Here is a 144,179-nt window from a genome sequence, read left to right on the forward strand (position 1 = left end):
TGATCAAGTCAACCATGCAATAATACTCTGGGGCCTTCCTGGCAGCTTCACTCTTCCAATTCAAGTCAAAACAGATCCTCCGTTTTGCTACATGTTCTGTAAAACTATTTATTTTAATAAATTAGTCTGGGTCTTTATCATTTGAAGCATTCAAGAAAAGTCAAGAAATTTAATGATGTCAAGGAGAGGCGGTGGCATAGTGATATTATCACCAGACTAGTAACCCAGAGACCCAGGGTATTGATCTGGGGAGATGGGTTCGAATCCCACCACAGCAGAAGGTGGAATTTGAATTTAATTAATAAATCTGGAATTAAAAGCTAGTCTAATGATGGCCAGGAAACCATTGTCGATTGTTGTAAAATCCCATCTGGTTCACTAATGTCTTTTAGTGAAGGAAATCTGCTGTCCTTACCTGGTCTGGCCTACATGTGACTCCAGACCCACAGCAATGTGGTTAACTATTACATGTCCTCTGAAATGGCCTAGCAAGCCACTCAGTTGTACCTAACCACTACAAAGTTAATAAAAAGGAATGAAACCACCCGCCATTGACCTAGGCACCGGAAACGACAACGGCAAACCCAGCCCTGTCGACCTGCAAAGTCCTCCTTACTAACATCTGGGGGCTTGTGCCGAAGTTGGGAGAGCTGCCCCACAGACTAATCAAGCAACAGCCTGACATAGTCATACTCACGGAATCATACCTTAACGCCAATGTCCCAGACACTGCAATCACTATCCCTGGGTATGTCCTGTCCCACCGGCAGGACAGACCCAGCAGAGGTGGCGGGACAGTGGTCTACAGTAGGGAGGCAGTTGCCCTGGGAGTTCTCAACATCGACTCCGGACTTGGATAGAGAAGCTTTTTCCCAGGGTGGAAGAGTCAGTTACTAGGGGACATAGGTTTAAGGTGTGAGGAGCAAAGTTTAGAGGGGATGTGCGAGGCAAGTTCTTTACACAGAGGGTGGTGAGTGCCTGGAACTTGCTGCCGGCGGAGGTGGTGGAAGCAGATACGATAGCAACGTTTAAGAGGCATCTTGACAAATACATGAATAGGATGGGAATAGAGGGATACAGTCCCCGACGTGCCGAAGGTTTGAGTATAGAAAGGCATCTAGATCGGCGCAGGCTTGGAGGGCTGAATGGCCTGTTCCTGTGCTGTACTGTTCTTTGTTCTTTGTCCGGACCCCATGAAATCTCATGGCATCAGGTCAAACATGGACAAGGTAACCTCCTATTGATTACCACCTACCGCCCTCCCTCAGCTGATGAATCAGTACTCCTCCATGTTGAACACCACTTGGAGGAAGCACTGAGGGTGGCAAGGGACAAAATGTACTCTGGGTGGGGGACTTCAATGTCCATCACCAAGAGTGGCTCGGTAGCACCACTACTGACCAAGCTGGCCGAGTACTAAAGGACATAGCTTCTAGACTGGGTCTGCAGCAGGTGGTGGGGGAACAACACGAGGGAAAAACATACTTGACCGTGTCCTCACCAATCTGCCTGCTGCAGATGCTTCTGTCCATGACTCTATTGGTAGGAGTGACCACTGCACAGTCCTTGTGGAGACAAAGTCCCGCTTTCACATTGAGGATACCGTCCATCATGTTGTGTGGCACTATCACCGTGCTAAATGGATAGATTTCGAACAGATCTAGCAATGCAAAACTGGGCATCCATGAGGCGCTGTGGGCCATCAGCAACAGCAGAATTGTACTCAACCACAATCTGTAACCTCATGGCCCGGCATATCCCCCACTGTACCATTACCAACAAGCCAGGAGACCAACCCTGGTTCAATGAAGAGTGCAGGAGGGCATGCCAGGAGCAGCACCAGGCATACCTCAAAATGAGGTGTCAACCTGGTGAAGCTACAACCCAGGACTACTTGCATCGCAAACTTTATAAGCAGCATGCAATAGACAGAGCAAAGCGATCCCATAACTAACGGATCAGATCTAAGCTCTGCAGTCCTGCCACATCCAGTCATGAATGGTGATGAAAAATTGAACAACTAACTGGAGGAGGTGGCTCCACAAATATCCCCATCCTCAATGATGGGGGAGCCCAGCACATCAGTGTGAAAGATAAGGCTGAAGCATTTGCAACAATCTTCAGCCAGAAGTGCAGAGTTGACGATCCATCTTGGCCTCCTCCTGAAGTCCCCAGCATTACAGATGCCAGACTTCAGCCAATTCGATTCACTCCGCGTGATATAAAGAAACAACTCAAGGCACTGGATACTGCAAAGGCTATGGGTCCTGACAATATTCTGGCAATAGTACTGAAGACCTGTGCTCCAGAACTTGCCGCACCCCTAGCCAAGCTGTTCCAGTATAGCTACAACACTGGCATCTACCCGGCAATGTGGAAAATTGCCCAGGTATGTCCTGTACACAAAAAGCAGGACAAGTCCAACCCGGCCAACTACCGCCCCATCAGTCTACTCTCAATCATCAGTGAAGTGATGGAAGGTGTGATCAACAGTTCCATCAAGCAGCACTTGCTTAGCAATAACCTGCTCAGTGATGTTCAGTTTGGGTTCCGCCAGGGCCACTCAGCTCCTGACCTCATTACAGCCTTGGTTCAAACATGGACAAAAGAGCTGAACTCAAGAGGTGAGGTGAGAGTGACTGCCCTTGACATCAAGGCAGCATTCGACCGAGTATGGCATTAAGGCGCCCTAGAAAAACTGAAGTCAATGGGAATCAGGGGGGAAACTCTCTGCTGGTTGGAGTCATACCTAGCGCAAAGGAAGATGGCTGTGGTTGTTGGACATCAAACATCTGAGCTCCAGGACATCACTGCATGTGTTCCTCAGGGTAGTGTCCTAGGCCCAACCATCTTCAGCTGCTTCATCAATGACCTTCCTTCTATCATAAGGTCAGAAGTGGGGATGTTCGCTGATGATTGCACAATGTTCAGCACCATTCGTGACTCCTCAAATACTGAAGCAGTCCGTGTAGAAATGCAGCAAGACCTGGACAATATCCAGCCTTGGGCTGATAAGTGGCAAGTAACATTTGCACCACACAAGTGTCCAGCAATGACCAGGAGAGAATCTAACCATCTCCCCTTGACATTCAATGGCATTACCATCACTGAATCCCCCACTATCAACATCTTAGGGGTTACCATTGACGAGAAACTGTACTGGAATAGCCATATAAATACCATGACTGCAAGAGCAGGTCAGAGGCTTGGAATCCTGCGGCAAGTAACTCACCTCCTGACTCCCCAAATCGTGTCCACCATCTACAAGGCACAAGTCAGGAGTGTGATAGAATACTCTCCCCTTGCCTGGATGGGTGCAGCTCCAACAACATTCAAGAAGGTCGACCCCGTCCAGAACAAAGCAGCCCACTTGATTGGCACACCATCTACAAACATTCACTCCCTCCACCACCGATGCACAGTGGCAGCAGTGCGTACCATCTACAAGATGCACTGCAGCAATGCACCAAGGCTCCTTAGACAGCACCTTCCAAACCCGCGACCTCTACCACCTCGAAGGACAAGGGCAGTAGATGCATGGGAACATCACCACCTGCAAGTTCCCCTCCAAGTCACACACCATCCTGACGTGGAACTATATCGCCGTTCCTTCACTGTCGCTGGGTCAAAATCCTGGAACTCCCTTCCTAACAGCACTGTGGGTGTACTACCTCACATGGACTGCAGCGGTTCAAGAAGGCAGCTCACCACCACCTTCTCAAGGGCAATTAGGGATGGGCAATAAATGCTGGCCTGGGCAGCGATGCCCACATCCCATGAATGAATAAAAAAAATACAACTCCAGTAATTTTGATTAACAATACATCTATTAATGCATGCCTGATATAAACACAGCATTCCAGTACATTGCATCACTTCCGTGGAAATTGACATCTGCCTGTTGGTTGAGATGTTAAACCAAGGTCCCGACTGCCTTCGTAGTTGGACAGAAAAGATCCCTTGTTACTACTTTGAGGAAGACGAAGGGAGTTTTCCTTGGGTGTCCCGGCCTATATATATATATATATATATATTTGTTGACCAAAATCACTCAAAAACAGACGGTAATTACCAAATTGCTGTTTGTGGGATCTTGCTGTGTGCAAATCGGCTGCTGCATTTCCTGCATTACAACAGCGTCTACACTTCAAAATACTTCATTGGCTGTAAAGCACTTTGGGACTTGTGGTCGTGAAAGACCCAATGGAAATACAAGTCGTTTCATTCCTTAAGTACTTAAATACAGGTGGCAACCCAAGTGTAAAATATCTGTTCACCCTTAATGTTTCTTGCATTAAGTCAAATCCCAGTTAGAAAGAAGGAAATGATTTCCTGTTAGAAATGCAATGCCGAAACTTTCTCGTGATAGCCCTGGAGACAAGCTGGAAACCTTCCTCCATAAATTTGCCCCTTTGTGTTTTGTGATGGAGAGGGTTCAGACTGAATATTCCCACCAAGGTTCTGAAACTGTTGTAATCCTCAACTCAAACATAAAGATTCTTTGCAAAAACAATTCTTCTTTCAGTATGAATCAACAGTGCTAAAAATGTATCTTCTATGTATGTTTTTTTGTAAACACCGTCACAGGCAACATTACTCTTGATCAGTTACTGCAAAAAATAATTGGAAGTACATGACTTTGTTGAATGAATTGTATTACAAGACACGTGATCCAGTAAAATTCTGCTTTCGAAATGTTCAATTGTGCAGAATACAAGTCAGAAGCAATTTCATGCCATGCAAAAGCATTTATCTACTTTCAAAGGGTACTATTCCTCAAAGAGAGCTGTGCACTCTGCAAATGATTGATGTCACATTTTCCTCATTCATCTTTTATAATACAAGCACTTGTTTTGTCTTTAACTAAACATCACTAATCTTTGGAGCCAAATTACTTCACCAATCTCACTGTTAATAATTGATCCCATATTACACACTGATCTCAGTGTGAATAATTGATCCCATATTACTCATTGATCTCTTGCTTGTAAGTGATTCCTAATTTGGGTCTTTAAACATACTTTGTTGTTCAATCTATTTGTTGTAAGTGGGGGAATTTCTGCAGTTGACAGCAATTTATTAAGAAGTGGAAGGTCAGACACCTCACTATGTATGACAGTGGGTTTTAAAGAGCCAAAGCAAACTGTATTCAGTGTGTTGACAGTTAGACACCTCATTGAGAAATGGCATTGCAGTCTGTCCAATTGAATGTGACACATCAATGTCTACTCACCTTTGAAGAATAGGCTGTTAACACATTCCTGCCCTTTGTATGTGACTGTGGCTTATTAATGACTGACATAATTGACAGCAGTGGCCAAACTTTGCCAAATCTGACAAATGGTTTTGATCATTCCCAGCCCAAGGTATGAGTTGAGTGGGGGGTGGGGTTAATGTCCAATCACCAGGATTACAGCGACTGCGTTAGCTGGGTCATGTGAGCCGACTGGATTACGGCCGCATACTCAAAGACATGCTCTGTGGCAAGCTTGCTATCAGCACGAGAATAACAGATTGCCCACGTCTGCGAGACCAGGGTGCCTGCAAGTGAAACCTTAAGTGGACTGGGATCAGAATCAATGCATGGGAAGTCCTTGCTACTGACCGCAAATCCTGGAGATAAGCAGTCAGGAAGGATGTGGAAAAAGCAGAGGACAAAAGAAATGACCAGATGGCAGAAAAGCAACCCCGAGCCAACGTTATTCATCTGTGCCAGCTGTGGATGGGATTGCCACTCACGAGTCGGCCTCTACAGCTACAACAGATGATATTCAATCCAGAAGTGATTTACAGCCCAGGCATAGTCCATCGTGTCCTGAGACGCACAGATGCCATCCTCTCCACCAGGATTACTGTGCTTGATTATGTGTGGGAGTCAACAAGGAAATGCAGCAATTAAAGGAATTAAGAAGTCTCCAGTGATCTCTTACTTACAGGTAGGTCCCTGAGGCATCTAATTTGGAGAAACAGTTTCTCTAGTACACAAGCTGTCAATTAGGAGTGGCACAGTGGTTAGCACTGCAGCCTCACAGCTCCAGCAACCTGGGCCCAATTCTGGGTACTGCCTGTTTAGAGTTTGCAAGTTCTCCCTGTGACCGTGTGGGTTTTCGCCGGGTGCTCTGGTTTCCTCCCACAGCCAAAGACTTGCAGGTTGATAGGTAAATTGGTCATTATAAATTGCCCCTAGTATAGGTAGGTGGTAGGGGAATTGAGGGAAGGTGTGGATGTGGTAGGAATATGGGATTAATGTAGGTTTAGTATAAATGGGTGGTTGATGGTGAGTACAGACTCAGTAGGCCGAAGGGCCTGTTTCAGTGCTGTATCTCTAAATAAAATAAAATTGCAGTGAAACTTGACTGACTAATGGATGCAAATTTATATTTTCCTCAATAAGTTGCCATTAGATTAAAGTCTCATCCGTGGCTCCATTGGTATCACACTCACCTTTGAATCAGAGGATTCTGGGTCCAGCATCTGAGCACAACAATTGAGGCTGACACCCCATCGCAGTACTGAGGGAGTGCTACACTGACAGAGGTGCTGTCTTTCGGATGAGACATTTGTTACAACCAGGTGAGGAAGGGGTCTCAGGTTCCCTTTTGCCCCTTCTCTGGTTTGACTGCAACAGGGTTTATCTTTTTAACACAGTTACTTAACTTACCACCTCAGTGAGCACTTGCGCCTGTTACTCCAATATATTTGCAAATGAACTAATCAGATAGGCTTTCTTGAGTTTAAATAAGAAAGATGTAAGTTTATTAACCTTATCACTCTAAACTGGTTAAAATTACTAAAATATGTGATGCATCCATGCTCACATTCACACAAAAGGCACAAACAGATTACAGAGGGTAAAAAACAGAGTTGGGAGGTTGGAGTAGTGTCTTTAATAAAAATGGAATTTAAATACTGAAGTTTAGCCCCAGAGTCCTTAGTTGAAATTGTCGTCCTGAAGTCCTCGCTGGGCCATGTGCACGGTTCAGGGCTTGTTTCTCGGGTTCCAGAAGGCAGAAGAGGGGCTTTATGTCCCCTGGTTGCTGGCTGTGCTGGGCTGTAGGTTTGTAGCTAAGACTTCGCTGGAACTTTACTGGAGAAAGGGAGAGAGAGATTGCAGGTCTCTTGCTGGCTAACTTCTGAGGCACAATTCACAAACTCTCAGAGTTACACAATCAGTCATGCGATGTGACCACCTCATTGTTTGAAACAGCATCTTCTGGAAAGATCTTTGAAATTCAAGGCTGTTCAGACATACTTGGTGGCAGGGTGGAGGTTTGGCTCTTTCACTGTCAATGGGTGTCGATGGCTTTTGACAACCATGTTGACAAAACCATTTTAGGTAATTTAATCAGAGAGCACTCCTTATTCTGGCTAGACTGGGTAATCATCTCTGTCTCCAGCCAGCCTTTGGCTTCTCATATGCAAATTGTGTGTGGCCATCTTAGCTGCTCACTGTTCTGTTTTTTAAAAAGTTATTTGCAACAATCTCAGTAAATGTATCAAGCAAAGTTCCACATGACAAAATTAATATTTCCATTTGGCATGTGGTGTTTCCATCACACATTAAACTGAAGCCCCATCTGCTCCCTCAGGTGGATATAAAAGATCCCATGGCATTATTTCAAAGAAGAGCAGGGGAGTTATCCCTGGTTTCCCAGCCAATATTTATCCCTCAGTCAATGTCTGGTCATTATCACATTATTGTTTGTGGGACCTTGCTGTGCACATACTGACAGCTGCGTTTTCTACATCGCAACAGTGCCTACACTTCAAAAGTACTTCATTGAATGTAAATGGCTTTGAGGTGGTCGTGAAAGGCACTATATAAATGCAAGTCAACTGATTGATGTCAACAGGTCTACCACACCAATATCAATAGGCAGCATGAGCTAAAGCACATTCCACAAGAATCTAGCTCATCCCTTCAACATTCTACCTTTTTCTTCAATATCATTTTTCTTGCCTGACACTTTCTTGGTGTCTCCTGGTCATGCACAATCCTATTCAGTTCTCATCTACATCTTTCTGTCCAGCTGTTACTCGCCAGCTTTACCAGCCTCTGGATGGTGGTGAATCATCAATTTTACTGGGTGCTTTCCGCCTGTCTGTGGTCTCTGCCTTTCTCGCCAGCAAGTTCCCGTGAGCTGTTCCAATCCCTGACCACTTTCCCTCACCTGAAATGAACTCACCACTCGCAAAAGAGGATACCAAAATGAAAAGAAAAGCAGCAATATAGAGAACGTGAAAGGTCTGTGGAAACCAGGATACGAAAGGCAGTATGTGGCCAGCTGGTTGCCTTGGTACACTGCAGAACTGTCTCATTCCTCAGCAACAATTGCTCCAGTTCACATAGCTTTAAGGTCATTAAGATCCCTTTATGTCAATGTTCTCCCCTCATCTCAACCAGAATGTGTTAGCTGGAACTCAAAATTGTGCAAAATAATGGAATCAGTTATTAGGAGCAAACTTGTGGGTTATCTGTATAATAATAACCCAGCTTAAGGGTGTCCACATCGATTCAAAGAGGATGATCCTGTCTGACCAATTTCTTGACCAAATGCTAATGGATTATTGAACTTAATCTCAAGGGGACTGGATTATAAAGGGTAAGAAGTGAGTTTCAGCTGTACAGAGCCTTGGTCAGACCCCATCTGGAATGTTACATTCAGTTTTAAGCACCACGGCCGGGATTTCACGTTGAGCGGACGGGAGCCGACCACCGATTGTGTCAGTGGCGAACCCGCTTCCACCTCGCCTGGGGATCCGACCCTCATTTTACGAGACCCCAGGCTTTAATTGTTCCGAGGTAGGATTTCCACCCGCTTGAGGGAGGAAGTCCCACCTCATTGAGTTGCCAGCCAATCAGCGGGCCAGCAGCTCTTAGTCCCAGCAGTGCCACCGGGAGCCCAGCCAAAGACATGGAGCCGGGAAGGTTTGCCTTGCCGAGGGTAATCGGTGGGGCCCCAGTGAGGCAAGGGTGGTCGGTTGGGGGGAAGGAGGGCATGTTGGGTGCTGGGGGTGGTTGGGGTAGTGGGGGCAGCCCTCCATCGGGCACCCTGTGCCCGATGAGCAGGGCCCACCCCGAGATGATCGGAAGCTGCCTAGTTTTCACAGGCGGCTTTTCCCAGCTCCAGGACACCTGCTTGCCATGCGTAAAATCTGTGTGGAGGTGGGCGAAGGCCCTTAATTGGTCGTTAAGTGGCCACCTAAGGGTCTTGATAAGCTGGGACGGGCAGGCCGTCTTTTGCACCCCCGCCCGATGTAAAGTGGGTTGGAGGCGGGAGAGGGTCGGGAAAGCCTCCCGGAGCCTCTTGCTCCATTTTACGCCACCCCCCTGCCACCATCCGGCTCATTGGGGTGGCGTAAAATTCCAGCCCACACCTCTGGAAGGATATATTGTCCTTGGGGATGTAGCATAGATTTACCAGAACAATATATGGGGTGCTAGTTAGGTGATGAGGACAGGTTGCATAAACTTGGCTTGTATTTCCTTGAGTATTGAAAACTGTGGCGGATGATCTGATTGAGGCACAAAATGTTAAAAGGATTTGATAGGGTAGATGCTGACTATTTCCCCTGGTAGCAGAACCCAGAACACCTTAAAATTAGAGCTCAGCCATTTAGCAGGGAAATCAGAAAGCATTTTTTAAAAAAAGAAAAGGCAGTAGAAGTCTGGAATTCTCTCCCCTAAAAGACTGGGGGACAATTGGGGCTTTCAAGACTGAGATTGATAGTGTTTTTCTGGATTAGGGTATCCAGGGTTATGGAGGTAAATGGAGTTGAGATACAGATCAACCATTTACATAGAGAATGGTGAGAATGTGGAACATGTTGCCACATGGAATGGTTGAAGCAGATAGCATTGATTCATTTAAGAAGAGGCATGATGTATACATAAGGGAGAATGTCATAGAGAGATACAGGGGCAAAGTGGGAAGAGTGGGAGGGGGCGTGTATGGACTATAAATGGAAGAGTTGGACCTGTTTCTGTGTTAAAGATTCTATGTGCATATGGAAGGGTTTTAAAGGCATAATTGTATTTAAATATTTAGGGAAAACTCTGGGATTCTGGATAAGTGGACATAGTGGGCTGAATTTTACAGCCACCTCGACATTGGGGGTCGTGGCGGGGGGGGGAGGGCAGAGGCCCGCCATGGGCATTGATGCCAGGAAGGCTCGACCCGATATTGCCAGCAGTGGCCAGGTGTCGGGGCGGCCCCCCCTCCCCCCCCCCCACCCCCACTCAGCGACGGGAGCAAAATTTGCATATGTTAATTTATTTAAATAAATGCATTGATTACCTACCCGCTTCTGCCGCAACTCCTGCGCTTCGGTTCCCCGCCCGGGGATCCGAGGCGGAACACTGATGGGGAGGAGGGAGCAGGTACGTTTTCAGTGTGGTGGGGGGGGGAGCACAGTCAAACTAATGTGATTGGTGTAGGGGACGGTGGGAAGGGGTGAAGTTAAAAGTTTATGACCTTTGGGGGGGAATGGTCAGGTGGGCAGGGGAAGTATTTTGGGGGAGAGAGGGCAAGTAATGTAGTGCATGGTTATTGGGGTGGGAGAGGGGCAAATTAAAGATTTGCAACATGTTTCCTCACCTCTTTCTTTAAATATTGAAATTAAATGGAAAGACTTGAAACCCTTTAAAAATGGTGTCTGCCCCTGTGTAAAGGCTGCTGACGCCATTGCCAGGGACGGACCACCTGCCCCCTCCACACCATGGGGGGGGGAGTTTGCGGTCCACCCCGGCCATTTAAACGAGATGCCGCGTTTAATATCAGGGTGGCTTTGCGACGTGTACTCTGTGTGGGCGGATCGCCATAGTTTACATCCGTCGCTGAGACCAAAGAGATCGGCTTTTAAGGAGTGTCTTCAAGGAAGAAAATGAGGTGGGGAGGCGAAGAGGTTTAGAGAGAGAATTCCAGAGATTAGGGCATAGGCAGGTGAAGCCATGGCCACCAATGGTGAGGCAATTAAAATCAGGAATGCTCAAGAGGCTGGAATTAGAGGAGCGCCGATATCTTGGAGGATTGTTGGATTGGAGGAGATTACAGAGATAGGAAGGGGCGAGACCATGGAGGGATTTGAAAACATGGGCGAGAATTTTAAAGAAAATAAAGAAAATCATGTCATAGTGACTGGGCAACCCTAACTGCAGTAGTGCCCAAGTTAGACAAAACCAGAAGACCTGGGGGTGGAGGGGGCGGTGGGGGGGAAGTCTACAAAGTCACAATCAAGCAGGCAGTGGATGATAAGCAGTATCCACTACCGACGTCTCAAGATTTGTATGTGGAGCTAGCAGGATCCAAGCAATTCACAAAGTTGGATTTGTCCCATACTTATGCATGTGGATCGAGAGACTCAACAGTATCTCATGCCTGTCATAATCTTGTACACCTCTATTAAATCTCCCCTCCATCTCATTTGCTGTAAGGAGAACAACTCCAGCTTTTCCAACCTAACCTTGAAACTAAAATTCCTCCATCCCTGGAACCATTCTGGTCGGTCTCCTCTGCATCCTCTCGAGCACTCTCACATCCTACCTAAAGTGTAGTGACCAGAACTGGACACAATACTCCAGTTGAGGCCTAACTAGAACTTTATAAAGGCTCATCATAACTTCCCTGCTTTTGTACTCAATGCCTCTATTTATGAAGCCCAATTTCCTATATGCTTTACTAACCGCTCTCACAATATGTCCTACTACCTTCAGAAATGAATCACCTCACACATGTCAGTATTAAATGTCATCTGTCACCTGTCTGCCCATTCTGCACACCTATCTATCTCCTGTTGCAGGTGGTTCATATCATACTCACTGTTTGCCACTCCTCCAAGTTTGGTGTCACTGGCAAATTTTGAAATTCTACTCTGCATTCCAAGATTCAAGCCAATTATATATAGCAAACAACGCAATGGTCCCAGCAGTGACACTTGGAGAAGATCACTGTCTACTATCCTCCAATCTGAAAAACAACCATTTACTACGACTCGCTGTTTTCTGTCCTTTAGCCATTTTTTTTTATCCAATTGGACACTGACCCTCCTATTCCATAAGCCTCAGTTTTGTTACCTTATCAAATCCTTTCTTAAAATCTATATGAACAACATTCACCGCATTCCCTTCATCAACCTTCTCTGTTACTTGATCAAAAATATTGTTAGATTAGCCAAGCATGATTTGCCTTTTACAAATCTGTGCTGGCTATCCTTAATTAACTCAAACCTCACCAAGTGCCTGTTGATTTTTTTCCCTGATTATTGTTTCTAAAACCTTACCCACCACTGGTGTTAAACTAACTGGCCTGTAGTTGCTAGGACTGTCCTTACACCCTTTCTTGAATAAGGGTGTCACATCTGCCACTCTCCAATCCTCTGGCACTCCCCAGTATCCAAGGAAGATTGAAGATTATGGCAAGCCCTCTGCTATTTCCACCCCCACTTCCTTTAGCAACCTGGGATGCAAGCCATCCGGACCAGGTGACCTATCTACCCAAAGAGTCCATGTAGATCACATGATACCAGTGAGGGATGATCCAAGACCTGAGCATGATCTGCTTGATATTCAGCTTTTGCCAGAGTATGAACCAGCTCAGACTTTGGTGTTTAGTTTAGTTTAGTGATACAGCACTGAAACAAGCCCTTCAGCCCACCGAGTCTGTGCCGACCATCAACCACACATTTATACTAATCCTACCCTAATTCCATATTCCTACCACATCCCCACCTGTCCCTATATTTCCCTACCACCTACCTATACTAGGGGTAATTTATAATGGCCAATTAACCTATCACCCTGCAAGTCTTTGGCATGTGGGAGGAAACCGGAGCACCCGGAGGAAACTGACGCAGACACAGGGAGAACTTGCAAACTCCACACAGGCAGTACCCAGAATTGAACCCGGGTCGCTGGAGCTGTGAGGCTGCGGTGCCAACCACTGCGCCACTGTGCCGCCCTATCTGGTGTCTGAAATAACAGTTTCAGAAAAAAAAACAAGATCTTCTGCAAGTCCTGAATTGAAACCAGACAGTGCAAAACCTGACTCTACATCAAAACCTGTGAGAATATCAGGAAGATTTCATAAATCACTTATTAGACTTGATCAATAGATATCTTTTAAAGGAAAAGAATCGGCTGTTATTTTGCCAAGTGTGCATATTCTCAAAGATTGAAGTGTTCCTGTAAATAGTTTATTCATTTTTTTTTAAAGTGGGAGGCAGTGTAATATATTCTATATTATGAGCATGCCCAGTGCGTGATAATGTTATTAAACATGTGATCCGGCCTTCTTGGCGTTTGCCTTGCTTTACTAGTCCCTCCCAATATATAACAAATACCAATGATGTGATTTGGAAATAAATCTGGAGTGAGTGCTTCCTAAAATGTAATGTCCTACAGTATTATTGCTGGTTGAATGAGTTTATTTCTGTGATATTTGTTTTTTTTGGGACTCATAACCGAGCAGAAAACTCTGAACTATGAGCAAAGCTACTAAAATAGTTGGTGGGAAGAGTTTGGGAACAGTTGCTGCTGCAGCAAGGTGATTTTCCCACTCTCATTCAGTTCTGCCACACTATAGTTTGTATTTGAAAAGACAAGTGACATTTTCGGGGATTTATAAAATAATGAGTGGATCTCACGGCGAGTCAGCGGGTTTGACTCTGGGGGTGTCAGTGATGTAGTCGTGCAGGAATGGGGGAGCTGTGACTTTCAGAGCTAATGATAGTGGGAGAACTGTTCACAGCAGGCGTGACAGTGTGACAGATAACTTTATAATGAGAAAACCTAGTACAGAGAGTCGTGACAAAGTGGTGATGCCCAAATAAGGTGCAAATTTAATATATTGGGGTAGAGTTTCCACTTCGGGTGCAAACTGCAATCCAGGTGCAAATTGTGCCCAAAATTGCTCTATTTTTGAGATGTGTAGTTTGTTCTTGCGTTTCTCCTCAAATGCATTTGCAAGTCATCAAATGTAAAATCTGCCCTGAACCAGCAAAAACAGGCAGTTTTTAAAAATGCAATGTTTTTTTTTTAAAAACTTTGCTTTTAGAAATAATCTGTGATATATTTCAAAGTGGTAAATTGGTGCAGTTTTATTAATTCAACTGAAAATTGGTTTATCTCAAAAAAATAAACATTTTTAATCAGAATATTTGGGCTACCATCTGTGAGCAATCCAATTTTAAATAATTGAAAATTGACTTTTAAAAAACAACACTGAACCGTTTGCTGGTAATATTGGTGTACACTTGTCAGTACCTTAGTAAATTAAGAAAAAAATATTCAAAAGCTCTTAAAATGTGCATGTTTGTGTCATGGCCCCAAGAAATGCAGCTTCATTTTAAGAGCTTCTTCGAAGGGCCGCAAATGAGGACAATTGCTGGAAACTAGCCATGGTAATTCATGTGATCAGGGGGCTTGGCCAGTTTTCTGCGTGGGGCCAACTTTTAGTGAATTGTTTTTCAAACCAGTACAGAAGATTTCTGAAACTTGAGTTGCGCAGAATGCAATTTGTGGTTAAAAATCAGCGATCTTCTGCGTCAAATCCACCAATTTCTAGTCAAATGCACCGAAAACACCAACGCAAAAGAACGGAAACTCCAGGCCATTGTACGTAAATTTTAACAACTCATAATCCACATTTAATGTCAAAACAAATTCTATTTCAGCTAATATGTGTTTGAATCAGCTTATTCAGACCACACAATAGTTGGTTAAGTAGATCAGGTTGAGTAGCATCCTCGATATTTTCACTCTCCCTGCAGAGTTAGTAACGGGGTACATGCAATGGCAATGGAATGCCAATTGATGGCCAGGCAGAGAGTGGGACTGATTGACGGAGAGTGGGACTGATTGACGGAGAGTGGGACTGATTGACGGAGAGTGGGGCTGATTGACGGAGAGTGGGACTGATTGACGGAGAGTGGGGCTGATTGACAGAGAGTGGGACTGACAGACAGACAGTGGAACTGATTGACGGAGAGTGGGACTGATTGACAGAGAGTGGGGCTGATTGATGGAGACTGAGACTGATTGACCGAGAGTGTGACTGATTGACAGACAGTGGGACTGACAGACAGGCAGTGGAACTGACTGACAGAGAGTGGGACTGATAGACAGAGAGTGGGACTGACAGACAGAGAGTGGGACTGACAGACAGACAGCGGAACTGATTGACGGAGAGTGGGACTGATTGACGGAGAGTGGGGCTGATTGACGGAGAGTGGGACTGATTGACAGAGAGTGGGACTGACAGACAGAGAGTGGGACTGACAGACAGACAGTGGAACTGATTGACAGAGAGTGGGACTGATTGACAGAGAGTGGGACTGATTGACAGAGAGTGGGACTGACAGACAGAGAGTGGGACTGACAGACAGACAGTGGAACTGATTGACGGAGAGTGGGGCTGATTGACGGAGAGTGGGACTGATTGATGGAGACTGAGACTGATTGACCGAGAGTGTGCCTGATTGACAGACAGTGGGACTGACAGACAGGCAGTGGACCTGACTGACAGACAGTGGGACTGATTGACAGAGAGTGGGACTGACAGACAGAGAGTGGGACTGACAGACAGACAGTGGAACTGATTGACAGAGAGTGGGACTGATTGACAGAGAGTGGGACTGATTGACAGAGAGTGGGGACTGATTGACAGAGAGTGGGACAGACAGACAGAGAGTGGGACTGACAGACAGACAGTGGAACTGATTGACAGAGAGTGGGACTGATTGACAGAGAGTGGGAGTGACAGACAGACAGTGGGACTGACAGACAGACAGTGGAACTGATTGACAGACAGTGGGACTGATTGACAGAGAGTGGGACTGACAGACAGACAATGGGACAGACAGACAGACAGTGGGACTGACAGACAGACAATGGGACAGACAGACAGACAGTGGGACTGACAGACAGACAGTGGAACTGATTGACAGAGAGTGGGACTGATGGATGGAGAGTGGGACTGATTGACAGTATTGCTAGTTAACACAATGGGACTGATTGACAGAGTCTGGGGCTGATGGAAAGTGAAGCTGATGGACAGACAGTGGGATGATTGACAGAAAGAGAGAGAGTTCGAAAATCACTGTGACAGGACCTTGAACAGAATGACATTGACTGAGCAGTTCATTAACATTATGCCAAATATAATGAATTAGAATCACGTGGGATTATAATTAATATTACAGTGGCAATATTTAATTAGAGATGGAATTATTAATATCATATATTAATAGCGCACAATTAATCTAGAATTCTATATCCTGGAGATGTACTTGGAAATGGCAAAATGGTTCTTACACATAACCTGAGAGTTATAGTCGGAATAATGAATTAGAATTTAGATATTTTTCTTGGGTTTTTGTGTATGAGACCTTCAGTTACCTGATAGACACTGTCTCAGTAATAGCTCAATCATCAGCAGGAATAAAGTACAACCCTGGCTAAGCTCCATTTAACTCTCTGTCCACTTGGATGACGTAACTTCAGGGAATCACACAACTCCATGTACTTGCCTTTGCTCCACATTCTTTGTCCCTCACACCGAACAAAAATCTATCGATCTCGGTCTTGAAATGTTTAACTGATCCCAGCATCCATATCAGTTTCTGGGAGAAAGTTCCCAATTGCCACTACTCTTTATGTGAAGAAGTGCTTCCTGACTTCACTCTTAAATGGCTCCAATTTTAAGATTATGCTGACTTGTTCTAAAATAGAATCCAGTACAGTGCATTGGACTCTCCTATTGTAACTGCAGCTGGAATCCAATGTGACCTATCAAATTGCCACTGAAACTCCAGTATGAGCCAAGCAGAAAGGTGCAGGCACCTGATTACCCCAGGTTCCCACTGATTTTGGGTTTCCCAGTCAGCCTTGTAAGGTGGTGAAGAATGTATCCATTCCTTCCAAAGTCCCTGACACCAATGGGCTGGAGCTAGGATGTGCTAAGCTCAGAGTTCCCACATCCAACGTTCAGCTGGGACCTTGTGTATTACTGCAAGCAGGTAGGCTGAGAAGGAAGAGGCACATCACCCTCTAGGTGGGCCAGGTAAGTGGTCTGAACCCCGTGAGGACAAGGGGATTGAGGAAGGGGCACAGTGAGCCCTGGTGGTGAGCTTAAGCCAAATTCCCCCAATGTTAAGTGGAGAAGAAGGTTTCAAGATGTTCTCATAGTGGTGCAAGTGCCTGCTTGCTCCATGTTAGTGAGATACCCTCTTACTGGCCCGGAAAATGCAGCAGGATTGGTGCTTGAGGGTATGTGGGAAGGCCACAGTCCCAGTAGAAAGACTGGAATTGTAGCCCGAGGATGTTTGAGGCCGTAATCTATGAGAAAAGAATTTTAGTGTATAAAAGTAGTATTGATACATCATCCTCAGAACATCCCAAAGCACTATACAGCTAATCATTACTTTGTTAGTCCTTAAGACAGGTCATGAACGTAAGACATTAACCCTGTTTCCCTTACCAAAGATGCTGCCTGAACTGCTGAGTATTTCCAGCATTTTCTGTTTTTATTTCAGATTTCCAGCATCTGCAGTATTTTATTCTTGTTTTCAATTACTTTTTGAAGTGTTGGTTTTGTGGGCAAGTCACTTGTTAGTGAGTTGAGGGTGATAATTCCATCTCGAGATATTACAGTTATCCTCAAAAATTGCTGTTATTAGTAGACATGGAGGAAGTATTTCCTCTAGTGGGGGAATCAAGAATCAGAGGACATTAGCTTAAAGTTAGAGCTAGGTGATTTAGGAACTTTTTCACTTTTTCACAAAAAGGATAGTGGAAATTTGGAATTCTCTTTCCTAAAAGGCTGTGGATGCTGGGACAATTGGAGTTTGCAAGATTAAGATTGATAGACTATTTTCAGGTAAGATTGTCAAAGGTTATGGCACAAAAATGGGCAAATGGAGTTGAGCTGCAGATCAACTATGACCAACCGAATCTGGTGGAAATGACTCGAGAGGCTATGTGGCCTACTCCGGTTCCTATGTTTCTGTGCTATCTGTATGTGAGACATGCCAAATGTGCCAGTACAAGATACAAGGGAACCATTGAGACTGCCTACCTTTTGCTCAGATGTAGTCTTCTATCTTTTTACTGGGTGCACGATTCAGTCAGTTGACACCCCTCCCTGAGGTAATGCTGAGGCACGCAGAAGCCAGCATGTCTGCACCAATATCTAAAATTCAACAAGATTCAATTTTCCTGATTTTTACCAGCAAAAGTAAAAAATTAGAAAGAATTATGATTAGTATCCTTATGCGTCTGACCTGATTCTGATTATTGCAAGGAGGAGAGTAGCTTGGGCTAATTGTTGCAGCCCAGATAGAGTGAGAGAGTCAAAATTGACACAGAAATGATACAATGGGCTGGATTTTAAAGTCGGGAACATTGGCGGGGGGGGGGGAGGGGGGGGCAATGAAGATTGGCGCGGTGGAGGCCCGCCACCGACCCTGACGGTGACAGGCCCCATGCCGATCTCGGCAGCGGCGAGGCCTTGTGGCGGCCGCTGCGCCACTCAGTGATGGGACCCCAATTTAAATATGTAAAGTAATTTGCATAAATGATTTAATGAGGGTCCCGTTGCCTCCTTAATCGCCGCACCGATCTTCATTCAGGCTGCCGACAATGCTGTGCCTTCGAATTCCCCGTTCAGGGAAAGGTGGCACGACACCCGTGGGGAGGAGGGAGGAGGATTCTTTTCTCTGTGCGGGGGTGGGGAGCGGGGTGAAAACACTGCAGATTGGTCGGGAGGGGTGATGGGAAGGGGTAAAGGGCAAAGGTGCCGAACTTTGGCGGGGCAGGGGGCGGTCAAATTTTAAATATCTGTATTACAGGAGGGAAGAGGGCAGGAATTTTGTGATTTGCCATCGGGGAGTGGGAGAGTGCATGATACATTTATTTAGTTTTAGGAAACTTAGACTTACTTGTCCCTTTAAATTTTAAATGTGCAGTGAGGGTCGTAAGCCTTTTAAAAATGGTGCCGGCAGACTGGCGCCAGGCCCTGTTGCCCACGGCAGCTCACCCACCCCCTCCATGTCATCACGGCGGGCGGCCACCGTGGCCATGCTAATAAGCTGCCATGTTTGTTATTGCGGCAGCTCCGTGACCCAGCACCCATGCAGTTGGGCCACATTTTTTTACATCTGCCGCCTACTTCAGTGGCGGACCCTTATAATGCAGTCCTATATATTTCAGTGCATCATTCCCCTCCACAAACACTAGCCTGGCAGTTAGCTCTTCAAGGTTAGTTTTAAACAAATTTTCAAAGAAAATATAAATGGGCAGAAAAGCAGGGTGATGCTTGAGCTAATCCACATTCTGAGATGGGAACTCCTGTGTTCTTTAAAAAATGTTTGGAACATTATAATTTTATTATATAATAATATTCTTCAGACGGTATCTAAAGGAATATGTGTTTTGACAAGGCATCTCAAATTCCAAAGGGTTAGTTTTAGTAAACAATATTCAATTGATATAGCATCAACTCCTGTCAGGATGTGTGCTGTGTAAGTGGGGTCTCTATATATAACCAGATTGATGAACATGACGATATTGTACAGTCTGATTACAGTCTATTGCCTCCCATGTACTAGTTTTTAGATTACAGGCAATTTTACTAAGATAAGTAATTACCTGTAAGTATGCACTATATGAACTGAAGTAGCCAGGAGCCTAATTCTGATTGATGCCCAGCTACCTTTGGTTGGTATTCCTCATTCAGTTTCACTGGAACATGTCAATTTAAGACAACTAAGCAACTGCAGCACAGAGATGTAAAAAATTTAATCCAGTAAAAAAAATCATCCTTATGCGTAATCTGCTGTTGTAAATGTTGGTGATGAATGAACAAACTTGGACACTACCTCGGCTAGCTGATACAGTCCCAACCAACCATATTGAACTTAAGCCGAGTCTGACCTGATCTCATAAAAATGCTTTTCCGTCCTCCGGCTCAGTGCCAATTTCTACTTGTTATGAGTATTTTTTCTTTTAGTGAGGAATCATAGTCCCAATGTCCTCAAGTATGAGGAACACAGTGACCATCTTATAAATGCATTCAGGGAGATCTCCAGGTTTTGTCCTAGCAGCATGCTTATCTCCCATAATAGGAAGCAATAAAGAAAGACCTGTATTTATATAGTGCTTTTCATAACTTCAGGACGTCTTAGTGTTTCACAGCCAATGAAACACATTTTGAAGTCTAGTCACTCGTAATAGAGTCATAGAGCTGTACAGCACAGAAACAGGCCCTTCAGCCCATCGTGTCTGTGCTGGCCATCAAGCACCTAACTATTCGAATCCCATTTTCCAGTACTTGGCCCGTAGCCTTGTCTGCTATGGCGTTTCAAGTGGTCATCTAAATACTTCTTAAATTTTGTGAGGGTTCCTACCTCTACCACCTCTTCAGGCAGTGCATTCCAGATTCCAACCACCCTCTGGGTGAAAACATTTTTCTTCAAATCCCCTCTAAACCTCCTGCACCTTACCTTAAATCTATGCCCCTTGGTTATTGACCCCTCCGCTAAGGGAAAAAATTTCTTCCTAAATAATCTATCAATGCCCCTCATAACTTTGTATACCTCAATCATATCTCCCCTCAGCCTTTTCTGCTCTAAGGAAAACAACCCTAGTCTTTTCAGTCTCTTTTCACAGCTGAAATGCTCCAGCCCAGGCAACATCCTGGTGAATCTCCTCTGCACCCTCTCCAGTGGAATCACATCAAAGAACAAAGAACAGTACAGCACAGGAAATGGCCATTCGGCCCTCCAAGCCTGAGCCGATCTTGATATCTGTCTAAACTAAAACCTTCTGCACTTCCGGGGACCGTATCCCTCTATTCCCATCCTATTCCTGTATTTGTCAAGATGCCTCTTAAACGTCGCGATCATACCTGCCTCCACCACCTCCTCCAGCAGCAAGTTCCAGGCACTCACCACCCTCTGTGTAAAGAGCTTGCCTCACACATCCCCTCTAAACTTTTCCCCTCACACCTTAAACCTCTGTCCCCTAGTAATTGACTCTTCCACCCTGGGAAAAAGCTTCTGACTATCCACTCTGTCCAAGCCACTCTTAACTTTTTGTACATCTCTATTATGTCGCCCCTCCACCTCCGTTGTTCCAGTGAAAACAATCCGAATTTATCCAACCTCTCCTCATAGCTAATACCCTCCAGACCAGGCAACATCCTCGTCAACCTCTTCTGTACCCTCTCCAAAGCCTCCACCTCCTTCCTATTGTGTGGTGCCCAGAACTGTACACAGTACTCCAGCTGTGGCCTAACTAGCGTTTTATACAGCTCCATCATAACCTCCCTGCTCTTATATTCTATGCCTCGGCTAATAAAGGCAAGTATCCCATATGCCTTCCTAACCACCTTATCTACCTGTGCTGCTGCCTTCAGTGATCTATGGACAAGTACACCAAGGTCCCTCTGACCTTCTGTACTTCCGAGAGTCCTCCCAAAATACATCACCTCACGCTTCTCAGGATTAAATTCCATTTGCCACTGCTCTGCCCATCTTACCAGCCCATCTATATCGTCCTGTAATCGAAGGCTTTCCTCCTCAGTATTTACGACACCACCAATTTTCATGTCATCTGCGACCTTACCAATCATACCTCCTACATGCATGTCTAAATCATTAATGTACACTACAAGCAGCAAGGGTCCCAGCATCGATCCCTGTGGTACACCACTGGTCACAGCTTCCAATCGCAAAAACAACCCTTGACCATTACCGTCTGCCTCCTGCCACTAAGCCAATTTTGGATCCAATTTGCCAAATTGCCCTGGATCCCATGGGCTCTTACCTTCTTAACCAATCTCCCATGTGGGACCTTATCAAAAGTAATGTGGGAAAGGCAACAACCAGTTTGTGCACAGCAAGTTCCCACCAACAACAATGAGATCAACGATGAGATAATCTGTTTTAGTGATGTTGATTGAGAGAGGAATACTGGCTGCTCTCATGCTCTTCTTTGAACAGTGCTATGTGATCTTTTTTAGCTATAAAAGAGTGCAGGCTTAACATCTCATTTGAATTAGCATTATTATTAACTGAGCTTGCAGAAGACAAAACTTCTAATCTATAAGGGCAACATCTCTACTTTGTTCAATAATGAGGTTCATTTCCCCAACCTATTCACGTATGTCATGGCGACATCTTTTTATCCTAATTGGTTCTGTTCTGACAATCCTCTATCACATTTATCTGCCTTTACCCAATTGAAAAGTCTTTTTTAAACAGTAGTCTCCAACATTCTCTCATTCCTTTAGGCAAAATGTATTATTCTTTTATACCTACCATTGAAAATATTTTGATCATCTGCGTGCTCCAAGAAATATGTATGTACAATATCTCTTTGGGGACTCAGATTAACATAATGTTCTTTCATCATTGGGACTTGGTCATAAAACCAATGCAGATGACTAGCCTAGAAATCTCTTTCCTAGGCATGATGAATGGACTGTTTGTTAAATTGGTGTGGGCCATTATCTTGTGGGTACAGATACGGTATACAAAACTACCCAGGTTTCCATACTTTGGATATTGCTATATTATCAACCATCTGCCAGGTGTGATAATAGAGACAAAGACTTAGATGTTGTTTAAGATACAGTTGGAAGCTATAGTGAGGGAGTTAGGCTACTCATGGGCTCACCCTGCATGGCTTTGTTATTCCTATTTTTCTGATAACCTGGTGTCACATTCCATCACATTCCTACTTTGAGGCTTGCCTCAATTTCAAACAATATTTTTGGTGAATGAAATGTTTAACAATTGTTGCTTTGCACTCAATTAATACATGATAAATGCTGTGCAGCACGGGGGGCACACTGCAAGTGTCTGGAAGCAGCACACCTGAAACACACCTGTGGAGACACTTTCTTTTTGGGCACTCCCATTGGATGGTTTCCCAAGCAGCTATGCACCAGAAATGGGTCCTATCACTCAATAGCACAGTGTACATTGTCCATTGCCTTCTCTGCAGATTTTCTTTCTTATTGTTAACATTGAAATTTAGCAGAAAATCTGACTTTGGCATTTTATTTCTTCTTGAGATGTGGGTGACATTGGTAAGGTTGCATTTAGATACAAGCGAGGCTGACACTCCAGTGCACTACTCAGGGAGGGCTGCACTGTTGTAAGGGCCGTCTTTTGGATGAGATGTTAAACCTGTCTGCCCTCTCAGGTAGGTGTGAAAGATCCCAAGGCACTATTTGAAAAAAGAGCAGGGGAATTATCCCTGTGTTCTGGTCAATATTTATCCCTGAATCACATCACCAAAACAGATTATCTGATCATTATCAAATTCCTGTTTCTGGGAGTTTACTGTGAGCAAATTGGCTGCAGCGTTTCCTACATCACAAGTGACTACACGTCAAAAGTACTGGCTATAAAGCACTTTGAGAATTCTGGTGTTCATGAACAATGCTATATGAACGCAAGTTTTTCTTTCTTTAGTGTCCATTTCTCATTGCCCTGAGGAAGTGTTCATTCTTGCAATATGGGCATCATGGGCATTTATTGCCCAGCCCTAGTAACTCTAAAGAAAGTGGTGGAGCCTTTTTCAACTTCTGCAGTTCATGTGGTGAAGCTACTCCCAAAGTGCTGTTAGGGAGTTCCAGGATTTTGACTCAGTCAAAATGAATGATCATCGATATATGTCGAAGTTGTGATGGTGTGTGACGTGGAGGGGAACTTGGAAAATGGTGGTGTTTTCAAGTCTCTGCTGCCTCTGTCCTTTTAGCTTGTGGAGTTCCTGGGTTTGGGCCATGCTGTCACAGAATCCTGGAGAAGTTCCTGCAGTGCATCCTGCAGATGGTACACACTGCTACCACTGTGCGCCGGTGGTGGAGGGAGTAGATGTTTAAGATGGTGGATAGGGTACCGATCAAGTAGGCTGCTTTATCCTGGTTGGTGTTGATGGCTGTCTTCTCAAAGCAACCAAAGTGTTAAGGAGGCAAGTTCCCTTCCCTGAAGGTTATGGCTGAACTCGATGGGTTTTTACAACAATCCTGCAGCTTTCATGGCTATTTTACTCGTGCCCACCGACAAAATACTGCATTTTTTAAATTTACCTTTATAGCTTGCCTTGGTGAGATTTGAACTCATAACTTTCTAGTTTAGGACAATATCATAATACCATACCCAATTGAATAGGAATTTCTCAGCTATTTATTCTAGAAATTAGTACACAAGGAGTATTTATTTTTAGCTTCGACACTATTGCTCTTTGATGCGACTTAATCCTTTGAGTGGAGTAACTGCAATAGAAGGCATTAACTATTATATCAAAGAATCACAGAATCACAGAATAATACAGTGCAGAAGAGGCCCTTTGGCCCATCAAATCTGCACCAATGCATTAACACACCTGACCTGTCTACCTAATCCCATTTGCCAGCACTTGGCCCATAGCCTCGAATGTTATGACGTGCCAAGTGCTCATCCAGGTACTTTTTAAAGGATGTGAGGCAACCTGCCTCTACCACCCTCCCAGGCAGGGCATTCCAGACTGTCACCACCCTCTGGGTAAAAAAGTTCTTCCTCAAATCCCCCTTAAACCTCCCACCCCTCACCTTAAACTTGTGACCCCTCGGAACTGACCCTTCAACTAAGGGGAACAGCAGCTCCCTATCCACCCTGTCCATGCCCCTCATAATCTTGTACACCTCGATCAGGTCACCCCTCAGTCTTCTCTGCTCTAGCGAAAACAACCCAAGCCTATCCAACCTCTCTTCATAGCTTAAATATTCCATCCCAGGCAACATCCTGGTGAATCGCCTCTGCAACCCCTCCAATGCAATCACATCCTTCCTATAATGTGGCGACCAGAATTGCACACAGTATTCCAGCTGTGGCCTTACCAAAGTTCTGTACAACTCCGACATGACCTCCCTGCTTTTGTAATCTATGCCTCAATTGATAAAGGCAAGTGTCCCATATGCCTTTTTCACCACCCTATTAACCTGCCCGTCTGCCTTCAGAGATCTATGGACAAACACGCCAAGGTCCCTTTGTTCCTCGGAACTTCCCAGTGTCAGGCCATTCATTGAATACTTCCGTGTCACATTACTCCTTCCAAAGTGTATCACCTCACTTTTCAGCGTTAAATTCTATCTGCCACTTTTCTGCCCATTTGACCATCCGTCTATATCTTCCTGTAACCTAAGACACTCCACCTCACTGTTAACCACTCAGCCAATCTTTGTGTCATCCGCAAACTGACTGATCCTACCACCCACATAGTCATCTATGTTGTTTTATATAAATGACAAACAATAGGGGACCCAGCACAGATCCCTGTGGTACACTACTGGATACTGGCTTCCAGTCACTAAAACAGCCATCTGTCATCACTCTCTGTCTCCTACAGCTAAGCCAATTTTGAATCCACCTTATCAAGTTACCTTGTATCCCATGTGCATTTGCTTTCTTGATAAGTCTCCCATGTGGGACCTTGTCAAACGCTTTGCTGAAATCCATGTAAACTACATCAACTGCACTACCCTCATCTACACACCTGGTCACATGCTCAAAAAATTCAATCAAATTTGTTAGGCATGACCTCCCTCTGACAAAGCCATGCTGACTATTCCTAATCAAATTTTGCCTCTCCAAATGGTGATAGATTATCTCCTTCAGAATTTTCTCCAATAGTTTCCCTACCACTGACGTGAGACTCACTGATCTGTAGTTCCCTGGCTTATCTCTACAACCTTTCTTAAATAGTGGGACCACATTAGCTGTTCTCCAGTCCTCTGGCACCTCCCCCGTGGCCAGAGAGGAATTAAAAATTAGGTTCAGAGCCCCTACAATCTCCACCCTCGCCTCCCACAGCATCCTGGAACACAAATCATCCGGACCTGGAGATTTGTCCACTTTTAAGCCTTCCAAAACCTCCCAATACCTTGTCACTCCCTATGACAATTTGCTCAAGAACCTCACAGTCTCTCTCTCTAATTTCCATTTCTACATCCTCATTCTCTTGTGTGAAGACAGATGTGAAGTATTCATTCAACATCCTACCAATGTCCTCTGGCTCCACCCACAGATTTCCCCCTTGGTCCCTAATGGGTCCTACTCTTTCCCTGGTTATCCTCTTCCCATTGATATACTTATAGAATATCTTGGGATTTTCCCTACTTTTACCAGCCAGAGCTTTCTCATATCCCCTCTTTGCTCTCCTAATTGCTTTCTTAAGCTCCATCCTACACTTTCTGTACTCCACTAATGCTTCCATTGATTTGCTCTCCTTGTATTTGCTAAAAGCCTCTTTTCCTTCTCATCATACCCTGAATGTTTCTGGTCATCCATGGTTCTCTGGGCTTGTTGCTCCTACCTATTACCCTAGAGGGAACATGTTGGGCCTGTACCCTTCCCATTTCCTTTTTGAATGCCCCCCACTGCTCTTCTGTAGATTTCCCGACAAGTAACTCTTTCCAGTCTACCTTGGCCAGATCCTGCCTTATTTTACTAAAATTCACTCTCCCCCAATCCAAAACCTTTTTTTGCAACTTGTCTATTTCTTTCTCCATAACAAGCTTAAATTGTACCATGTTATGGTCACTATTCCCAAAATGCACCCCCACCAACATATCAACCACCTGTCCGGCTTCATTCCCCAGAATTAGGTCCAGCACTGCACTCTCCCTTGTTGGATCCTCTACATATTGAGCTAAAAAGTTCTCCTGTATACATTTTAAGAACTCCACTCCATCTAAGCCCTTAACACGATGACTATCCCAATTAATAAAGAAGCATGTCTTTACCTGACATATATTGGCTCTAGGCTGATGAAGGGCATCTGTCTATGAGGATGCCACATTGAGTGAAAGGCTCTATCTTATTTTTACTGGTCAGGATTGAGCTTTGATTCCAATTTTAATTTCTATTTTTCTGAGATATCCCTTGAACAGCTCATTCTGCTTCTTGAGAAGCCTAAAACTTGGGAAAGACAGCTAATTTTATCCAAGTATGTGCACATTACTTATCAGATTTCAAAGGCATTTCAAATCTAATTTTTTGTTCCTTTCATTTTTCATATTTTAATTGTATTTTGAGAATAAAGTTTCATGGTGTCAGTTCCTATGTGACGCTCAGCCAATGTCTTGTCAGAACATTCAAAGAGAAGATAATTTTATTGCCATATTCAAGAAAAATCTGTCAAATGACAAATTAAAAGATATTAAATTTGTGGGAATGGTGCTGGACTCACACAAAAGCAGAAGATTTGTGCCTATACAGGAGCACTTATTTCTCACACAGCCTTTCAGGGAGAGAATTCCAGATTTCCACCACTCTTTGTGTAAAAAAAGTGATTTTGCTTCTAAACAGCCTACCTTTAAATTTAAGATGTATCTCCTTGTTCTTGATTTCCCCACCAGAGGATATAGTTTCTGTGTATTACCCCTATCAAATCCTCTTAATATTTTAAACATCTCAGTCAGTTCCTGCTTCAATCTTCTACACTCAAGGTAATACTAAATAAACTTATGCAACCTGTCCTCATAACTTAAACCTCTAAACCTGGTATCATAGTTTCATTACGGCCTCAAAATGACCACCTGATGCAGTTTCCCAACTTTTGTGTCCAATTTCAGTTTTTGCCTTCAATAGCTCCTGACATTAAAATGAATCAATAGAAATTTGTGGGAATAGCACGGCTTCTCCTTGGGAACATGCATTGAGAAATTCACCTTGTGTGGTTTGTTTCAGTGCTCACCGAACATTTTAGTACTTTGCTTTCATTGGATGTTTTTTCAATATTTTTGGAAGTTTAATTAATTTGTATTTTTGGAATTATTTTTGGGGGAACCTGAAAATAATAGTCCATATTATTGCCTGCTAGGTCTGTGGATTGCAGACTGTGAGTAAAGCTCTTACAGGAATGTCAGCCAAACACTAATAGAAAAGACCATTTTATCAAACAATATTCAGGGAAGCAATATGCATCTAGATGTCAGAAGCTTAGTGGGCCGAAGTGAATGATGGGAGCTGGTTTGGATAAGCCCAAACACAGAACATAAGAAATCGGAGCAGGAGTAGGCCATTCGGCCCCTCAAGCCTGCCCGCCATTCAATAAGATCACGGCTGATCTGCCCCAGACCTCAACTCCTCTTTCATGCCAGCTCCTCATAGCCCTCAACTCCCCGATATTTCAAAAATCTATCTACCTCCTCTTTAAATACTTTTAGTGATTTAGCCTCCACAACTCTCTGGGGTAGAGAATTCCAGACATTCACTACCCTCTGAGAGAAGAAATTCCTTCGCATCTCAGTTTTAAATGAGTGTCCCCTTAATCTGTAACTATGTCCCCTAGTTCGAGATTCCCCCACTCGTGGAAACATCTTCTCAACATCTACCCTGTCAAGTCCCCTCAGAATCTTGTATGTTTCAATAAGATCACCCTTATTCTTCCAAACTCTAATGAATAAAGGCCCAACCTGTTTAGCCGTTCTTGATAAGCCAACTCCTTCATCCCAGGAATGAGCCTAGTGAATCTCTTTTGAACTGCCTCCAATGCTAGTATATCCTTTCTTAAATACAGGGACCAAAACTGTACACAGTGCTCCAGGTGCAGCCTCACCAACACCCTGTACAGTTGTAACAAGACTTCCCTATTTTTAAACACCAACCTCCTAGCAATAATGGCCAAAATTCCATTTGCCTTCATAATTATTTGCTGCACCTGCATGCTAACTTTTTGTATTTCATGCACAAGAACTCCCAGATCCCTCTGTGCTGCACTTTTTGGAGTCTCTCTCCATTTAAATAATAGTCTGTCTTTTGATTCTTCCTACCAAAGTGCATGACCTCACACTTTCCTACATTAAACTCCATCCGCCAAGTTTTTGCCCACTCACTCAACCTATCTATATCCCCTTGCAGATTCCTTATGTCCTCATCACAACATGCCCTCCCACCTATTTTTGTATCGTCAGCAAATTTGGATATATTACACTCTGCCCCCTCCTCCAAGTCATTAATATAGATAGTGAATAATTGAGGCCCTAAGACTGATCCTTGTGGCACTCCACTAGTTATGTATTTCCAACCTGAAAAAGACCCATTAATCCCGACTCTCTGTCTACTGTGAATTAACCAATCCTCAATCCATGGTAATACATTACCCCCAATACCGTGAAGTGGTACAAGATGAAAAAAGGAATGCCGAGGATATCAGAAGGTATCTGAGAGACACTGGTCACACCTGCCATTATGTCAAAAACCATATCTACAGCACTTAATGTACTTACCTGCCAGTTGGCCGCCTCCCTGCCTGCAAAGACTCTGGATCAACAGTGAGTTCGATGCAGAGTCTTTTTGTCTCCTGCAACGATATCTGCAGGCAACTGGCAACATGGGCATGGTATTGCCTGTGGCAGTCAAGATTGCCAGTGCCCTGAAATTTTCTGCCTCCCTGTTCACCCCAGGAATGCACTGTGGTTTCAGCTAATGTGTTGTCCTCACAATGTACCAAATAGGTGACTGCTGCCATTAGTCAGGATGGTTAGTGTTTCAGGAAGCACGGGGGTGGTGGGGGGTGGTGAAATTGATCATGGCTGTCCTATCAGGTTTTTCCTCCTCCTTCTTATCCATGCAGTCAACCTCACCAGATTCTACCGCCGCAAGCTGGTGCTGGTGTTTGGTAACCTCAGTGTGAGGGGTGAGCACTGCTTTTCTTGTTCTGGGCAGGGCTGCTCTGCTCTTCCAGGCCGAGAATGACACAAAATGAAAAAGTGTTAAAATAATGACTTCAAGCGATACTTTGAAATAGGAATTGCATTCCAAGATACTGCGTGTGATTGTGTGGGAGTGAGAGGGGATAGAAAGACACTTGCGCAGGGTCTGAGCTCGGGAAGGGCCTGTAACCTCACCTTTTCCTTGCTCTCTCCATGCTCCTATATGGCAGGACATCCTGGGTGGTCTACACCAAGTGGGTTAAAGGCTGCGTTTATTGTGGCTTTGTTCAGTTCAGGTGTGTTCACTTATGTGCTATCTTGTCATGCAAGCAGAGAAAGTTTAAAGAGCACACTCACTGTGACACATATGCGCTCATTTGTGTGACATCATTTGTGTGCAGGTATCCTTTATTGTCCCAATTTTAAAATAATACTGCCTCACATCTTGCCCATCACCTTTCCCATTAAAGCCTGGCTCGGGTATAAAATTATAACCCAACCCGGGCCCAACCCGACAACAGCCAATCCGAACCCGACTCGGGCCCGAGTCCTTTAATTGTTTTCAATGCCCAACCCGACCTGAAAATAACAAACATATTTTTGAAACGGGAAAAAGATCGTAGATTAAGACAAAAACAATATGAAACAAAACAGTAGAGTCCAGCCCGACCTGACCCGAGCCTGAATGCTGAACGCCGAATGCAGACCCGACCCGAGCCGAACCCAACACATGTAGTCGGGTTTGGTTGGGTTCGGGTCGGGTGGCCAGGCTTTATTTCCCATCCTACCTCAGCCCCATGCCTGATGCCCTCTCCACTTCCCTCCCTTCTCCCGCCTCAGCTGAAACATCCTCCTGCCGCTCAATGTCTCTTCACTCATCTTCAATATCCTGGGTCTGCCACTAAAACTAATGCATCAGGGACATAGGAACATGAGGAGGCTATTCAGCTTCCCAAACCTGTTCTGCCATTCAGTTAGATCACAACTGATCCGTACCTCAACTCCATTTACCCACCTTGATTCTGTAACCTTTAACACCCTTACCCAACAAAAACTTCCCCAAAACGTGGAGGAACTGGAGAGTCGAAACAGTGCTGGTAATGTGGGAGCTGTATTAACAGACAAATATTTGACAGGAATTGGGGCAAATAACAAATTTAGGTATATTTTATGCAGCTTACATTTATAAGAACATACGAGTTAGGAGCAGGAGTAGGCCACTCAGTCCCTCAAGCCTTCTCTGCCATTCAACAAGATCATGGCTGATCTGATTGTAACCTCAACTCCACATTCCCACCTACCCCCGATAATCTTTCACCCCCTTGTTTATCAAGACTTTATCTACCTCTGTGGCACAGTGGTTAGCACCGCAGCCTCACAACTCCAGTGACCTGGGTTCGATTCTGGGTACTGCCAGTGTGGAGTTTGCAAGTTCTTCCTGTGACCGTGTGGGTTTCCGCCGGGTGCTCCGGTTTCCTCCCACAGCCAAAGATTTGCAGGTTGATAGATAAATTGGCCATTGTAAATTGCCTCTAGTGTAGGTAGGAGAATGGTGGGGACATGGTCGGGAATATGGGATTAATGTAGGATTAGTTCCGAAGAAGGGTCACTGACCCGAAACGTTAACTCTGCTTCTCTTTCTACAGATGCTGCCAGACCTGCTGAGTGAATCCAGCATTTTTTGTTTTTGTTTAGGATTAGTATAAATGGGTGGTTGTTGGTTGGCACAGACTCAGTGGGCCAAAGGGCCTGTTTCAGTGCTGTATCTCTATGACTATGACTCTGCTTCCACTGCCTTTTGAGGAAGAAAGTTCCAAAGACTCACAATCCTCTGAGGGAAATTTTTTTTCCTCATCACTGTCTTAAATGGGCGATTCCTTATTTTTAAATAATGACTCTTAGTTATAGATTTTCCCACAAGAGGAAACATCCTTTCCTGTCAGGATCTTGTGGGCTGGATTTTAGCAAGCCCTTGGCATCATGATCTGTGGTGGGGGAGGCCTGAAGATGGCTCCGGACGAGGCCCACCATGAACCTCAACGCCAGCCCGATCCTCCCAGCAGTGGCGAGATTCTGTGGTGGCCACCGCCCCGCCCCCCCTGTCGCTAGGTGATGGGACCACAATTAACATATTCAAATGAATAAAATTAATACATTTAAATACATTTACCTGAGATCTTGAGGGCCTGCCTTGACCTTCGGCACAGTGGCCGGCACTCCATCGCCTTCAGATCCCCACTGGGGGAAATGAGGTGTGACACTGGTGGGGAGGTGGAAGGAGGTAAGTTTATCAGTGCGGGATGAGGGGGTGGGGAATGGGGTCAAATATGCATAATGGGTGTAGGAGATGGTGGGAAGGGGTTGAACGTTAAACTTTGCGCAGTTTGGAGGGGGAAGGTCAGATGTAAAAGGTAACTGTTTGGGGGGGGGAGGGGCAAATACTTATTGTAATTGTTATGGGGGGGTGGGATGGGAAAGGGGCATCAGAAATTTATTTATTTACCTTTGGGAGGATCTTTCTTTGAAAACTGAAATATGCTGACAGGGCTGGCTGCCCTTTAAAAATGGCGGCAGCACCTGTGCACAGGCAGCTGACACCATTGCCAGTGACAGAGAGCACCCCCTCACCCCCCCCCCAACGTGATTGTGGAAGGGGGAGGCAGGCCGCCCCGGCTATTTAAATGAGGCGCCATGCTTAAGGTCGCAGTCGCTCTTTGGTGTTCAAGTCATCTGTTATGATCAGGTGAGACAGAGGTCTAGGGTTCCCCTTCAGCCTTCACCTGGTCTTACTTTACTTTTAATTTTAAACACACTGTGTTTAAGCTCCCCCTTGGTGAATCCTTGTTCACCGCTTTCCAATTATAAGGCAAAATAAACAGCACAAATAGGCTTTCTCAGGTTTCAAGAAGAAAAGTTCAAATTTATTAACCTTAAACCTAAACTCCAATTCGGTTAACGCTTACGGATACATGGCGCGCCCCACGCTAGCATGCGTACACAATGCACACACGCAAATAGAGACAGAAAAGAGCAGAAGAAAAATAAAGTGGAAAGGTTTGAGGAAATATCTGAAGAGTTGTTGTTATGTTTCTTCAAGCTCATTGTAGAGTTCTTGATTGTAGGTAGATCTTGCTTTTCATTGGGGCCCAGTATTCTTCTTAAACCTTGTTCGCTGTAGAAGACTTGGGGTTCGTGTGTCTTCAGTGGATTCAGAGGCTTGCGAGAAAGAGATGGAGCAGGCAGGAGAAAGATCTTCTCAGTCCAGGAGCAAACAGCTTTCTGCCCAAACTGTACAAATTCAAAAAACTCAGGTTGCCCAGCAGGTTAGTCATGTGACTAGCTGGTTTGACCATGTCCGTTTGTGTATTCGGCCATCTTAGCAGTCAACCTAGAATGCGAGCTCCCCTGCCTTCAACGTCTGGTAATCAAAAGTCTATTGAATGTCAGGGAATGGCTGCTTTGTCCTTCCAATCACTGTCTGTTAATATGCAAATATCTTTTCCAACCACGGCTGATCTGTTTAACAAGTCCTTTCTTCACTCCAGTAACAGTTTAAAATCAATGTTCATGAAAAAATTAATGTGCCTCATTCTTGGCAGCTGGGGGCCTAGCATCACAAGCCTCCTACTCTTACTCCACATCTTTATACACTTATCAAGACTATATGCAAATGAGGAGTTGCATTGAGATGTACGGTCATTCCAAAGGTAACACATCACAGCAGCTACTTTGTAATTTCAATGAACCTGATAGTTTCCAATTTCCTCAGGACATTTGAAAGCAAGCAATGTGAAAAGGCCCTGTGGGTCCTCAGGTCTTCCTCATCCATTGACCATATGGAACCTACCTGATTGTGGACATTAATCCACTAAGTTAACATTCTGAGGGAGAGTTCTGCAGAAATACTCTCTCATGGGGTCAATTTTAATCCAATCCATCTGTTGGAAACTGACAGGATTGGATGGACCACTATTTTTATACCTCGACCAATATCACTCTTCACTGACTTCGGGAGGAAGTGATTATGGGACTCAGATGGAACTATCTGTGGTGGGATATGTAGGGGTATACAGTCAATGGCCTGTGGGATTGGGGCCTGGAAGTTGGGGCTTTCTGGGGCAGGTGGGGATACAGGTCACGGGCCAGAACTTAGGGCGTGTGAGATTGGAGATCGGGGTCTGGAGCTGAGGGGATGGAGATTGGAGGTGAGAGGCTGGGGAGTGGTATCAGAGGTGGGCATCCAAGGGCTGTAGGTTGGGGATCTTGGGATTGTGGGGTCACCGGGAGCGGCGACAATCAAAATTGTCCTTACCAGGTAAGAAAGTTAGCTATTCTTGCAGGCGATCCCCTAGGTTGCTTTCCCTGAGCACGTTGGCACTGGCTGCCCCGGGGCAAACCAAAGTTGCAGCAGGGACCATTGGGCCCCTTCTTTTCATATGCAAAGGGTCTAACTCCTACTTTAGATGTGGGTAAAGGACACCTATTGTTTGTCTTTGTTTAATAGGGCAGTTGGCACACTTACAGCCAGAAATGAGTGTGTGCTTCCTGACTGCCATTTTGGGATCTTGGAGGGCACGTTGTGCATGAAAAATGATTTTATGTGATCCAATTTCTAGACCTTAGGATTTTCAATATATGCATTTAAAAACATATAATAATAAAGGCAGGGAAAGTCAAGCTGGCCAATTTAGCTTGTGCCATGACCCCTCCGCCACTCCCTTCCACTCCTCGCTCACACTAGCCAAACCACCTCCTGGGAGAGGCAAAAACCTGCAAAAATGTCTTTGACTGGTATTCGAAAAGCCTTGTATAAGAGTACTATACCATTTTTATTTTGTATTTAAGTATTCTGGCAATACTTCATGTCACTCTATTTAAAATATCTACTTTGAAAATATGTGTATTTAAAATGCGTATCTTTAACAGGGAGAATACACTTTACACAACTACATCGGAATGAAGTAAACTTACTGGTCAATATTTATTCAGTCGTGATATTGACCATTCACAGTGCAAGGACTGGGAATTAATTGCCTTGCACCAATCAACTCTATGAACTCCAATCTGACTCAAGTTATTTAGGCAAGAAATCTAAATGTTGAATCTGCATTCTCTGTTATTTTCCTCTCCATATCTCACTGAAACTGAGAAAGTAAATGGCCCCAGGTATCTGCTGAATAACCAGTGGCAGAGTGCCATGATTAGCCAACAGTGCAGAGTTCAGGGAAGTTATTTAAGTTAGCCAGTTCTCATAGTCGTTATATTGTGCCTGGTCAATGAATGAATCATTATTGAGAAATAGGTTTTCTTTATGCACACCTATTGGTAAATATATTGTATTTCTATCTCACCTGGTGTCTGCTCTGTTGACGGTTCATTCATACTAAGATCAGATGTGCACAGCCATTTGCAACTCATTCTGTGCTGCACTGTCCTTATTGTTTCACTTGCTCTCAGTTGATTTCATTTACTTCTTGTTCAGATGGTCTGTTGTCTTTTTCTCTTGTCCTCACAATATCACTTTTCCCAACCTCATTCTACAAGTATTGCCAAGAGGTGTATTTTTCCCCTTGTATTATCCAGTTGAATGACTTCTATGTAGTTTTGCCATTTCACCTCCAGTAGCCTTTGGCTCTGCTCCTTTCAGCACTGACTCATCCATAAGGAGGCCCACAAACTGATGAAGACGGAAGATCTGCCTTTGCCGAATGAAACACTCTGGGACCTAAGTTTGATATTGCTCGACAATGGGCAGAAAAAGGTTGCTGCAATGCACTCGTGTGACAGAAGAGAGATTCCTACTGAAGATTGCCCTTGAGCCAAGTTGGAATAGGTAGTCATGGGCATCTCAATGACACTTTCCGGTCCTGGCCCTTCAAATACTGCCCCGCTCAAACATTGAGCAGGTAAGGCCAGCAAGTGGGGGGTGTGGGGAAGCAAAGGAGACGGTGTGAGCATGGGCTGGCAGCAACCCACAATGCTAATGTCGAGGCAAGAGGAACACACTGCTACCTGTGCTGGATCCACATAGAACCATAGAAAAGTTACAGCACAGAAAGAGGCCATTCAACCCATCGTGTCAGTGCCGGCAGAAAAAAAAACTAGCCGCCCAATCTAATCCCAGCTTCTAGCATCTGGTCGTAGACTTGCAGGTTACAGCACTTCAGGTGAAGGTCCAGGTATCTTTGAAATGAGTTGAGGCTTTCTGCCTCCACCACTGATCCGGGCAGTGAATTCCAGACACCCACCACCCTCTGGGTGATAAAGTTTTTCCTCATGTATTCTCTAATCCTTCCACCTTAAATCTGTGCCCCCTGGTAATTGACCTCTCCGCTAGGGGAAACAGGTCCTTCTTGTCTACTGTATCCAGGCCCTTCATAATTTTGTACATCTCAATTAAGTCACCCTTCAGCTGCCTCTGTTCTAAGAAAAACAACCCCAGCCGATCCTCATAGCTGCAACTTTCAATCACTGGAAACATTCTTGTAAATCTCCTCTGCACTTTCTCCAGAGCAATTATGTTTTCCCTGTAATGTGGTGACCAGATCTGTACGCAATACACCAGCTGTGGCTGAACCAGCGTTTTATACAGTTCCAGCATTACATCCCTGCTTTTGTATTCTATACCTCGGCCAATAAAGGAAAGCATTCCTTATGCCACCTTCTTCACTTTATCTACCTGTCCGGTCGCCTTCAGGGACCTGTGGACATGCACTCCAAGGTCTCTCACTTCTTCTACCCCTCTCAATATCCTTCCATTTATTGTGTATTCCCTTGCTTTGTTTGCCCTCCCCAAATGCATTACCTCACACTTTGATCTCTTCACCACCACACTCCCTGCTTTCAAGGTCGTTTCTGAAAACTCCTCTTTGATTATGCCTACAGCCTCCCTTGTCTCTCAATGTTCCCTCTAATTTTTCTTTGTTGTGTGTGGCTTGTTTGCTGTGCTGCATGGTCCTTTTAAGATTGCTGTGTGGCCTTGCACAGGAGACATTGGTTTTGCGTGGCCTGTTGCACTGCACTGTACATTCCAGATTGCTTCACTGCTGTGAACTCATGCAGCTTAGAGGAACAGTGACTCCCCGCACCACCCCACCCCCCCAATTCTTGCTCAACCCTTTCCCTTTGCCACTATATCCATTTTCTGATTTTGTAAAATGTTGAATCACTGTCCTGCACACGAAGAATTCTATATAAATGCAAATTTTATTCTTACGAGCAGCCTTCACATATTGCTGTTAATAGAAGGAGGAACATGCTAAAGAAGTTCTATGTGTGCTTTGCTGACTGATTGAAAAAATAATATGGAGGAAAGAGTACGAGTAGGTTTGTATGAGCCCTGACCTAGTGGTATTCCTCCAACTTCCTTATCTCTGATACCATTTATGGCTTCCTTGCAAGTAGTGATTTCTCCATATTTGGGTTCAAAACATTTATGTTAGGGCAACCGTCTTCAGTTGGATTCTTTGGTTATCAGCTGTCTTCTGCAACCAGAGTACAATAAGGGAAATATCAAATTGTTGTGTAGACATACAGTGATGTCATGAAACCATTGTGGATATGATGATATCTTCATTAGATAAGAGGATTCTTTTGAGTTGAATGCTTGCAAGCATATCAGTGGGCGGCGCAGTGGTTAGCACCGCAGCCTCACAGCTCCAGCGACCCAGGTTCAGTTCTAGGTACTGCCTGTGCGGAGTTTGCATGTTCTCCCTGTGACCGTGTGGGTTGCCAACGGGTGATCTGGTTTCCACCCGTAGCCAAAGACTTGCATGTTGATAGGTAAATTGGCCATTGTAAATTGCCCCTCGTGTAGGTAGGTGGTGGGGATGTGGTAAGGAATATGGGATCAATGTAGGATTAGTATAAATGGGTGGTTGTTGATCGGCACAGACTTGGTGGGCTGAAGGGCCTGTTTCAGTGCTGTATCTCTCTTTGACTTCTCCAGATTGAATTCCATTTGACACTTCTGTGCCCACTCAATCAAACCATTGATATCATTCCGGAGTCTACAGCTATCCTCTTCACTATCAACTACACGGCCAATTTTTGTGTCGTCTGCAAATTTCCCAATCATGCCTCCCACATTTAAGTCCAAATCATTAATATATACCACAAACAGCAAGGGACCCAACACTGAGCCTTGTGGAACCCCACTGGAAACTGCCTTCCATTACAAAAAACATCTGTCGACCATTTGTTTCCTGTCACTGAGCAAATTTTGGATCCAATGTGCCACATTTCCCTGTATCCCACAGCCTATTATTTTTCTGACCAGTCTGCCATGTGGGACCATGTCAAATGTCTTACTAAAATCCATGTAGACCACATCCAATGGACTACCCTCACCAATCCTCCCTGTTACTTCCTCAAAAAACTCAATCAAGTTAGGAAGACATGACTTTCCCTTAACAAATCCATGCTGACTATCCCTGATTAATCCATGCTTTTCTAAGTGGCAGTTTATCCCATCTCTCAGAATTGATTCCAATAATTTGCCCACCGCCAAGGTCAGACTGACCGGCCTATAATTATTTGGACTGTCCCTCACACCTATTTAAACAATGATACAAGGTTCACAGACCTCCATTCCTCTGGGACCTCGCCTGTATCTAGGATTTGAAGATGATCTTCAGAGCATCCACTATTTCCTCCCTGGCTTCCTTTAACAGCCTGGGATACAATCCATCCGGCCCTGGTGATTTATCCACTTTCAAGGATGTCAGAACCTCCAGTACTTCCTCTCTCATTATGCTTATCCTGTCTAATATTTCACACTCCTCTTTTACTACAATGTCTGCATCAGCCCTCTCCTTTGTGAAGGCAGTGACAAAAAACTCATTAAGAACCCTGCCCACATCTTCTGCTTCCATGCACAAGTTCCCTTGTACATCTCTGATAGGCCCTACCCTTTCCTTAGTTATCTTCTTGCTCTTAATATACTGGTAAAACATCTTTGTGTTTTCCTTGATTTTACTTGCCAATAATTTTTCATGTCCTCTCTTTGCTTTCCTAATTTCCTTTTTTACTTCACCCCTGCATTTTCTATACTCCTCTAGGCTTTCTAAAGCATTAAGTTTTTTGTGATAAGCTTTCCTTTTCTACTTTATCTTGCCCTGTAAGCTTCTAGATAACCGGGGAGCTCTAGATTTGGCCATACCACCCTTTATCTTTGTGGGAACATGCCCATACTGTGCCTTTAGAATTTCGCTTTTGAATGCCTCCTATTGATTTGCCACTGATTGCCCTTCAAGTAACTGTATCCAGTCCACTTTTGCCAGACCACCTCTCAGCTTTGTGAAATTTGCCTTCCCTCAATTTAGAACTTTTACTCCTGTTCTTTGTCCTTTTACAAGATTATGCTAAAACCAACTGTATTATAGTCACTATCTCCAAAATGGTCACCCACTGCTACTTCATCCACTTGCCCAGCTTCATTACCGAAGACTAAATCTAGAATTGTGCCCCCTCTCATTGGGCTTGTTACGTGCTGGCTAAAAACGTTCTCTTGAATGCATTTCAAGAACTTAGTGCCCTCTGTGCCCTTTACACTGTTTGTATCCCAGTTGATATTGGGGTAGTTGAAATCCCCAACTATTATTGCCCTATTGTTTTTGCACTCAGAAATTTGCCTACATATTTGTTCTTCTATCTTCCTCTCACTATTTGGGGGTCTATAGTACACTCCTAGTAGTGTGGCTGCCCCTTCCTTTATTTCTGAGCTTAACCCTTATGGCCTCATTTGATGATTCATTTAGCATATCATCCCTTGTCACAGCTGTTATTGATTCCTTAACCAATAATGCTACACCCCCCTTCTTTTTTATCCCTTTCTCTAGCTGCCTGAAAACTCTATATCCAGGGATGTTGAGCTGCCATTTTTGTCCCTCTTTAAGCCAAGTTTCCATTATAGCAATGATATTGTGTTGCCATGTGTCTATCTGTGCCCTCAGCTCATCGGCTTTATTTGCTATACTCCTTGCATTTAAATAAATACCTTTTAAGACTGCCAAATTCCTGTGCTGCACACTTTTTGACCTTTGCTTCTTCTGTCTTTCAAAGTCACTCACTACCTTTCTGCCTTCCATTCTCTGCCCTGAATTTGTCCTATCTGAAGCTACGCTCAGGTTACCATCTCCCTGCCAAACTAGTTTAAACCATCCCCAACAGCACTAGCAAACCTTCCTGCAAGGATATTTGTCCTGGTCCTGTTCAGGTGCAGACCGTCCAGCTTGCATAGGTCCCACCTTCCCAGAACCAGTCCCAATGTCCCAGAAACCCAAAGTCCTCCCTCCTGCACCATCTCTCGAGCCACGCATTCATCTGGTGTATTCTCCTATTTCTATACTCACTAGCATGTGGCCTTGGGAGTAATCTGGAGATTACTACCTTTGAGGTTCTGTTTGCTGATCTCTTTCCTAACTCCCCAAACTCAGCCTGCAGGACCTCATCTCTTTTTCTACCTATATTGTTGGTACCAATGTGGACCACAACCTCTGGCTGTGCACCCTCACCCTCCAGAATGCTCTGTTGTCACTTGGTGATATCCATGACCCTTGCACCAGGGAGACAACATACCTTCTTGGGATCATGTCTGCGACCACAGAAACGCCTATCTGTTCCCCTAACTATAGAATCCCCTTCCACTATTGCTCTCCTGTCTTTTCTCCTCCCTCCCTGCACAGCTGAGCCACCCATGGTGCTCTGGTCATGACTGTTAGGGTCTGATGTTCTGTTAATGGATGATAAATACCTGGTAGTTCAAGATCATAGGGTGAACAGGTGTTGGGTGTTAATTAGTTAATTGTATTTAAGCCACTGGCTGTGGGTGTTGTTAGAAGAGTAGAAGTAAGCTCTGTGGCAAGCAATAAACAATCTCCACCAAAGCATCCTAGTCTCAGTCTGTTCTTCACAAACAGCCTTGGAAGTTTCTCTAACAATGACTCTCGCTGCACTCTCAAGAGGAACTTCTCTCCCATCGGTACTTGGAACTGAATACCGGTTAGAAAGTGGGATGCCCTCCGGGGACTCCTGCACTACCTGCCTTGTCCTTCCTGCCTGTCTGGCAGCCACTCAGTCCCTCTCTGCCTACCCTCTCTTCAGCTGTGGTGACCACCTCCTGAAAAGTGCTATCCATGTATCGCTCATCCTTGCAAATGCACCTCAGTGACACCAGCTGCTCCTCGAGTTCCAAGATTCGGCACTCAAGTTTTTGCATTTGTGGCACTTTATGCACATGTAGTTCTCCAGAACATGGGTAGGGTCCTTGAGTTCCCACAGGGCACAGGATGTGCATTCAACGGGTGTGAGCAGCCCTGCCATGCCTCGAATTATTTATTTACTGCACTAAAAATTGGAAGTTAAATAAACACAATAAATGGTTATAAATAGAACAAACAAACAGGTAACCGCCTACCAACGGCTGGTATTTTAGCTTCTACTTAGTACTAAGATTTAAATGTTACGAGAAAAAATAAAAGTCAGCAGAAAAAAGAAAGTAAGAAAATACCTACTCACCGACTAGCGCCCTGTGCCTCATTGCTTTCTCTCCCCTCTCGCGCTGCTTGTAGCTCTGAAGTCTCACCCAACCAGTCAGCTATCTGCTTCCCTGTGATGTTACATCAATTTTAATTTGAAGTTTTTTTTCTAATTTGTAGCTATTTGTCCACACACTCTAACAGCAGTGTACTAACCCAGCTATTCACAGATACTCCCTAACAGCAGTTACTCACCAACCAATCACCTTACAGCTTTCCTGTGCTGTCACTGTTCACGTTTTTTCAAACTCAGGTGCGTCTGGACCCATGTCCGCTGCTCTCCCGGAAGGTAAGTGCTATAGGCCGCGATATTCGGCCTTTATTTAACTGCTGCTCGCTCCGTGTTCCTCCTGCAGGTCCGCTCCTGTTGACTGTTGGTTTCAACTCGAGTTTAGGAACCGTGGCACCTCACTAAACATTCAATAACCTGAAAGCGTTGTTTTTCATCACAGACCAATTATCTCATCTCTCAGTGGGAAAGAAAAAGCCTGACAACTGCCTAAAGCAAAAAGCACTTTGCCATTTATCTGAAACATTGATGCCCCCCTGGTTTGAATCGTTCTCACAAATCTCAACCACAAATTTCACTTAACTTTGCAGATTTTTGCACTTCACTCTCAAGTGGATGTACATGCAAAAAATATGGGTGACAAGCATTTACTCTGACATTTCCCATCTCTTCCATAACAAGCTGATCAATTTTTCTGTCTGTTTCTGGGCCAAGGTACGATAATGTTGTTGAGGCTGACTATATGCGTCACTAACTCTACCAAATCTTCTGGCAAAGGTGGTATATATGTAATATACTGGAGGACTCCCATCCCAAACATCCCAACAGTCCATATACTTCCACTTGAGGCTGGTAATTCCAAGATATTAAGCTCTTATGCTTCAAGTAACTGGTCAAGCATGGACTTAAAAGATTCTCCAGCTTTCCCTTCACCCATATCTATCTTGTGGACAATTCTTTCTGAATGCTATTTCTTCCTAGGCCTTAGTTTCCTTAATTCAGGTGCTATGTCCCTCAAAGGCCTTTCCACCCTGGACTAAATGTTGGCGGAGGTGAGATGGTGGCAGGAATCCCCCCCCTGCCCCCCACTCCGCCACCATCCCACTTGATTTTATGCACTCCCCACTTCCAAACGCGCCCGAGGGGAGAGCATAACATTTTCCCCTTTATTTTTTTTCTTTTGCACAGATAAGCATGCTTTCCAGTTCCACATGAATACTGTAATGAGAGATCTAGCAACTGGAGATGTTATCTGCAGACATCCAATGTTACAGCATGGCGACGATTTGAACTAAAGGCTTTGCCTTTCAATGACTTGGCTTTAACCTATATAGGGTGGTTCATTGTCTTCGGGAATAAAGAGTTCAAGAAGGGGTAATATTAATTCCTGGAGTTCTGTCTTTAATGTAAAAACCACCAAGCCTGGGTTCATTGTTTCTGAGATTGGAATTGATACAATAATTTGAGATGAATTGTTGTTTCAAGCATTCAAGAAAGCAAAGTTTTTCTGAATTTTAAAGCGATAATCAAATTTTCATTTGAAAAATGAAAAAAGAAACTAATGAAAAGCAATCTAGGTGGTTCCTGAGTATCAAGGAATAAAGTTTCTTTTGGGGAGAAATAATTTGAGGATTGACAAAAGCATTTGAATTTGGCCTAATTTTGAACTAAAAAAAAATTCAGTCACAATATAATGGGTTGTTTTGAAAAACAAAAGGTTGCCTGAAATAAATGATGGACAAAAAAAGCGTTAATTCCAGGAATCAAGTGGTAATGTTTGATTTTTGTTTTAAAGACCTTATAAGAATGTTGTATTGAGCTGTTAAGTTTTTCCAGGGCTCATAAATGAGATAGAACGGTAATTAATGGGATGTGTCAGACCAAATATAGTAGCTAAAGTAAGTGTTGGTCTCTTAGAGGGTGAGACGAGGGAATTAATAATGGGAAACAAGGAAATGGCAGAGACTTAACAAGTATTTGTTTCTGTCTTCACAGTAGAAGACACAAAAAGCATCCCAAGAATAGCAGAAAATCAGATGGCAAAAGGGAGGGAGGAACGTAAAACAATCACTAGAGAAAAAGTACTAGGAAAACTAATGGGACTAAAGGCTGACAAGTCCCCTGGACCTGATGGCCTGTATCTGAGGGTAATATATTAGCATGGATAGAGGATTTGTGAACAGGAAACAGAAAGTTCGGTTAAATGGGGCATTTTCAGATTGGTAAACTGTAACCAATGGAATGCCAGAGGGATCAGAGCTGGGGCCTCAACTATTTACAATCTATACTAATGGCTTGGATGAGGGACTGAGTGCATTGTAGCTAAGTTTGCAGACCTTATAAAGATAGATAGGAAAGACATAAGGGGCTGGATTTTAAAGCCACTCTGCCGTCGGGAACATAAGCGGTGGGGGGGGCAATGAAGATCGGTGCGGCGGAGGCCTGCCACCTACCCAATGGTGACAGGCCCCGTGCCGATCTTGGCAGCGGTGGCGGCGAGGCCTTATGGTGGATGCCCTGCCGCTTGGCGACGGGGCCTATATTTAAATATGGAAAGTACTTTACATGCCTGAATTAATGAAGAACCCGTCGCCTCCTAAATCACCACACCGATCTTCATTTGGGCAGTCGACAATGCCGCACCTTCAAATCTCTGTTCGGGGAAACGTAGCGCGACACCTGTGTGGAGGGGGGAGGAGGATTTTAATGTGTGTGTGTGCTTGTGTTTGTTGGGACTAATTTCAAAAGGGAACTTTCATATTTCAATCTGTGTGTTAATGCTTTGCATCTTTACTGGATAAGTCTTGTTTTATAATAAATTAATACTTTTGTTGTTTATTAAAGAAACCTGGTTGGTAGATTTTATTCTGGAACGAAAATAGATAAAGTATCTAATTGGCAGTATCGGTACCTGGGTGAAACATTTAAAATAAGAACACATGAACTAGGAGCAGGAGTAGGCAATTCAGCCCCTCGAGCCTGCTCCACCATTCAATACGATCATGGCTGATCTCGTCTCGGCCTTATCTCCACTTTCCCGCCCGTTCTCCATAACCCTTCAACCCATTACTGCCTGCTTAAATTTACTGATGTCCTGGCATCTCGCACTCTGGGGTAGTGAATTCCACAGACTCACGACCCTTTGAGAGAAGTAATTTCTCCTCATCTCTGTTTTAAATCTGCTATCCTTTATCCTAAAACTATGACCTCTCATTCTAGATTGCCCCACCAGAGGAAACATCTTCTCTACTTCTACTTTGTCAATCCCCTTAATCATCTTATATACCTCAATTAGATCTCCTCTCATTGTTTGAAACTCTAGAGAGTAAAGGCCTAAACTGCTCAATCTCTCTTCATAAGACAAACCCCTCATCTCTGGAATCAATCTAGTGAACCTCTTCCGAACTACCTCCAATGCAACTACATCCCTCCTCAAGTAAGGGGACCACTACTCCAGGTGCAGTCTCACCAATGCCTTGTACAGTTGCAGCAACACTTCCCTACTTTTACTCTATTCCTTTAGCAATAAATGCCAAAATTCCATTTGCTTTCCTTGTTACCTGCTGCACCTGCATACTAGTTTTCTGAGATTCATGCACAGATCCCTCTGCACCGAAGCACTCTGAAGTTTCTCTCCATTTAGATAATAATTTGCCTTTCTATTCTTCTGACCAAAATGAATAACAAAGAACGAAAGAACAAAGAACAGTACAGCACAGGAACAGGCCATTCGGCCCTCCAAGACTGCACCGATCTTGATGTCTGTCTAAACTAAAACCTTCTGCACTTCCAGGGTCCGTATCCCTCTATTCCCATCCTATTCATGTATTTGTCAAGATGCCTCTTAAACGTTGCTATCGTACCTGCTTCCACCACCTCCCCCAGCAGCAGGTTCCAGGCACTCATCACCCTCTGTGTAAAAACCTTGCCTCGCACATCCCCTCTAAACTTTGCTCCTCGCACCTTAAACCTATGTCCCCCAGTAACTGACTCTTCCACCCTGGGAAAAAGCTTCTGACTATCCACTCTGTCCATGCCACTCATAACTTTGTAAACCTCTATCATGTCGCCCCTCCACCTCCGTCATTCCAATGAAAACAATCCGAGTTTATCCAACCTCTCATCATAGCTAATACCGTCCAGACCAGGCAACATCCTGGTAAACCTCTTCTGTACCCTCTCTAAAGCCTCCACATCTGCCATATTTTGGCCCATTCACCAAACTTATGCATATCCATTTGTAAATTTCTTATTTCTTTATTGCAACTTACTATCCCACTATTTTAGTGTCATCTGAAAATTTAGTTGTAGCACCTTCTATCCCTGCATCCAAGTCATTAATATAGATTGTAAATAGTTGGGGCCCGAGGACCGAACCCTGTGGCATCCCACCAGTTACATCTTGCCAACCAGAAAAGGACCCATTTATCACGACACTCTGTTTTCTGTTTTTTTTATTCAATCATGGGATCTGGGCGTCGGTGGCTAGGCCACCATTTATTGCCCATTCCTAATTGCCCTTGAGAAGGTGGTGGTGAGCTGCCTTCTTGAACTGCTGCAGTCCATGTGAGGTAGGTATACCCACAGTGCTGTTACGAAGGGAGTTCCAGGAATTTGACCCAGCAACAGTGAAGGAACGGCAATATAGTTCCAAGTCAGGATGGTGTGTGACTTGGAGGGGAACTTGTGGGTGGTGGTGTTTCCATGCATTTGCTGCCCTTGTCCTTCTAGTTGGTAGAGGTCGCGGGTTTGGAAGGTGCTGTCTAAGGAGCCTTGGTGCGTTGCTGCACTGCATCTTGTAGATGGTACACACTGCTGCCACTGTGCGTCGGTGGTGGAGGGAGTGAATGTTGAAGGTGGTGTTTGGGGTGCCAATCAAGTGGGCTGCTTTGTCTTGGATGGTGTCGAGCTTCTTGAGTGTTGTTGGAGTTGCACCCATCCAGGCAAGTGGAGAGTATTCCATCACACTCCTGACTTGTATCCTGCAGATGGTGACCAGGCTTTGGGGAGTCAGGAGGTGAGTTACTCGCTGCAGGATTCCTAGCCTCTGATCTGCTCTTGTAGCCACGGTATTTATATGGCTACTCCAGTTCAGTTTCTGGTCAATGGTAGCCTCTAGGATGTTGATAGTGGGGGATTCAGCGATGGTAATGCCATTGAATGTGAAGGGGAGATGATTAGATTCTCTCTTGTTGGAGATGGTCATTTCCTGGCACTTGTGTGGCATGAATGTTACTTGCCACTTATCAGCCCAAGCCTGGATATTGTCCAAGTCTTGCTGCATTTCTACATGGACTGCTTCACTATCTGAGGACTTGTGAATGGTGCTGAACATTGTATAATCTTCAGCGAACATCCCCACTTCTGACCTTATGATTGAAGGAAGGTCGCCGATGAAGCAGCTGAAGATGGTTGGGCCTAGGACACTACCCTGAGGAACTCCTGCAGTGATATCCTGGAGCTCAGATGATTGACTTCCAACAGCCACAACCATCTTTCTTTGCGCTAGGTATGACTCCAACCAGCGGAGAGTTTTCCCCCTGATTCCCATTGACTTCAGTTTTACTAGGGCTCCTTGATGCCTCACCTCTTTTGTCCATGTTTGAACCAAGGCTGTAATGAGGTCAGGAGCTGAGTGGCCCTGGCTGAGTGGTGTCACTGAGCAGGTTATTGCTAAGCAAGGGCCGCTTAATGGCACTGTTGATGACACCTTCCATCACTTTACTGATAATTGAGAGCAGGTTGATAGGCCAATAATTGGCCGGGTTGGACTTGTCCTGCTTTTTGTGTCAAGGACATAACTGGGCAATTTTCCACATTGCCGGGTAGATGCCTGTGTTGTAGTTGTACTGGAACAGCTTGGCTAGTGGCATGGCGAGTTCTGGAGCACAGATCTTCATTACTATTGCCAGAATATTGTTTGGGCCCATAGCCTTTGCAGTCTCCTATGCCTTCAGTCGTTTCTTGATATCACGTGGAGTGAATTGAATTGGCTGAAGTCTGGCATCTGTGATGCTGGGGACTTCAGGAGGAGGCCGAGATGGATCATCAACCCGGCACTTCTGGCTGAAGATTGCTGCAAATGCTTCTGCCTTATCTTTCACACTGATGTGCTGGGCTCCCCCATCATTGAGGATGGGGACATAGGTGGAGCCACCTCCTCCAGTCAGTTGTTTAATTGTCCACCAACATTCATGACTGGATGTGGCAGGACTGCAGAGCTTAGATCTGATCCATTGGTTATGGGATCGCTTAGCTCTGTCTATCGCATGCTGCTTACGCAGTTTGGCATGCAAATAGTCCTGTGTTGTAGCTTCACCAGGTTGACACCTCATTTTGAGGTATGCCTGGTGCTGCTCCTGGCATGCCCTCCTGCACTCTTCATTGAACCAGGGTTGGTCTCCTGACTTGATGGTAATGGTACAGTGGGGGATATGCCGGGCCATGAGGTTACAGATTGTGGTTGAGTACAATTCTACTCTGCTGATGGCCCACAGCGCCTCATGGATGCCCAGTTTTGCATTGCTAGATCTGTTTGAAATCTATCCTATTTAGCACTGTGGTAGTGCCACACAACACGATGGAGGTCATCCTCAATGTGAAGGCGGGACTTCGTCTCCACAAGGACTGTGCGGTGGTCACTCCTACCAATACTGTCATGGACAGAAGCATCTGTAGCAGGCAGATTGATGAGGACGAGGTTGAGTATATTTTTCCCTCTTGTTGGTTCCCTCACCACCTGCTGCAGACCCTGTCCAGCAACTATGTCCTTTAGGACTCGGCCAGCTCAATCAGTAATGGTGCTACCGAGCCACTCTTGATAATGAACATTGAAGTCCCCCACCCAGAGTACAGTTAGCCAATCCTCTATCCAAGCTAATAAATTGCCCCTAACCCCTTGTGATCTTACCTTGTGTATTAACCTTTTGTGCGGCACCTTATCAAATGCCTTCTGGAAGCCCAGATATACTACATCTCCAGGATCTCCACTATCTACTTTATTTGTTACATCTTCGAAGAACACTAACAAATTAGTCAAACATGATTTACCCTTCATAAAACCATGCTGACTCTGATGGATTGCATTTTGACTTTCTAAATGGCCTGTTATTACTTCTTTAATAATGGTTTCTAACAATTTTCCAACGACAGATGTTAAACTAACTTGTCTATAGTTTCCTACTTTCTGCCTCCCTCCCTTTTTGAATAAGGGCGTTATATTAGCATTTTTCCAATCCACTGGAAGCTTCCCCGCATCCAGGGAATTTTGGAATAATATAACCAAAGGATCCACTATCTCCACTGCCACTTCCTTTAAGACCCTAGGATGTAGGCCATCAGTCCCTGGGGACTTGTCTGCCTTCAATCCCAATAGTTTACTCAGCACTTTTCCCGAGTAATGATGACTGTTCTATGTTCCTCCCTTTCTATAACCTCTGCAATACCTGGTACTATTGGGATGGTACTAGTGTCCTCCAACGTGAAAATAGAGGAAAAATACTGATTTAGTGTCTCCGCCATTTCTGTGTTCCCCACTATTAACTCCCCAGTCACAGCCTCCAAGGGACCAACATTCACTTTAGCTACTCTCTTCCCTTTTATATACTTATAGAAGCTTTTGCTATCCATTTTTATATTTTGTGCAAGTTTTCTTTCATAATTTACCTTTTCTCTTTTTATTACTTTTTAAATAACCCTTTGTTGATCTTTAAAAGTTTCCCAATCTTCCAGCCTGCCTCTGGCCTTTCCAATATGGTATGTCTGAGTTTTTGTCTTCATGTTGTCCTTGAGTTGATAAGTAGAGTTGATAAGGGGGAGCCAGTGGATGTGGTTTATTTGGACTTTCAGAAGGTTTTCGACGAAGTCCCACATAGGAGATTAGTGTGTAAAATTAAAGCGCATGGGATTGGGAGTAGTGTATTGCGATGGATAGAAAATTGGTTGGCGGACAGGAAACAAAGAGTAGAGATAAATGGGTCTTTTTCCGAATGGCAGGCAGTGACTAGTGGGGTACAGCAGGGATCGGTGCTAGGACCCCAGCTATTCACAATATCTTCCTCTTTGGCCTCCTTGTCTCGAGAAACAATGGGTAAGCGCCTGGAGGTGGTCAGTGGATTGTGAAGCAACGCCTGGAGTGGCTATAAAAGCAAATTCTAGAGTGACAGACTCTTCCACAGGTGCTACAGATAAAATTGGTTGTTGGGGCTGTTACACAGTTAGCTCTCCCCTTGCGTTTCTGTCTTTTTTCCTGCCAACTGCTAAGTCTCTTCGACTCGCCACACTTTAGCCCCGCCTTTATGGCTGCCCACCAGCTCTGGCGACCACTGGCAACTAACTCCCACGACTTGTGATCAATGTCGCAGGACTTCATGTCATGTTTGCAGACGTCTTTAAAGTGGAGACATGGACAGCGGTGGGTCTGATACCAGTGACGAGCTTGCTGTACAATGTCTCTTTGGGGATACTGCCATCTTCCATGCGGCTCACGTGGCCAAGCCATCTCAAGTGCCGCTGGCTCAGTAGGGTGTATATGCTGGGGATGTTGGCCCCCTCGAGGTTTTCTGTGTTGGAGATACAGTCCTGCCACCTGATGCCAAGGATTCTCCGGAGGCAGCGAAGATGGAATGAATTGAGACTTCACTCTTGGCTTACATATGTTGTCCAGGCCTCGCTACCGTAGAGCAAGGTACTGAGGACACAGGCTTGATACACTCGGACTTTTGTGTTCCGTGTCAGTGCACCATTTTCCCACACTCTTTTGGCCAGTCTGGACGTAGCAGTGGAAGCCTTTCCCATGCGCTTGTTGATTTCTGCATCGAGAGACAGGTTACTGGTGATAGTTGAGCCTAGATCGGTGAACTCTTGAACCACTTCCAGAGCGTGGTCACCGATAATGATGGATAGAGCATTTCTGACGTCCTGTCCCATGATGTACGTTTTCTTGAGGCTGATGGTTAGGCCAAATTCATTGCAGGAAGCCGCAATCCTGTCGATGAGTCTCTGCAGACACTCTTCAGTGTGAGATGTTAATACATTAATGATTTAAATGAGGGAACTAAATGTAATATCTCTAAATTTGCAGATGACACAAAACTGGATGGGAAGGTGAGCTGTGAGGTTTCAGGGTGATTTGGATAAGTTGAATGAGTGGGCTAATGCATGGCAAATGCAGTATAATGTGGATAAATGAAAGAATATCCACTTTGGTAGCAAAAACAGGAAGGCAGATTATTATCTGAACGGCTATAAACTGAGAGAGGGGAATATGCAGCGAGACCCTGGTGTTCTCATACACCAGTTGCTGAATGTAAGCATGCAGGTGCAACAGGCAGTAAAAAAGGCAAATGGGGTATGTTGGCCTTCATAGTGAGAGGATTCGAGTACAGGAGCAGGGATGTCTTGCTGCAATTATACAGGGCCTTGGTGAGGCCACACCTGGAATATTGTGTGCAGTTTTGATCTCCTTATCTGAGGAAGGATGTTCTTGCTATAGAGGGAGTGCAGCAAAGGTTTACCAGACTGATTCTTGGGATGGCGGAACTGACATATGAGGAGAGATTGAGTCGTTTAGTATTATATTCACTGGAGTTCAGAAGAGTGAGGGGGGGATCTCATAGAAACCTAACAGGACTTGACAGGGTAGATGCAGGAAGGATGTTCCCGATGGTGGGGGAGTCCAGAACCAGGTGTCATAGTCTAAGGATACGGGGTAAACCATTCAGGACTGAGATGAGGAGAAATTTCTTCACCCAGAGAGTGGTGAGCCTGTGGAATTCGCTACCACAGAAAGCAGTTGAGGCCAAAACATTGTATGTTTTCAAGAAGGAGTTAGATATAGCTCTTGGGTCTAAAGGGATCAAAGGGTATGGGGCGAAAGCAGGAACAGGCTACTGAGTTGGATGTTCAGCCATGATCAAAGTGAATGGCGGAGCAGGCTCGAAGGGCCGAATGGCCTACTCCTGCTCCTATTTTCTATGTTTCTATGTCTCTGTTGTCTCCCACTCTGTTCCTTTTGGCACGCTTGTTAAAGCTCTGCTCCCACTGTGTGTTTTCTCTTTCTCTCTCTCTCTCTCTTAAATATATGCTGTGCCCCGTGGAGAAGTGGGGCAAAGAAAAACAGTGCACTCCTCCCGCCTCAGTTGTAACATCATTTAAGAATTCAGATGGTTTGCCTCTTCCGTTTTCCGTCGGTACATTCTGAAATCTGACTGTGCTGGTCTCCCATAGGGAAACCGGCACATTGACCTAGGGGTGGGGGGGATGGGGGGGGGTGCATTTTAAGTGACTGTCCACCCAAAATCCACCCTCCCCAACAATGCAAAATCCCATTCCATGACTCTGTGTCCTTTATATCCAGTTTTGTTCCTATCAGACTTACTGAAACATCAAGTTTCTAACTTTGCATCAAAGCAATGCAGAACTTTGAAGTATGGCCGTTTGTTGGTTTCAAGCTGATTTTACAACCCTTGGGCTGCTTGCTAAACATTCTATATCCTGAAAGTGTTATTGTTCATCGGAGATGAATGATCTCGTCTATCTGTGGGAAATAAAATAACAACCTGACAACTGCCTGAAGGAAAAAGCACTTTGCTTTTTATTCGAACCATCGATGTCCCTCTGGGTTGAATAACTTTTGCAAATCTCAACCACAAATTTGACTTAAAGTTACAGATTCTTACAATCCTTAAAGAAGGCTCCTAAGTGAATGATATAAAATCACTCAGACGGGTGTTTACATTCGACGATATTAATGTCAGATGACTCTTGGGGATGATTTTAACCTGATCTGCCTGGAGGAAGCCGAGCAGTACAATCACCCAGTCAGCTACCCACCGAAAAGCTGCCAGGGTCCTACACACCGCGATTTTAACCTGAGCAGACGATAAGGAATCCTGCCCAAAGCCACCGAGGTTCTTTTTTACATACGCATGGGTCCTGATCATACTATTGAGCTCTGACTATGGGGATATCTGCCATCAGACTAAACAAAACAAAAGGGTTGAGTCTGAGAAGAGGCCGAACATGGGTGATTGTATTTCTTTCCTTTATGGGGCCAAGAGGAGTTGGAGTTAAAATCGGGCCCAAGTTTGGCTCAGTTGCTAGCATCCTTACTTCTGAGCACACAGGGAAAGGGTTCAAACTTCACCCCAACATTTGAGCATATATGCTCAACTGATAATTTAGTACAAGGCTGTGTTGTTGGAGGTTATTAACCTGAGGCCCTGTGTACCCTCTCAGGCTGACAGAAAAGACCAGGTGCTACTAGTTAGAGAAGATATTTTGGCGTCCTGGCCAACATTTATCCCTCAATCAACATAAATGAAGTGGCCATTTATCTCATGGCTGTTTATGAGAACTTTTTATGTACAAATTGGCTGTCATATTTGCTTATAAAACAACAGTGACTTCACAAATAATTCATCGGCTGTGAAACACTTTGGGATAACCGAAGGATGTGAAAGGTGCTCTATACAGACTGAATTTTATTAGCATGCCACACATCGTGGCACTGCGCTTTGAAGTTGGCGATCTGCCTGCACTGAGCGCCCGCCGCAGAGCCCTCGCAATAAGACGCTCAGAGGCTCATTAGCATCACTGCGACACGCCACCCGCCACCCCCCCCCCCCCCCCAATATTACGTGGGGAAATGCAGTGAGGGACCTTTTGTCAGCTGTGCAGCAGGTGCTGGGGCCCTATTTAAAATGCCTGTCAACAGCTGTCAAATCAATACTTACCTCACAATTGAAGAGTGGGGCTGCTGTCAATCTGGCAGCAAAGCAGAAAGTGCTGGAGAAACTCAGCAGGTCAGGCAGCATCTGTGGAGAGAGAAGCAGAGTTAACTTTCAGGTCTGTGACCACGTTCGCTCGTCCTGCATTGGTTTTCAAACATGTGCAAGGAAAGCCTTGCTGCCAGAAGTTAGAGCTGTTACCCTGTGGAATCACCTTTGCATTTGAAGGACCACATCAAAAACGGAGGATGGCAGAGGGGTGCTCCAGGGTGGCTCCACAATTCAGCGATGCCTCCCTGCTCACTCTTCTCCAGGCTTTGCCAGCAAGGAAAGAGGTCCTTTTCTCCAGCGATGGTAAGAAGAGGCCCTCCCACCTGACCAAGGCAGCCTGGCTGGTAGTGGCAGTGGAGGTGAGTAGCCGTGGGGCCATCCGGCGTCAAACGGTCCAATGCCAGAAGAGGATGAACGATCATTCCCCCAGCCAGCCGGGGTCCTCCAGGCCTTGTGCACGCAGAGGATGACTGCTAAAGTCATCCACAGCCAGGGCAATCAGATCAGCAACCTTCCTCCAGTCAGGCTGCTAGCGCAGAGGTTGCATCAAGAAGGTGCACTCACAAGCGTATACAGAGAACACACTGCCAAAAATGGGAATGCACGGGTGTCACAGCAATGTAAATATGTCTTTCACTAAATGTTCTTCACCAACATGTGTGTCCTTTTCTCTGTGTGAATGATGTGTGCCAGCATGTAACGCCAATGTCACATCCCTTTGCACCGTTGGCCCTTCAGGAGAGCCAACATATGCAATAACATCATTACCATGCCACCATTACTCATGAGCATCTCTACAGATGCAGTGACATGGACATTGGCTCAGTTAGCTACTGCCTCTAATGGTTTACACAGGGATGCTGCAAATGTAGACTGGTGCACAGCAGGTGAACGAGGGTGATGTGTGGCTTGCAGAGCTCATGTCGGTTTCTATGGAGCAGACAGCCTTTGTCTGATAAACCACTTCCATACATCCCTAGCTCACTGCTAGCCTTACGTGCAGAGCCTGGGTCCCATGCATCTTTCATGTTGTAGGTCCTCAACGTCCTCATAGTTCGAGGCGGAATCCTGTTGACGTCTCTCCTCATCATGCCAGGCCTGGCTCCTATTGGGTGCATAGTTGTGCAGAGCAGCAAAGAAAGGAGCTGGCCTTTACGACCCATAGTTCAGCGCACCACCCTATCTATCCAGGCATTGGCAGCGCGTTTTCCGCATGCCGATCACCTGCTCAATGGCGGCTCCTGTAGCTCAGTGGCTGGCGTTGTATCTCTCCCCTGCAGCAGTGGTGGGGTCACTCACTGGTGTCAGGAGCCATACCTGCAAGGGATAGCCCTTGTCTCCAAGAAGCCACCCCTCCATCTAAGCCAGTTCAATGAACAGCAGTGGCAGCTGGGACTGGCGCAGGATCCAGGTGTCATAGCAGCTGCCTGAAAAGCGGGCACAGATTTACATGAAGCATCTAGGGTGATCATCTCCCAGCTTCACCTAGATTGAGAGGATTCCTTTAATGGTAACATCTGCAGGTGGTAGCCTGGTGGGAGGCCTGATGGCCACATGGGTGCAGTCTCTGAACCCTAAAACCTATGGTTCTTCGCCAATGGTGCCGAAATCGATGACTCTCTGGGCCTGGCTGTGAGGGTCCGTCCTGAAGCGGACATACACTGGCCCTCCGGTGCAGGGCATCAGTGACCTCCCTGATGCAGCGGTGCACTGCTGACTGACCCCACAAAGGTCTCTGGTGGGCCCCTGAAATGCTGCATAGGCATCAAGCTTAAGAGCCACTGCCATTATGAGGACCGCTGGCCTAGGATGTCCACTGAATCCCATGGGCTGCAGGTCATCATTGAGCAGGGCACAGAGACGAGTCATCACCCTCTCTACATGCACAATCACCTCTGACAGTGGTGCTCTGACATCTGATGGCATGTAATGTGGGGCCTGTAGATGCATGGCAACCTGTAATGGCGAGATCCCCTTGGGGGCTGCTGCTCAAGACCGGTGGCCTCTACTTGGACTGCACCTGCCAGTTGATTTTGCCTCTGGCGTATATGGATCCTCAGGAGAAGCGGATCACACAATCTAGGATGAGCCATACCCAGTTCCATGTGATAAATAAAGTTGTTTCCTTCAATTAAAGGAAGGCTCCTAACAGGACAGGCATTGTTGTTGACGGGTACATCAGTTGCTTTCATGGATCAACTATGTGGTGTGGTATGGCATCACCCATCTTTGCTCTTATTAAGATGACCACATGACAATTCTACCAGCTGCATCGATTGCCCTCATCAGCCAGGTAACCTTTACACTCCTGCCGGTTCGGGCACCCTCCCCACACACAGGGTGACTAGAATGCCATTGCTCCTTCACACACACAAACGTACAATGGCGCAGAGCGGACACCATTCATGGAGGGAGGGTACGCAATACCTCTCTTCATATCTACAGAGCTTTGCCTCCATTAGTCCCACCCCCTCCCACCTCCCTTAAAGTATTCAGAGTTGAGACCTCTGTATATCTGGACTGAACTTCACTGTCTAATACTCCTGCTTCCGACGTCCCGTCGGCTTGTGAAAGGGACGGCGTGTGATGGCTGCCCGTTCAACATAAAATGAGGGAAGTGTGGATCGAGAGGAGGCGAGATGCATAATCAGGAGCGGTAAGTAGTTCTTCACATATTATAATTGGGGTGCCGCCGCTGAGCAGCAGGGAGGGTGGGGGGTGCCGCACCGAGGTCCCATCTCTGCCGGTAATATGCGGTGGGACCTTCTCTGCATTGTGAGGTCGAGGTGGGCCTCTTCCGCAAGAATTTTATGGGCCTCCGCACCACAATCCATGACGCTGAGGGGCTAGTAAAATTCAGCCCAAGGTCTTTCTTTTTTCTTTCACCCACCACGTAAATGGCATTCAATAAGAAGTTGAAAGGGTTTGAACTCTGGCCTGTGCCTTTCCGATGCTTCACACAACTTCTTCACAAGATTACTGCATCTCCACTGTACCCACAAAGCTTTGTGTATAGAGGTTGTCTGAATTACCTGTTAAGGAACACTGGGACAGCAGGAGGCCATTCAACCCCCTGATCCTGTTTCGCCACTCAATTACCATCTCAAGGGCAATTAGGGATGGGCAATAAATGCTGGCCTTGCCAGTGATGCCCACATTCCAGGAATGACAAAAAAAAGGTCAATGGCCGATCTGTATCTCAACTTCATGGCACCTTTGCTCAATATTCCTTAAAACTCCTGCCTAACAAAAATCTATCGATACCAGTCTTGAAAATTTCAGTTGGCCCCAAGTACCCACAGAATTTTGGGGGAAAGAGTTCCAGATTTCTTCTACTCTGTGTGACGATCTGTTTACTGACATGACCCCTGAATGACCTAGCTCCAGCTGTAAAGTTATGCCCCCATCGGATGAGACAGTTTCTCTCCATTTACCCTATCAAATCAAGTAGTTTGATTAAAATGTGTATCATTTCTCATCCGGAACATTGAAGAATTCCCACAGAAAATATGACATGTTGTGGGCATATTGGAATTACTGAAGTCTCTGCTGCCGCCTTCGATCAAAAATGGTGATAATTGCCATGTTTAACGTTGTAGATTATATGTTATACGGCAGCTTGACAAGGAAATGACAGACTGAAAACATGTTAGCTGGTTGCTGTCTGATACAGCACACTCCTGCACAGTTAATATTTTTGATCTTAATCGTATCAGATAATAATAGAAATGAATTGGGAGTTCAGCGTTTTCAGCTTCCTGGCAATTTTAACATCGTTGGACTGAATTCTACAGAGGCCTCAACGTTGGGATCTATGGCGGGGTTGGGGGGCATGAAGATTGCCCCAGATGAGGCCCGCCACAGACCACGACGCCAGCAGGGCCCGGCTCGATATTGCCAGCGGTAGCAAGGCTTCATGGTGGCAACCCCCGCCCAGTGATGGGACCATCATTTAAACATTTAAATAGATTAATTCACCTGAATTAATGAGTCTCCCGTTGCCTCCTGAAGTACCGCCGCGATCTTCACCCCGGCGGCCGGCATTGCTGTGTCTTCGGATCCCCGTCCAGGGAAACGAGGCGCAACCCTGGTGGGGAGGGGGAGGAGGTACGTTTTTTAGTGAGGAGGGGGTGGGGAAGTTGTGGGGAACGGGATCAAATTAACGTCATGGGTGTAGGGGATGGTGGGAAGAGTAATAGTGTAAGGTTTGTGCAGTTGTGGGGTGAGTGGGGGGGAAGATCATATGGTAAAGGTAAGTTTTTTTGGAGGGGAAGGGCAAGTAATGAATTTCATTGTTATTGCGGGGGGAGGGAGAGGGGGGGGAGAGAGATGTATTTGTTTTATTTCATGTAATCTATTTTTAAATATTTAAATTTACCGGTAGGTAGAAATGGCATCAGCGCCTGCGCACAGGCTGGTGCCGCCATTGCCGGGAACGGACAGCATGTCCCCTCCACGTGATCGCGAGGTCGGTGCCCCCTCCGGCTATTTAAATGAGCCGCCGCACATGGAATCTTTGTATTTTAGTTTTTATTTTATTTAGACATACAGCACTGAAACAGGTCCTTCGGCCCCACCAAGTCTGTGCCGACCAACAACCACCCATTTATGCTAACCCGACAGTAATCCCATGTTCCCTGCCACCGACCTACACTAGGGGAAATTTACAATGGCCAATTTACCTATCACCTGCAGGAAACCGGAGGACCCGGCGAACACCCACACGGTCACAGGGAGAACTTGAAAACTCTGCACAGGCAGTACCCAGAATCGAACCCGGGTCCCTGGAGCTGTGAGGCTGCGGTGCTAACCACTGCACCACTGTGCCGCCCTGAATTGCAGTGGCTCTTTGGCGTGTGGCCCGCAGAAGCGGGCTGCCATTTTTTCGGCAGCGGGCTTATAAAATCCAGCCCATTATTTACAAATATTGATACTCTCCACTTGCCTGGATGGGTGCAGCTGCAACAACACTCAGGAAGCTCGACACCATCCAGGACAAAGCAGCCCGCTTGATTGGCACCCCACCCATCACTTTCAACATTCACTCCCTCCACCACCGACACACGGTGGCAGCAGTGTGTATCATCTACAAGATGCACTGCAGCAACTCACCAAGCCTCCTTAGACAGCACCTTCCAAACCTGCGACCTGTACCGCCTAGGAGGACAAGGGCAACAGATACATGTGAACACCAGCATTTGCAAATTCCCCTCCCAGTCACACATCATCCTGACTTGGAACTATATCACCATCCCTTCAATGGCGTGGGGTCTAATACCTGGAACTCTCTTCCTAATAGTATTGCGTGTGTACCTACACCAGATGGACAGCAGCAGTTCAGGAAGGTGGCTCACCACCACCTTCTCAAGGGCAATTAAGGATGGGCAACAAATGCTGGCCTAGCCAGCGATGCTCACATCCCATGAAAAAAAAACCCTCATCATTTGAATCAATATTGTTTACCTTGGTTCAGAGCTAACATGTACCCATTAAGGTGAAGGGGAGGATCCTCAGGTCCAGGGAACACTGGATGCCAAGGGATATAGAGTATTGGATCAGGAAAAAAAGGAGGCTTATGGCAGATTCGGAGTGCTGAAAACAGCAGAGGCATCAGAGGAGTATAGAAAGTGTAGGGGGGTACTTAAAAAAGTAATTAGGAGAGCGAAGAGGGTACATGAAAAAACCCTGGCAGGCAAGATAAAGAAAAATCCCAAGGTGTTTTAGAAGTATATTAAGAAGAAGAGGATAACCAGTAAAAGAATAGGGCTCATTAGGGACCAAAGTGGCAATCTGTGTGTGGAGCCGGAGGACATAGATGAGGTTTTAAACAATTATTTTTCATCTGTTTTCACTGTGGAGAAGGACGACGATCTAGGTGTAGAGATCAGGGAGGAGGATTGCAATATACTTGAACATATTAACAATGAAAGAGAGGAAATATTAGATGCTTTAGCAGCCTTAAAAGTGGATAAATCCCCAGGCCCAGATGAGATGTATCCCAGGCTGTTATTGAGGCAACGGAGGAGATAGCAGGAGCTCTGACACAAATTTTCAGATCCTCTCTGGCCACAGGAGAGGTGCCAGAGGACTGGAAGACAGCGAATGTGGTACCATTATTCAAGAAGGGTAGCAGGGATAAACCAGGTAATTACAGGCCGGTGAGTCTAATATCAGTGGTTGGGAAACTATTGGAAACTATTCTGAGGGGCAGAATTAATCTCCACTGGGAGAGGCAGGGAATAATCAGGGATCGTCAGCATGGCTTTGTCAGGGGGAGATCGTGTCTTACTAACTTGATTGAATTTTTCGAGGAGGTGACTAGATGTCTAGATGAGGGTAAAGCAGTTGATGTAGTCTACATGGACTGCAGAAAGGCTTTTGAGAAGGTCTCCCGCATGGGAGATTGGTTAAGAAGGTAAGAGCCCATGGGATCCAGGGCAAATAGATCCAAAATTGGCTTAGTGGCAGGAGGCAGATGGTGATGGTCGACAGTTGTTTCTGTGAGTGGAAGCCTGTGACCAGTGGTGTACCACAGGGATCGGTGTTGGGACCCTTGCTGTTTGTAGTGTACATTAATGATTTAGATGTGAATATAGGAGGTATGATCAGTAAGTTCTCAGATGACATGAAAATTGGTGGTGTCGTAAATAGTGAGGAGGAAAGCCTTAGATTACAGGACGGCACAGTGGCGCAGTGGTTAGCACCGCAGCCTCACAGCTCCAGCGACCCGGGTTCAATTCTGGGTACTGCCTGTGTGGAGTTTGCAAGTTCTCCCTGTGTCTGCGTGGGTTTCCTCTGGGTGCTCCGGTTTCCTCCCACATGCCAAAGACTTGCAGGTTGATAGGTTAATTGGCCATTATAAATTGCCCCTAGTGTAGGTAGGTGGTAGGGAAATATAGGGACAGGTGGGGATGTGGTAAGGAATATGGGATTAGTGTAGGATTAGTATAAAATGGGTGGTTGATGGTCGGCACAGACTCGGTGGGCCGAAGGGCCTGTTTCAGTGCTGTATCTCTAAACTAAACTAAGGACGATACAGATGGGCTGGTAAGATGGGTGGAGCAGTGGCAAATGGAATTTAATCCTGAGAAGTGTGAGGTGATGCATTTTGGGAGGTCTAACAGGATAAGGGAATGGATGGTAGGACCCTAGGAAGTACAGAAGGTCAAAGGGACTTTGGTGTACTTGCCCATAGATCACTGAAGGCAGCAGCACAGGTAGATAAGGTGGTTAGGAAGGCATATGGGATACTTGCCTTTATTCGCTGAGGTATAGAATATAAGAGCAGGGAGGTTATGATGGAGCTTTATAAAACACTAGTTAGGCCACAGCTGGAGTACTGTGACGCGTAACACAAAAGTCCGAGTGTATCAAGCCTGTGTCCTCAGTACCTTGCTCTATGACAGCGAGGCCTGGACAACGTATGTCAGCCAAGAGCGAAGTCTCAATTCATTCCTTCTTCGCTGCCTCCGGAGAATCCTTGGCATCAGGTGGCAGGACCGTATCTCCAACACTGAAGTCCTCAAGGCGGCCAACATCCCCAGCTTATACACACTACTGAGTCAGTGGCGCTTGAGATGGCTTGGCCATGTGAGCCGCATGGAAGATGGCAGGATCCCCAAGGACACATTGTACAGCAAGCTCGTCACTGGTATCAGACCCACCGGCCGTCCATGTCTCCGCTTTAAAAACGTCTGCAAACGCGACATGAAGTCCTGTGACATTGATCACAAGTCATGGGAGTCAGTTGCCAGCAATCGCCAGAGCTGGCGGGCAGCCATAAAGGCGGGGCTAAAGAGTGGCGAGTTGAAGAGACTCAACAGTTGGCAGGAAAAAAGACAGAAGCGCAAAGAGAGCCAACTGTGTAACAGCTCTGACAACCAATTTTATTTGCAGCACCTGTGGAAGAGTCTGTCACTCTAGAATTGGCCTTTTTAGCCACTCCAGGCGCTGCTTCACAACCACCGACCACCACCAGGTGCTTACCCATTGTCTCTCGAGACAAGGAGGCCAAAGAAGAAGAAGAAGGAGAAGAAGAGGAGTACTGTGTACAGTTCTGGGCACCACACTATAGGAAGGATGTGATTGCACTGGAGAGGGTGCAGAGGAGATTCACCAGGATGTTTCCTGGGCTGGAGCATTTCAGCTATGAAGAGAGACTGAAAAGGCTAGGGTTGTTTTCCTTCGGAGCAGAGAAGGATCAGGGGGACATGACTGAGGTATACAAACGTATGAGGGGCAATGATATGTTAGATAGGAAGAGACTTTTTCCCTTAGCAGAGGGGTCAATAACCAAGGGGCATAGATTTAAGGTAAGGGACAGGAGGTTTAAAGGGGAGTTGAGGAAAGAAAATTTCACCCAGAGGGTGGTTGGCATCTGAAATACACTGCCTGAAGGGGTGGTAGAGGCAGGAACCCTCACAACATTTAAAAAGTATTTAGATGAGCACTTGAAACACCATAGCATACAAGGCTACGGGCCAAGTGCTGGAAAATGGGACTGGAATATTTAGGTGCTTGATGGCCGGCACAGACACGATGGGCTGAAGGGCCTGTTTCTGTGCTGTATAACTATGACTCCATGACTCTATGACCTTCCAGCTACTTACTAAAGGTGCAAATGAGTTTCAAAAAGCAAGTAGATTTCTCAGAACAGTGTGATTGAATGGAAAGACATGGTGCATTGTAAAGTTCTGACTGCACTAGGACTGAGCAAAAGCAATTATATCCATCTTTTAATCATTTGACTAGACAGTCACATCAAATTTCATACTTGTCTCTCTGAGCCAGAACATAGAAGTTGTTGTTGGTTATATTGGTGGACAAAGGCTCAATCCGTGCCTGCACCATTATTAAAATCACAGAGTGCTGCAGCACAGAGGAAGCCAATCAGATCTTGGCTGACCACTTTGAAAGAGAAATTCAATTAGTCCCGGCTTGTTCCTTATAGTCCTGCCACTTTTTCCCGTTCAAGCATTTATCCAATTTCTTTTTGCAAGTTACAACTGAAATCTACTTTTACCTCCCTTTCTTATATTTCCTATTTTAATGGTGGTGTTAAGCCATTTAAAATAAGCAGGTTAATGGCTGCACTAAACATAATGTTTATATTGTACTTCAGATGTGGGTAAGACCAGTCACCCTGAGAAGGCTTTCTCCTTGAACCACTGCAGTTTTCATGTTGAAGATGCTCCCGCTAAGCTTAACAGCTAGGTAGGAAGTTAGAGGATATTGACCCAGTGACAATGAAGGAATGGCAAAAATGTCCATGTCAGGATGGTTTGTGACTTGGGAGGGAACTTGGACATGATGTTGTTCCAACAATGTTAGTCTTGTTCTTCACGCGATTGAGGTCACAGCCGAGGAAGGTGCTTTCAATGTAAGGGCAGCACAGTGGCGTAGTGGCTAGCATTACAGCTCCAGTGTCAAAGAACAAAAGAACAAAAAACAGTACAGCACAGGAACAGGCCATTCGGCCCTCCAAGCCTGCGCCAATCTTGATGCCTGCCTAAACTAAAACCTTCTGCACTTCCGGGGCCCATATCCCTCTATTCCCTTCCTATTCATGTATTTGTCAAGATGTCTCTTAAACGTCGCTATTGTATCTGCTTCCACCACCTCCCCTGGCAGCAAGTTCCAGGCACTCACCACCCTCTGTGTAAAAAACTTGTTTCGCACATCCCCTCTAAACTTTGCCCCTCGCACCTTAAACCTATGTCCCCTAGTAACTGACTCTTCCACCCTGGGAAAAAGCTTCTGACTATCCACTCTGTCCATGCCACTCATAACTTTGTAAACCTCTATCATGTCGCCCCTCCACCTCCGTCGTTCCAGTGAAAACAATCCGAGTTTTTCCAACCTCTCCTCATAGCTAATGCCCTCCAGACCAAGCAACATCCTGGTAAACCTCTTCTGTACCCTCTCCAAAGCCTCCACGTCCTTCTGGTAGTGTGGCGACCAGAATTGCACACAATATTCTAATTATGGCCTAACTAAGGTTCTGTACAGCTGCAACATGACTTGCCAATTTTTATACTCTATGCCCCGACCGATGAAGGCAAGCATGCCGTATGCCTTCTTGACTACCTTATCCACCTGCGTTGCCACTTTCATTAACCTGTGGACCTGTACGCCCAGATTTGACACGGGTTTGATTCTGGGTACTGCCTGTGTGGAGTTTGCAAGTTCTCCCTGTGACTGCGTGGGTTTCCGCCGGGTGCTCCAGTTTCCTCCCACAGCCAAAGACTTGCAGGTTGATAGGTAAATTGGCCATTGTAAATTGCCCCTAGTGTAGGTAGGTGGTAGGAGAATTGTGGGGAATATGGGATTAATGTAGGATTAGTATAAATGGGTGGTTGATGGTTGGCACAGACTCGGTGGGCTGAAGGGCCTGTTTTAGTGCTGTATCTCTAAATAAATAAATAACCTTGGTGAGTTGCTGCAGTGCATCCTGTACTCCTGCAGTTACAGAGCTCCACTGGTGTAAATAGAGTCTAGTGGCAGTAGCATGAATGAAGTAAAGTGAATGGCTTTGCCCTGAATGGTGATGAACATCTTGAGTTTTGTTGTAGTCACTGAAGTGAGTGAAGTCAGTGGTGAGCTGACTTGAGACTTGCAGACAGTGGCATGGCTTTGAGAGGTCAGGTGGTGAGCCATTGTAACAGTGAGCCCACATCTAAAGTACTTCTCTGGTTGGGAAGCACTTTGGGATGTCCCAAGGATGTGAAAGGTGCTGTATAAATGTATGTTCCGTCTTTCTCTTCTAATATTTGCACTTATGACAGCCAGTTTGGCTCGGGCCTGCCTCACCCAAGTCTTTATTGTGCTCTGTGCTTCTATGGCAAGCCTGGCCTGAATTTGATTACTCTGCTTTTGGTGCACACCAACATCCCACAGATGAATAATAACCAAAGATATAAGAGGAATATAGAAATAGAATCACAGAATTGTTACAGCACAGAAAGAGGCCATTCAGCCCGTTGTGACTGCGCTGGCTCTCCGAAAGAGCAATGTTCTATACAAGTTTCACAAAACTTCCTTGTTTTGTAATCTATGTGCTTATTAATAAAGCCTAGGGTGCTGTATGCTTTATTAACCGCACTCTCAACCTGTCCTGCCACATTCAATGATTTATATACACATACACCCAGGTTGTTTTGCTCCGAACCCTCTTTCGAATTGTGCCCGTTATTTCATATTGTCTCTTTGCATTCTTCCCACTGAAATGTATCACTTCACACTTCTCTGCATTAAATTTCATCTGCCACTTGCCCATTCATTCCACCAACCTGTCTATGTCCTTTTGAAGTTCAACATGATCCTCCGTACAGTTCATAATATTTCCAAGTTTCATATTATCGACAAATTTTGAAATGGTGCGGCGTATACCAAGGTCTAGGTCATTAATATACATCAGGAACAGCAAGGGTCCTAACCCTGACCGTTGGGGAACTCCATTGCAAACCTTCCTCCAGTCCTAAAAACATCCATTAATCACTACTCTGTTTCTTGTCACTCAGCCAATTCAGGTCAGTCACAAAAATGCAAGCAAGGTCACTCTGAGCATCTAAGCTCATGTATCCTGAAGGATTCTGTCACTTCCGCCATTCCCTTCATAAGATCCAACTGGCTGAGGCTTTTTCTTCACTGCCCTAGCTCTTGTTCTGAAGCAGCCGCACTCCTGTTGTGCAGCAGGTCTTTGTGTCAATGCTACCTTCTGCTCCACCATCACATTATACTTCTCACCTATTACAGTAATTGTCAACGATAGTTAAGCAAGAAACTGACTGATGCAACAGGTCATATCCAGATAATAAAAGCAAACTACTGCAGATGCTGGAAATCTGAAACACAAACAAGAAATGCTGGAAATACTCAGCAGGTCTGGCAGCATCTGTGGAGAGAAAAGCAGAGTTAACATTTCAGGTCAGTGACCCTTCATCAGAACTGGCAGGTATTGGAAATGTAAAAGGTTTTAAGCAAGTAAAACGGGGCTAGGGCAAGAGGACATATCCAGAGGTTGGTATCCTGGGGCCCTGTCTACTCTGTGGACAGTTGATATTGTGAGACGACCTTAAGGGGACCATCTTTAGAGGCTGTATGTGAAGATCACCAGAGGAAGTGATTTCATGTCACACATAACCAGGGAGTTTTGGGTGTAGCCTGACAGAGTGAGATGTGTGTAGATGTGGCTCCTGTAGTGTCTGTCTGCCTATCTGTCTGTCAGTCTGTCTGTCTATCTATCTATCCACCTACCTATATTCTAGTTATGATAAAAATCCACATTTTCTTTGGATATTACTTGTAGTCCTGTGAATCTTACAATAGTTCACATACCAAAGGAACAAGTAATGTTACATGGTGACAACATTTGGGATATATATTTTTGAAGACCACCAAATATTACATTGTGGCAATGTTTGATTTTTTTTTGAAGAATACACCAAGAGAGAACAAGGAACACCTGATTATATTCCTTGGAGTGACTGATGATTCACACAGAGAGCAGTTGGCAGGCAACTCTACAAGAGTGCAGCAATCTAGGGCTGCAGATAGGATCATGGGAGGTGTTGAAACTCTATTAGCACAGTAAGCAATTTGCCAGGAAATTGGACATTTCAACTAATCTGGCAGTGGGTCAAAAAATTTGAAAAGAAGTAGTACAGCCATAGCTGCTTTAGTTTTCCTGGTTTCTTTTGTTTTGTGTGCAGGGCCTAAGCCAAAAAGAGTGGGAAGAGCTCAACTGTGCCACTGGAGGTCTAGCACAAAGTAAAAGGCTGGCTGTGGCAGCTGCCACTACTGCAAGCTGCAGCCCCCCAGAGGAAAAAAAAACTTGCTCTCTCAGTTTAAAAGGAATGAACAAGCTGTGTAAACAAAAAGCAGCTGCCATGTCACTCTTAAAAGGGAAGGGCTGCATAAATAAACCTGTCTAAAAAGGGAAATGGAAAGCTGTACCTGTAAAATCTGTGTGCTGAAGAAAGTTGGCAATCTCAGGATTAGCTTAGACCTTTGATGACTGATTTTAGCCATCAGGAGATGCCCGCACAAAGTCCCAACCCTGGAGGAACTGAATCCTACGTTTACTGGTGCTAAGCATTTTTCAAAGCTCAACACAAAGCATGGCCACTGATGTGTTCAGTTAACCAAGAAGTCCCAGCTACTCACAACTTTTAGAACGGCATCCGGGAGATACTGTTCAGATGGTTACTGTTTGTTCTGTGCATCAGCCAGAACATTTTCCAACAATACATGGACAGGATAACGGAAAATGTCCCATGTTGTATCTGTATGGCCGATGATATTGCAGTGATGGGGCGGACCAAGGCACAGCATGACTAAAACTTGCATTTGCTAATGCTGGCTCATCATCGTGAGGGCCTTGTGTTGAACAGCAAGACGTGCCAGGTCAACGTTGGGCACATCAACTTCTTTGAGTCAATATATTCTGTCACAGGAATGCACCCAGACCCAGAAAAGATCAAAGATGTCAGAGTCATGCCAACTCCCCAGGACCAGAAAGACCTACAATGGTGTCTAGGGCTGTTCAAGTTTTTGGTCCTGTACATCCCCAATTTCACTAAGCGAGCAGCACCGCTTAGGGAACTGCTGTGTAAAGATGCCCTTTATACTTGTGGCAGGAAGACCATCAGCAGGTGTTTGAGAACTTAAAGTTAGCTCTGTCAAGTCAAGACAGTGTGCTACGATATTACGACCCGACCAAGAGACCGTTGAGGTCAACGCATCCCAGAAGGGATTGAGCACTTGCATCATGCAGGAAGAGGAGCCAATCACTTTCGCATCAAAGAGTTTGTCACAAACCCAATCCAATTACTCTACCATCAAACGTGAAACCTTAGCTCTCATTTTTGGTATCATTAGGTTTCACACTCCTTGTTCAGAAAATATTTTACCGTGGAGACTGACCACAAGCCACTTGAAACGATATGGTGCAAACCACTCATGAGTGCTCCTCCGCAGTTGCAGAGACTTTTGGCGAAGGTCCAGGGCTACGATTGTGATACACAATATAAACAGGGCAGCAAAATGTTCACATCAGACACTCTGAACAGGTGGTCTAACCCGAATAAAGATGCAGATGTCTCCTTAGATTCGTACATCCACGACATAGGTTCTGAGATTGAGGACGTCCTGAAGGTTGGCCTCATGAATTTGGACCCCGCAAATGTGAGCAGCTAATAGATGAGATGACATGTGACTCTACCCTGTTGTTGTTGTAGAAGGTGATTGTGGAAGGATGGCCTGACACCATCCAGGAAGTAACCAAACATCTATGTTGTTTCTGGTCGTATTGAGACAAACTTGGTCTATCACAAAGGGTGATTTTCAAAGGGAAACAAGTCCTGATACTTGAAGCACTGCATTCTGATATTCTAATCCAACTGCACCAAGGGCATTTAGGAATAAAATGTACCAGATGCCTTGCCAGGGAGATGGTCTATTGGCCAGGAATCAACAATGATGTTGAGATGGTGGTGAAATCCTATGCGGTATGTCAAAGTTGTCAGCCAAATCAACAGAAGGAATCGTTGATTCCGCTTGAAACACCTTCACATCCATGGGTGAAGATTGGCACAGATTTATTTCAGATTCAATGTGATGATTTCCTCCTTGTTATGGATTACTTCACCAAGTTTCCGATCATCAGCCGGCTACAAGTGCAGTGGTAGCTGATACGGTCAGTGCTCAGTTCAGCCTAATTGGCATGCTGGAAGAAAATATCTTCGATGATGGGCTGTAATATGCAGGAAGACCATGCCAAGACACGTGTGCCAGGTGGGGAGTCCGTCATGTGACATTGTTGCAGCATTATCCAAAGTCCAACGACATGGTTGAATGCATGGTGCACACCATCAAATCACTAATTTTGAAGTGGAGGCTGACGGGATATGATCTCAAAGTTGCAATGCTGCACCTCCAAGCTATTCCATCAGATATGGGCTTACTGTCGCCTGCAGAGTTGATCTTTGGAAGGCAGGTAAGAATATCTCTCTAAGTTTTCTATGGTAAAGGATATACTTCTTTCTAAACAAGGGAAGATGCAGGCATCGTATGACAGGCAAGCAGGACCAGAGTTACCTCAATTGCGACTAAGACAGAAGGTCAGAGTCCGCAATCATGCATCGGGAACTTGGTATCCTGCAGAGGTTGCTAGGATATGCGACCAGCCCAGATCGTACAAAGTCCAGACACCCAATGGTGCGATTCTCAGATGGAACCGAAGTGAACTCAAAGAGCTGTATGACAACACGACATGTGTCAAACCTGTAGCACCGTGGACATGTTCAGAGACAAAATCTGAAGACAAATGTACAGAGGCTATGAGTACAGAGGAAGAACATGCTAACCAGAGTTCTGAGTCAGCAGCGTCTCAGAGGAATCGTCAAGACGAGCTCAGATCTGAGAAGAGGTTTACGATAACAAGATCAGGACAAATAAGCAAATCTCCACCACTGTGAATTCTCAGCTCAAGAAGAGTGAAACATTGTCATAAATATATTAAGTCTGTGACTATACAAGATTTGGAAATAGAGCTGAGTGCATTAAATAGTAAGGCGTTACAATAAGCTGTAAATAGATACACAAAAATTGTAGAAACTAGTGTACTAGCTTAGAGCTCCAAGCCTATTAAATCTTTATTTTTTATCAAGGTTGATTTAACAGATTATTAGTAGGAGCTTCACATTACTAATTATGCTCTTCAGACTGATGCTTCTGTGGATGTACAAATCATTTGCCTTGTTAAGTGACTGACACATGAATGCATTATAGGAATTGTTTTTTACTGACACATCATATCGGAGCTGTATGCATAGAAAGCTCTGAAACCAGCTTCCAGAAATTGTTGTGAAGAGAAACTAAACCGTTCCTAAATCAGATGGAGGAGTTCACCCTGAGACCTTGGAGAGAGTCAAGTTGAAGGTGCAGGAAATACTGTTCAAAGTTTACAGCAATGACAGTGCTGTTTCCCCTTGTGAAAAGAATAATAAAAATTATTTAGTATTGCCATACTCTTGGATGTCACAGTGACTGCATGACAGGAGCAAAGTTTGGGCCAGACCAATTAAAAGCAACAAAGTGTAACCAAAGACCCAATGAAGTATGGAATTATAAATTTAAAAAAAACATGGCTAGGTAACAATTGCATCAAAAAATGTTTCAGTACAAAATTAAAATGAGAATTCCAAAACAAAGGATTATTATAGCTTTACATAAATCTCAAAATAAACTGTCTGACATGACAGAAAAGTGAACTAATTTCTCAGTGGAATTCGTTTACAAAACATGAAAAACCCCCGAGGGGAGAGAGATGAACACCACAATCAGTCTGAGTGACGATGCCTGTCATTGTAACACTCCCTGAATGCCCTCCGTTTACTGCAGGCTCACAGTGTGTGACAACTAATCCGTGATACAAGCTGTGAGAGTCAGCATGTGGCCATGCCAACTCACAGCGACACACTCACTTAGAAATGTCAAGCCCTTTTGAGGTCAACACTGTCTTTAAAAATACAAAGTTTTAGCAGGAACACGAGTGTTAATCAAAAGAGGATGAGCAGTGACGTCTCTGCAACTTTCTAAAAATAAAAGTCTTTCAACTGAGGACCCAAAAACAGAATGTTATATCCTCTAAATAGGAAGGTTGTTCCACTATGACTCAATGTTTAACCAGCAAGATTTTTAAAATTTGTTGCTGGGATGTGTGTTACAATGCCAAGACCATTCTTAATTGCCCCAGGACATTGAGACAACTACATGGCACAGGACTTGAAGTCACATACAGGCCAGACCAGGTTCCCTTCACTCTACAGCATAAAACAATCAGTTGGCTTTTTACAACAATCCAGCAGTTTTCATGGCCATTTTCTGATTTCAGCCCACACTTTGGTCAATTTAATTTCAGATTGTGCCATGGTTGTATTTGAACTCACATGATTGCTGAAGCACTAGCCTTGTATCAGAGCTAATAGACTATTACATCATGGCAGGCTAGAACCTGGCCTACAGTTAGTCAATATAGAGGCCATCTTTGGCCCCCATTTCCATTCACTCAAATTGTTCTCTGTACTTTTCTGTCTTCTAGCTCTACCCCACCCCCACATTGCCATAGGTGATGTTCAAGTTTCTATTTTCTCATATTTGAACCGACACTCCTTATTTTAATTCTATTAGAAATGGCCAGGAGTCACTAAAGTCAACCATAAGGTACATACGAAACAGGAGCAGGAATGGACCCATACAGCCCCTCGAACCTGCTCCACCATTCAATACCATCATGGTAGATCTTCCGCCTCGACTTCACTTTCCCACCCGCTCCCCATATCTCTTGATTCCCCGAGAGATCAAAAAACTATCTACCCCAGCCTTGAATATACTGACCCTGGAGCATCCACAACCCTCTTTAGTAGAGCACTCCAACAACAATTAACAAAAGAGAGCATAGTGGCTATGTTATTGGCCTAGCAATTTAAAAGAATACACCAATGATTTGGTGATTAGTTCAAATCCTACCATAGCAGCTGAGAATTTAAATTCAATTAAAGGTGGAGTTTTTGTTTTAAAAAAAATCTAGTATCAGTAACGGCAAACATGACATTACCGGATTGTTGTAAAAGCCCATCTGGTTCACTAATATCATTGAGGGAAGGAAATCTGCCATCCTTACCTGGTCTGGCCGATACATAATTCCACACCAAAGCAATGTGATTGACTCTTAACTGCCCTCTGAAATTGCCCAGTAAGCCATTTAGTTTTATTCAAGAAGGGGGTTCACCACCACCACCTCAAGGGGAATTAGGGATGGCCAATAAATGCTGGCCTTACCAGTGATGCCCACATCCTTGGATTGAATAAAAAAAACTGTTTTGCATTACTGCCACTGAAGTAATTCTTTATGATGCAAATCTTATTATGGCCATGATGGCTCTATTTCTGCTTTTGTCAAGAGAAATCTTTCTTTATTTTGGTCTTAACAGTAACAACATCAGAAGTCTGGCTAATCCTAATTTACCTTTGAAGAACTCAGTTTGTCACACTTCACAAGTGATTTTGCAGGAATTTAACTGGTCTTGTTGGCACCCACAGATAGTGAGTCAAAGAAGAAGAATCGAGAGCTGCTACGTCTCAGTCATGCTGTAGAAAAGCTTGATTCATGGACAGACCTTTATCTGAGTTTGTATGTTTGGTCCTGGAGAGGAGATAAAGTTTTTTTCAGAACAAGAGGAGTTAGCTCTGTTGTGTCACGAATGGATGTGAACCCCGCTTTGTAAATTGTATTTTTGTGCATTTAAGTATGAATGTCAACTGCCATTTTATACAGCATGTTTTAAGTTTGTACTTCTGTGTTCTGATTGTCAAATGGAGGAGAGAGATCAGGTGGGACAGCCACTTGAGAATAGTCTAGTTTAGGACCCAGGAAATCCCTATCCAATCTGTGTGGACTCGAAACTGCAACTGTGGGTACAGCCTGTCTTCCATCATACAGCTGCCATGTGCTAGAGACACATCTTCCAAAGCCTGTCTTCAAGCTGCATTGACTTCTAAGGCCTTTTCAACAAGAAAAATTAAAGAGAAACCACACTTTGAAAAATCCAGCAAGAAACAAATCAACTCGAAGACAAGCTGCAGTAACAGCAGAAAAGGTCTGATTTCTATCAGTTTCCTTTCCGTCTAAAATAATGTGACTTCAGCAATTTAGCTGTCTCCATTATTACCTTTGAGAGTTGCAAAGAAAAAGAAATTTGCAAGAGAAGAGATATCTCCACCAGCTTCTCCCCTATTGGCATTTCTAATTGGTGACCTCCAACTTTTGGACACTTTTTTGATATACATGGACATTAGTTTTAACTGAAATCCATATTAGCTAGTAGTTAAGATAAGTTTTTATTTAATAAATTATGAGGGGCCGAGATAGACAGGAAGGACCTGTTTCCCTTAGCGATGAGGTCAATTAGCAGGGGGCACAGATTTAAGGTGATTGATAGAAGGATAAGAGGGGACATGAGGAAAAACATTTTCACCTATAGGGTGGTGAGTGTCTGGAATTCATTGCCAGGAATGATGGTGGAGGCAGAAACCCTCAGTTCTTATTAAAGGTACTTGGACATGTACCTGAAGTACTGTAACCTGCAAGGCTATGGACCAGGTGCTGGAAGGTGGGATTAGATTGGGCGGCTTTTTTTTCCAACCAGCACGGACACGATGGGCTGAATGGCCTCCATCTGTGCCATAATTTTCCAATGATTCTAAGGCTGTGAGCTAATATTGGGGAGGTGAGTGAAGGAGTGGGGTGGAGCTGGGAGCATTGCTTTTGGTGGTGTGGGGAGGGAAAACATTGGACATGATATTCTGTGTTGGGACATGGGCAACTTTAAGGTGCTTTCCTCAGGATTTAAATGAATTTCCTTTGTTTGTTAAGTTACTGTGGCTCATGTTAAATCCAAATTCAGTGGAATTAGAGAGGCTTGGTGAAAAACCCAAAATCAGAGAGTTGTCCTACAAAGAGGAACTCCCCTTCTACACTCCCTGAATGCACATTATAGCCATGTTAGTTGCACCCCACATGAAGGGATATTATAATTGAGTAAAAGACTTCTTTTTTAAATGAATTCCCACCAGTTGAAGTTATTATTACACTGGCCCAGAATTATAATGTTAGGGCTCGCCATTCTGCCACTTGATTTGAAATTACACACCAAATAATGGAAGTAGTCATTGGCCTCATAGGAAAAGATATTGCCACCATAATGCAAGCAAAACATAAATTGAAAAACTTACCATCAAAATGAAATATGTCTGCATTATAAGGAGTCACAATTGTAGAAATCAGATGATTGGGTGGCATAGTGGTTAGCATCGCAGCCTCACAGCTCCAGCAAACTTGGTTCAGTTCTGGGTACAGCCCTTGCAGAGTTTGTAAGTTCTCCCTGTGACTGTGTGGATTTCTGCTGGGTGCTCTGGTTTCCTCCCACAGCCAAAGACTTGCAGGTTGATAGGTAAATTGGCCATTGTTAATTGTCCCTCGTGTAGGTAGGTGGTAGGAGAATTGTGGGGATGTAGTAGGGAATATGGGATTAATGTAGAATTAGTATAAATGGGTTCCCTGATGAGGACTTTCCGTACTTTGGTCTTCGCTCTTAGGCGGGCAAGGTTGAACAACCTGCCACCTGAACTTGTGTGGAGGAAAATTCCTTCTTCTGAAGACTTGAACGTGTGTGAGAGCAGCAGGGAGAAGAAAATCCCAAACAGTGTAGGTGCAAGAACACAGCCCTGTTTCACGCCACTCAGGATAGGAAAGGGGTCTGATGAGACGCCGCTATGCTGAATTGTGCCTTTCATATTGTCATGGAATGAGGTGATGATACTTAGTTGCTTTGGTGGACATCTGATCTTTTCTAGTAGTCTGAAGAGACCACGTCTGCTGACGAGGTCAAAGGCTTTGGTGAGATCAATGAAAGCAACGTAGAGGGGCATAGGGAACTCCTCTTTGCTGACGATGCTGCATTAACATCTCACACTGAAGAGTGTCTGCAGAGTCTCATCGACAGGACTGCGGCTGCCTGCAATGAATTTGGCCTAACCATCAGCCTCAAGAAAACAAACATCATGGGACAGGACGTCAGAAATGCTCCATCCATCAATATCGGGACCACGCTCTGGAAGTGGTTCAAGAGTTCACCTACCTAGGCTCAACTATCACCAGTAACCTGTCTCTCAATGCAGAAATCAACAAGTGCATGGGGAAGGCTTCCACTGCTGTGTCCAGACCGGCCAAGAGAGTGTGGGAAAATAGCGCACTGACACGGAACACAAAAGTCCGAGTGTATCAAGCCTGTGTCCTCAGTACCTTGCTTTACAGCAGCGAGGCCTGGACAACGTATGTCAGCCAAGAGCGATGTCTCAATTCATTCCATCTTCGCTGCCTCCGGAGAATCCTTGGCATCAGGTGGAGGACCGTATCTCCAACACAGAAGTCCTTGAGGCGGCCAACATCCACAGCTTAAACACACGACTGAGTCAATGGCGCTTGAGATGGCTTGGCCATGTGAGCTGCATGGAAGATGACAGGATCCTCAAGGGCACATTGTACAGCAAGCTCGTCACTGGTATCAGACCTACCGGCCATCCATGTCTCCGCTTTAAAGACGTCTGCAAACACGACATGAAGTCCTGTGACATTGATCACAAGTCGTGGGAGTCAGTTGCCAGCGATCGCCAGAGCTGGCGGGCAGCCATAAAGGAGGGGCTAAATTGTGGTGAGTCGAAGAGACTTAGCAGTTGGCAGGAAAAAAGACAGAAGCGCAAGGGGAGAGCCAACTGTGTAACAGCCCCGACAACCAATTCTTTCTGCAGCACCTGTGGAAGAGTCTGTCATTCTAGTATTGGCCTTTATAGCCATTCCAGGCGCTGCTCCACAAACCTCTGGCCACCTCCAGGCGCTTACCCATTGTCTCCCAAGACAAGGAGGCCAAAGAAAGAAAAAGAGTATAAATGGGTGGTTGATGGTTGGCACAGACTTGGTGGGCTAAAGGGCCTGTTTCAGTGCTGTATCGCTATTATTAACAAGTATTTAGCCTCAGTCTTATGGTTTATGACTTTTACCAAGTTTGTAACTCTCCTTCCAAATCCATCCATCCTGGCAAAAATCAGTGGGTGTCACCTCATTAGCATGGAGCAGACAAGTCCACGCACCCCTTGGCAAATTTCCAGTGTCCACTTCGCTAAGGCTGCTAGAAACTCCAACATCTAGCTGGGGATTGTCCAGGCTTCCCCCAGCCAGACTGCAACAATGCTCCTACTCGCTCTTCGAATAAGGAGGCTGATCTGGCTACATCTTTTTTGAAATAAAGATTCTTCAGTGGGTCCAGACCGCTTGCCTGACCAGCACCTCAGTCAATGTTCTGGTCACCACATAAATCCTGAGTCCTCAGTGAGTCTGAGGAACAGGATCTTCTGCCTTGGGGAGTCTACACTCCTGGCTCTGTCCCTGTCCATCATTGGACTTAAGGCAGATGGAATTTCCACACTGTAGTATTTTTGAATAGTGAGAAACCAGGAACAGTGGAATTCCAAACATATCACTAAAATGTAATGTACATTTGAAATGTACAGAAAATAATCAAGAAGATTCATGGGAAGTTTGTCTTTATATCTAGAGGGTCAGATCATTAATTGGAGGAAATTTAGCTATGGCTATACAAACCCAATCAGGAATATTTTGTGCAGTTCTTGGCACCACACCTAAGAAAGAAGTCATGCGTACAAGAAGTGTGATGATGAAAAAATACAGTCTAAAACTGAAGAGTTATAAAAATTGATATTATCATTTTTTTTAAGAAAATGGACAAAGCTGCTAAAAGTGGCCACCAAAGGTAAATAACTGGCCTTTGTATTTTCAAGCTGTCTGACAGTTACAAAGGAATACCTTTTGAGCTGGGAGGGGTCAATTACACCCATCCTAAAACATTCCTGGTTTGAATGGGTTCTTCTGAAACAAAGAATGTGTGAAGTAGTGATATCCTTGGCCATTGTTAGTCACCACAGGGAGGGAGATCCATGTCTCCCAACAGAAGTAAAGGTGTGAAACCATTTTTGACCTTAAACATAACTCCCTGAAGAGAAAGAGGGAGTTACCCAGAAAGAAGCATCACCAAAAACCTTGCTTCTAGCTAAGAGGTGGGAGAAATCCAGCAAGCCAGAAGGAAAGTTCCCTGCTGTAAAATTCTAAATCTTTACTTATGCAGCAGTGAATTAGAAGTGATTCACTGTCTTCAACTGAACTTTCAACCAAGAGAGAAACCTACAAATACCTCAGGCCTCCAACCAACGAGAGAATTCAACAGGTTTACTGTGACCTTCAAAATCTACCCCTTTTCCTCTCTATCTGTCTCGTGTGTGTGTGTGTGTGTGTGTGTGTGCACAAGTGGATGTGGTTGGAACAATTTCAGGACAAGGCATATTGCTCAATAAATAATTAATTATGATTTAAACCTACAGGAAAATCTGTCGCTGGCAGTTTATTTGACAAATAAAACACAACGGGATTAAATCCGAATAACAAAACACACTTGCTGCGGTCAGGTGGGAGTTGAGCAGTGGGACTGTAGTATAAGGGTCTGAAAGGGTTAATGTTTGGGACAGTGAGAGTAACATCTCCCACTGTGATGATGATGTAAGAGATCACGTGTGTAATAGGTTTGGGAGAAGCAAGAAGCATCATGAGTAGCAGAAGCTAGACAGGCTTATGGAAAGTGTATATAGTCCATGTAAATATAATAAAAGAGTTACTGTCTAGATTTACAACAACTCTGAGGTCTCTGTAAACCAAGCTTAACCCAACATCTGAAATGCTAGCAACAATATACAATATGGTGGCAACAGTGAACACACCTAGATGATTTTGAGAAGCCTAACCTGGTACAGTAGTGCCAAAAGACTACAGATCTAATGGAGAAGCTGCAAAGAGCTCCAGAGCTGCTCCATAGATGACAAAAAGACACGGTGAGTCGGTGAGCTGGCCACACAGGCTTTCAGGCTGCACCACAGAAACGTAGTGGTCTGTGAGAAAAATACAGGTCCAGTGATCGCAGGCATCGAGTCACAGAACCGAGCGACGATCGGGGACCGGGTGAGCAGCTTTTAGAAAAGGGTAGAAACATTATCTAACGGTGCACTGGGCAGGCAAAATGGGGAAAAGTCGAATCCTCACAAAGGGTGGATCCAAAGCTGGCGACAATTACTCAAGCAGACCGCAAGGGTGAAGCATGGGAAACCTTCGAAAAGAGCAGGCAACCCCCCCCGAAAAGATTGTGAAACCTCTGAAAAATGCGGGAATGCTTCCATTGCAAGAACAAAAATTTATAAAAGAAACAAAACAACCTACAGAGTTTTGGAAGGATATGGATCCAAAATATACGATGCCAGAAAGGTTTGAAAATTTGGAAGGACCAAACCAGATTCAGAATTGGAGGAGAAGACTTTTAAGATACAGAATAGCTTCCCAGCTGCACAGAAGTCTAAAGCTGAACAAGTAAACACTTTGCTGTACTCAATAGTGCAATAGCTGATGATGTGATCAATGAGGCTTCCGATAAGTTTGACGTTTTACAAGCCTTTGATAAGTATTTTAACTTCAGAAGCAATAAGATCTTAGAAAGGGCCAGGTTTAACAGAAGGATCCAGAAACTGGGTGAATTGGTGGATGATTTCATTAACTACTAGCTTAACTTCATTAAGAAGATCTCACCCTGGAGAAGTCGATCCAGATTGTCAGACAAGCAGAGATCCATAAGCAGAACAGAGCAATCCTGAGAGGGGAAGAGAAACCTTGGGAACTCCTCTGACGGTACAGTTCCTGAATCGCAGGACAGTCTCCGAAAAAAACAGTCTCCAGGCAAGAAGGTACACCCGGGAGGGAAGGTGCAAGACGCCATGAAACTCTGTCAGCACTGTGGTGCCAAGAAGATCCACAGTCATGAACAGTGTCCTGAAAATAAAGTAGAATGCTTTAACTGTAAGAAGGTGGGCCATTTTGGGAAAATATGCTAAAGCAAGACTTCTACTTTCAAAGATTCCAAACAAAAAGTCTTCACGCAAAGAGCTGTCAATAAAGTGGAACAAGCTGCATTGAAAGAAAAATCAGGAAATTTCCTCGGGGCGATCAATGACCCTAATCAGGCAGTCTGGACAGTAGATATTTATGTCAATGAATATATTACTGATTTTAAATTAGACACTGAAGCAAGCATCATAGTTTTGTCAGAGAATGAACCGTGGCTATCAACACGTTGCTATCAACACGTTGCTTGCAACCAACAGACACTCAGTTACTCGTTTCAGGAGGGATTGAACCTAAAGTCAAGGGAAAGCTATAGGCAACACTCCAGTACAAGAGAAAGGAGATATTGAAAACACTGTATGTTCTACAGAATCAAGAATTTTCTCTTTTGAGCAGAAGAGCATGTTTAGATCTCCATCTCATCAGAAAAGTGGATGAAATCAAGCAGCAAGAATCCAAGAGCCACTTTCAAGCAGACTGTCCAAAACTATTTTTGGGTCTAGGAACACTTAAGACAGCATTACGTTGAGAGAAGATGCTAAACTGGCATGTATCTTTATGCCAAGGAAGATACCACACCCATTAATGAAGCAAGTCAAGGAAATAACCAGGATGGGAGTCATTTCTCCTGTCACGAAGCTAACGAGTGGTTCCAGCGCCTAAACCAAATGGTACTCTTCGCATCTGTGGTATACAGATCACAATTTCAAAGTTTGCAGATGATACAAACTTGCAAGCATTGTAAACTGTGAGGAGGATAGTATAGAACTCCAAAAGAACATAGACAAGTTGGTGGAATGGGCAGACAGGTGGCAGATGAAGTTCAATGCAGAGAAATGTGAAGTGATTTATTTTGGTAGGAAGAACATGGAGAGACAACATAGAATGAAGGGTACAATGCTAAAGTGGGTGCAGGAGCAGAGGGACCTAAGTGTATATGAGCATAAGTCATTGAAGGTGGCAGGACAGGTTGAGAGAGCGGTTAATAAAGCATATAGTGTCCTGGGCTTTATTAATAGGGGCATAGAGTACAAGAGCAAGGAAGTTATGTTGAACTTGTATAAGACACTAGTTTGGCCTTGGCTGGAGTATTGCGTCTAGTTCTGGACGTCACACTTTCAGAAAATCGTGAGGGCATTGGAGAGAGTACAGAAAAGATTCACTAGAATGGTTCCAGGGATGAGGAATTTCAGTTATGAATATTGATTGGAGAAGTTCGGACTGTTTTCCTTGGAGAAGAGAAGACTGAGACGTGATTTGATAGAAGTATTCAAAGTCATGAGGAGCCTGGACACAGTAGATCGAGAGAAACTCTTCCCACTCGTGAAAGGATCGTGAATGAGAGAGCACAGATTTAAAGTATTTGGGAAGAGAAGCAAAAGTGACATGAGGAAAAGCTTTTTCACGCAGCGACTGGTTAAGGTCTGGAATGCGCTGCCTGAGAGTGGGGTGGAGGCAGGTTCAATTGAAGCATTCAAAAGGGAATTAGACAGTTATACGAAAAGGAAGAATGTGCAGGGTTATAGGGGAAGGCAGGGGAATGGAACTGAGGGAATTGCTCTTTCGGAGAGCCAGTGCAGACACGATGGGCCAAATGGCCTCCTTCTGTACTGTAACAATTCTGTGATTCTGTGTAGACCTAACTCAGCCTCATAAAATGGTCACAAAGGAAATTCATCCGATGTCCTCAGGAGACGAAAGCTTTGCAAAATTATCCAAGAGTATTATGCTCACAAAACTCAATGGGAATAGTGTCTTTTGGCAAGTTCCATTGGATGGGAGGTCAAGATTACTGAAAACCTTCATTACTCAATTTGGAAGATTTTATTTTAATCATTTACCATTTGGTATAACATCAGCACCGGAAATAATCCAAATAACTATGCTGAACATTCTACAGGGCTTTAAAGGAGCAATATGCCATATGGATGACATCTTAGTCCATGGTGCATCCATTAAAGAACATGAACTGAGGGCTAGACTGGTTTTGAATCATCTACAGGAAGAAGGCCTGACACTTAATGAAAATATCTATTCATTTCTTAGGATGCATTGTTATTAGCAAGGGCATAATGGCAGACCCACAAAAGATGGGAGCCATTAGTGAATTCACAATTCCTTCTTTTGTCCAAGATCTTCAATGATTCTTTGGAATGATTAATCAGTGGGCAAAATTCTTGCTTAATCTAATGCAAGTTACTGAGGCCTTAAGACAACGCTTAAAGAAAGATCAAGCATGGTGTTGAAATGCACAACAAGAGCAGGCATTTCGAAGGATCTAGGAAATGCTGATTTCGCCAGACATCCCAGCGCATTACAACCCTTTACTACCAACCACAATTGCAGCAGATGCCTCATCTACAGGCATGGGGGCAGTCCTTTTTCAAGAACAGCCAGATGGATATAGAAGACCAACCTGTTATGTATCTCGAGCATTGTCTGAGACTGAGCCAAGGTACGCCGTCATAGAGAAAAAAGCTCTCACAGTCATGTGGGCTTGCAAAAAGTTCTCAGATTATATTATTGGCTTAAAAGTTGTCATAGAGACAGACCACAAACCCTTAGTTTCCTTACTGGATGAAAAGGAACTTGCTAGAATGCCTCCGAGAATTCACAGATTTCGGTTGAGGCTAATGAGATTCACGTACAAGATGGTGTACCTACAAGACAAGATGCAAACTTCCGCAGATGCTTTATCCACAGCTACTGTTGACGAGATTGAGTCGTACTCACAGTACACTCTGCATGCAAGGTTGGTCACAGCAATATCCCAGTGGTACGGTGATGAAAATTTTCTTCGAGTTCAGGAAGCACTTCACTATTGTGGATGATTTGCTGGTGTATAACAACCGGCTGGTGATTCCTGTCTCACTCTGGATAGATATCTTGGAAAGAATACATCAGGGCCATATGGATGTCACGAACTGTGGAGCTCAGGCTCAGTAGACTGTTGGGGAGATGGTGCAGGAGGGAGGGTTTTAGATTCTTGGATCACTGGGCCTGTTTCTAGAGAAGGTGGGATCTGTATAAGATGGATGGGTTGCACCTGAACCAGAACGGGACCAGCATCCTTGCTGGGAAGTTTGCTAGTGCTTTTGGTGGGGGGGGGGGGCATTTAAACTAATTTGGCAGGGGGATGGGATACAGAGTGGAAGCACAGTAGGGGGTGATGTACAATCAAATATAAATGTGAAGCTAAGTCAGTCCGGAGGACAAAGTGAATGTAGATCTGTTAAGGCTCAGGCAAATAATTCAAGGCTGGATTGTATCTATTTTAATGCAAGGAGTCTTACTAGTAAGGCAGATGAATTGAGGGCAATGATTAACACATGGGAATATGATATTATTGCTATAACTGAGACATGGTTGAGGGAAGGGCAGGACTGGCAGCTTAATATCCCAGGGTATAGAAGCTTCAGACGTGACAGGGGAGGGGGTAAAAGAGGAGGTGGCATTGCACTGTTGATTAAAGACACAATTACTGCAGTAAGGAAGGATGATATCTTAGAAGGTTCCTCTAATGAGGCCATATGGGTAGAACTTAAAAACAAAAAGGGGGCGATTACTTGGCTGGGAGTGTACTACAGGCCTTCAAACAGTCAGGCAGTGGTAGAGGAGCAGATATTTGTTTTATTTTAAGATACAGCACTGAAACAGGCCCTTCGGCCCACCGAGTCTGTGCCGACCAACAACCACCCATTTATACTAACCCTACAGTAATCCCATATTCCCTACCACCTACCTACACGACGGGCAATTTACAACAGCCAATTTACTTCTCACCTGAAAGTCTTTGGCTGTGGGAGGAAACTGGAGCACCCGGCGAAAACCCACACGGTCACAGGGAAAACTTGCAAGCTCCGCACAGGCAGTATCCAGAATCAAACCCAGGTCCCTGGAGCTGTGCGGCTGCAGTACTAACCACTGCACCACTGTGTCAGTATGTAGGCAAATCTCAGAGAGGTGCAATAATAATAGGGTAATAATAGTAGGGGATTTCAACTTCCCCTATATTAGAGGGGATAGTATTAATGCAAAAAGCTTAAAGGGGGTGGAATTCTTCAAGTGTTTTCAGGAGTGCTTTTTGAGCCAGCATGTAGAGAGCCCTACAAGAGGAGGGGCGGTACTGGACTTAATCCTAGGGAATGAAGCCGGACAAGTGGTAGAAGTGGCGGTGGGGGAGCATTTTGGGGATAGTGACCATAACTCTGTAAGATTTAAGATTGTTATGGAAAAGGACATAGAGGGTCCAGAAATAAGAGTACTGAATTGGGGGAAGGTAGATTTCAAAATGATAAAACAACATCTGGCCAAAGTGAACAGGGAGCAGCTTCTTATAGGAAAGTCTACATCAGACCATTGGGAGTCATTTAGAAGGGAAATTGTGAGGGTTCAGGTGCAGCATGTTCCTGTAAAGGTGAAGAGTAGGACCAACAGGTCAAGGGAACCCTGGATGTCAAGGATATAGAGGATTTGATAAGGAAAAAAAAGGAGGTGTATGGCAGATTCAGATCGCTGAAAACAGCGGAGGCCCTAGAGGAGTATAGAAAGTGTAGGGGAGTACTTAAAAAAGTAGTTAAGAGAGCGAAGAGGGGGCATGAAAAATCACTGGCAGACAAGATAAAGGAAAATCCCAAGGCATTTTATAAGTATGTTAGGGGCAAGAGGATAACCAGGGAAAAAGTGGGGCCCATTAGGGATCAAAGAGGTAATCTGTGTGCGGAGCCGGAGGACATAGGTTTTGAATGATTACTTTGCATCTGTGTTCACTATGGAGAAGGATAATGTAGGTGCAGTGATCAGGGAGGGGAATTGTGATATACTTGAACATATTAGCATTGAAAAGGAGGAAGTATTAGCTGTATTAGTGGGCTTAAAGGTGGATAAATCCCCAGGCCCAGATGAGATGTATCCCAGGCTGCTATGTGAGGCAAGGGAGGAGATAGCAGGGGCTCTGACACAAATTTTCAGATCCTCTCTAGTCACAGGAGAGGTACCAGAGGATTGGAGGACAGCGAATGTGGTACCATTATTCAAGAAGGGTAGCAGGGATAAACCAGGTAATTACAGGCCGGTGAGTCAAACATCAGTGGTTGGGAAACTATTGGAAACTATTCTGAGGGACAGGATTAATCTCCACTGGGAGAGGCAGGGAATAATCAGGGATCGTCAGCACGACTTTGTCAGGGGGAGATCATGTCTAACAAATTTGATTGAATTTTTCGAGGAGGTGACTAGATGTGTAGATGAGGGTAAAGCAGTTGATGTAGTCTACATGGACTTTAGCAAGGCTTTTGACAAGGTCCCGCAATGGGAGATTGGTTAAGAAAGTAAGAGCCCATGGGACCCAGGGCAATTTGGCAAATTGGATCCAAAATTGACTTAGTGGAAGGAGGCAGAGGATGATGGTCGAGGGTTGTTTTTGCGAGTGAAAGCCTGTGACCAGTGGTGTACCACAGGGATCGGTGCTGGGACCCTTGCTGTTTGTAGTGTACATTAATGATTTAGATGTGAATATAGGAGGTATGATCAGTAAGTTCGCAGACGACACGAAAATTGGTGGTGTCGTAAATAGTAAGGAGGAAGGCCTTAGATTACAGGACGACATAGATGGGCTGGTAAGATGGGTGGAGCAGTGGCAAATGGAGTTTAGTCCTGAGAAGTGTGAGGTGATGCATTTTGGGAGGACTAACAAGGCAAGTGAATATACAATGGAAGGTAGGACCCTAGGGTGTACAGAGAGTCAGAGGGACCTTGGGGTGCTTGTCCATAGATCAATGAAGGCAGCGGCATAGGTAAATAAGGTGGTTAGGAAGGCATACGGGATACTTGCCTTTATTAGCTGAAGCATAGAATGTAAGAGCAGCGAGGTTATGATGGAACAAAAACAAGAAATGCTGGAATCACTCAGCAGGTCTGGCAGCATCTGTGGAAAGAGAAGCAGAGTTAACGTAAACGTTAACTCTGCTTCTCTTTCCACAGATGCTGCCAGACCTGCTGAGTGATTCCAGCATTTCTTGTTTTTGTTTCAGATTTCCAGCATCCGCAGTATTTTGCTTTTATTTTAGAGGTTATGATGGAGCTCAATTCTGGTCGCCACACTATCGGAAGTATGTGATTGCAATGGAGAGGGTGCAGAGGAGATTCACCAGGATGTTGCCTGGGCTGGAGCATTTCAGTTATGAAGACAGTCTAGATAGGCTGGGGTTGTTTTCCTTGGAGTGGAGAAGGCTGAGGGGGGACCTGATTGAGGTATGCATTGATAGGCTAGCTGGGAAGAAACTTTTCCCTTAGCAGAGAGGTCAATAACCAGGGGCCATAGATTTAAGGTAAGGGGCAGGAGGTTTAGAGGGGAGTTGAGGAATTTTTTCACCCAGAGGGTGGTTAGAATCTGAAACACATTGTCTGAAGGGGTGGTAGAGGCAGGAACACTCACGACATTCAAGAAATATTTAGACGAGCACTTGAAACGCCATAACATACAAGGCTACAGGCCAAGTGCGGGGAAATGGAATTAGTTAGGACAGGTGCTTGATGGTCGGCACAGGCGTGTTGGGCCGAAGGGTCTGTTTTTGTGCTGTAAAACTCTATGACCCTAATTGTGGAACCCTCTCCCACAAAACGCAATAGAAAATTTTAAATCTGAGATCGATAGATTTTTGCTAGCAAGTGTAGTAAGGGTTAGGGAGCCAAGGTGGGTAGATGGAGTGAGGATACAGATCAGCCATGATCTCATTGAATGGCAGAGCAGGCTTGAAGGGCTGAATGGCCTACTCCTCCTGTGTTCCTTACAAGATAATCAGGGAACTCCTAGAATGGTGGAAAGCCAGCAGATCTTCATTTTCCTGTGGTCTCCTTTGGACCCCTGCTGGAGGGATAAGAGGACACTGGGCAAATCCCTGAGAAATTTCTTCGCCCTTATGTTTATTTGGAGTTGCTTTTAAGGTAGAGCAGAGCTCAGCCAACAGAAACCATTAAGGGGATTCAATTGCCCCCATCCGAACACCATGGCAAATGGGCCAGGTGCTGTTTGTGAGACTTCACCATCTTTTCACTTGTTATCATTAGGTCTGGCCTGCAGCTAAGTAGCAGGGGATCTGCATGTTGTCTCCTAATTGTTTCTAGCAAGACCTGCACAAGTGTAACTTCTGAGTTTTTTAATTTGTCATTAAATATATAGAGGCCTGGTATCATTTTGGAAGAATTCGTGGAGCAGAGCTAAATGCATATGAAAAAAAAAAGACTTTCACTTGTATAATGCCTTTCACGGCACTGGACATCCAGAAGTGCCTTACAGCCAATGAAGAATTTTTTGAAGTATAGTTATTGTTGAAATGTAGGAAACATGGCAGCCAATTTGTACATAGCAAGATCCCACAAACAGTAATGTGATAATGTTATTGTGATGTTGATTGAGGGATAAATATTGGCCAGGGCACTGCGGAGAACTCCCCTGCCCTTCTGCAAAATAGCATTAAGAGATTCTTTACATCCACCTGAGAGGGCAGACAGGGCCTATGCTTTGCATCTCATCTGACAGTGCAGCACTCTCTTACTACTGCACGATCAGCCTAAACTGTTGTGCTCAAGTCTTGAAGTAGGACTTAAACCCGCAAACTTCTGACTCTGAGACAATAATGCTGCCAACTGAGCTACAGCTAACATTTGAAATGCATGCAGATGATAAACCATGTTCTCGCTCATCTAAGTAACAAAATGGGTTAATTGGTCTCATTCTAACACAATCATTCAATTATCAGTTGACAATTTGATTGCACGAACAGACCAGTGCCTGGTTATTTGCTTTTAATGTCATGGAAAGCTTAAGACAGCATGATAGAATGCAACGACATTTACACAGAACTGGAGCAGTCAACAGCACAGAACAAAAGCCAGTTGACAGACTGGAAATGAAATTCATCTTGGGCTAGAGCACAAAATGGGTGATAGTGAATCAGCAGCCAGCTTCAGGCGGAGTGTAAAACCGGCTGCCAATTCTCTGTTTTATGTTACACCCAAAACAAATTTCGCCCCCATTGAGTCTGTACCAGTTCTTTGCCAAAGCAATCCAAAACTAATCTCACTGCTCACACTCTCTCCTTAGCCCCATACCATCATCTGCTTCATATCATTACCACATTTTCCCTTCAATGGTCTCTGTCTCAACCACTTCTTGTAGCAAAGCATCCCATGTTCCAACAACCTTTTGCATAAAGAAATTTACCTTCGCTCTGTTGATGCCAATTGGTGAAACACCTTGTAACATTATGTAAAATTGGTGATATGAACACAAGCTCTTGATGGTATGTCTGTGACTTTTCATGAGCAAATTTTAACTATTGGATCTAGGTAGACCCCTGCTTCTTACACCTACTCAATTTCCACGGTTAGTGGCAGTTTCCTTCTCCCAGCCTGGGCATCAGACAGCACAGCATGGACACAGTCCAGACTTCAGTTTGACTGGACCCAGTGTTTGAATGCCTTGGTTGGACTCCTGACAATGAACCCTTTCTGGCAGGGACAAGTGTCTGGTAAAGGGAGAAGAAAGTCAGCATGAAGCAATTGTGATGGCTGCCACAGTCGAGATCTTCTCACTGCTGTCCAAAAGCTGCAGCCAAAAGGCTGATCCCTGGAAAACACAAGAAGAACTAAACTGCTGAATTACTGGCTGCCCCCCTCTCATCACTCAATTGGGGACAGGAATAGGTACAAGGCCTGCTTTTAGGTGCCCTTGCAAATGGGCACCTGGCAAGTAAGCAGACAGGATAACAAGATAAGAGGACTGCCAACTCGTCCTCCTGCCTCTTTGTAATATCTGTCGTAGTCTGCATCGACTGCAGGAGCAGGCCACACCAAAACCTTCAGGGAAGTTCTGGACACCTGGAGCAACATGAAGCGAGCACAGACCCAACACCAAGGATCTCTCTCTCCATTTTCTGTGCTTCACAGCTGAGGAGTAAGTGTTTGTGGTCAATAATCACAGGAAATTCAGCTCAGTATCTCTCCCACTTGATTTGAAAGCTAATTTACCAAGGTCCCCAGATACAGCAATTCAATTATCCTCACACTGCCCTTAAGATGCTAGAAATTTAAATGGTTTATGAATGGTGCGTTCTGGAATTGTAGCAGAATTTTAATTTAAATCTTGCATGCTCGCTGAACAAACACAGCTAATCGAAAAAGTATTACAGATCTGATTTACACTGTGGAAAGCCTGACTGTTGGAGTTGGACAGCTTTATTTTATAATCTGCCATTACCTGCAGGAGTTGTGTCCCTTTTCTATGTGCAATAGGACCCAGAGCAAGCCTGGGGTAGCTTGTGCTGTGACTCGTTGCGAGAGTTGCAATGCTTTCCAGCCCCTCCTACCTCCCAGTGCCCCAGGTGCTGAGGAACACAGTGATTGAATTTCAGCTCAGTGCTATTTTTGGCACTCCACTGGTGCCCAGTTCCTCAGTGCATTTTCTTTTTAACAAATCATTAGACTTTCACAGCTTTATTAAAATGGAGCACATAGAACTTCAAAGAGTGTGTTAACCCAGGATAAAACTTCTATAAAGATCAACTCCGTTTAAAAAAATGCTTTTACAAAGACGCTATGCTTTTGGTAAGAACGTCTATCAAAGGCTGCAAAGCATTTTTGAATATCCCAAGAATGTGAAAGGTGCTATGGAAATACAAGCACCGTCTAATCTGCATGGCTCAGTCTCTCACTGTGCCTGCTCTGGGAGTCACCAAGAACCATCCCTACTGTAAGACTATCCCCTAATGCAAGGCATATGCATTCACAAGTTTTCAGAATTTAATTTAAGAAGTTAAGCAATGATCTGGTTTAACTACTTGAGACATTAATGGAATAAAATCCCCATTGTTTTGGGTAAAGTATCATTACCATATGTGCTTAAATGAGATCATTATGATTTAAGTTAAATGTATGTGCTTTTTGCTTTAAATTGTTATCAAGTAAAGTATATGGCCCATCGAACTTGCTCCAACATTCAATAGGATAATGGCTGAATCTCTACTTTTCCACCCTGACCACATATCCTTTAATTCCCTTAGTGCCCAAAAACCTGTCAAACTCTGTCTTCAATATATTCATCAGTTGAGTATCCACAACCCTCTAGGGTAGAGAATTCCAAAGATTCACAGCCTTTGAGTGAAGAAATTTCTCCTCATCTCAGTCCTAAATGGCCAACCCCTTATTCTGAGACGATACCCCCTAGTCTTTTTTTTATTCATTCCTGGGATGTGGGCATCGCTGGCTGGGACAGCATTTATTGCCCATCCCTAATTGCCCTTGAGAAGGCGGGGGTGAGCTGCCTTCTTGAACCTCTGTAGTCCATGTGGGGTAGGTACACCCACAGTGCTGTTAGGAAGGGAGTTCCAGGATTTTGACCCAGTGACAGTGAAGGAACGGCGATATAGTTCCACTCAGGATGGTGTGTGGCTGGAGGGGAACTTGCAGATGGTGGCGTTCCCATGCATGTGCTGCCCTTGTCCTTCTAGGTGGTAGAAGTCGTGGGTTTGCAAAGTGCTGTCAAAGGAGCCTAATGAGAGTCTAGACTCTCCAACCAGGGAAAACAGCCTCTCAAGCACATTGATTTTGGAAGATATGACTAAAGTTTATTTCATTAATAAGATGATTGCGCCTGATAACATTTATGTTATATTTTTAAATTCACAATCTCTTGTTTAATTCCAATGCAAATTTAATTTACTGTTTGGGGCAGCGCAGTGGTTAGCCTCACAGCTGCAGCAACCTGGGTTCGATTCTGGGTACTGCCTGTGCGGAGTTTGCAAGTTCTCCCTGTGACCACGTGGGTTTCCACCGGGTGCTCCGGTTTCCTCCCACAGTCAAAGACTTGCAGGTTGATAGGTAAATTGGCCATTGTAAATTGCCCCTAGTATAGGTAGGTGGTAGGAGAATGGTGGGGATGTGGTAGGGAATATGGGATTAATGTAGGATTAGTATAAATGGGTGGTTGTTGGTCGGCACAGACGGTGGGCCGAAGGGCCTGTTTCAGTGCTGTATCTCTCTATGTTGTATGTTACTGTGTTTACATAGGATGCAAAATTGAGGCTATATCTCCTATTCAGTACAGTGCATTTATATAAATCTCTGCAGCAAAAAATATATGTAAGGGTCATGAAGGCTCATGGTCATGCTACCAGTGTACAGAATTGATGAGATTATATCCATATTTTATTCTAAAAACAAGAAATGCTGGAAATACTCAGCAGGTCTGGCAGCATCTGTGGAGAGAGCAGAGTTACCATTTCAGGTCAGTGACTCTTCTTCAGAACTCTGTATCAGAATTGTGGTGTTAAAAAGGTTACTATTTTTGAAACCTTTTAATTGCACATAGATAATCTGTTGATATTTAGCATAAGCTCAGTGGGTGGGTTAGGGTTAGTGTTAGTGTGTAGTACTGAGCTCCATCACTCAGAAAGATCCCACATTTGCAATATTGATTATCAAAACCCATTCAAACCTCGGTGGATCCCTGGCCTCAAAGGATTGAGCTGAAATGAACAATGGGGAAACTGAGGCTCTTTAACCTTGAAAGGAGGTGATTGGGAGAGGGCCATACAGAAATATACAAGGTATTAAAAAGCATAGTCATTCTGGAGCACTGCTTCAAGGTTAGGCCAGGCTAATAGAGTAAGAGGGCATGAGGTAAAATGGTGAAAGGACCATTTAGGACAATTGCAAGAAGAACATTTTCATGCAAACACTTGAAATGCTCTCCTGGGTAGGGTAATAGATACTAAAACTTTAGATTATTCGAGAGACTGATATTGTAATGGGAAATTGCAATTTTATTTTTATATTTTAATATTCGGGATGGGCTGAATGGCCGAACTCTTTTGTGCCTATTTTGTGAACTGGAAGAGTGTGGGAGGACCGTGATTGGCCTCAGTACATCTGGGCCATGAAGTTGAAAAATCAAGCAACATTCCTGCCCCTAACTGTTCCCCAGTGACCCCAGCTGGAAACTGCAGACGTAAAGGGGTCAATTTTTGGCAGCACAATCACACACTTATAACCCTCCAAGACTGGCAAGCTGGGATCTTGAGTTTTGACGTGTGTTTAGCCCATATTTAGTGCAAGATGACTTCTTGGTAAAGGAGTTGAAGTCAGCGCTAGGAATGGCTGCCCGGAGGCTTGTTAAACAGCTGATTGTTATTTTAAATGCCTGCTGGTGCTCATTAACGAAGCAGCATGGCATTTTGGTGACTAATGCTTGTCCTAATACCCTCTCCTAACAATGATAAACTGGCTGGGAGTAAACATGCAACAGATGTCGATTTCAAGCTCGACTTAAAAGGATACTCATCTTTTAATGTTCACTTGATGCTGGAGCTGTGAAGAGGACTTCTGAAACACATTGGGAGGCTTTCTGGGACACTTTGTCAAGATTTCACCAACACGCCAGGAATATATGCCCTGCAAATTCTCGGAGGACTCTGTCTAAAAAGAGTATTTTTTTAAATTCTTTCATGGGATGTAGGCATCGCTGGCAAGGCCAGTATTTACTATCCATCCCTAATTGGCCTCGAGAAGATGATGGTGAGCCTCCTTCTTGAACCACTGCTATCCTTATTGTGTAAGTACACCCTCGGTGCTTTTAAGAAGGGTGTTCCAGGATTTTGACCCAGCGATAGTGAAGGAACGGTGATATATTTCCAAGTTAGGATAGTGTGTGACTTGAAGGGGAACTTGCAGGCGGTGATGTTCCCATGCATCTGATGCCCTTGTCCTGCTAGGTGGTAGAGATCACAGGTTTGGAAGGTGTTGTTGTAGAAACCTTTGTGAGTTGCTGCAGTGCATCTTTAGATGGTACACACTGCTACCACTGTATGCCAGTGGTGGAGGAAATGAATGTTTAAGGTGGTGGATGGGGGAGCTGATTAAACGGGTTGCTTTGTCCTGGATGGTGTTCACCTTCTTGAGTGTTGTTGGAGATGCACTTGTCCAGGCAGGTGGTGAGTATTCCATCACACTCCTGGCTTGTGCCTTGTAGATGATGGACAGGCTTTGGGAAGTCAGGAGGTGAGTTACCTGCCACAGAATTCCCAACCTCTGACACGGTCTTGTAGCCACAGTATTTATGTGGCTGGTCTGGTTCAGTTTCTGGTCAATGGTGACCTCCCGGGATGTTGATAGTGGGGGATTCAGCGATTGTAATGCCATTGAAAGTCAAGGGGAGATGGTTAGATTCTTTCTTGTTGGAGGTAGTCATTACCTGGCACTTGTGTGGTTTGAATGTTATTTGCCAGTTATCAGCTCAAGCCTGATCATTGTCCAGGTCTTGCTGCATGCGGGCACAGACTGCTTCATTATCTGAGGAGTTGTGAATGGAACTAAACACTGTGCAATCATCAGTGAACATCCCCAATTCTGACCTTATGATGGAGGGAAGGTCATTGATGAAGCAGCTGAAGATGGCTGGGCCTAAGAAACTCCCCTGAGGAGCTCCTGCAGCAATTTCCTGGGGTGGAGCTGATTGGCTTCCATCTTACTGGACACCTTATAGGAGTCACCAGGGGAAAGGGAGTGCTTGGTCATCAACATCTTCCTAGGGGTCCCCCTTGGTCTGGGTGAGCAGCACCAGCTGCAGGAGAGAGAGACAGGAGGGAGAGTTGGTGTCTTTACTCTCTGTGGGTACAGGACATCCCTCCTCCACCGGGACCTCCAGTGCCATGTCAGAAAATCTGTGTGCCCTCTCCCTCGGTCCGTGAGCCATCCTGTAACGTGCCGCTGTATGCCAGCCAGAGCACTCCACACATTCAGTGGAAATGGGTGCAAGGAGCCTATTTATACTGCTCCATGAAAATTGTGTCTATTCAGCAATTGAGTGCGAAACCTGCAGATTTCTGGTTTAACACCTCCAGGCGCATTCAAATTATGGTCATCAGCAATTAGGGCCAGATTTGTGTGCTAAATTCAGACTTTTAAACAGGCGTGTCTTATTAGCACCTGTTTTCATGCTTTGGTCAAAGTAACCCCCTTAGACATCAGTCAAGGATTGGGTTTAGTAATGTTACCTCGTACAGTGAAATAGCAAATCAATAGTCGCTGTCTTGGCTCACAGATGAGGGACTCAAACAAAATACTGGAAAGCTGCTGGCATCAGTGAACTGGATCACAGCATGAGACAAGGAGAGAAGGGATGAGGTGATCATTGGAAAAGAGTCATTTGAGGTGGATAATAATAGTATCAATTATTTATTATTAAAGTACATGGGCTGCTGATAAATGCAATTAATAATTCATATAATAACTGCTGTGCTTGGAAGTTAATACAGAAACGGGTTGTTACCCACTGAAATAAATTCTACTGACAAAAAACTGATACAACACCGATTCTTCCTGAGCATGAATTACAAATCCCCAACATTAAACCTGAGGACATAAACTGGAAGATTTACTGTGCTGGTAAAATGGGCCATTTTTAAAGGAGCTCATATTTCTCAATATTCTGCTTGTATCCCGTAATATTTATGAATAGACTTGTAGAGTTATATATTCTTCATAAATAAATCAATGAAGTCACACTCAAAATATGAATGACTTTTTCTTCGATTTCTTTTGTTATAAAGTTGTGTGTTTTATGGTTCTGTATATCCATTTTGCACACTTGGCATGTCTGTGACCGGTTTAGCTTTAGATCCCTCCAGCAAGCTGAGTTTTAATCCTGGCTATTGTGCCTTTTCCCCTCAGATCAGAATCACAGAATTGTTACAGCACAGAAGGAGGCCATTTGGCCCGTCAAGTCTGCGCTGGCTCTCCGAAGGAGCAATTAACCAACCAGTGCCACTCCCCCACCTTCTCCCTGTACCTCTGCACATTCTCCCTTTATCGATAACAATCCAATTCCCACTTGAACACTTCGATTGAACCTGCCTCCACCACAGTCTCAGGCAGTGCATTCCAGATCCTAACCACTTGCTGCATTAAAAGGTTTATCCTCATGTCACCATTGTTTCTTTTGCAATTACCCTTCTGCCCTTCTCAGCCTTACACAGTTCTGCACTATCCATTTCTTATGCTGAACAAAGCAACATAGTGATTATGTTACTGGGCTAGTAACCCAGAGGCCTAGATTAATGATTTGGCAATATGAGCTCGTAATATCACCATGGCAGGTGGGGAATTTAAATTCAATTAATTAAATAAATCTAGTGCCTTTGGTGGCAAGGCCAAATTTATTGTCCATTCCCATTCGCCCTTGAGGTGGTGATGGTGGGCCTCGTTCCTGAATCACTGCAGTACATGTGGTTAAGGTGCTCCCACAGTGCTTGTTGGTAGGGAGCTCCTGGATCTCAATGGAGAGACAATGGGCTGCATTTTACCTTGCCACCAAATAACGCATGCCGTGGAGCTGCTGCGATATTAAACACGGCGGCTAATTTAAGTGGCCAGGTCGCATCCCTCCGCCCCCTCCGCAGATGACGTGGAGCGGGCGGGTAGTCCATCCCCGGCAATGGCATCAGCAGCCTTTGTACAGATGTTGACGCCACTCCCATTCCCCCTCCTCCCCCGCTACACTAAGAAACGTACCTGCTCCCCTCTCCCCACCAGTGTTTCACCTCGGATCCCCGGATGGAGATCCGAAGGAAGCAGGAGTGCTGGCCACCGGAATATCGCCCTGGAACAGACGGCGGGAGCAGGTAGGCCGTTTATCCATTCATTTACATTTTTTAAAATATGCAGATTTGACTCCCATTGCCGAGTGGTGGGGGGGGGGGGTGGGGGTGGATTGGGTGGCGGGGTGGCAGCACCACAAGGCCTCATCGCCGCCGGTAATATCAGGCCAGGCCTTCCCGGCGTCGAGGCCCATAACAGGCCTCTGCCTGGGGCATTTTCTGGCCCCTACCCCACCCCCTCCCCTCACCCCGCCACATCACCCGCGTTGGGAGGTCTCTAAAATCAAGCCCATTAAATGAATTTAAAAATCATAAATTGCCAAAACAATTACAAATTTTCTTCTTGATTCAACATGTTCTGCTTTCTGCACAGGTGTATTTTCCTTTCTACTGATTTTATTTTAAACTTCATTATTCTGAGCAGTCGCATGGGTATTTCATTTTAAACTATAACTATTACTGGCTAATCTCCTGTGGCATTGCAACCAGGGAGTGAAGATTTTGTGTAGTCTTGCAGGAAAAGGAGGTTAGCAGGAAGCGGGGGAAGGGGTGACATTTAGATCAGGGAGTGTAGATGTAATTCAGCCCCCTTTTTAACGTCTTCCATTCTAGTCTTACTGTCATATTCCCTTCATAAATTCCTCTGCCTATGTCTGTAATTGAAACTGCCTACATAAAATTGCCATGCTGTAATTACACCCTCCTCCGATTGAAGATACTGCAGTGCCACCCCCGGCAAGAGCGTGTGACAGGTTTACGTGGGTAATCTCCATTATACATACTTAGGAATTTAGAATGGGAAACAACGTGAGGAATTGTTTGCATTTTTACTGGATTAATATACACACTCCTGCTCAGAAATGGATCAATGCAATCTCTCGTGCACTTTGTGAATTTTCTGGAATATTTTGAATCACTGTGGAGTAGATTCCTTCAGTTCTTTCAGAATTGGATTCTTCCAAAGATGTTTTTCCCTTTTCTTATCTCTAACTACATCTACCTGTTGACAAGTATTTTGAACGGAAATTTCTGCAGTGATTTATTTTAGAAATGACTTCAAGTGAAAATCTAAATGTATAATTACTTTTACTCTCCTCAACATTCTGGTTAAATTTCAAGATTTACTCCTGCACCTTGTCAGGAACATTGGTGAACACACACAGTCCTCTCTCCATAGATCAGGGTAGTCCATGAGTTATCAGAGTACTGGGGAAACTTGAGGGACTAAAATCCGACAAGTCCCCAGGACCAGATGGCCTACATCCTAGGGTTCTAAAAGAGATAGCTGCAGAGATAGTGGATGCACTGACTATGATTTTCCAGAATTCCTTAAATTCGGGAATGGTCCCCCATCAGATTGGAAGTTGACAAATGTTACACCACTTTTCCAGACAGAACGTAGAGAGAAAACTGGGAATTACAGGCCAGTTAGCCTAACATCAGTTGTTGGGAAGATGCTCGAAACTATTATGAAGGAAGTCTTTACAATGCACTTGGAAAAGCATAGTATGATTAGAACAAGTCAGCATGGTTTTGCTAAAGGAAAATCCTGTTTGACAATTTTATTAGAGTTTTTTGAGGATGTAACTAGGGTAGATAAAGGGGAACCAGTAGCTGTAGTATACCTGGATTTTCAAAAAGCATTCGATAAGGTGCCACACAAAAGATTAATAGGCAAGATAAGGGCTCATGGTGTTGGAATAATATATTAGCATGGATAGAGGATTGGTTAACAGACAGGAAGCGGAGAGTGAGCATAAATGGGGCATTTTCAAGTTGGCAGGCAGTGAATAGAGGGGCCGCAAGGATCAGTGCTGGGACCTCAGCTATTTACACTCTACATTAATGACTTGGATGAAGGGACAGAGAGTAATGTATCTAAGTTTGCGGATGATACAAAGCTCGGTGGAAAGGTAAGCTGCGGGGAGGATGTAGAGAGGCTGCAAAGAGATATAGATAGGTTAAGTGAGTGGGCAACATAGAAAAAAATAGGAACAGGAGTTGGTCATTCGGCCCTTCGAGCCTGCACCACCATTCAATACGATCATGGCTGATTATCCAAACTCAGTACCCTGTTCCCGCCATCTCCCTGTATCCCTTGATCCCCTTAGCCCGAAGAACCATATCTAACTCTTTCTTGAATATATTAAATGATTTGGCCTCAACTGCTTTCCGTGGTAGAGAATTCCACAGGTTCACCACCCTCTAGGTGAAGAAATCCCTCCTCATCTCAGTCCTAAATGGCTTATCCCTTATCCTTAGACTGTGACCCCTGGTCCTGGACTCCACCAGCATCAGGAACATCCTTCCTGCATCTAGTCTGTCCAGTCCTGTTAGAATTTTGTAGGTTTCTATGAGATCCCCTGTTATTCTTCTGAACTCTAGCGAATACAAGCCTAATCGACCCAATCTCTCATCATACCTCAATCCTGCCATCCCAGGAATCAGTCTGGTGAACCTTTGCTGCACTCCCTCCATAGCAAGAACATCCTTCCTCAGATAAGGAGACCAAAACTGCACACAATACTCCAGATGTGGTCTCACCAAGGCCTTGCACAATTGCAGCAAGACATCCTTGCTCTTGTACTCGAATCCTCTGGCTATGAAGGCCAACATACCATTTGCCTTCTTAACTGCCAGCTGCACCTGCGACTGGTGCACAAGGACACCCAGGTCTCATTGCATATTCCCCTCTTTCAGTTTACAGCCATTCAGATAATAATCTGCCTTTCTGTTTTTGCTACCAAAGTGGATAACCTCACATTTATCCACATTATACTGCATCTGCTATGTATTTGCCCACTCACTCAACCTGTCCAAATCACACTGGAGCTTCTCTGCATCCTCCTCACACCTCACACCCCCACCCAGCTTTGTGTCATCTGCAAACTTAGATATATTACATTTAATTCGCTCATCTATGTCATTAATATATATTGTGAATAACTGGGGTCTGATCCCTGTGGTACCCTACTAGTCACTGCCTGCCACTCGGAAAAAGACCCATTTATTCCTACTCTTTGTTTCCTGTCTGCTAACCAGTTCTCTATCCATGTCAGTACCTTACCCCCAATCCCATGTGCTTTAATTTTGCACGCTATACTCTTACGTGGGACCTTATCGAAAGTCTTCTGAGAATCCAAACACACCACATTCACTGGTTCTCCCTTATCAATTATACTCATTACATCCTTAAAAAATTCCAGTCGATTTGTCAAGCATGATTTCCCTTTTGTAAATCCATGTTCACTTTGTCCGATCCTGTCATTGTTTTCCAAGTGCTCTGCTATTACATCTTCTATAATGGACTCTAGCATTTCCCCCACAACTGATGTCAAGCTAACCAGTCTATAATTCCCTGTTTTCTCTCTACCTTATTTTTTAAATAATGGGTTTGGAAGTGTTCCAGAGTCTATAGAATTTTGAAAAATAACCAGCAATGCATCCATTATTTCTAGGGCCACTTCCTTAAGTACTCTGGGATGTAGATTATCAGGCCCTGGGGATTTATCGACCTTCAATCCCGTCAATTTCCCTAACACCATTTCCCTACTAATACTGATTTCATACAGTTCCTCCTTCTCACTAGACCCTATGTTCCCCAACATTTCTGGGAGGTAATTTGTGTCCTCCTTTGTGAAGACAGAACCAAAGTATGTATTTAATTGGTCTGCCATTTCTTTGTTCCCCATTATAAATTCCCCCGTTTCTGACAAGATGGCAGATGGAGTATAATGTAGGGAAGTGTGAAGTTGATGACTTTGGTCATAAAAATAGAAAAGCAGAATATTTTTTAAAAGGTGTGAAACGGGTAAGTGTTGATGTTCAGAGAGACTTGAGGGAGGTATTCGTACAAGGAACACACAAAGTTAACATGCAGGTGCAGCAAGCTATTAGGAAGGCGAATGGCATATTGGCCTTTATTGCAAGGGGATTGGAGTACAATAAAGAAGCCTTACTAAAATTGTACAGGGCTTTGTTGGGACCGCACCTAGAATACTGTGTGCAGTTTTGGTCTCCACATTTAAGAAAGGATATAATTGCACTGGAGGCAGTGCAGTGAAGATTTACTAGATTGGTCCCTGGGATGAGGGGGTTCTCCTATGATGAGAGGCTGAGTAAATTGGGCCTATATTCTCTGGAGTTTAGAAGAATGAGAGGTGATCTAATTGAGACATATAAGATTCTGAAAGGGCTTGACATGGTTGAAGCTCAGAGATTGTTCCCACTGGTCAGGGAATCTAGAACACAGGGACACAGTCTCAGGATAAGGGGTCAATCATTCAGGACTGAGATGAGGAGAAATTACTTCACTCAAAGGGTTGTGAATCTTTGGAATTCTCTACCCCAGAGGGTTGTGGATGCTCCATCATTGAATACATTTAAGGCTGGGATAGACAGATTTTTGGTGTTGCAGGGAATCAAGGGATCTGGGGAGCGGGCAGGAAAGTGGAATTGAAGCCCAAGATCAGTCATGATTATATTGAGTGGCGGAGCAGGCTCGATGGGTCAAATGGTCTACTTCTGCTCCTATTTCTTGTGTTCTTGTGTTTCACCCAAACATGCATGAATGTTGGATTGAGCTGGTGTTTCATTAATATTTTAGATTTGATGATAAAGGTGCACAAACTGAAAGTGTTTGTTTAATCTGAGTGGCTGTGTATGTGAATAAATAAAAAGAAAAACTAATCACTGCACTCTGTGAGTTCAGGTACAATTGCCCATGACAATATGTCAGGGTTTCCTGGATCCTGGTGAATTGGCCACAGTGGAAAGCTGGGCCAGTGATGCAGGTTTTGCATTAAGTTACAGGAAGTGATTCTCATAGAGAGAGATACAGCACTGAAACAAGCCCCTTTGGCCCACTGAGTCTGTGCTGACCAACAACCACCCATTTTATACTAAATCTACATTAATCCCATATTCCCTACCACATCCCCACCATTCTCCTACCACCTACTCAAACTAGGGGCAATTTACCATGGCCAATTTACTTATCAACCTGCAAGTCTTTGGCTGTGAGAGGAAACTGGAGCACCCGGCAGAAACCCACACAGTCACAGGGAGAACTTGCAAAATCTGCAGACAGTACCCAGAATTGAACCCAGGTCCCTGGAGCTGTGAGGCTACAGTGCTAACCGCTGCACCACTGTGCCACCCTGAAGTAAACTAACTGTGAATGGGTGAAATAAAGCAGGCGGTAAGCAGTCCAGAGGTTCGAATATAGGGCCCTCTACTGTTGGATTTAACAGGATAATCTGCTTAATCGTCAGGGTATAAACGTAACTACTTTTACCCTCAGTACATGCTTCAAAATGTAACTCAACAACTAATGGTAGTTACTGCACCTGTAAAGAATGATGACTAAAAAGAGGCTGGCAGTTTGTTCAGGGGAATTCATTATTTAAATGTTTCAATATGGAGGATTAATTTATTGCCACTTTCAGTTTGCTGCAATATAAAAACGTGACAACAATAAGATTAAGGTGATAAATGTAGCGTTTCACAACATGGTGTCATTTACCTTCTAGAAGCTTTTACGATGAATTGTTTTGCAATAAAATCACCATAAATAGGTCAGTTGCTTTTTGCAGTAACTGTTTTTGCAGTTTGATGGAGGTTTTGATTGCACTGCACACTTGCAACCAACTTCTGTTGCAAATAAATGATGATAAAGTGTTGATGTCTATGAGTATAACATGTACGCTGCATATAGCAATAAACAGCAACATTCCCAGTGAAACAAATGGTTAGGGATCCTAATTAAAGGATTAGGAATCTAGAAACAGCAGCAATAATGGGGTGCAGGTAATGAATGATGAATAAATGGAATCCAGCAAAGTAATTAACCACTTATTAGTTGTCAAATATTTTAGCTGGGTGTAAACCTCCTGTAAGTACCAGGTGTAGACAAAAGTACAGTCTACTTGGAGAATGAAAAAAAGCAGTAATGATAAAACAATGAAAAATTCTTGGACACAGAAGAAGTTGAATCATTACTAGCGGATTCCCCATGGCAGAAGGATATGCTGCTTTATCCAATGTAACAACAACAACTTTCGGTGAGAAAGCACGTTAAAATAGTAAAATGTCTCAATGCACTTCATACAATAAGGAAAGAAAGAAAGGCTTACATTTTTAAAGCACTTTTCACAACATTCTGAAGCGCTTTATAGCCAATGAAGCACGTCTGAAGTGCAGTTACTATTGTAATGTGCAATTGATGCACAGCAAGACTCCATAAGCAGCAATGAAATAAATGACCAAATCATTTGTTTGGCGGAAGGATAAATATTGGCCAGGACTCCAGAAGAACCCCCCTGATCTTTTTTGAAATAGTGCCATGGGTCCTTTTACATATCAGGGCCACTGATGTACAGTGATTGAATAGTTAAATTGTGCCACAGACCATCATGAGAATGTCAGTGAAAACCATTACATATCTTTGTGTTGTTTGATAAGGAGACGATCATGTAATGTAACAAAGAGTGATATCATGTAATGTAATGGAGGGAAATTATTTAGAAATTGAAAGAAATTAATTTCAATGAAAAATAAGATATTAAATATTAAAATATACTTATATATGTCTAATGTATATAATTCTTTTGGGCCTCCTTATCTCGAGAGACAATGGATACGCGCCTGGAGGTGGTCAGTGGTTTGTGAAGCAGCGCCTGGAGTGGCTATAAAAGCCAATTCTGGAGTGACAGGCTCTTCCACAGGTGCTGCAGAGAAATTTGTTTGTCGGGGCTGTTGCACAGTTGGCTCTCCCCTTGCGCCTCTGTCTTTTTTCCTGCCAACTACTAAGTCTCTTCGACTCGCCACAATTTAGCCCTGCCTTTATGGCTGCCCGCCAGCTCTGGCGAATGCTGCCAACTGACTCCCACGACTTGTGATCAATGTCACACGATTTCATGTCGCGTTTGCAGACGTCTTTATAGCGGAGACATGGACGGCCGGTGGGTCTGATACCAGTGGCGAGCTCGCTGTACAATGTGTCTTTGGGGATCCAGCCATCTTCCATGCGGCTCACATGGCCAAGCCATCTCAAGCGCCGCTGACTCAGTAGTGTGTATAAGCTGGGGGTGTTGGCCGCTTCAAGGACTTCTGTGTTGGAGATATAGTCCTGCCACCTGATGCCAAGGATTCTCCGGAGGCAGCGAAGATGGAATGAATTGAGACGTCGCTCTTGGCTGGCATACGTTGTCCAGGCCTCGCTGCCGTAGAGCAAGGTACTGAGGACACAGGCCTGATACACTCGGACTTTTGTGTTCCGTGTCAGTGCGCCATTTTCCCACACTCTCTTGGCCAGTCTGGACATAGCAGTGGAAGCCTTACCCATGCGCTTGTTGATTTCTGCATCTAGAGACAGGTTACTGGTGATAGTTGAGCCTAGGTAGGTGAACTCTTGAACCACTTCCAGAGCGTGGTCGCCAATATTGATGGATGGAGCATTTCTGACGTCCTGCCCCATGATGTTCGTTTTCTTGAGGCTGATGGTTAGGCCAAATTCGTTGCAGGCAGCCGCAAACCTGTCGATGAGAGTCTGCAGGCACTCTTCAGTGTGAGATGTTAAAGCAGCATCGTCAGCAAAGAGGAGTTCTCTGATGAGGACTTTCCGTACTTTGGACTTCGCTCTTAGACGGGCAAGGTTGAACAACCTGCCCCCTGATCTTGTGTGGAGGAAAAGAAGGAAGAAAGAAAGAAGAAAAGAAAAAAGTATATAATAAAGGTTAATCTGTGGTCCCTTGCTGGAAACCTTGGTGGGTAGGTGATAGTCTACATATTTATCTCTCCAATTCTCTCCTGTGCTCCCCGCCAGCCCGGTTCCCAGTTAGAAACAAGGAATTATGGAATTACCTCTACAGTGCGTATAGTGTGCATGAATCTGTTATAATTCGGCAGGGGGTTGGACTGGAGAAACAGTTGGAGTTAGAAATAATACAGAATTAGGTGGGATCATAGAAAATAGGAAGAGGTCTAAGTTAGGTTTGGAGTGCATGTGTGTAAATATATAAAGTGCAGTTAACAAGGTTGGTGAGTCGCAGGTGCAAATAACCATGTGGGGAACATGATATAATGGCATGAACAGAAACCTAGTGACGCAATGGCGCAGTGGTTAGCACCGCAGCCTCGCAGCTCCAGCGACCTGGGTTCAATTCTGGGTACTACCTGTGTGGAGTTTGCAAGTTCTTTTTGTGTCTGCGTGGGTTTTCTCCTGGTGCTCCGGTTTCCTCCCACAAGCCAAAAGACTTGCAGGTTGATAGGTAAATTGGCCATTATAAATTGCCCCCAGTACAGGTAGGTGGTACGGAAATATAGGGACAGGTGGGGATGTGGTAGGAATATGGGATTAATGTAGGATTAGTATAAATGGGTGGTTGATGGTCGGCACAGACTCGATGGGCCGAAGGGACTGTTTCAGTGCTGTATCTCTAAAATAAACTAAAAGGATAAGAATGAATGCTTAATTTTCTTGTATACAAGATAATCAGGAAACATAGAGGAGGAGGAGGGCTGGCCACTTTGATTAAGGAAAATATTGCATTGCTAGAAAGATAGAGGCTATTTGATTGGAGTTAATGTTAGAATCATAGAATGGTTACAGCAGATAAGGAGGCCATTTCGCCGGTTCTCTGTAACAGCAACTCAGCTAGTCCCATTCCCTCGCCTTTTCCCCGTAGCCCTGCAATTTATTTACCTTCAAATTATTAACCAATTCCCGATTGAAAACCACGATTGAATCTGCCTCCACCAGATTCTCAGGCAGGGCATTCCGAATCCTAACCACTCGCTGCATAAAAAAGATTTTCTTCATGTCACCTCTGGTTCTTTTGCCATTCACCTTAAATCTCCACCCTTCTGCAAATGAGAACAGTTTCTCCCTATCTACTCTGTCTGGACCCTTCAAGAATTTGAACACCTCTATCACATCTCCTTTCAATCTTGTCTTCTCTAAGGACAAAAGCCGCAGCTTTGCCAATCTATCCCTGTAACTGAAGAGTCTTATCCCTTATCCCCGGAACCATTCTCATAGATCTTTTCTGCACCCTCTCCAATGGCTCCACATTCTTCCTAATGTATGCTGCCCAGAATTGGACACAATACTCCTGTTGAAGCCAAACCAGTGTCTTATAAAGCTTCACCTTAACATCCCTGCTTTTGTACACTATGCCTATATTTCTAAAGCCCAGGATCCGTGTGCCTTATTAACTGCTTTTGCAACCTACTCTGCCACCTTCAATTATTTATGCACATATATCCCCAGGTCCCTCTGCTCCTGCACCTGCTTTAGAATTTTTTTTTTTATATTGCTTTTCTGCATTCTTCCTACCAAAATATATCACTTCACAATTTTCTGCATTAATTTTCATTGGCCACTTGTCTGCCAATTCCACCAGCCTGTCCATGTCTTCCTGAAGTCTTTCACTATCCTCCTCAGAGTTCACAATGCTGCCAAGTTTTGTGTCATCTGTAAATATTTAAATTGTGTCCTGCATACCCAAGTCTAGGCCATTAATATAGACCAAGAAAAGCAATATCCCTAATACCGATTTGTGGCGAACACCACTATATACCTTCCTCCAGTCCAAAAAACAGCCATTTACCATTAGTCTCTGTTTCCTGTCTTTCAGCCAACGTTATGTCCATGAGCTGATTTTTGTGTGGAGGTGGCAGGGTGGGGTGGAGGGGGGGGGGACATAAAATCGGGACGGGAGATGTCAGTCAGAAAGTCCAATGTCGTGATGTCACATCCCAATTTTGTCCATGGCATCAAACATGGAGGGCGGAGATCAGACATCAACCAGGTGGGCAGGCAATTCAGGTACTTAAGAGGCCTATTGACAGCAATTTTATTCAGAGTTTTAAATTTTAATAATGGCTCAAAGGAATCAGGGGCTTCAGAGCCTCGCTTGGTTGAAAGAGGCGACATAGAAGCCGCAGCTCATTGCTGGCTGCAAGGGAAGGCCATTGGAAGAGGCAGCATCAACTGCCAGGCAGGGTGGAAAAGGGCAGGCATCGGGCATCCTCTGAGGAGTGGGGGCAAAGATCCCAGGAGTGCAGGAGTGACATTCTAGGTGAACAATGAGCTGGCAGAAGAAAGTACCCTCCAGAGAGGGTCAACCGGGTGAGACTTAACTACCTGCAGATGTCTGAGAGGCAGCATCAACAAAGACTGCGCCTCTCCGGGGAGGCCATCACTGACCCATGTGCTATGATGCAGGATGAGCAGGGCCCCAGGGGACTTGGTGGAAATCCAATGTCAGTGGCGCTGAAGATCTCCATGCCACTGAGCTTTACACCTCTGGATCATTCCAGGGATCCACTGGGGACATGTGTGGGATCTTACAGTCAGCAGCCCATCAGTGCATGGAGGAGGTCACCAATGCCCTTTTTAGGAGGGCCGTTAACTGCTCTTCCGCAAGGATCCCAACTCTCAAGCTGTGAAGTCTATTGGGTTGGATTCCCCCAGGTGCAGGGTGTCATCGACTGCATGCATGTGGCCGTAAAGGTTCCTGAACATCAGCCAGTGGTCTTCATAAACAGGAAGGACTTCCACTTCCTCAATGTACAACTGGTCTGCGACCACCGTAAACGGATCCTGTAGGCCTGTGCATGTTTTCCAGGAAGTTGCCACGATGCCTACATTTTGAGGTGGCAGAGCTTTTCCGGCCTCTCGCACGCCTTCAGGAATGGATTCTCAGGGAAAGGCGCTTCTCACTGAGGACATGGTTACTGATGCCTCTGAGGAACCCTCGAATAGATGCAGAGGAGAGGTACAACACTGCCATGGAACTACGCGAGCGACAATAGGGCAGGCCATTAGTCTGCTGAAGATGAGATTCAGGTGCCTAGATCAGTCCAGTGGAGCCCTTCAGTATGCCCCGGTGAGGGTCTCACAAATTGTGGTGGTCTGCACAACCTAACGCTACAGAGTGGGAGGCAATGAACAATGAGAAATGCGAGAAGCATGTGGCCTCCTCGGATGATGTGGGTGCGGAGGAGGAAGCTGGCCAAGCATCACCAGATGAAGGACCCCTGGGACAACAAGAAAGATGCCATGACATACGTGCAAGGGAGGCACGTGATGCCCTTATACATTCGCGTTTCCTTTGATCCCTACTGCCAGTTGTATGTTGAGCAATAAATACTTGTCTTTATGCAGCCTTGTTGTTGCCTTATTTCCTTTTGGAAAACAATCGCTCATTGATCAGTTGTGCAGTGCTCATCTGGCAAGGTTCCAGACTGGATCCCTTCGCAGCATAATCCCTCGCCTCGAGCCTTTTCACAGAGGCAGGGTTGAAATGAATCGCCAAAGGCCATATGGAATAGAAAGGAGATTGTGTTTTTGGAAAAATTTCTTTACTGGCCATGACAGCAAACACTACCCTTTCTATCTACAATACTCATTCAGCGGTGAATTCTAGGTGTTCTTCATTCTTTTGCATGAACTCCTAGGTAGTGTTCTCCCTGCACTCTCAGCTGAGTTGGAGGCAAGCTGCTGATCTTTCTGCCCCTTGGCTAGGGATGACCTTGGCAGTTGTCATCTGGTTGCCTTAGGCCAGGTGGGCCCCGGCATGTCAGGGTCCTCCTGCACAGAAGAAGTGGCCGCTCTGTCATCAGGCAGAGGAACAGCTGACCGTATCAGGAACACCTTGAGAGGAGCTCCCAGTGGCAGTGGGCAGCAGCTTCTCCTCCCGTGCAAGGCAGATTTCTGCCTCCCCTGCTGACCTGAGAGGGCAGAGGACCTGGTGGTGACTCGAGATCCCCTATCCCCGTCTTGCCCTACCACTACTGCCTTGAGCTCATGGTCAGGTTGAGGTTATGCAGATCTGCACAAATGTCCTGCAGACACTGAGTGCTCTGATGGATGTAGCTCTCCATCAGAGCTGCCAACCTCTCAATCTTGTGTACTAATACTGAGCTCTCAAGGCCTGGATGGACTCCTCCATCGTCCACACTTGGGCACACATAGCCTCTGGCATCTCTGCCAGTTGTTGCCTGACCTCTCGCTGCAGCTGTAGCATTTCCCGTGATGCTGGCAACACCAGAGGCACGTCATGAGCCCGGGGCTCAGCATGGGCCTGGCTTCCCACAGTCCTCTGACTGTCGGAGTCCTGGGCTGTTACAGCCTCCGTCAGCTGCTCGGGCATGTGTGTAATGTGCTCACCAGGTTATGTGTCCAAATCTAACCGAGCACATACCCACTGACATGAGAGTATCTGTGCTGGTGGACAGTGCATGGGCATGAAGTGATGATGCACCCTCTGAGGTTCTGTCCTCCCCCTCAGAGGTGGCAGACTCTCCCACAACCTCAGAGCCTCTTCGAGTATGTTCCACATGACAAGCATGAGAGAACAGAGACATTGAAGGGTCAAAGGCCTCCCCTCCCGACACAGCACACCCCATTACATTGAAGATCCCTGTAGGCACCAGATGCCTGGCTCCATTGCTGCTGATGCACCCTTATACCCTACAATGACCCTACTCAATGTCTTGGGAAGATGCCCCTGTGCCTCCATCTGCAATGCTTCTTCCATCCTGTGGCCCAGCCTGCTCCATGGCCTCCTCCTCCATCCGGCTCAGGACATGGAGAATCACTGATCTTGGCCCACTCTCTGACATTATGTGCAATCTTCTCCTGCAGACACAAGGATGAAAGCTGTTGATTTCCCAGCAGGAACATTCCCAAGACATATGCCGATGCTTGTCCATCGATAACGTATGGGGGCACATAGATGCCTCCTGCATCCAGCCCCTTTATAGGACCTTGTGAGGGTCTCCAACAACAAACAGCCTCCTTTCAGCACCATTTTGCCATACCTCAGGCAGTTTGTCTGCATCCCCTGACCCTTTGTCCAAGTCTGGGTGGGCACTTCTTCTCCACCCAACACATCCTCCTGCTCTGACAGAGGTAAGGCTCAAGAATTGAAGGCTTTAAGAAGTACTCACTTTTGTGGCCTGGATGAGGTCACTAAGCCACTTGCAGCAGTGGATTCATGTCCTTGTGGTGACCCACAGCTGCTGACTTTCTCTGCTCTCTACAGCCAGGCTTGCTTGGCCAGACTCCCAGCTCTCCTCCTCCCATCCCTAGGGAAGAGAATCTCTGTCCTTTCCCTGGCAGCTTATAAGAACACCTGGAGGGAGGCATCACTCAAGCGTGGGGCCATCTGGGGTCTATAGTCTGCCATTATTCTGCAGTCTTTCAGCACTCTGGAAATCCTATCGATACACAAAGGAATATCTAATGCAGGTCTGGCAGCCCGTTAGAAATGTCAGCTGATGCCGGAGTCTCCATCACCACCTCCGACCCCACCACTGACCACGTAATGGTCGGCTCCCGTGCATCAAATTCCCCTTAATTGGCCAGCCGCCATGAGATTGCGTGTGGTCGGCAGCTCTTGGCCCTGGCGTAAGTTTGGTATTGTCAGTAAGTTTGAAATTTTATTCTGATTTCCAATATCTAAGTCACTTATATATATATATAAAAAACAGTGATCCTAGCACTGAACCTTGGGAAACACCACTGTTCCCAAAGACATGAACCCAGTGCTGCAAGTGACTCAATGACTTTATCCTCGAGTCTGAAAAACAACTGTTTACCATAACTCGCTATTTTTTGTCCTTAAGCCAATATTTTTATCCGAATTGACACTGACTCTCCTATTCCATGAGCCGCAATTTTGTTAACCAGCCTTTTATGTGTTATTTTGTCAAACACTTTCTTAAAATTGATATAGACAACATCCACTGCATTCTTTTCATCAACCTTCTCTGTGACTTCATCAAAAAGTTTAATTAAATTAGTCTAGCATGATTTGCCATTTCCAAATCTTTGTTGGCTATCCTTAATTAGCTCAAACCTTTCCAAGTAACTGTTGATTTTTTTTCCCTGATTATTGTTTCTAAAACCTTACCGACCACTGATTTTAAACTGACTGGCCTGTAGTTACTAGAAATGTTTTTTTTAATAAGGGTGTCACATTTGCTACTCTCCAATCCTCTGGTACCTCTCCCGTATCCAGAGAAGATTGGAAGATTATGGCAAGCCTTTCCCTATCTCAACTCTTCCTTTAGCAACCTGTGATGCAAGCCATCTGGATCAGGCAACATATCCACTCTAGCCTTTCCAATACCTCCTTCCTATCAATTTTCACTCTATTGCCTCTACCATCTCTGCTTCTACTGATATTTTGTCACCATACTCTTCCTTGGTAAACACTGATACAAAGTACTCATTAAGTATTCTACCCTTGACCTGCGCCCCTAAGCATATGTCACCCTCTTTGTCCCTAATAGGACCTACCCTGCCTCTTACTACCTGCCTTCTATTTACATGCCGGTAAAATATTTTTGGGTTCCCTTTTAAATTGACTGCCATTCTCTTCTCATATTCTCTCTTTGCCAGTCTTATTTTCTTCTTCACCTTCCCTTTCAACTTATTGTATTTAGCCTGGTTCTTGTTTGAAGAATTCACCTGACATGCATCTTTTTTTTGTTTCGTCATATTCTCTATCTCCCATGTCATCCAAGGAGTCCTGGTTTTGTTTCCTATGCATTTCCTTCTTGTTGGAATGTACCTAGCCTGTACCTGAAACATCTCCTTCTTAAATCACCATTGTTCCATTACAGTTTTTACTGTCAGTCTTTGGTTCAATTTTAACTCGGGCTAGATCCCCTTCCATCCCATTGAAGTCAGCCCTCTTCCAATTTAGAAGTTCTACTTTAGATTGTTCCTTGCTCTTCTCCATTATCAATCTAAACCTTATGATACTTGGCCCACTTGACCCACCTCATTCCCCAGCACCGGATCCAGCAATGCCTCCTTTCTAGTTGAACAAAGAACATACTGGTCAAGGAAGTTCTCCTAAACACAGTACAGAAATTCCTCCTCCTCTTTTCCCTTTACTCTAACATTGTCCCAATCAATATTTGGGTAACTACAACAAGAACCTGCATTTATATGGCATCTTTAACATAGGAAAACATCTCAAAATGCTTTACAGGAGTGTTACCATACTAAATTTGACACCAAGTCACAAAAGGCAGGTGACCAAAATCTTGACCAAAGAGGTAGGTTTTATGTTGCGTCTTAAGGTAGTAAAGAGAGGCTCAGTGAGTTGATTGTGCACATGATGTGTGCACAGATTTCCAGATCATATCCCGAACTGATGATTACAGAAATGTTCTGCCACCTAAATTATTTGATTCAGCTGGTAGAGTGGCTTATTCTGTTGAACTACAGTACAAAGATCACACAGGGCTGAGAGTTAACAAGAGTTCGCAATGAGGAAGGCACGGGCCGTACCCAACCAGCCCGTGCTTGCAAAACTCAAAACACAGTGTCTAACGCTAGATGTGATTCCGCAATTGGACAACATTTGCTAAATAATCCACAGTGTGCTAAGAATTACGCTGACAACCAATTTAAGATTGTCAGTAGGGCTTGCAGTGTGGCACATTTGCGTGTTCTAGAAGCTACATATAATAAACAGGGCCCTGTTCTTTGCAGATAGAAAGAACATGTACAAACATTGCGCCTGTTTTAGCTGAACAAAATAAGTGACAGCCATTCGCTGGTTCATTCCACAGGGCAATGTCTTGACCAATCAGAGTCAAGCTGCCTGTTTTAAATTTCAAACAAAGTGTGGCAGTTAATTGTCAGTCACCGTAAACTGGTGCATTTGCCATGGCAACGCCTCTACCAATCAAAGTTCACTTGCCAACCAATCAGCACTCTCTTCTCATGCGGTATAAGTTGTTGTTTTCCCTTACATTGGTTATTCTTGTGATTGTTCTGATGAATGCAAGACGAAAAGCTTCAACAATATGTCTCTATTTTCAGCAATACTCAAGTTCTGTATCACTAAACAACAAATTATATTTTCCTTTTTCGAGATTTGTACTCTTCAAGCTGAGAGACATCACTCCACAGAATGCAACGTTTTCCCGAATTAGGTACTGAGCAGCAAGTACTTGAGTTGATACAGTGGATACAGTGAGCCGCTGTTGTAGTTGTGTTTGCAGTTCTTCCATTTTGTCATCGGAATAACAAAGCTGGTTTTAGTCCTGTAACTGCAGTGAACAGGCATGCAGGTCCCCTTTGACCTGAGCTAAAGAAGCACCAACATTAACAGCACCTAAAATGAAGTTGCTTGTGTTCTGCCTAACAAAACACTTTATCTCCAGCCTCAAAGCAGACCCTCTAACACAACCCAATGCTTTTATTTCTCTGAGCTAGATTGCCAATTCAGGGCAGTTTTGTGCTGTTGGTCCACGTTAACCAGCCCAATCTCATTTGATATAGGGCCCTTACTGACACCAGAATGAAAAATCTTTTGTCACATTACTATGGACTGGATTCAAATCCCAGAGCCAGAGGTGAAGAGCCAGTTCCCATGACTGACTCCAAACCAATGGCCTCGGACTAGATCTTGTACACCGGAGAACCTAAAATGCATTGTCATAGAGTCATAGAGTTATAGAGCACAAAAACAGGCCCTTCAGCACATTGTGTCTGTGCCGGCCATCAAGCACCTAACTATTCTAATCTCATTTTCCAGCACTTGGCTCGTAGCCTTGTATGTTATGGCGTTTCAAGTGCTCATCTAAATACTTCTTAAATGTTGTGAGGGTTTCTGCCTCTACCACCTCTTCAGGCAGTGCGTTCTAGATTCCAACCACCCTCTGGGTGAAAATATTTTTCCTCAAATCCCCTCTAATCCTCCTGCACCTTATCTTAAATCTATGCCCGCTGGTTATTGACCCCTTCGCGAAGGGAAAAAGTTTCTTTCTATCTAACCTATCAATTCCCCTCATAATTTTGTATACCTCAATCATTTCCCCTTGATCCTTCTCTGCTTGAAGGAAAACAACCCTAGCCTTTTCAGTCTCTCTTCATAGCTGAAATACTCCAGCCCAGGCAACATCCTGGTGAATCTCCTCTGCACCCTGTCCAGTGCAATCACATCCTTCCTATAGTGTGGTGCCCAGAACTGTACACAGTATTCCAGCTGTGGCCTAACTAGCATTTTATACAGCTCCATCATAACCTCCCTGCTCTTATATTCTATGCCTTGGCTAATAAAGGCAAGTATCCCATATGCTTTCCTAACCACCTTTTCTATCTGTGCTGCTGCCTTCAGTGATCTATGGACAAGTACACCAAGGTCCCTCTGACCTTCTGTACTTTCTAGGGTCCTGCCATCCATTGTATATTCCCTTCCCTTGTTAGTCCTCCCAAAATGCATCATCTCACACTTCTCAGGATTAAATTCCATTTGCCACTGCTCCGCCCATCTTACCAGCTCATCTATATCGTCCTGTAATCTAAGGCTTTCCTCCTCACTATTTACGACACCACCAATTTTCGTGTCACCTGCGAACTTACTGATCATACCTCCTATATTCACATCTAAATCATTAATGTACACTACAAACAGCAAGGGTCCCAGCACTGATCCCTGTGGTACACCACTGATCACAGGCTTCCCCTCACAAAAACAACCCTCTACCATTACCCTCTGCCTCCTGCCACTAAGCCAATTGTGGATCCAATTTGCCAAATTGCCCTGGAACTTTGTGAGCTAAAACAATTACAGTATAAATATTCACAGTTATACTGGTAAAGAATCTGTTTTCACCTTTTTCCAATTTGGAATACCAATGAAGAAAGTGTGTCCATTGCAGTTTGACACAGTTCTGGAGTACAATCCAGTGTTCGCACTATTGGATGAATAATCCTTGAGGCATAGTCGGTGAAGTCCAGAGATTCTGTCAGACGATCCAAAGTTTCCAAGGCAACGCTTGCATGTTAGGAAATAGATGCATGATCAGCATGAAACTGGAACTCAATTTTTGTTCTTCCTCCTAAACATGTAAATACTTGGCTATGTTGTGTAATTCCATATACCTGGAGACTATTATTTTGTTACATTGTAGATTTTCCATACATTTTTGCTATATGCAGATTCTATACTTCTCCATGAATTACGCATTGTTAAAATCAAGCCTTTAGATACAATCGTATCCATTGTCTCTCGAGATAAGGAGGCCCAAAAGAAAGAAGAGATACAATCAAGACAAAAGGGAAAGTATAAGTACAAAGACCCTTAACTATAGATCTGTTAGCCTCACTGTTATTCTGACAGCAAATTATATACCAATGATTTTGTTAAATAGAACATAGAAAAGACGTACGAACATATGAACTAGGAGCAGGAATAGGCCATTTGGCCCCTCAAGCTTGCTCTGCCATTCTATAAGATCATGGCTGATCTGTTTGTGGACTCAAATTCAAAAACTTGTCCCCCGACTCCTCCCCCCCCCCCACCCCCACCGCCACCGCCCCCCCTCCCCCCACCCCCAACAGTTCTCAATGTGTAAATTGGCAACTTGGTTGACAATGCTGACATCAAGTTTGAAAGTGACCAATCTACTTAGGAGCTAATTATGAAACTATTAGTTGAATACTCAAAAACGCATTTGTACTATTTCTCAAGAAAAAAAATGAATTATGAATACTAAAGATGGAGTATAACCTTATTTTGAAAGGTCTGCGAAATAGCAAACTGTAAATATACAACTGTTAACTTACTTTCTAGGTCCCAGTGACACTTCCTGTCTATCGAACAGTTTGACAATTGGAGGAAGCAAAAGGTGCAGATAATCACTCAGGTTTGCTGCAAAAAGAAGCATATAGAAATAGAAACTTAAAACAACAGCACTGAAATTTTATATACAGGGCATTAACCTAGACTTCTGGATTGCTATGGTATGATATCAATGATTGCTAGTTCAGTGACATTCCCACTCTGTCACATCTCCCCATACTGCTGAGGTCAGCAGAAGGCCAATCACCACCTTCGCAGCGTCTAGGATGAGGTCCTGCCAACATCACTCACACCTCAGGAACAAATATAAAGATTCTACACAGGAGTCTCAGCACTCAGGATAGGAATGAGGAAATCTGGAAAATAAACAGTAATAAAGATTTCATTTCCCACCTTTTACCTGCCCCTCATTACTGTGCAAAAGGGATTAAACTAGAACAAGAGACTAAACTCTGGAACATTGGATGAGTGGGCACACACAGCAAATGGAATAAAAGAATTAGAACAAAACAACGGGGATTAATTATAACCCAACACAGTGGGACACTGATATGATTAGATAGGCCATCTGTTTTACATGCTGTTTCCACGTTGTTTAACACTGAGACCTCCTATCTCTGCCTCTGTAACATTGCCCGACTCCACCCTTGCCTCAGCTGATCTTTTGCTGAAAACCTCACCATGCCTTTGTTATCACTCGGCTTGACAATTCCAATGCACTTCTGATTGGCCTCCCATCTTTCGGCCTCCATAAACTTAAGGTCATCCTAACCCTTGCTGCCTGTATCCTAACTCACATGAAACCCTGTGTTCACTGACCTACATTCGCTCCCAGCTAAGCAACGCCTCAATTTTAAAATTCACAACCTTGATTTCAAATCCCTCCATGGCCTCGCCTCTCCTTATCTCTGTAATCTCCTCCAGCTCCATAACCCTCCAAGAAATCTAAGTTCATCTAATTTTGACCTGTTGTACATCACCAATTTTAATCGCTCCACCATTGGCAGCCGTGCCTTCAGCTTTTGAAGCCCTAAGTTTCAGAATTCTGTCCCTAAACCTCGCCAAGTCTATACTTCACTTTCCTCTTTTAAGACACTCCTTAAAACCTACCTCTTTGACCAAGGTTTTGGTCATTTGCCCTAAATATCTCCTTGTGAGCTCAGTGTCAAATTTTGCTTTAAAATGCTCCTGAGAAATGCCTTGGGTCATTTTACTATTTAAAAAGCACTATATAAATGCAAGTTGTTGGTGGTATTACATACTATTTACACTGTCTCCATGCTTCTTGACACACTGCATGCTGTTTTGACACTGTTTACACAGTTCCCACACTATTTATACACTGTTCAAATGGGCAGCCGATTTGATCGCATCAATTTCCCAACCCGACAAGTTACGTTAAGATAAAGAGTGTACTGTTTGAATGATCCTGCCTGAGGTGGAACAGATTTTCCATCCTGGTGGTTTAATAGAAGGATATTTTAAATCCTTTCTTGCACAGATGTTTATCGTTGGATTAGACTAGCATTTGCATTTCACTGTGGCGTTCGTTGAAATATGACTTTTATCACATTGGAAGAATTTTAATCCCAGAATTTGAAGCACTTGTCACAGTGTGACATTGGGCTGTATTATGTGTTGTATCTTACTGGTCACTGGTTGTAATAGGACGGTGATAATGACAACTGCAGCATTTCGTTGAAATAGAAAACGGAATATTGGTTGAAGCAAGAAGTTCTGCTCAGTACATTAACTAATCCAGTTTCAACATGTTAACATGTTCCTGACCACCAATATTTAGGGTTTCGATTTCTCTGTGCACCATTTTTAGTGGTTAGGATTAAGTTAGGGTCAGGTCAAATGGTGCTGAATTTTTTTAAATGTCTTTACCTGGAAATTATTAAAATTTGATTTGATTTGATTTGATTTGATATGAACACATTAACCAAAAATAGCACACTGAGGGATTTCAAGCTCAAGATTGCTTTGGCAATCGAGAGTTGCATCTTAACAGTCACTGACTGGATCACCAATTGGGTCTAAATTCAGTCTGTAATGTTACTGCTTAATTATGATAAGCATATTCAAAATGTGGGAACTTGGGGAAAAAATGCCAACACTTTTCATTTTCCATTTAACAAATTCTCAGGGTTGTGAGGCATTTCTTGTTGTCAGCTCACTTATTCCATTTCTGCTGCTATTCCATTATGTCACAGCTTAACTTCGGAAGGTCCTTGGTACCTTTCCCTAAGTTACTCTTGCACCTGACTTCTGCATGGTTACACAATCCATACATTCTGCTACCTGGACCTCGCCTGTCAGACAAGTGTGTAGGAGACGGCAATGGGGCATAGTGATGATGTCAGTGGACTAGTAATCCAATGTGGTTGACTTAACTGCCCTCTGAAATGGCCTGGCAAGCCACGCAGTTTATGGGCAATTAGGGATGGGCAACAAATGCTGGCCGGCCAGTGACACCCACATTCCATGAAAGAATAAAAAAATGCTCAAGACACTTAAGAACAGGAGGAGGCCATTCAGTCCCTCAATCCTGTTCTGCTAATCAATGAGATCAGCAATGAAATAAATGATCAGACAATCTGCTTTCGGTGCTGTTGGTTGAGAGAGGAATGTTGGCCAAGACATCAGGAGAAGTCCCATGCTTTTCTTCAAAAAGTGTCATGGGATCCTTTGTTCTGAGAGGATTGACACAGCCTGAGTATAATATCTTATCCAAGAATAGCACTTCAGTACTGCACCTGAAGTGGCAACCTCGAATAATTGCTCAAATCCTGGCGTAGATCTTGAGCTCAAAATGTTATGAGTTAGAGATGCTACTAACTGAGCCAGGCTGATTTCTCACAGACAGTATTATTGCAGATTTTGTTTTTAGTCTTTTGCCCTTTTTTCTGCAATAATGGATCAAAATAAGCACCTGCTGGTTTTGATTGCAACAATCAGGCAATCGGGGACATAAATGCAGATTTATTACACTCTGTCCCTGTGGGATAAACAGGTCAAGCCCTCATCACCAATCTATCAGCTGACAAGATCAAATATTTGGCATCAATGTGAACTCTGGCTGTTGTGAAAGTGGATTCTGCATTTGCTAGTTTTATATCAGTATCTGGAAAAGTAACATTTCACTAGGAATTAGGGCTATGTTTCCAGCCTCTAAAGCCATCTGAGTTTTTAAAAATATATCCTGCATTTTCCTTTATAATTGCTTTACTACATCATACAAGATTTTTTTCAGCGAGTATTTCATTAGTATTGGATTGTGTCAGAATGTGCTCTGTACTTATCAGGGTTCTTACAAATAGTTAAGGAAAAGACAGAGTGAAGCAATGATTAGTTTATGTCTTTCTAGATGCATTTTTTTCAAAACAGAGCACCCAGTTCCATCACATTAAACGTCTAACTATTTCACGATTAAACTGCCACAGGTGCATGCTTTGGATCACAGATGTACTGTACCATAAGGTGGTGAGACACAGGTTTAGGCACCTTGTTAATTACATACTGACTTCCTTAAAATAAAAGCAAAATACTATGGATGCTGGAAATCTGAAATAAAAACTAAGTGCTGAAAATACTCAGCAGGTTTGGCAGCATCTGTGGAGAGAGAAACAGGTCAGTGACCTTTCATCAGAACTAATGACTTCCTTGTCTAGTTTGTTTGTTACTGAGAGCAGCAGATTATATCAATTGGCCCCCAGAATTCACGTAATGGGGGCCCATTTTAATCTTGGATTATAGTGTAGAATAAATAACATTGGATTGGCTGCCCATTATATTCTCTGCTTAATTTTCCCTCCCATCCATCTACCAAAGGTAACTCCACTAATAGTTACTATCCCTCAGCATCTTCCCTATTTCTCCAAGTGTCAGCATGGCTCTGTTTAGTCAGCAGGCTGTGGGTTCGAGTCCCACTCCAGGACTTGAGCACATAATCAAGTCTAGCATTTTAAAGGAGAACTGCATTTTAGATAAGCTGTTAAACGAAGTTCCTGATTGTCCGTTTGGTTGGTTATAAAGGATCCCATGGCACTATTTGAAGAGGAGCAGAGAGGCATCCCAGTCAACATTCATCCCTCCACCAAAATCAGTTTAATTAGTCATTCATCTCATTGATGTGTTTGGGATCCCACTGTGCTTAAATTGGCTGCTGCATTTTCCTGCCTTACAGCAGTGATTGCATTCAGGAAGTCCTTTTATTGGCTGTGTAGCTCTTCAGCAGATCCTGAGGATGTGAAAGGTATGATATAAATGCAAGCATTTTCTTTCTTCTGGAATTGGTAATAATTTCAACACTGCCTATGTAGATAAAGGTCTTGTAGATTTGATTATTGGTCTCTATAGAGCTTTGGAAAAGGCTCCAGTTAGGGTGCAGTCCATTCTGACCTGGCCCCTTTTTACCTTTTTGGGTTGTACCTGGGTTTGGCTGGTGATGTGTGGATGATTGATGTATGGGCTGCAGGCTGCCTGGTCCTTCCGGAATTCCAGGCAGAGCCCATACTTGACTTGTTCCAACCGGAATACATCCCGTAGATATTTCAATCATGTGTTTACTGTGTGAAGGACTTATCACCAGGATTCTTATTGGAGAGATGTGGAGTGAATCCCCTTTAAAGTTGATTATTCACTCATTTGAATTTATTTTTGGCACAATTTCAAAACCTAAAACTTGCACTCTTATTGTGTCTCAAGAGAAACAAAAATTATTTTCAGAAATTAACCCAAAATATCCTTTTGCACAGAAACTAAATTCTAATTCACTCAAAACCCATTCACGTAGACGTAGTTAAAATCAGGCCATAAAAGTCTAAAACTTATAGTTTACAGGGCGGAAAAAATGCAGATGTCTTCCTGCTCCTCAACTTCACTTTAACAAATCCTCCCTTTCATGGCCTTGCACCAGCTCATCTTATTGTCAACAAGTCTACTTTTGGGGTAATGATTTGAAGGTGAGTGGAGTTAATACATTTAAGATGCTTGCGTATTTTGTCAACATTTTGATGAGATGAAAGGGGCAGAATGATGTTAGCGGGGTTAGCGCAAAGTCTCACATCATAGCTGGATAAAACAAAGCTAGAAGCAGCCGTTTGGGTCCGGAGTGAATAGCAATGCTTGGGGAGAAACGAATCCTCATTAGAAGTTGCATCACACGAATAAGTGACTTCTTTGAAGTAAAAAAAATCAGCACTTGAGCAAAAGATGTGGAGAAATCAAATACTGAGTATCGTCAGAAGCTTAAGGCCCCTGGTGGATAACTTAAATGGACAAATCTATAACTGAAACTGACTGCGTTGTCTACTGTGTACCAATTAACTTATCAGATATTTAGATATGGACTTTTCTGTTCTGTCATGTGTCTACACATCACTCTTCTACCTCACTGTACCTGAATCATTTACTAAACTGTTATAATAGTCATGTTAAAAGGAAGTCTTGTTGCCCATTAGTGTAGTGGGAGGACAAGCTGGTGAGGTTCAAGCTCTCTATGCTCAGCTAGTGGCTTGCAGCAGTGGGGATGCTATAGTAGACCCCAGTTTGCCTGTGCTAAAGGGGAGAGCTATCATACTGCTTTTCCACTCTTTGTTGTTGACTTCTGACCTGTGTGTCTGTGTGTGTCCGTGGGTGGGTGCACTCAATGAGGTCAAGTTTGTATTTGACAGTCAAATAACCCTAACACACACACTGTTCAAGCTCACATGTGAACATTGGGCTCTTGCCTGAGGTACTGAAGAATGTAAGGCAACAACAGGAGAAAAGGGAAGGAGAACAAAAAATGCATTTGATATATTTTTTGTTTGTTTTGCCCCCCCTGGTCGCGATGTCATATTTGGACAGTTGCAGGCTGTTTTACTGCAATGGGACTGTCGAGGCATTTCACTACATTGACAATTTAATACTAACAAGGGCTAAGTGAATGGTTTTATCTCTATTAGATTCTCATTTCGTGGGCAATGGGGTTGGCCTCAGCAGCTGCTGATGCTGTTTGATGATGGGCTAAAAGGAAGTGTGTTGCTGTGGGGTTAACTCTTACCAGTCTCTGCCATTGTGAAGTGTGATGAATGAGACAAGGATCTTCAACTGGGGGAAGGGTTGAGTCAGAGAGGCAGAGAGTCGTGATGGCACAGAAGGAGACCGTTCAGCCCATCGAGTCCATGCAAAATCTCTGTAGAGAAACCAGGCAGTACCATTTCTCTGCTCTATCCCTGTGTCCCTGCAGGTTTATTTCCCTCAAGTACCCATCCACATCCCTTTTGAAATCATTGATCACGTCTGCATCCAGCACCCTCGTAGGCAGCGAATTCCAGGTCATTAACTTTGACTGTGCAAAAAATGTTTTTCTTTGCTCCAAGGAGAACAGCCCCAGCTTCTCCAACTTAACCTTGTACCTAAAATCCCTCATCCCTGGAACCATTCTGGGAAATCTCCTCTGTATCCTCTCAAGCACACTCAGATCCTTCCTAACATGAGGTGACCATCTAGATGCAATGCTCTAATTGTGGTCTATCGAGAGCTTTACAAAGGGTTTAGCATAACTTCTCTCCTTTTACACTCAATACCTCGATTTATGAAGCCCAAGATCACATATGCCTTGCTAATTACTCTCTCAATATGTCCTGCCGCCTTCAAAGATCTATGTGCACGAACCCCCAGGTCCCTTTGTCTCTGCACATTCTTTGGAACTGTGCCATTTAGTCTACATTACCTCTCCCCATCCCTTTTGCCAGTTCTGTATTAAATTCCATTTGCTACTTGTCTGCCCATTCTGCTAGCCTATGTCCTGTTGCAGGCAATTTGTATTATCCTCACTGTCTGCCACATATCCAAGTTTGGTGTCATCAGCAAATTTTGAAATTTTACTCCATATTCAAGTATTCAAGTCATTTATATCTTTCAGAAAAAACAGAGGTCCTAGAACTGATACTTGGGGAACACTGCTGTCTCCCATCTTCAGTCTGAAAAACAACCATTTACCATGACTCGCTGTTTTGTGTCCTTAAGCCAATTTTTTATCCAAGTTGATACTGGCCCTCCTATTCCAGGAGCCTCATAGAGTAGAAAAATTGGCAAGTCATGTTGCAGCTGTACAGAACCTTAGTTAGGCCACACTTAGAATATTGCGTGCAATTCTGGTCGCCACACTACCAGAAGGACGTGGAGGCTTTGGAGAGGGTACAGAAGAGGTTTACCAGGATGTTGCTTGGTCTGGAGGGCATTAGCTATGAGGAGAGGTTGGAAAAACTTGGATTGTTTTCACTGGAACGACGGAGGTGGAGGGGCGACATGATAGAGGTTTACAAAGTTATGAGTGGCATGGACAGAGTGGATAGTCAGAAGCTTTTTCCCAGGGTGGAAGAGTCAGTTACTAGGGGACATAGGTTTAAGGTGCGAGGGACAAAGTTTAGAGGGGATGTGCGAGGCAAGTTTTTTTACACAAAGGGTGGTGAGTGCCTGGAACTTGCTGCCAGGGGAGGTGGTGGAAGCAGATACGATAGCGATGTTTAAGAGACATCTTGACAAATACATGAATAGGAAGGGAATAGAGGGATATGGGCCCCAGAAGTGCAGAAGGTGTTAGTTTAGGCAGGCATCAAGATCGGCGCAGGCTTGGAGGGCCGAATGGCCTGTTCCTGTGCTGTACTGTTCTTTGTTTGTTCTTTGTTCTTTTGTTAACCAGCCTTTTATGTGGTACTTTGTTAAAATTCATATCGGCAACAATCATTGCATTCCCTTCATCAACCTTCTCTGTTACTTCATCACAAAATTCAATTAGATTAGTCAAGAATGATCTGCCTTTTTCAAATCCGTGTTGACTCTCCACTATTAACCCAAACCTCTTTCCACTTTCTGCTGTTGTTTACTGGTAGCAATGGCTGAGAAAGACGTTAAAACTGGACTGAACCAGCAGCCATTTTAACCAGTGCTGCTCTACTTCCTGTTTGCAACCCAAGGAAGGAGGTGGTGATATGAATAAGAAAGAGGGACAACACACTCAATTTCAAGTAAGCCTGCTCAGCTCACACTGGATGACTGTCCTCTTCACTGTGCTCGGTAGTAATGTAGCTGATCCCTGCTGTGATACAGCAGAGCCACCAGCTTCTTTCAAGTTGTCACAGGGGAATCAGTAACAACAGTCAATCTGCAGTCCATGCTGGCATTTAGCAGCTGACTGATGCCAAATTTCTCAGAGCAAACAATGTCAGAGGCTAGGAATCCTGCAGCGAGTAACTCACTTCCTAACTCTCCAAAGCTTGTCCACCAGCTACAAGGCACAAGTCAGGAGTGTGATGGAATACTCTCCACTTGCCTGGATGGGTGCAGCTCCAACACTCAAGAAGCTCGACACCATCCAGGACAAAGCAGCCCGCTTGATTGGCACCCCATTCACCACCTTCACGATTTACTCCCTCCATCATTGGAGCGCGCTGGCTGCAGTGTGTACCATCTACAAGATGCACTGCAGCAACTCACCAAGGCTTCTTCAACAGTGCCTTCCAAACCTGCGACCTCTACCACCTAGAAGAAGAAGGGCAGCAGATGAATGGGAACACCACCACCTGCAGGTTCCCCTCCAAGCCACACACCATCCTGACTTGGAACTATATTGCTGTTCCTTCACTGTCGCTGGGTCAAAATCCCAGAACTCTCTCCCTAGCAGCACTGTGGGTGTACCTACACCACATGGACTGCAGTGGTTCAAGGAGGTGCCTCACCACCAGCTTCAAGGGCAATTAAGGATGGGCAATAAATGCTGGCCTTGCCAGTGACACCCACATCCCAGGAACAAACATGAAATCATATTCCTCATGGGCATGCAGCAACAGCAGGCTAGGACTCTGGAGTTCACATTGATTACTGATGTCATGTCTTGAAGAGTGCAGGTTTCCAGGGTAGATGTCCTGCATAGGTTTCCTCAAGCAGCGGCTGTACCTTTGGCAGAAGCGCTGTTACCAGACACTTGGAATATTTCTCCAAGGAACTTATGATAGAAAGTGGAGAATCCTCACCTCTTAACAGAGCATACAGGCCCAGGAAAACAAACCTGCTGTTCTCTGCAACTGGCAGCCACCATGAGGACTTTCAGCATGTTGCGGAGATGATGCTGAGAACATCAAAATTGATGAAGGAGTAGAAAGAAACAGGATAGATAGAAAGAATAAGAAATAGGAGCCGGTGTGGGCCATTTGGCCCCTCGAGCCTGCTCCACCATTTAATAAGACCATGGCTAATCTGATCGTGGCCTTCACCCTACTTTCCTGCTTGTCCCCCATAACCCTTGACTCCCTTGTCAATCAAAAATCTGTCAAACTCAGCCTTGAATATATTCTATGATCCAGCTTCCACTGCTCGCTGGGGAAGAGAATTCCACATTAATGACCCTCTCAGAGAACTCCGTCTTAAATGGGAGACCCATTAATTTGAAACGGTATCCCCTAGTTCTAGATTCCCCCACGAGGCAAAACATCCTCTCAGTACCTACCCTGTCAAGCCCTCTCAGAAACTTATATGTTTCAATAGATCACCTCTCATTCTTCTGAACTCCAATAATTATAGGTCTGACTTGCTCAATCTTCCCTCACAAGAAAAAATCCTCATCCCAGGAATCAGCCTAGAGAACCTTCTCTGAACTGCTTCCAATGCAAGTATATCACTCCTTAAATAAGATGACCAAAGCTGTACGCAGTACTCTAGGTGTGGTCTCACCAACACCCTGTACAGTTGGAGCAAGACTTCCCTACTTTTTTACTCCATCCCTTTTGCAATAAAGACCAACATTCCATTTGCCTTCCTAATTACTTGCTGTACCTGCATGCTGACTTTTTGTGATTCATGTATAAGGACACCCAGATTCCACTGTACTGCAGCATTCTGCAGTAAAGGTCTTCTACCCGACCCGAACCCGACGGGACCCGATGATGTGTCGGGTTGGGTTGGGTTGGGTCACTCTTCCACGTTTGACTTTCGGGCTCGGGTCGGGTCGGGTCGGCCCGGGTCTGGGTCGGACACACACAGTAAGAATTGCATTTTGCTCTGCTGATAAGTGTTAAAAGTAAAAAACCTGTCTGAGCTGGGAGTCCGGGACGTCAAGGAGGGAAACTCTGAGATTGCGCAGTGAGCGAGTGAGCGTCTCTATGACGTCATCACGCTCATGCTGCAGCCTCCTGCAGATTCGGAGTCACAAGGTAGGTAAAGGAAACATTCCAGTGGTTGGGTCGGACTTAGGTCGGGTCAGGCCTAGTGCGGGAAAAATTGGATGGGCTCGGGTCCAATGTGGTTCCGTCAGGTTCGGGTTGGGTTTTTTCTCGTGACCTGAGCAGGCCTTTATTCTGCAGTCTCCCTCCATTCCTCATGTTTTTCAGCCCCTCGATCCACTGTTTCTCTGTGTTTCTATTCTTTCTACCAAAGAGGACAACCTCACAGTTTCCTACATTATACTCCATCTGCCATACTTTTGCCCACTCACTAAACCTAGCTATATCCCTTTGCAGACTTTACACCTTCCTCACAACTTACTTTCGTACCTATCTTCATATCATCAGCAAATGTGGCCATAATACAGTTGGTCCCTTCATCCAAGTCATTAATATAGATTGTAAATAGTTGAGGCCCCTGCACTGATCCCTGTGGCACTCCACTAGTTACTGTTTGCCATCCTGAAAGTGACCCATTTATCCCAACTCTCTGTTTCTGGTTAGTTAGCCAGTCCTCTATTCATGCTAATATATCACCCCCAACACCATGAGCTCGTATCTTGCAGAGTAACCTTTCATGTGGCACCTTATTGAATGCCTTTTGGAATCCAAGTACGCCATGGTCGGAATTTTATGCTCCCCCATAGAGTGGGATGGTGGTGGGGGAGGGGGGGGCGTAAAATGGAGCGGGAGGCTCCAGGGGCCCTTCCCGACCTGCTCCCGTCTCCTCCGTCACTTTACGCAGGGTGGTGGCGGCGACAAACGGCCCGCCCACCCCAGGCAATCAAGGCCTCAAGTGACCACTTAACAGCCACTTAAGGGCCTCCGCCCACCGCCACGGGGATTTTACCCATAGCAAGCGGACAGCCCAGGCCTGAGAAAAGCCGCCTGTTAAAAGTAGGTGGCTCTCTGATGGCCTGGGGGTGGGGGAGGGGGGGTCAGTGGCGGCCCTCATGATCGGGGACTCTGTGTCCGACGGAGGGCCGTCGCCGCTGCCCCAACCACCCCCAACGCACAGCTCGTCCCCCAAGCCCCCAATCATTCACCCTTGCCTCACTGGAGCCCAACCAATCACCCCTGGCAAGGCAACAAAAACTTGCCTTGGTTCCAGGCTCCGTGACATCATCTTTGTGACACTGGGCTGCAGTCCCAGCAGTGGCCAATGCTCTCAGTGGCGCTGTTGGGACTAACAGCTGCCAGCCCGCTGATTGGCTGGGAGCTCCATTGGGCAGGATGTCCTGCCTCAAGTGGGTGGAAGTCCTGCCTAAGAACAGTTGAAGGCCGTGGAACTGCAAACTGCGGGTCGGATCCCCAGGCCAGGCGGAAGCTGGTTCGCCACCGATATTTCAGTCGATGGACGGCTCCCGTCCGCCAAGGGAAAAATCCCAGCCCATATCTACTGGTTCTCGTTCATCCACCCTGCTTGTTACATCCTCAAAGAATGCGAATAAATTTGACAAACACGATTGTCCTTTTCATAAAACCCATGTTGACTCTGCCTGATTGTATTCTGATTTTCTAGATGTCCTGCTGCTCCCTCTTTAATAACGGATACTAGCATTTTTCCCATTACAGATGTTAGGCTAACTGGCCTATAGTTTCCTGATTTCTGTTTCCCTCCTTTCTTGAAGAGTAGCCTTACATTTGTGGTTTTCCAATCTGCTTTTGAGAATCTAGGGAATTTTGTAAGATTACAACCAATTCATCCACTATCTCTGCAGCCACTTGCTTTAAGACCCTCAGATACAGGTCATCAGGTTTAGGGGACTTGTCAGCCTTTCGTCCAATTAGTTTTCCTTGTACTTTTTCTCCAGTGATAGTGATTGTTTTAAGTTACTCCCTCTCTTTTTGCCTCCTGATTTTCTATTTTTAGGATGCTTTTTGTGTCTTCTACAGTGAAGACAGATACAAATACTTGTTCAAAGTCTCTGCCATTTCCTCGTTTCCCATTATTAATTCCCCAGTCTCATTCTCTAAGGGACCTATGCTCACTTTAGCTACTCTTTTTCTTTTGATATTTGTAGAAGCTTTTGCTGTCAGTTTTTATATTTCTTGCTCAATCATGGGCAGCAGCTCATTGGGGAGCAATTGAGCTGAACACTCCAAGCTCCCCTGCGAAAGAGTCATGTCCAACATCTCTCTCACTCCATCTTCCCCTGAATAAAACACATCTGCCCAAAGATGAACATTCATATTGATGTCATCTAACATTGTAGGGTTACACCAGTTCCTAGAGGAACACTCTGCACACAAAGATTTAAAGAATATTGATCATTTTATTGGCTTACATAAATATCCAGACATTAATTAATACCCTGGTGTGAGTGCCTTGTGCCTATCTCTTAACTACTCCAGTGTCTCACAAAGTGGTCCCCAGTGCATTCAGCATCGGAAGTAGAGGCTTGCTGTGGCTTAGTAAAGGGCTTGAGATCTTTGTCAGCAGCTCAAAGAGCATAGACCTGAGAGGGTCTAGTCACAAACTCTTCGATATATCCTTGCTTTAAAATCTCTCCCTGGTCTTGTCCTTAGTGACTCCTGCCTTATGGTTGTGATTGCTGGAGGCCAATCATCTCATCCGCAGGATATTGATACAGGAGTTCCTCAGGGTAGTTTCCTGGGCCCAACCATCCTCAGCTGCTTCATCAATGATCTTCCCTCCAGCCAATGATCAACAATAGGGATGTTTGCTGATGACTGCACAGTGTTCAGTACCATTCACAACTCCTCAGATACTGAAGCAGTCTGTGCCTGCATGCAGCAAGACCTGGACAACATTCAGGCTTTGGCTGATAAGCGGCAAGTTTTACGATCAGGAGAGGAGGGGTCGAAGGGCTCTCCTCTTTTCCCTCTCTTGTTTGACCACAACAGATTGATTTCCTTTTTAAGTGGATATATTTGCCAATTCAATGAGTGTTTAACTTCTTAATGCACCATGCTCATAAAAAAGCCAATCAGACAAGTTTTCTTGCATTTAACAAACAAAGAGGTTACCTTTAGTGTACTTAAACTGAATCAAGTAAAATAATAAAACATGCTCCAACTTTCTCACGTGCACACACAGACACACACACACAAATAGATTACAGAGTGTGGAGGATAGTTTAGTTGAATTAGAATCCATAGAAACTGTGGAGGCTGATGACTTACCTGGCTTCAGGCTGAATTCGGTGGTCCTGAGGCTTCTGGTTTGAAGAGGTGGATGCTGATTCAGTGTTTCTCTGAGAGACAGCAGTGTGACTGAATTCCTTCAAGAGAGATCTCTGTCTGTTCTTTCCGGAAAGTTCTCTACTGTGTAGCTGGAGGAAGTTTGTCTGTTCTTTCTGGAAAGTTCTTGACCCACAATAGCTCCCCCCCATCAGGCTTAAGTCATTAAGCACAGTGAGCATCATTCAGTGAACAGACTAATACAAGCAAACACAGATCAATTCCATCACTGATCACTATAGTCTGCAGCAGGAAATATGCCTCAGTACTCATGGTCAGCAGATAGAGTTTGAAGCTTGCAAAGCTTGAGTGGTTCATCTCCACCAGTTTAATATTCAGGTTTCCAGCCAATGTATCAAAAAAAAATCATCCTTCGACCAAGCATGCTTTCATGACTCAAATAACATTCGTGCCACACAAGTGCCAGGCAATGATCCTCTCCAGCAAGAGAGAATCTAACCATCACAGCAGTACTGTGGGTATACTTTTTTAAAATTTATTCATGGGATGTGGGCATCACTGGCTATGCCAGCATTTATTGCCCATCCCTAATTGCCCTTGAGAAGGTGGTGGTGAGCTGCCTTCTTGAACTGCTGCAGTCCATTTGGGGTAGGTATACCCACATTGCTGTTAGGAAGGGAGTTCCAGGATTTTGACCCAGCGACAGTGAAGGAACGGCGATATAGTTCCAAGTCAGGATGGTGTGTGACTTGGAGGGGAACTTGCAGGTGGTGGTATTCCCATGTATTTGCTGCCCTTGGCCTTCTAGTTGGTAGAGGTCGCGGGTTTGGAAGGTGCTGTCTAAGGAGCCTTGGTGCATTGCTGCAGTGCATCTTGTCGATGGTACACACTGCTGCTACTGTCCATCGGTGGTGGAGGGAGTGAATGTTTGTAGATGGGGTGCCAATCAAGCGGGCTGCTTTGTCATGGATGGTGTCGAGCTTCTTGAGTGTTGTTGGAGCTGCACCCATCCAAGCAAGTGGAGAGTATTCCATCACACTCCTGACTTGTGCCTTGTAGATGGTGGACAGGCTTTGGGGAGTCAGGAGTTACTTGCCTCAGGATTCCTAGCCTCTGTCCTGCTCTTGTAGCCACGGTATTTATATGGCTACTCCAGTTCAGTTTCTGGTTAAAGGTAGCCCCTAGGATGTTGATAGTGGGGGATTCAGCGATGGTAATGCAGTTGAATGTCAAGGGGAGATGGTTAGATTCTCTCTTGTTGGAGATGGTCATTGCCTGGCACTTGTGTGGCGCGAACTTACTTGCCACTTATCAGCCCAAGCCTGGATATTGTCCAGGTCTTGCTGCATTTCTATACAGACTGCTTCAGTATCTGAGGAGTTGCGAATGGTGCTGAACATTGTGCAATCATCAGTGAACATCCCCACTTCTGACCTTATGATTGAAGGAAGGTCATTGATGAAGCAGCTGAAGATGGTTGGGCCTAGGACACTACCCTGAGGAACTCCTGCAGTGATGTCTTGGAGCTCAGATGATTGACCTCCAACAACCACAACCCTCTTCCTTTGAGCTAGATATGACTCCAGGAGTGGAGGGTTTTCCCCCTGATTCCCATTGACCTCAGTTTTGCTAGGGCTCCTTGATGCCATACTCGTTCAAATGCTGTCTTGATGTCAAGGGCAGTCACTCTCACCTCACCTCGAGTTCAGCTCTTTTGTCCATGTTTGAACCAAGGCTGTAATGAGGTCAGGAGCTGAGTGGCCCTGGCGGAACCCAAACTGAGCATCACTGTGCAGGTTATTGCTCAATAAGTGCTGCTTGATGGCACTGTCGACAACCTCTTCCATCACTTTGCTGATGATTGAGAGTAGGCTGATGGGGTGGTAATTGGACGGGTCCTGCTTTTTGTGTACAGGGCATACCTGAGCAATTTTCCACATTGCAGTGTAGATGCCAGTGTTGTAGCTGTACTCGAACAGCTTGGCCAGGGGCGTGGCAAGTTCTGAAGCACATGTTTTTTTAGCTTAGTTTAGTTTTCTTTAGAGATACAGCACTGAAACAGGCCCTTCAGCCCACCGAGTCTGTGCCGACCATCAACCACCCATTTATACTAATCCTACCCTAATTCCATATTCCTACCACATCCCCACCTGTCCCTATATTTCCCTACCACCTATCTATACTAGGGCAATTTATAATGGCCAATTAACCTATCAACCTGCAAGTCTTTTGGCATGTGGGAGGAAACCGGAGCACCCGGAGGAAACCCACGCAGACACAGGGAGAACTTGCAAACTCCACACAGGCAGTACCCAGAATCGAACCCGGGTCACTGGAGCTGTGAGGCTGCGGTGCTAACCACTGCATGTCTTCAGTACTATTACCGGAATATTGTTAGCCCATAGCTTTTGCAGTATCCAGTGCCTTCAGTCGTTTCTTGATGACACGTGGAGTGAATCGAATTGGCTGAAGTCTGGCATCTATGATGCTGGGGACTTCAGGAGGAGGCCGGGATGGATAATCAACTCGGCACTTCTGGCTGAAGATTGTTGCAAATGCTTCAGCCTTATCTTTCGCACTGATGTGCTGGGCTCCCCCATCATTGAGGATGGGGATATTTGTGGAGCCACCTCTTCCAGTTAGTTGTTTAATTGTCCACCACCATTCATGGCTGGATGTGGCAGGATTGCAGAGCTTAGATCTGATCCGTTGGTTATGGGATCGCTTAGCTCTGTCTATCGCATGCTGCTTATGCATTTTGGTATGTAAGTAGTCCTGTGTTGTAGCTTCACCAGGTTGACACCTCATTTTGAGGTATGCCTGGTGCTGCTCCTGGCATGCCCTCCTGCACTCTTCATTGAACCAGGGTTGGTCTCCTGGCTTGATGGTAATGGTAGAATGGGGGCTATGCCGGGCCATGAGGTTACAGATTGTGGTTGAGTACAGTTCTGCTGATGGCCCACAGCGCCTCATGGATGCCCAGTTTTGCATTGCTAGATCTGTTCGAAATCTACCCCATTTAGCACGGTGATAGTGCCACACAACACGATGGACGGTATCCTCAATGTGAAGGCGGGACTTCGTCTCCACAAGGACTGTGTGGTGGTCACTCCTACCAATACTTTCATGGACAGAAGCATCTGCAGCAGGCAGATTGGTGAGGATGAGGACAAGTATGTTTTTCCCTCGTGTTGGTTCCCCCACCACCTGTCGCAGACCCTAGCAGCTATGTCCTTTAGGACTCGGCCAGCTCGGTCAGTAGTGGTGTTACCGAGCCGCTCTTGGTGATGGACATTGAAGTCCCCCACCCAGAGTACATTTTGTGCCCTTGCCACCCTCAGTGCTTCCTCCAAGTGGTGTTCAACATGGAGGAGTACTGATTCATCAACTGAGGGAGGGCGGTAGGTGGTAATCAGTAGGAGGTTACCTTGCCCATGTTTGACCTGATGCCATGAGACTTCATGGGGTCCGGAGTCGATTTTGAGGACTCCCCGGGCAACTCCCTCCCTACTGTATACCACTGTGCCACCACCTGTGCTGGGTCTGTCCTGCTGGTGGGACAGGACACACCCAGGGATGGTGATGGCAGTGTCTGGGACATTGTCTGTCAGGTATGATTCCATGAGTATGACTATGTCAGGCTGTTGCTTGACTAGTCTGTGGGACAGCTTTCCCAACTTTGGCACAAGCCCCCAGATGTTAGTAAGGAGGACTTTGCAGGGTCGACAGGGCTGGGTTTACTGTTGTCGTTTCCGGTGCCTAGGTCGATGCCGGGTGGTCTGTCCGGTTTCATTCCTTTTTATTGACTTCGTAGCGGTTAGGTACAACTGAGTGGCTTGCTAGGCCATTTCAGAGTGTATGTAAGAGTCAACCACATTGCTGTGGGTCTGGAGTCACATGTAGGCTAGACCAGGTAAGGACAGCAGATTTCCTTCCATAAAGGGTGGCACAGTGACGCAGTGGTTAGCACCGCAGCCTCACAGCTCCAGCGACCCGGGTTCAATTCTGGGTACTGCCTGTGTGGAGTTTGCAAGTTCTCCCTGTGTCTGCGTGGGTTTCCTCCGGGTGCTCCGGTTTCCTCCCACATGCCAAAAGACTTGCAGGGTGATAGGTTAATTGGCCATTATAAATTGCCCCTAGTATAGGTAGGTGGTAGGGAAATATAGGGACAGGTGGGGATGTGGTAGGAATATGGAATTAGTGTAGGATTAGTATAAATGGGTGGTTGATGGTCGGCACAGACTCGGTGGGCCGAAGGGCCTGTTTCAGTGCTGTATCTCTAAACTAAAAGGACATTAGTGAACCAGATAGGTTTTTACAACAATTGACAATGGTTTCATGGCCATCATTAGACTAGCTTTTAATTCCAGATTTATTAATTAAATTCAAATTCCACCTTCTGCTGTGGTGGGATTCGAACCCATATCCCCAGAGAAATACCCTGGGTCTCTGGGTTACTAGTCCAGTGACAATACCAGTACACCACCGCCTACCCAACTGCCTACTTACACCACATAAGCTGCTGGGGTTCAAGAAGGCGGCTCACCACCACCTTCTCAAGAGCAATTAGGATGGGCAACAAATACTAGCCTTGCCAGCGATGCTCACATCCCATAAACAAATTAAACAAAAGTTCCTCATGTAGTGTCTGCTCTCTCACATTCGGCTACTCCCTGCCTCTTGTTCTCCCTGTTTCACCAACAGTGGCTACTCGTTCAGCCACTGTGCTGCAACCCTCTGGAACCCTCCACTCAGTCACTGCACCTTGTCATTTCCCTCCTTTCAAGAAACTCTGCAAACCCTTCCTCTTTACTGTACCTTCTGTTCTCCACTCTTCCCACTCCTCTCTCCTGTTCGCCTGCTTGGTGGCTGCCACTTTCCGTACCTCCGAAGGTAGATTCCAGCACGTAAGGAACTCTATGTCAATGTGAGCTGTTGTCCAACTAATTTTGGGTGTGCCAGTAGCAGCAAAACTACAGCCGCATCAGAGTTTTTTAACACTCAAGCTGCAGGTTTCACTTTTATACAGTGCTGTCAATCAAGATTTGAGCCTCCTGCTTTTCACGGATGGATTTCACAGTTGGCAAGAAATACTTTTGTTCCGAAACACCTCTTTCCCAATTATTACTTGGACTACACAGGTAAACAAAAATAACCTGCTTGTTCTATTTCCATATTATTCACTTAAGGATCCATTCTTGGTTGGTCTTTTCCATTATCATTTATTTTGAACTCAATAATAAATATTCTGAAGTTACCTGATTTGCCTTCTCTCATCTCTAGTGAGCTGTTTGTTGTATTTATAATCAGTACGGTGTCATTAAGTTGTTCATTAATTCTCCATAGGTCATTCAGACTGTTTCTGAAAAAGATACATCATCAAAGATTAAAAATGTATTTTTGTTGTTAATATCAGCCATAAATATCAAACAAATTGGATCGATAAAACCTGGTTGGATTGCAATTTGCAGCAGGGGAAATGTTAAACGTTTGAAATAGTAGAAACAGATGAAAAGGCCCACCCCTTTCCTAGTGTACATGGCTTGAGTAGAAATGGTCACTGGACTAAATACTATAAAGAGGACGATCCCGGATTTAATGCTGATAGTGGCAGTAACTAGATTGGGTACCAGTTCCTGGGCTAGGGAAAAGGGAAAAATCAGCTGTGACTCCTGCTCCTGTCACCAACCTTAGACCCCCAACTGGAAATATTACGTGATGCAGAATTAGACCAATTCATCCTGCCATCTGACTTTCACTGTCTAGACTCACACATGAGGTCTGGTCATGTGTAATATATACTGGCTGATGAGGATATGTCTGGGTCCCTGTCACTCAATGCCCATTAAATTGTGAATAAATCTAAACTATTACAGGAAATGAACTTCAGAATACAGAAAAACAAATCACATTTGAAAACTAGAGCAGAGGTGTGCACTGATCAAATATATTCTCTGTCATAAACAAGTATGATTACAGGGATTTAAGATATTAAACCAGAGGATTAAAAAAAAATAAAGTCATTAATGGGGGCGGGGCGGGGGAACACAAGATGTTCACAGCAGTCCACAGAAACAGAATCTTCTCAGAAAATCCAATAAATTGAGCACCACTGAATTTCCAGATTGGTAATTGAATCAAATTCTTTGATTCCCTTGTTTGCTGGTCCAGTTTTAATTGCAGGCCCAGCTGCTTCCTGGTATTTTATCAGGTGTTTTCCCTTCCTCTTCAGAACGACCCTGTTAATTGACTATTATGTAACTAAAGGAGTTAGCAGCTAATTAAAGAATTTCCATTTGTTCATGTAAATTATGACAATGTGTTCACAAAAGCTCTGATTTACATTTGCATTGTTCTATGAGTCATTTCAAGAACAAATGTGTTCCTTAGCACATGCAAGTAATTACCCATGGAGTACTTCACTCTGTCAAAGGACCGGAGGGAAAATGCTTCGACATCAAATCACAATTACATACACCTGTATCCTGGCAACAAACCCTTTAAGTAATAGGTGTTTTATGTGCAAAGCCCCTTGGTTCTTTTCTCTGAAAGTTGCATCGCTATTATATATGAAACATGTCTAAGAAAGATTCTTGTTTTAAGATATATGTGAAGGTGACATTGTAGTCTGTCCAATGCCTGGTCTCTTGATTGTTTAAGGAGTCTGATTATTAGCCCCTCGGCTGGGTGGGAACAGGCTCGTTACACAATCCAAGTCGCAGTGCAGCACTGAGTGATCCATTCCTGTCTGCTTCCAAAACAGATTCTTTTTGGTAGGGGAGTCTTGAAGTTGCAGCTTAGGTGCCCACTGGAGGCAGGCAGGAGTCTCATCACCCCATGCAACTCGGGGTGCGAAGGCATCAATCAGATTCTGACACAGTTTTGAAGTACCACTGGGTGAAGTGTGGATGGTGCACTCTGCCCAATGGTGCTGGGTATTCTGCATGCTCTGAAAGGAACTGCTACAGGTCGGTCAATAAACTTTGACAGAATTGCTTCCATCTGGAGTATTGCATTCAGTTTTGGGCGCTAAATGTATATTGAAGGCAATTGGAAATTTTTCAGGTTGGTGGATGAACATTTGCCATCAAATGCTAGTTGACTGTGGATTTGCTTTATAATTGAATTCAAGGGTTGATTTAGGCAAGGTATATTGCTTGTAATTTTAACAAGAAGTTTATCACTGGCTGTCACTGATATGAATAAAAACGAGTTCAGAACAGTTTAACTATATCATTCGAACAATTAGTAGCAACACAGTCAGCATTAACTAGTTTCCACTGATCTCTTGTATATTTTGACCTCTGGGGTAGATACTGGACCTCATTGGGTCCATTTTCACTCCATCTGCTTTCATTAGTCACCCTACAAGGTATAAGCCGTGGCTCAGTGAGTCGCATTCTCACTGAGCCAGAAGGTTGCGGGGTCAAGTCTCACTAAAGATTTAAGCACAAAATCCTCCACAGCCTTCCAAAAATGCCCGCTAATAGCCTCCTTAATTAGCTGAATTGGCATCCTGCCACTGCAGGGCGGGTTGCCATCACTGCTCTGAAGCCGCCTCCAGTAAAAGACGAGAACATGTTGGGAAGCTGGCCTGATGCATTGTTTACCATTTTCCCAAATCTCCACCTCCAAACCTGTCTCCAAGGCACTGGGAAATATCTCCCCAATGCAGCCAGGTCTCCCCTAGTAGAACCCCTGGGGAAAGAGCTCCACATAGAAAGAATCCACTGATCTCAATGAGTGAGAAAAGATGGGGGATTAGCATAGGTCGACTGCAGACTCAGGACTACAGAAGGTAACACCACAGGACGAAGCCATTCGGCCCATTATACCTGTGCCAGTTCTTTGCTCGAGCTGAAATCATACACACCATTGTGTGTACCTGCACTGAAACTCCTATTCTTACAGTTTTATCGAAATAAAGACATGATCACAACAAGCTAAGTAAAAGGATTTTCTCTGGTTGCTAAGTGACATCGTAAACATCGCAGATCAATTTCCTGGGTTTATTATTTCGAATGAAATTGTAAATATGTGCAGCATTTAGAATGCTGGTAATGCATAACAAGTAGAAGGAAATCATCTGGCAGCAGTTTGAAAGTTGGGACCCTCTGACTGTCTGTTCTCCCGTTTTCCAGCTGCAAAAACAAGGACATTTTCATAGACTCATAGGGCTGAATTTTACGACCGCGCTGGAGAGGGGGAAGGGAGGTGGGACCGAGCCGAAAATACCAACGCCAGTAGGTGTGCCGGTTTCCTGAAGCCATCCCTAATATTGTGATTCCACCCCCATCCCCGATTTAAGGCCAATATGCTGGTTAAGGAGTTCATTGAGAGCTTGTTAATGGTGATTTTTCCTCGCCACAAGGGCTGCACACGCTGGGCAGAATTTAATGGGCCCCCGGGAAACAGGCTGGGAGATGGAGATGGGGATGGGGGAGGCAACCCATAGAATCACGATGGAAGGCAGAGGGCCCGTTATCTTCCCGTCACACTGCAATGAAGCTGGGGGTGGGAAAAGCTGAAGGTGGCCTTCCCGCCCAGAGGCTAATTGAGGCCCATAAGTGGTCAATCACAAGCCACTTAAGGGCCTCTTCCCACTACCACTGGAATTAAGCCAGTGGTGGGGTGGGGTGGGGAGTAGGGCGCCTCTGCCACAGGGGGAGGTCGCCCAGTAAAACAAGGCAGCCTCCCTGCGACTTGGTGCGATGGGGGGCCTCCTCTGTGGGCAATTCTCTGACGACAAAGGCTGCTCCTTCACTAACCACCCCTCCACCCTCAAAGACCACCTTGCCCCCCTCGCCGGGACCTGCCAGACTGGCCCCGGCGACCCCACCACATGGGGTCCAGGGCTCCAGGGCCGTCCCTTGTCTCAGGTCTAGTGTAGTACCCGCAATGGCCACTGCTCTCAGTGGCGCTGCCAATACTGTGGAGCTCCCGGCTCTCTGATTGGCCGGCAGCTCTTTGAGGTAGGAGCCCTGTCTTTAAAGGGACGGGGATCACGGTTCGGGCAGTAAATTGCCCGAGCACTGTTAAATTGTGCCGGGGGTGGGGGGCTCCAAAGGGCTGAAGCGGGGCTCCTCTTGCCTTTTTGGCCCATCAACAGGATCCCCGCTGTCTCCATTAGATTCAGCCTGTTGTCTGGAGCAGACCAGCTGAAGGGTGGCAGGTACACATTGGGAAGCCAGCCATGGCCACCTCAGGGAATTAACTGAGCCCCATAACAGTATGAATGGTGCAGAGGGAAACTGGAAAATAGGTGCCATTGGCGTAGGTGGCAGGAGAGTGAACAGTCAATGCATGGGCAGTGCAGGGAGTCATCACACTCTTGGCATCACAGGGGCATATAAGCACGGGGAAAGGCTGCTAAACATAATTTGGGGTCAAACTAAGCACAAGGAAGGCCGCAGCTGGCAATGGGGTACGACTCTCAGATATTGGGCCCAGTGATGATGAGGAGGAACATCTCCAACAGGAAAGCTGGAGCCCCAGGCATTAGGAGGGCAGGGAGAGGGTTGAAGGGCAGGAAGGACATGGAGGCCATACCCTCAGCCTAGGATCTACCGATGAAGAAGGAGCTACCTGGAGATGACTGAGACCCAGTGCCACAAGAGACTGCGACTCTCCAGGCAATGTCCACAGACACTTGTGCCCTCGTCGTGGAAGACGCCACACCTCACAGCACTCTCGCCTTGCCCTGCCAGCAGTTGTCAGGGTCATTGTGGCCTTGAACTTTTTCGCTTCTGGCTCCTTCCAAGGATCAGCTGTGGACTTTAGTGGCATCATTGATTGCACCCATGTGGCCAACAAGTCCCCCAGCGACAGCCAATCAAATTGATTAACAGGAAGCGTTTCCACTGCCTTAATGTTCAGCTGGTCCGCAACTGCAACAAGAGCTTCCTCCATGCTTTCCTGGCAGCTGCCAATGACTGCTTCATCCTCTGCCAGTCCAGGCTGCTGCAGCTGTTCACTCTAACCCCCAAAGTCCATGAAAGGACAAGGGATATCCGCTGAAGACATGGCAACTGACTCCACCACAAGAGCCCCAGGCAGAGGTACCAAGACGATTCAGCTCAAGCTATCTGCTCTCTAGGACAACCACTGAGCAAGCCATCAAATTTCTGAAGATGCAGTTCCATTGCGTTGATCAGTCAGGTGACATCCTGCAGTACATGCCTGCAAGGGTCTTGTTCAGTGTGGTGCTCTGCTGTGCGCTCCATAACATGACCCTCCAGAAAGCTGTGGACCTTGAGGACAGAGAGGTGTTGGCATGGTACGGGCCTCGAAGGGTTTGTCACGATGCCATCAATGTTAAGGATCATCTGATTCAGGAATGCCTCAAATGAACCCCTCTGACCTAGAATGCACTCTGAGGTATCTGTGAGAACCCTTTCAATGAAGACACAGCCTGGAACATGTAAACTCTTACTGCCAATGAAGGATGCGCATCAGCCCAGAGGTTTCATCATCACCGTTGAGGAACCCTTGCTCTCCTTCACCACCTCATACCTCTTTTGTTGTACCGCCAACAATAAAAGAAATCTCAGACATCTAGCTGTTGTATGATTGCCTTTAAGAGTGATATCCCTTTAAGATCTTGGTATGCAAATGAGCTAAGTACCAGGATACCAGGACGAAGTTCTGTGATTCGAAATCAGAGTGTCTCTGCAACTGTAACACCGAGAGGAAGGTTCAGTAAATAGTTTGCTCTGTACTGTACATAATAGTTCAGCTGTAATAAACCTGTTTGAGATCTTCTGCATAACTGGACTCCACGCATCTCATTTACGTTGCATCAGACAACATCAATAACTATTTACTTGATGCTAGCTGTGGTGAAAAGACAAAGTCTAAGTTGAAGACCACAAGTAAAACAGCTTTGAAAATGACCTTTCCTACAGCCACTAAGGAGACCGACTGTAAGAATGACAGAGGGGTATCGCTGCTGTCCACCACAGGGAAGGTCATCGTAAGAGTCCTTCTCAATCGCCTCCTCCCCGTGGCTGAAGAGCTCCTACCAGAATCACATTGTGGATTCCGTCCATCAAGAGGCACAGTGGACATGATCTTCACAGCAAGACAACTCCAAGAAAGCAGCAACATTTATACATGATCTTCTCTGACCTCACAAAGGCCTTCGACTCTATCAGCCGGGAGGGATTATAGAACAACCTCAAATTTGGCTGCTCGGAGAAATTTGTCACCATCCTCCGCCTGCTGCACGATGACATGAAAGCTGTAATCCTTGCCAACAGATCTGCCACTGACCCAATCCGAGTGCAAACTGGGGTCAAGCAAGGCTGGGTCATCGCACCAACACTCTTTTCCATCTTCCTTGCTGCAACACTCCACCTCATCTCCTTGAAGCTCCCTGTGGGAGCTCTACAGGACGAGTGAGAAACTATTTAATCTACCTCGCCTGCAGTCCAGAACCTAGGCCACTCCAACCTCTGTCATTGAGTTGCAGTACTCTGACGACGCTTGCGTATGTGTACACTCAGCCTCAAATCATTCTCGATGCATTCACGGAAGTGTACGAAAGAATGGGCCTTAAGCTAATCCGGAAGACAAAGGTCCTCTACCAACCTGCTCCTGCAGTGCAACACTGCCCCCGACTATCAAGATCCACGGTGAACCACTGGACAATGTGGATCACTTCCCAAACCTTGGGAGCCTCCTCTCAACAAGGGCAGACATCGATGATGAAAGTCAGCATTGCCTCCAGTGTGCCAGCACAGCCTTCGGTCATCTGAGGAAAAGAGTGTTTGATGACAAAGACCTCAAACCTGGCACCAAGCTCATGGTCTACAGGGCCATAGAGTTACCTGCCCGCCTGTATGCATCGGAAACATGAACACTGTACAGCAGACATCTCAAAGCCCTGGAGAAAATGTTGTATGCTTCAGTGAGATCACCTCTCATTCTTCTAAACTCTAGAGAATACAGGCCCAGCCTCCTCAATCTCTCTTCATAGGACAACCCCGCCATCCCAGGGATCAGTCTGGTGAGCCTTCATTGCCCTCCCTGTATGACAAGTATCTCCTTCCTTAGGTAAGAAGACCAAAACTGTACACAATACTCCAGGTGCGATCCCACCAAGGTGCTATACAATCGCAGCAAGACTTCTTTACTCTTGTACTCAAATCCTCTTGCAATGAAGCCCAACATACCATTTGCCTTCCTAATTGCTTGCTGCACCTGCATGTTAGTTTTCAGTGACTTATGAACAAGGACACCCAGGTCCCTTTGGACAATCAACACTTCCCAATCTATCACCATTTAAGAAACACTCTGCATTTCTGGTTTTCCGAGCAGAATGGATAACCTCAAATTTTTCCACATTATATTCCATCTGCCATGTTCTTGCCCACTCACTTAGGTGTGTGGGTGACCTCCTGCTGCCACCCTCCAGGAAGAGGACCTCACTCCTCGGCCTCATGGCCTCCAGCATCATCTCCAGGTCTGTGCCTGAAAAACGAGGGGCTGCCGTGCTCTGGGTTCCAGGTCTCAGGCTCTCCTGGAACGTCATGGAAATGAGAAATCCATATTGAAGTTCTCTGTGAATCTTCACTGTCCAGTCATTGAGCTCCAATGGCAGCCATAGTAGTGGCGACCATGATAACTCTAACTCGGGCCTGCAGTTGAGTTGGCCTGTCTCTGTTCCTGTCCCCACAGCCATTAATTGGATGACGCACCCATCTGCATATCAATTAATTAATCACCCCCATGAAACTCAGAGCTCATTTCTGTTCCCCCTGGAGGAGGTTGGGGTGGGGGGGGGGGAAGGGGGTTCAGGACCTTAAAATGGTCCCAACTTCCGTTTCTTGACCCCATAGTGAAAAACCAACTCTTAGAACCATTTGGCCCATCGTCCTTGTGCCAGCGTTTTGAAAGAATTATCTAATTATTTCCATTTCCTTGCTCTTTCCCTATAGTCCTATAATGTTTTCCTTTTCAAATATATATTGTGAGGAAAACCACACCTGCCAAGAATGAAGCATATTAATTTTGTCATATGGAACATTAATTTTAAACTCTTACTGGACTAAAAACATGGCTGTTTCCTACATTATAAAAGGACAGTGGCTGGAAACATTTGCATTCTAAGAGACAGTTGCCTGTAGAAGACAATGGAACTACTCCCTGATTCAATTAAACACATAGATTTTGATCAAAAGACATTGAGTGTGTGATAGTCAGCATTCTAGCCCCTACTGAGGATGTCTATGAAGATTGAAAGAATCTACAAAAACTCGCAGGGAAGGTTGTGCTGAAAAAAAGAACTAGTCACATGACTAGCCTGCTGGCCCAGGTTTGGTTTGAATTATGTTCACAGAACAGTTTGAGGTCAAACTGCAACTGAACTTGAAGAGACATCATCTCCCTGTCTCACTCTCACAGAAACCCATTGAAACAAGTTTGAAAGTGTGCACTGGGTCCCAACGAGACAGCAAGATCGAACTGCAATCAAAGACTTTACATCAAACTCAAAAGACAGTAAATGAACTCCAGCTATTGCTTCAAACCTTTCTCCTTGATTCTTTCTCCTTTTCTGTCTCTATCTGCATGTATGTTCATCGCACATGCATGCTAGTGTGGTCGCGTCGCATAGTTTTAACCGAATTAGAGTTTTAAGGTTAATAAACTTACATTTTTCTTGTTTAAATTTAAGAAATCCTGTCTGGTTGATTTCTTTGCCGTTACAGTTGGAGAGCAGTGAACAAGGATTCACTGCGGGGAAGCTAAAAACACGATGTTTTAAAAGTTAAACCCCGTTACGGTCAATCCAGGAAAAGGTTGAGAGGGAACCCCTAGATCCCTTTCTCACCTGATCATAACAATATCCAGTTCCCTTTGAAAATTACGATTGAATCAGCTTCCACCATCCTTCCAGGCAGTGCATTCCAGATCATTGACAAATAGAAGAACTTCTTTGCATTTCTTCCCCTGGACTTTTTGCCAATTATCTTAATCTGTATCCTTTGGTTACCAACTCTCCTGCTAGTGGAAACATTTTCTCTATGTCAGTGCTTCATAATTTTGAACATCTGTTTAATCTGCCCTTAACCTGTTCTGTTCTAAAGAAAACTGCCACAGCTTCCCTAGTCTCTCCAAATAACTGAAGTCCCTTATCCCTGGTATAATTTTAAGAAATCTCATCTGCGCCCTTTCCGAGGCTTTGTTTTCCTTCCTAAAGTATGGCGCCTGGAATATTCACAATGCTCCAGTTAAGGCCTAACCAGAACTTTTAAAAGGTTTAATGTACCTTCCTTGCTTTTGTACTCTCGCCTTTATTTATAAAGCCAAGAATAACATATGCTTTTATAGCAACCTATTCAAATTGTCTTGCCACCACTGTGTTCTTATCTCCAATCTAAATAACGACTGTTTACAACTACTCTCTGTTTTCTGTCTGTTCGCCATTTTGTATCCACGCTGGACCTCCCCTTCAATCCCACCATCTTCAATTGTACCAACATGTCTAATATGTGGCACTTAATTAAGAGCCTTTTGAAAGTCCACATACACAACATTAACTGCACGACCTTCATCAACCCTCTCCAAAGCACTCATCCAAGTTAATCAGACACAATTTGTCTGTAACAAATCCATACTGGCTTTCATTTATTCACCCATGTTTTTCCAAGTGACAACTAATGTTGCTCCGGATTAACACCTCCAGAATTTTCCCTACCCCTGATGTTAGGCTGTCTGGCCTCTAGTTGTTAGGTTTATCCCTCCGGCTATTTTGAACAGAGGAGGAACATTTGCAATCCTCTGGTCCTCTGGCACCACTCGATATCCAAGGAGTATGGCAAGATTGTGGCCAGAGCCTCCACTATTTCCATGTTTACTTCCATTAGCAACCTTGGCTGCATCCCATCTGGACTGGGTGACTCTTCTCTGAACAATGGCCAACCTTTCAAGTACCTTCTCTTTATTTTTATCTTATTTTATTTCTCTATCAAGACAGAAGAGCAGAAGTAGACCATATGGTCCATCAAGCCTGCTCCGCCATTCAATACGATCATGGCTGATCTTGGGCTTCAATGCCACTTTCCTGCCCGCTCCCCCTATCCCTTGATTCCCTGCAAGACCAAAAATCTATCTATCCCAACCTTTAACATATTCAATGATGGAGCATCCACAACCCTCTGGGGTAGAGAATTCCAAAGATTCAAAACCCTTTGAGTGAAGTAATTTCTCCTCAACTCAGTCCTGAATGATTGACCTATCCTCACCTCCTTTACTGTGACATTGGCAGCACCCTCTTCTCTTGTGAAGACAGATGCAAAATACTCATTCAGTACTTCAGCCATGCTCTCTGCCTCCACAAGGTTTCCTTTTTGGTTGCTAATCAGCCCCACCCTTCCTTTGACTACCCTTTTAATCTTTATACACTTATAACAGACTTTAGTCTTCCTTTTTCTGTTTGCCTCAAATCTTTTGTCATGCGTTCTCGTGTCCCACTTGTTTCCTTTTTCAATTCTCTTTGCTCTGCACTTTCAATATTCTGCTTGTGACTAATGTTCCCTTCATTTCATTTTTACTAATATTGCATTGACTAAAACACACACTAATTGCTTTTAAGACAGATTGTATTTTCAAATTTAAAAACATTGAATTGTGAGCCTAATAATTATGATAACATGGTATGAAATTAGAACAGATGAAACTGTCTTGGTCAAGATCTAATCTCTTATATTTAACTGAAAATACAAGTCAAATTACTGATAACATGAAAATGCAATCCCTCTTTTCATTTAAAAAATGCCTAAGAACAAAATGGGAATACAATCTTTCAGTTTGATTTGAAAGTGTCACGTGTGTAATACATTGAACTGATGACGATGGTAAATATGTAAAGTACTCATTCATGAAACAAAATGGATATTAAAATTGCTCCATTTATTACCAAACCACTGAAGAATTACCAATCTTGCTGACAGCAGTTACAGGGTCACCGTAAAAAGCATTTGTGCTGAGTGTGTTCATAGAATGTTAAAGAAAATTTGCTTATTTTCATTGCTAGATTACACACCATCCATAATGTTGCCTTTTTGAGCTTGTTAAAATGAGAGTTTGCTTTGTGTATGGTTTCTTTATCAGAAAAAGGGAATTAAACCATGGATGTAGCCACTGCCCACCCACTTTAACATCCAGAACCACTCAATTAATACTCGGACCCACCCACTTTAACACTCAGATCCACCGACTTAACATTCAGATCCACACACTGAACACCGGGTCCCCTAAAATATGAACAAGTGTGAAATGGTGCGAATGCAATGAAGCCCAATGAGAGTGGCCATGGAGATAGACTAGAAGAGGTGATCGGAATAATAGTGAAAGACCGAAATCACAAGAGGAGGTGGTGTAAGCCTTGAAATGTGCCATTCTGTGTATTGTCACTAAAATATTTCAGTACTGTGTTAGGGACAGAATTGCGAGAGACCTGAAATCCCAGTTCCTTTCCCTTTATTGTCTGTAATTAGTGTGTTTTTGACCAGGAAGATGTCTGTGTTTCTTAACCCCTGAGTGTAGTCAATTTGAATAAACAGCAGCACACTTTTTGTGGGTTTAAATAAAGTGGATTGGTTTTTTCAGAATCACAGAATTGTTACAGTGCAGAAGGAGGCCATTCAGGCCATTGTATCTGCACCGGCTCTCTGAATGAGCAATTCACTTAGTGTCATTCCCCGCCTTCTCCCCATAACCCTGGACATTCTTCCTTTTCAGGTAACTATCAAATTCCCTTTTGAATGCCTCAGTTGAACCTGCCTCCACCACACTCTCTGGCAGTGAATTCCAGATCCTAACCACTCACTGTGTGAAAAGGATTTTCCTCATGTCGCTTTTGCTTCTTTTGCCAATTACCCAATCTGTGCCATCTCGTTCTTGATCCTTTCACAAGTGGAAACAGTTTCTCTCTATCTACTCTGTCCAAACTCCTCATGATTTTCAATCCCTCTATCAAATCTCCTCTCAGCCTTCTCTTCACCAAGGAAAACAGTCCCAACTTCTCCAATCTATCTTCATAACTGAAGTGCCTCATTCCTGGAACCATTCTCGTGAATCTTTTCTGCACTCTTTCCAATCCCTTCACATCTTTCCTTAAATGTGGTGCCCAGAACTGGACGCAGTACTCCAGTTGAGGCTGAACTAGTGTCTTATACAAGTTCAACATAACTTCCTTGCTCTTGTACTCTATGCCACTATTAATAAAGCCCAGGATACTGTATGCTTTATTGACTGCTCTCTCAACCTGTCCTGCCACCTTCAATGACTTATGCACATATACACCCAGGTCCCTCTGCTCCTGAACCCCCTTTAGAGTTGTACCCTTTATTTTATATTGTCTCTCCATGTTCTTCCTACCAAAATTTCTCCACATTGAACTTTATCTGCCACTTGTCCACCCATTCCACCAACTTGTCTATGTCCTTTTGAAGTTCTCTACTATCCACCTCACAGTTCACAATGCTTCCAAGTTTTGTATCATCTGCACATTTTGAAAGTATGCCGTGTAAAACCAAGATCTAAGTCATATCAGGGAGAGCAAGGGTCCCAAAAGTCGGGAACGCCTTTTGGAAGGCCCTATATACTTTATCAACAGCATTGCTCTCATCAATTGTCTTGGTTACTCCAGCAAGTTAGTTAAACATGAATTTACCTTAACAAATCCATGCTGGTTTTCCTTAATTAAGTCGCATTTGTCCATGTGACTATTAATTTTGTCCTGAATTATTGTTTCTAGAATATTCCCCACCACCAAAGTTAAACTGACTGGCCTGTAGTAGCTGTGCTTATCTCTGCACCTTTTTTTGAACAAGGGTGTAACGTTTGCAATTCTCCAGTCCTCTGGCACCACTCCTAAGTCTAAGGAAGACTGAAAAATGATGGCCACACGTTCATCCCAAAATTCTAATACTAAGTCACACACATCATTCTCACACACTCGAGAATGAAAGCCGTTAAAGAGGATAATGCACTTGTACTAATTTCAAAGGGCTAGTTCATAAGTCACGTGATTTTGGCTCATCCTGGGGAAAAGGCAAGCATTGCAGGCCCGTTGAAAAGGCCGTTTTCACTCCTGAAATGTATTTAGGTGGATTCGATACCCAGAGTCCTATATCAAGGTCGTTACAGGATTCTCTCGAAAAGGTGGATTTCAGCAGGTCACAAAGTTAGTTGCCTGTAGCCTTATTACTAGGAGGTCGGTCGGTTTTCTGTACTGGTGGGCTTGAAAAGGAACAGGCTTGGAGACCTTAGGATGTTGTAGCCTCCAGTTTTAAGGCATAGGTTCTCTGCCTTTGTTGCTGTCTCTCCAGCTATTGTTTGCAGACTCATTAGTTTCTCCCTGGTGCTTGAAGTAAAAAGATTCCTTATTTGTGATTAGTTTCAGTCAGGTGGCCATCTGATCAATATTCTATTGTCCAACTAGAATGATCTGAAAGGGCGAAGCCATTGCTACAGAGCAGGGATGGATGGCGACCATTCACAGCTACTTATGATTTAAGTGTTTTCTTACCGCTCTCTTTGTTAGGTTTTGAGCTCAGAGACAGTGTGTCTAGGAGTCCATAGATATTGAGTTTTGAGAAAAGCTAAAATTAGGTGGCTTTCTGACTGCCTGGGGGGGAGACCCTCCTGATCAGGCACCATGTGCATGAGGGCAGCCCCCGATGCCCCAATTACCCCCAACACCCAAGACGCCCCCCCCCCCGTTCCCCCAATCGATCACCCTTGCCTCGCCGGGGGCTGACCAATTGCCCCTCGCGAAGCCCCAAAAACTTACCTGTTCTCCGGGCTCCCCAACATCTTCCATCTTCAGCTGGGTTGCAGTCCCAGCAGTGGCCACTGCTCCCGGTGGCGCTGCTGGGACAGAGAGCTGCCGGCCCACTGATTGGCCAGCATTTCCATTAGGCGGGACCT

The 144,179-nt window shown here is 44.7% G+C and overlaps 1 long non-coding RNA gene across 1 annotated transcript; it reads right to left on the reverse strand.

Moving 5' to 3' along the window:
- Positions 1 to 6,786: 6,786 nt before the first annotated feature.
- On the reverse strand, positions 6,787 to 111,963 carry LOC137351932 (uncharacterized). The gene is made up of 4 exons (XR_010969599.1): positions 111,855 to 111,963; positions 41,217 to 41,307; positions 18,072 to 18,185; positions 6,787 to 7,087 (listed from the first exon to the last, which is right to left on the reverse strand). It is a non-coding gene; the product is annotated as an uncharacterized lncRNA (long non-coding RNA).
- Positions 111,964 to 144,179: the final 32,216 nt, after the last annotated feature.

This window comes from Heterodontus francisci, chromosome 37, assembly GCF_036365525.1.
Source record: "Heterodontus francisci isolate sHetFra1 chromosome 37, sHetFra1.hap1, whole genome shotgun sequence".
NCBI lineage: Eukaryota > Metazoa > Chordata > Chondrichthyes > Heterodontiformes > Heterodontidae > Heterodontus > Heterodontus francisci.